Source organism: Homo sapiens, chromosome X (assembly GCF_000001405.40).
Source record: "Homo sapiens chromosome X, GRCh38.p14 Primary Assembly".
NCBI lineage: Eukaryota > Metazoa > Chordata > Mammalia > Primates > Hominidae > Homo > Homo sapiens.
Genome location: NC_000023.11, coordinates 149,904,295 through 150,048,473, shown reverse-complemented (window position 1 = coordinate 150,048,473; position 144,179 = coordinate 149,904,295). Strand labels below are relative to the sequence as shown.

General features: G+C 41.2%; 2 protein-coding genes and 1 long non-coding RNA gene across 24 annotated transcripts, besides 4 other annotated features; 1 reads left to right on the top strand and 2 right to left on the bottom strand.

The window, feature by feature from the left end:
• Positions 1–31,686: 31,686 nt before the first annotated feature.
• Positions 31,687–109,926, bottom strand: EOLA2-DT (EOLA2 divergent transcript). Its single transcript, NR_027456.1, has 12 exons — positions 109,688–109,926; positions 107,588–107,815; positions 106,627–106,684; positions 106,145–106,290; positions 104,374–104,456; positions 101,127–102,616; positions 100,080–100,168; positions 87,526–87,709; positions 85,758–85,891; positions 32,334–32,523; positions 31,974–32,137; positions 31,687–31,863 (listed from the first exon to the last, which is right to left on the bottom strand). It is a non-coding gene; the product is annotated as an EOLA2 divergent transcript (long non-coding RNA).
• Positions 107,978–108,087: a silencer, noted in NCBI's record as "silent region_21049". NCBI's record gives its function as "represses an Ori minimal core promoter by ATAC-STARR-seq in GM12878 lymphoblastoid cells {active_cell/tissue: GM12878}" and the evidence as "EXISTENCE:reporter gene assay evidence [ECO:0000049][PMID:35858748]".
• Positions 108,738–108,797: a silencer, noted in NCBI's record as "silent region_21048". NCBI's record gives its function as "represses an Ori minimal core promoter by ATAC-STARR-seq in GM12878 lymphoblastoid cells {active_cell/tissue: GM12878}" and the evidence as "EXISTENCE:reporter gene assay evidence [ECO:0000049][PMID:35858748]".
• Positions 109,078–109,157: a silencer, noted in NCBI's record as "silent region_21047". NCBI's record gives its function as "represses an Ori minimal core promoter by ATAC-STARR-seq in GM12878 lymphoblastoid cells {active_cell/tissue: GM12878}" and the evidence as "EXISTENCE:reporter gene assay evidence [ECO:0000049][PMID:35858748]".
• Positions 109,268–109,537: a silencer, noted in NCBI's record as "silent region_21046". NCBI's record gives its function as "represses an Ori minimal core promoter by ATAC-STARR-seq in GM12878 lymphoblastoid cells {active_cell/tissue: GM12878}" and the evidence as "EXISTENCE:reporter gene assay evidence [ECO:0000049][PMID:35858748]".
• Positions 109,927–109,982: 56 nt separating the features above from the next.
• On the top strand, positions 109,983–118,942 carry EOLA2 (endothelium and lymphocyte associated ASCH domain 2). Of its 22 annotated transcripts, XM_017029593.3 has the most exons (7): positions 109,983–110,281; positions 110,994–111,041; positions 113,901–114,097; positions 114,337–114,469; positions 114,571–114,852; positions 115,707–115,885; positions 118,393–118,942. In XM_017029593.3, exons 5-7 carry the CDS (start codon positions 114,600–114,602, stop codon positions 118,399–118,401), a joined length of 441 nt encoding a protein of 146 aa, XP_016885082.1. In that variant the 5' UTR covers positions 109,983–110,281; positions 110,994–111,041; positions 113,901–114,097; positions 114,337–114,469; positions 114,571–114,599; the 3' UTR covers positions 118,402–118,942. The 22 variants fall into 22 exon arrangements, with proteins under 22 accessions (XP_016885082.1, XP_024308159.1, XP_047298135.1 ...); XM_024452391.2 differs by lacking the exon at positions 113,901–114,097 and having other exon boundaries at positions 109,983–110,078; XM_047442179.1 differs by lacking the exon at positions 113,901–114,097 and having other exon boundaries at positions 109,983–110,078; positions 110,994–111,060.
• On the bottom strand, positions 117,187–118,901 carry HSFX4 (heat shock transcription factor family, X-linked member 4). The gene is made up of 2 exons (NM_001351114.2): positions 118,347–118,901; positions 117,187–117,887 (listed from the first exon to the last, which is right to left on the bottom strand). Exons 1-2 carry the CDS (start codon positions 118,827–118,829, stop codon positions 117,369–117,371), a joined length of 1,002 nt encoding a protein of 333 aa, NP_001338043.1. The 5' UTR covers positions 118,830–118,901; the 3' UTR covers positions 117,187–117,368.
• Positions 118,943–144,179: the final 25,237 nt, after the last annotated feature.

Below are 144,179 nucleotides of genomic sequence, written 5' to 3'. Positions count from 1 at the left end.
TCTTGGGTAAGTAGTCCGTCTTAACATGCTTGCTTGGGTCTTGGCAGTAGAGGAGAAAGGCCTTTCTGAAAGCACCATCTTCACGGCCAGTCTCCCAAAATGGTACCATTTCACAGTTGGTTTTACTCTTACTGCATTCACTTAACATATTTACTACAGGCCATGTTCTGCACTTGGCATTAGAGATAGGGAGAAGAATAAGAAAGGAAGCAATCAATTTTGTCTTGTGGAGGAATGATTGGGCTTGATACTATTTGAGCTGCTCCTGGAGGACATGAATAGTGCTTCAACAGGCATGGGGGTGGGGATGGAGTATTAATGAGAGAGAAGATGTAAGAAGGAAAGAAGCTGTCTAATGGCTCATACACTTATTTGCTTAAACAGTTCGAATCACTGGATTGTAAATGGCTGAAGCTGTTTTGTTGATGTGAATGAGTATATTCATGGAAAACGTGCTTGTTATTAAAATGACGCAATGCCTTTTTGCAAAAGACCGCATGTAGTTAAAAGTGCTCCCACAACTATGCCAGCTTCTAATAAACAGGAATTTGGTGTGTATCTAATTGGGTTTTAATGGCTCTGGCAAAATTAAGAACTAGAGTAATTTGATATGGCTTTTTTCATTCAAACTTTCTATCATCCTAATCTCCTTAGAAACTATAAAGTATAACTTACTTTCATCAGACTATAAGCAAAGCCCATAAGCAAAGGAAAAAATAATTAACCAGATATTTTTAGTTTTATTAGATAACAAATATTACAACCCTGGCCCAATGTCTGGTCAGTAATGCCACAGAAAAAAATCGTTCATTATTTTGCAGCCTATCGATGAGACATTTTACAAAAATGAAAATTATCTCCTATGCCATTAGATCTTATGTCTGTAAAGATGTATTTTACATCTGTACCCCTGGTGGTAATATGTCTATGTCATTAACTGGGTAAGAATCCAAAGCTGATGATCAATTAATTATTCTTCATTGTTACCATTGTTTTAAATTATCAAGGGTCTTCTAGGGTTCAGGAATCTCACCTTTTTAAGTTCCAATGTCCTGAAATGTCCTGAAATACATACCTACAGAATTTTAGGTAATTTCATTTTTTTATAGATAGAAGCAGTTATGCCAGTTCTTATCAAAATTGCAAAATTACAACTAGTCCTCTCTCTAGAACCAAACCCTGGCCATGTCACATAATCCAGAGATGGATATTTCTACCAAATAGCTAAAAAATGATGAGGAAACCACTGGAAAAACAGAAGAGCCTGTGGATAGGTCAGGAATCTGAGTAGGGTAAATTAGGGAAAAGGCAGCCTAGAAAAGAAGAGGGCCAAGAACAATGGACAGGAGTTAAGGTAGGAAAACAATTTTTTAATGTGCCCATTTTCTCTACTTACTACCCTGAGAACACCATTCTTTTCCCTGCTTTGCCACCGGGAGACATTTAAACAGTAGACTAGTACCCACTAGGTGTGAACTCAGGGCTGGCTGAGATGATGGGTACTAGATATCAACTGCATGTGGATTGGCCAGCCTTTAAGAGTTTTTTCCCCACTTCTACCTGTATCTCGACACCCTGAAAACTAGAGAACTACAACTACAGAGGATTCTTCTGAAAAAAAGCAATGCCAAGGCTGAGTTACCATTTGTTATGCTAGAGGCTCTCTCCCCAGCAACATAGCTCCCCACCATCAAACTTATTGGGTTGGGAGGCGCACTAGGCAAGGCTTAAGTTTTAGTGGCTCCCCATAGTTACACATTACAATCCAAGACAGCCAAAACCCTAGTGGAACAGGAGTTCACAAGGAAAAACGGCTAATGAATATTCACTGAAAAGCATAGTGGAACAATTGAGAATAGCAGCTGAAACTGGTGGAGGTTGTCCACTCTCCAGTACTAAGTGAGTATAAAAGGCCTACGGCAAGAAGGACTAAAGAGGCTGTAGGAATCTAGCCACTATGAGCTCTCAAAAATGACTTGTCAAGATTCCTTTCTAGGACAGAATACCACATTAAAGATAAGCTGCTAGGAGTGAAATCAAAATTGAGCAGGATCATTGCTTCTGCTTCTGATATGACTGAATAAACTCCTACTGATTGCAATCCTCCTGAAAACAGCAATTTTAAACACTGAACAAAATATAAAGAAACAATGATATGAAGAGACTGGAAAGTGAACAGAAGCAGACATATTCTTAAAAGGAGTTGACATTTGAATAAAGGTATGGCATAACATGAGCAACCTATTTTTACAGCTTTTAGACTGAGGGCAAGCCAAAGCTGCCAAGTGGCTAGCACACTAAGAATAAACTGACAATCATTCTGATATGAAGAACTAAAGAACAGAGCTTGGGACAAACTGAGCCACTGGACAGTTGTGGGGAGAATCCTGTAAAGGAGAGAGAGGGCAAGATAGAAGGAGCACTAATTCCTGTATATACAAACTATCCAAGTCTCAGTTGGCCCCTGAACCACACATACATGGGACAGACTTTAGCTAAAGATAAAAGCACTGAACTCACATTTTAGCTACCAACCAAGAGACAGAATTTAGTTTCAGTCTAACCAAGTTAACTGTCTGCTAAAACAATAAAATCAGTATTTTTCAGACACAGAACCCAGAGTCTCCATAATATAATATTCAGAAGACTCAGAATACAATCCAAGGTTACTCAATATATGAAGAACTAGGAAATTGTGATCCATTCCAAGAGATAATACAATCAACAAAGAGAAAACCTAAGATGATTCAGATGTTAGAATTAGCAGACAATAAATTTAAGGCAACTAGTAGAATTATGCTCAAAGGAGTAAAAGAAAGTATTTTCACAATAAATGAAAAGATAGAAAATCACAGCAGAGAAATATAAACCATAAAAAATGAAAATTACACAATTGGAAAATACAATATCTAACTTTAAAAAATCACTGAATAGGCTTAACAGCAGAATGGAAATAAAAGAGGGAAGTTTCAGTAAACTTAAGATGAAACTTTCAAAATCATGCGTTCCTATAGATATACAGAGAACAAAGAGAAAAACACACGAGAAAAAAAATGAACAAAGCCTCAGGAATGTGTGGGACAATATCCAAAGGTGTAACGTACATGAAGTTAGAGTTCTAGAAGGAGAGGAGGAGGAGGAGAATGGGATAGAAAAAAATTGCATGTGTAATGGTTTAAATTTCCCTAAATTTAAAGATTCCAGAGGCTCAGCAAATCCCAAGAGGACAGAAAACAAAGTCTTGGAATATAGTCAAACTGCTGAAAACCAAATATAATGAGAAAATCAAAAAAACAGCCAGAAAATAACAACATTTTACACACAGAGGAGGAAAAATGACTCAATTACTGACATCAGAAATGATGGAGGCCAAAAGAGACAAGACCAACATCTTCAAAGTGGTAAGAAAAAGAAGCCAACCTGGACTTGGGAAAGAACAAGGTGGTGGAATATAAACCTCTCCTGATGGTTCATCTGCAAGGACATGAATTTAACAACTATCTACACACCAAAAAAGCACCTTCATAAGAACCAAAATCAGGTGAGCACACACAGCACCTGGTTTTAACTTCATATTTCTAAAGGAGGCACTGAAGAGGTAGGAAAAAGTCTTGAATCACCAAAGCCACCCCTCCCTCATCTCCCAGCAGTGGCAGTGTGGTTCGGAGAGCATTCCTGTGTGTCATGGAGAGCAAGATTGCAGCAATTGTTAGGCATTGAACTCAGTGCTGCCCTATAACAGAAAACAAAAACAGACCAAACTCAGCTGAATGGAGGGAACATTTAAGCCAGACCTAGCCAGAGGGGAATCAGCAGTCCCAGTGGTCAGAACTTGAGTTCCTGCTAGTCTCGCAACCACAGGTTAAAGTGCTCTGTGTCTCTAAATAAACTTGAAAGGCAGTCTAAGCCAAAACAGCAGCAACTCCTGGGAGAATCCTAGTGCTGAACTGGGCCCAGAGATAGTGGACTTTGAAAGGACTTGGGTGTTGTGATCTAAGCTGTATCTAAGCCCCTTTAAAGCAGATTCAGCTTAGATAAACCAGAAAACTATTAGAACTGTTAAACAAATTCAGTAAAGTTGCAGGACACAATCAAAAGCAACACACAAAAATCAATAGCATTTCTATATGCCAACAGTGAACAATTTGAAAAAGAAATCAAGAGAGTAATCCCATTTTTAACAGCCACAAATAAAATTAAATACCTAGAAATTAACTTAACCAAAGAAGTGAAAGATCTCTATAATGAAAAGTATAAAACACTGATGAAAGAAATTGAGGATACCAAAAAAATGTAAAGGTATTTCATGTTCATTGATTTAAAGAATCAATATTGTTAAAATGTCTATACTGGCCGGGTGCGGTGGCTCACGCCTGTAATCCCAGCACTTCAGGAGGCTGAGGTGGGCAGATCATGAGGTCAGGAGATCGAGACCATCCTGGTTAACACGGTGAAACCCTGTCTCTACTAAAAATACAAAAAATTAGCCGGGCATGGTGGCAGGCAACTGTAGTCCTAGCTACTCGGGAGGCCGAGGCAGGAGAATGGCGTGAACCCAGGAGGCGGAGCTTGCAGTGAGCCGAGATCGTGCCACTGCAATCCAGCCTGGGCTACAGAGCAAGACCCCGTCTAAAAAAAATAATAAATAAAATAAAATAAAATATCTATACTACTCAAAGCAACCTACGCATTCAATGCAATTCCTATAAAAACACTAAGTAGAAAAAAATCTTAAAATTTATATGGAACAACACAAGACCCAGAATAGCCAAAGCTATCCTAAGCAAAAAGAACAAAACTGAAGGAATTACATTACCTGACTTCAAATTATACCACAGAGCAATAGTAACCAAAACAGCATGGTACTGTTATAAAAGCAGACACATAGACCAATGGAACAGAATAGAGAAACCAGAAACAAGTCCACACATCTACAGTAAACTCATTTTTTATGAAGGTGCCAAGAACATAAATTGGTGAAAACACAGTCTTTTCAATAAATGGTGCTGGGAAAACTGGTTTTATGTACAGGAGAATGACACTAGACCCCTACAAAAATCAAATCAAAATCAAATCACGATATACAAAAATTAAATCAAAATGGATTAGAGACTTAAATCTAAGACATCAAACTATAAAATACTATAAGAAAACATCCGGGAAACTCTGTAGGACATTGGTCTGGGCAAAAATTTCTTGAGTAATACTCCACAAGCACAGGCAACCAAAGCAAAAACGGACAAATGGGATTACATCAAGTTTTAAAAGCTTCTGCACAGCAAAGAAAACAATCAACAAAGTGAAGAGACAACCCCCAGAATGGGAGAAAATATCTGCAAAGTACCCGTTTGACAAGGGATTAATAACCAGAATATATAAGAAGCCCAAATAACTCTATAGGAAAATATCTATTAAACTGATTAATAAACGGGCAAAAGACCTGAATAGGCATTTTTCAAATAAAGACATACAAATGGCAAATAGGCATATGAAAAGATGCTCAACACCACTGGTCAGCAGAGAAATGCAAATAAAAACTTCAATGAGGTATCACCTCACCCCAGTTAAAATGGCTTATATCCAGAAGACAGGCAATAGCAAATACTGGTGAGGGTGTAGAGAAAAGGGAACCCTCGTACACTGTTGATGGGAATATAAATTAGCACAACCACTATGGCAAACAGTTTGGAGGTTTTCAAAAAACTAAAAATACAGCTACCATATTTTCCAGCAATCCTACTGCTGGGTATATAACTAAAAGAAAGAAAATCAGTAGATCGGCACTCCCATGTTTGTTGTAGCACTGTTCACAATAGCGAAAATTTGGAAGCAACCTAAGTGTTCATCAACAGATGAATGGATAAAGAAAATGTGGCACTTACACACAATGGAGTACTATGCAGCCATAAGAAAGAACAAGATCTTGTCATTCGCAACAACGTGGATGAAACTTGAGATCATTATGCTAAATGAAATAAGCCAGGCACAGAAAGACAAACATTACATGTTCTCACTTACTAGTGTGATCTAAAAATCAAAACAATGGAACTCATAGAGACAAAGAGAAAAAGGATGGTTAGCAGAGGCTGGGAAGGGTAGTAAAAGGGTGGGTGGGAAGTGGGGATGGTTAGTGGGAACAAGAAAATGGTTTGAAAGAATGAGTAAGACCTAGTATTTGATAGCACAGGAGGGTGACTATAATCAATAATAAATTAACTCTACATTTAAAAATAACGAAGAGTATAGCTGGATTGTTTGTAACATAAATGATAAATGCTTGAGGGGATGGATACCCCATTCTACATGATGTGATTATTACACATTGCATGCTCATCTCAAAACATCTTATGTACCCCATAAATATATACACCTACTCTGTACCTACAAAAATTAAAATATTTTTTAAAGTCAACCCAGAATTCTATGCTCAGCAAAAATATGTTTTTAAGAATGAAGGCAAAACAAAGATACTTTGAGATACAACAAAATTCTAAAAAATATTGTTATTAATCCCTTGTCAGATGGATAGTTTGCAAATATTTTCTCCCATTGTATGGGTTGTCTCTTCACTTTGTTGACTGTTTCCTTTGCCCTGGTGTGGTTATTATGCATTGTATGCCTGTATCAAACTGGCCTATGCACCCCATAAATATATACAACTACTATATAACCACAAAAATTTAAAATTAAAAACATAAAATCGTGAAATTGTTAAAGAATAAGGAAAGAAAAAATTCTTTGCCAGCAAACCTGAACCACAAGAAATGCTAAAGTTGTAGGAGAACAGCTCTACCGCATGGTGCCCCAATGATCATTTTAGTCTCCATATGGGCCACTTAGGCAAGGTTTTACCATAATCTGACCTGGGTCTTTGGAGAACACCATGCAATTCCTCTTGGAGCAAGGGAATATAAACAGCCTGGTGAGGAACCATCCCAAGGCTGTTTTTCATCCGTCTCCCTAATGTCGGTGAGCACAGAACTTTCCACCTTGTCTCACTCCCTTATGACACAGCTGTATAAACATGTTTGGCTATAGTTTAGAGCTGGTTTTTCAGTGTCAGAGTAACCTGTTATTCATGTCATCTGGTTCCTCTGGTTCAGTGTAATCCTGTTGGACTATGGATACAGGCAGCTAATGCCATGTTGATCTTGCTGTTACTCTCTAAGTAATAAACTGAATCTATCTGGGCTTGTTTTTCCTTACTGGCTGAATCTATGAAAATGTGACAAGCTGACCTAGCAGCTAGACAAGTGATCCTATTAGCTTCACTAAGCAATTAGCTTCATCTAAGCCAATGCTGCCTGGATACTGCTTGACTTCTTGACAAAAGGAAGTTCTTCACCAGGCTGAAGGAAGATGAATCCAGATGGAAATGCATACATTAATTTAAAAAATAAAGCAGAAATTAGAAATATCTGGGTAAATATTTAAAAAGCCATTTCATTCCTCTTAATTTCTTCAAATACATAGGATTCCTTAGACCAAAAATTATGGCATTTACTTGTAGGCTTCATATGTAGATGGAATACATTTGACAACCATAGAGAAAAGGATAGGGAGTGGTTACATTGACCTCTAATGTTGTAAGTTTTCTACATTTTATATAAAATCTTATTTTCTTTACTTAGACTGAAAAGTTAGAGATATGCATACTACTAATTCAGAGAGCACACACTAAAAACCACTGTGAAAATGAATATCTAAAAAGCTAAGAACTTTTATGTCATGCAAAGAATTTGGAGTAAAATGCTTTCAAATAATTATTTGCTTTAAACTTGAAATAGGTTAACATTAAATTATTTTACCTTATCTTGGTTGATGAAAGTGTTATTTGGATAAATGAAAAACATTTTTAAAGGCAACAAATAGAATGAACCTGGGAAGACTTAACATTGTGAAGGTGTCAGTGACCCCCAAATTAATGGGTAATTCAATGCTATTCCAATTAAAATTCTAGCATTGCTTTTGAAGCTTTTTCTTTTGAAATAATTATAGACTTACAGGAGGTTGCAAAAATAGTTTACAGAATCCACCGAATGCTTCCCCTGGCTTTCCCTAATGGTGCATCACAGGTGACTATAGGAAAATACAATTAACTAAATTACAGAGCTTTTCAGTTTTCACCAGTATTTAAATGCACTCATGTGTGTGAGGTATAGTCCTGTGCAATATTATCACGTGTAGATTCACACAATAAACATCACAATCAAAACACTGCTTGCACCACCACAAAGGCATTCCCTCATGCTACAACTTTATCTCCTTTATAATCACACCCACTCCTCATCCTTGTTCCTGTCCCCTGGCAACAACTATTCTCCATCACTGTGTTTTATCATTTCAAGAGAGTTATACAATTGGAATCATATGGTATTGACCTTTTGAAATTGGCTTTTTTCACTAAACATCAAATCCTTAATATCCATGCAAGATTTGTCAAGTAGTAGTCCATGGTATGGATGTACTAGAGTTTGTTTATCCATTCCCCCATTTGAGGACATTTGGGTTGTTTCCAGTTTAGGGTTATTATGAATAAAACTGCTATGAACGGGCCGGGCATGGTGGCTCACGCCTGTAATCCCAGCACTTTGGGAGGCCAAGGTGGGCAGCTCACCTGAGGTCAGGAGTTCGAGACCAGCCTGGCCAATATAGGGAAACCCTGTCTATACTAAAAATACAAAATATTAGCCGGGCATGATGGCAGGTGCCTGTAATCCCAGCTACTCGGGAGGCTGAGGCAGGAGAATCACTTGAACCCGGGAGGTGGAGGTTGCAGTGAGCCAAGATCATGCCATTGCACTCCAGCCTGGGCAACAAGAGTGAAACTCCGCCTCAAAAACAAAACAAAACAAAAAACATGCTATGAACATTTGTGTACATATTTTTATGTGCACATGAGTTTTCACTTATCTAGAATGAATGTCCAGGAGTGAAATTCCTAGGTTTTATGGTAATTGCATGCTCAGTTTTTTAAAAATTTCCATACTTTCTTTCAGAGTGGTTGTACCATATTAAATTCCCACAAACAGTATATGAGAGATTGAGTTTCTCCACATCTTCACCAGCATTTGGTGTTATCACTATTTTTCATTTTAGATATTCTAATAGGCATGTAGTGACATCTCATTATGGTAATTTGCATTCTCTGATGCCTAATGATATTGAACATCTTTTCATGTAATTATTTGCCATCTGTGAATCCTATTTGGTGAAATGTCTCTTCATGTCTTTTGCTCATCTCTTAATTGGATTTTTTTCCTGTTGAGTTGTGAGATTCTTTGTATATCCCAGATATGAGTCATTTGTTGGATATGTGGTTCGCAAATACTTTCTCCCTGTCTGTAACTTGTCATTTATTCCCTTAACAGGGTCTTTCATAGAGCAAAATTTTTTAACTTTTAATTTTGTAAAACTTTTTTTTAAGAGCTCTAATTTACAAACATTTCCTTTTATAGATCATGCTTTGGGTATCAAGTCTAAGAATTCTTCACCAAATCCTAGATCTGAAATTTTTTCCTATGTTTTCCTCTAAAAAGTTTTATAGTTTATATTTTACATTTAAGTCCATGAAACATTTTGATCCAGTTTGCTTTAAAACACATTCTGAGTAAATGGATAATGGGCAGGAATACTCAATTCACTTCCTCACACGAAGAAATATAACTGCTAAACAAATACACACATTTCAGTCTCACTATTAATCAAAGAAAGCAAATTTGCAATAACAATAGAAGTTATATTTTAAGCAGTTAAGTTAGTAAAAAATCAGGCCATTTTTCCTGCAGAATTCCCCACCCTCTAGATTTGGTTGATTGTATTGACAGAGTTTTTGGTCTTTTAAAACAGGGGTTCCCAACCCCCAGGCCATGGACCAATACCAGTCCGTGGCCTGTTAGGAACTGGCCACACAGCAGGAGGCGAGCAGCAGGCAAGCCAGCATTACTGCCTGAGCTCTGCCTCCTGTCAGATCAGTGGCAGCATTAGATTCTCATAGGAATGCAAACCCTACTGTGAACTGCACATACAAGAGATCTAGGTTGCGGGCTCCTTATGAGAATCCAATGCCTGATGATCTGAGGTGGAACAGTTTCATCCTGAAACTACCTCCCCAGTCCCCACTTTTGGTCCATGGAAAAACTGTTTTCCACAAAACTGGTCCCTGGTGCCAAAAAGGTTAGGGACTGCTGTTTTAAAATGTAGGTTTATTATTCAGATGGTGTGAGGCCAAAGATCAGGAGACATCTGTCATTGAAAAGATAGTTTGTGGCCAGGCGTGGTGGCTCATGCCTGTAATCCCAGCACTTTGGGAGGCCGAGGCAGGCAGATCACTTGAGGTCAGTAGTTCGAGACCAGCCTGGCCAACATGGTGAAACCCCATCTCTACTAAAAATACAAAACCAGCCAGGTGTGGTGGCATATGCCTGTAATCCCAGCTACTCGGGAGGCTGAGGCAGGAGAATCACTTGAACCCGGGAGGCGGAGGTTGCAGTGAGCCAAGATTGCTCCATTGCACTTCAGCCTGGGAGACCGAGTGAGACTCTGTCTCAAAAAAAAAAAAAAAAAAAAGAGAGAGAGAGAAAAAAGATACTTTGTTACCGACAATTTCAAAGGGAGGGGGAACACCATGCCACAACATGCAGGGCCACATGGGGAAGCACCAGGGTCAGTCAGAAGGCAAGACTCCAAGAACTTGCTCCTTCAGGATCCCACATCAAGGTTGGTAAAAGAGGTGCTAACTACAGGTGAGGGCAACAGGGCCTTCCAGTTTCTAGACAAGATTGAAGAGGATGATTATATCCATGGACAATTAATGAATTATCTTTTTGTGTCTGAGAAGAAGCTACATAAAATACCAAAACTAATCAAAAATGAAAAAGATAACAGGGGCTTTAGTTACCCAATATAATGCAATAGGAACTGAAATTTAAGCAATTCAATTTTCTAGTTGGCCACAGAAGTTCAGATTCTGACCTTCCCTCCTCAGAGGTAAGACCATGCACAATAGCGAGGAATTGAACAAAACAAAAAGGACCCCCAAGAAGTGGAAATTCCATACAAAAGCTCTAAGAGGAACAGGGAGGTTTCTTTCCTACTCAACCCATTCTCCTCCCAGGAAGGTACAAAACAAATGAAGAAAACAGAGAAGTTTTGGACCTGGTCATTGGTCTCTAACCTGTTGACCTCTTATTGACTATTCATTTCCTGTTACAGGAAAACTCCTTTCCCTTTTATTTCACAATCTGGCACTTTTAAGTTCAGGATCCTTCGCTTAGCATCTAAAGCCTAAAGCTCTTCACAGCATGGTCCTACCCTTTCTTCCCAGTCACGTTTATTTCTGAGTCATAAAACTTAGTGGCTACAAAGCTAGGCTTTGGAGTCTGACAGACTTGGTTTGAATTCCTGTTCTGCCATCTCTTAGCAGGTGACCAAGTTACATAATTGTTCTGAGCTTTATTCTCCTAATTTGTAAGGTCGGAATGATGCTACCTATAACAAATGAGACTGCTGTGGCAGTTATATAAGAGAATGCATGTAAAACACTTAATACGATGCATGGCACAGAGTGATGACTCAATATATAGCGACTATTACTAGCCCTAAATGGATCCTATGATCTCCCACCTTGTTACTTTTGCTCAAGTTGTTCCTGCCTCCTAACATGCCTCTGCCTGTAGAAATTATATCTGTTGTTTATGTCTAGTCCCCAAGGCTACCTTTTCAAGAAGTCTTTCCTTTTGTTTCACCAGGAAATCCTATCCCTGCTTTGAACCTCCAATTCATTTGTACTCTTCCCTTGGCACTTCCTTCACACTGATAAGTGTACCTAGGCACTGCCCAGGGCTGACCTTGCACTGAGCAGATGCTTCATGACTATATACTGAATTAAATCCATGTGGTGTCCAAATGTTACATGATTTTCTGGAATTTTAAGAATTCCAAATACCTGAGAAATAATGCAATTAATTCCATATGTCAAAATTGCTGCTAACACCCTCAACTCAATGTTATTATAAAAACACATGACCAAAAACTGAATTGGTGGTGAGAAAACATGGAGGAGATAATGGTGAGGAAGAACTCTCTGCTGGCATTTGCTGATGTGATAATGTTGGCCTCCAGGATATGCATGTGTCATATATTTGTTTTGGCGACCTGCCACTGCCATTTTCTGCTCTGCCCAGCCCGTTTTCTTTGGGACTAGCAAAAAAATAACTAGGAAAAGCCTGAAAATAGTTCACAGGCAAGCATCTTAAACATCTACAAATGCTTTTTAGATGAATGGAAAAGATGGCATTTGTTTACAGAAGGGAAAAGACCTAACTCTGATGCACCTATCAACCTTGATGTCTCTTGTTCTGCCTGCCTCCAAATATCAACAAATAATGTCAAGGGAAAGTAAGTGTGGAACACTAACTACCTACCCACCTCTTCCCTGGAAAGCAAAGGGGTCCAATACAAGACAGGTCTTAGAGTTTGGATGCTGAAAGGTGTGCATCACCCATACAGCCTCAGTGGGCACTTGTTATAGAACCACAGATAAGCAAAAAGTACTGCCTCACTGAAGAGGGAAGAAGGGAGATTTTTCACCAACTCTGTGGAGATGCACTGAAAAATTCCCCCCGAAAAAACAACCTTAGAACCCCTTGTGGATTACTTTCCCATCTTTTTCCTGGCCTGGGAATGTTTACTAGCATGCGAGCATATAATTTTCCATCATGAATGACTCAGAGGGAGCTTAAGTGTCATGGAGAACCAAGTAAATGATTAATTCAAGTGGATTCAAACTAAGCTGCTTTTAATATTTTGATGGTGAAATGAATAATGCTCAATTATCTTCAAGTCACTCATAGTCAGACTTAACACAGGAGATGATCTGCTGAAGTGCACAATATTGACACACACTAGGATGTCACTTAATCCTCTGTGCACAAAAACCAGAGAGAACAACCATTCTCTTGAATGGAAGCAACCCTAGCTTCATCTTCTGGCCTATAACTTCCTCCCTTCCTCTTTTCCTCTCTTCCTTTCTGGCACAGACATTTAATAAATACCTCCCATGTGCAAAACCCTGAGAAAGGTACTACTGGGAATACAGAAATGAATAATATTGTGTCCTCAGGTAGTTTATAAGCTTAGCAGGAAAGATAAGATTGTAATAAAAGCAAAAATTAGCCACTTGAGATTGTTACAGAATAGCCTAAAAACTCCAGAATGGCTCCCTCAAAAGAACTCTATCCTGGAGATGTCGCCACAGTAAGAGGAAGGTTGACAGATCTGAGAAATTAAAGGAACATTTGCAAGAGGGGACTGGGGAAGTCAACTCACTCATATTTATTATAAATTCTCTTTCATTGAACTTATTTCAAAGACAGTCTTTGTGGCAAACTTTTTGAGGCCTTGGATGCCTTAAAATATTTCATTCTTACATTTAAATGATACTTAGCTGGGTATAAAATTCTAGATTCTAAGTTTTTTCCCTCAATACTGAAAATTAACGTTCCACTGTTTTCTTCTATCTGGGTTGCTTTTGAGTACTAAGGTGCCAATATGATTTTGTTCCTTTGTAGGTTATCTGCTTTTTCTTCCTGGGAAGGCTTCTTTTTTTAAAATTTTACTACTATGTGTCTAGATATACGCTTTGTCTCATAAATCCTGGTTGGCAAACTCTGAATCTTTTTAAACTGAGATCATCCATACTCCCCTAAGATTGGAGAATTCTTGGTCTTTGTTTCTTCAAATACTTACATCCCCTCCACATACTCTTCTCCCTCTCTCTTTCTGGTACTCTTATTCAACTGATTGGACATTTCTCCTTCTAAAGTATTTTTCCTCTACAGTATTTTTCCTATATTTCCCAACTATTTATCCCTTTCTGATGACTTCTGGGAAAGTTGTTCAATCTAGTATTCCATGTCATTAATTCATTCTTGATCTGTATCTGTTGTTTTTACCCCCCCCCATCAAGTTATTTCAACTTATATTTTCATAGCTGCTATTTCTGAATGATGTTGTTTGTAACTGCCTATTCCTGCCTCAAGTTACCAACATTGTCTCTTAACTTTTCAATGATATTCTAGTTTGTTTTCAATCATTGTTTTGATTAGTTCATTCATTCTGCTTTGTCTAGTATATTAAGATTGTTGTCTTTCTTTTGGGGTAGCTGCACTCCTGAAAAGATATGTTATTTAAGAAGACCCGATGCTCAGTAACTTCTAAGGTTATTTATTAATACTTACGGCAGTTTTTTTTAGAGCAGCATTATTTATTGAAATGTTAGTGTTTGTTTTCCTTTTTTTAATTATACTTTAAGTTCTAGGGTACATGTGCACAATGTGCAGGTTTGTTACATATGTATACATGTGCCATGTTGGTGTGCTGCACCCATTAACTCGTCATTTACATTAGGTGTATCTCCTAACGCTATCCCTCCCCCAAACAATGAGAACACTTGGACACAGGAAGGGGAATACTTACTGCAGTTTTTTGACTGAGGAGACCACTTTGGTTATCACTTCAAAACAGATTTCTCAGACTGATGTCAGTGATCCTACTCTCATTCTATTAGGTTTAGGTCATACATTCATCCTTCCAAAGGTTCGTTCACCCATTAAAGAGACAATCTTGCAAATAAGATAAGGCATCACTGTGGTTGTTACTGCTGTGGTTGCATAGCTTGAAGTATCAGTTCTGTGTGTAGTTTCTTGAATTAGACAACAGCACTAAATATTGTGAGATATTGCTATTTAAACTTAAAAATACAATGTTTAGTGTCAAAGTATGTCAACTCTAACATCCCTTCACACTCTATAAGTTTATCATTTAGTTTCATAAGGATATACTACTCCAAATAAACATCAATATTTTATGTATAGAAATCTATTTCTTTAGAATAAACAAACCAAGAAATAAATAAATTTACTTTTACATGTAAACCATGCAATCCCACACAGAACAACAGGGAAAAGATGAAAGTCTGTATGCAAAGGGTCCAATTTGTAACTTACTGTGCAGTAAAGCTCAGTCTTTAATCATTTTCTTGTTAATCTTATTCTTAACTATAAGCTGCCTCAGGGCATTTTCACAGCTTTCGCCAGTCTGTCCCAGTTTAGTTTTACCTGTTAATCTATAGACTCCAAGTGCTAAACACTAGATTAATAAGTCCTAAGAGTTCCAATATCTCAGTAAGCACTTTTGCCCTGAGCCTAATCTTATCCAGTAATCAGCCTTTGCACAGTTCCCATGTCTCAGCCCGTTTCTCCAACTCTCATTATTTTTCTCTCCTTCTTGGAGTATCTGAGCTGCCCTTTTTGCTGGAGGCATATGAAGGCATTGTGCCTACCCCTAGCTGTTCTTAATTTTCTCTCTTGAAGGACTCTCAGCAGGCCCAAAGACACGGCCCTTGCTTCTAGGATGCAGATGAAAAGCTGAAGTGGAGGGAGAAAAAGGGCAGTTCACTAACACATAATGACTAATCCTAGTAGAATAAAGGGCAGGGCCCTTTTAATAAACAGTGCACTCCAGGAAGAGGGTGGAGCCAATTGAATAAGCCCCAGGCTCTGATGAGACAAGTATGCTCTTGGAAGCTGTCATAGCAACAGGAGTTTGCTATTCAAGATGTGGACTATCTCTACTTAAGGCAGTTCTCTACGACCAGGACATCACTCTCTAAGGCCATCCTTTCTTCTCGCTGTCTTTAAGTACCTGGCTCTAACTACCTGCAAAACCAGCCTCCTGCCTCAAAGCAAGGGCTTTCCTTTCCTGTCTAGAGAGTTAAAATGGATTGTAGGAGACGCTAGACAAATTTAGCTCTCTCCTCCACAGAAGCCCAGTGTTTTGTGGTGTTACAGAAAAAGCCCTGATACACCAGTTCGCATGACCCATAATTCTTACTGAATTCATCTGCTGACATCCAGAAGTGCTGCTTGAAAAATGATGATGTAATGATGCTTTATGAAAAGGAATCAATCTCTGAGGTGGAAATTCTTACTGTACAATGACACCTGGCTAGAGTAGATAGGATAGTGCCCATATGCTATTAGCTTTGGAATTAGTTTCCCACTGGGATAGTGGTAGAAACGTTTTAATTTTTGTCTCATCCTATTTAGGCCAGCAGCCAGTTGAAAACATCCCTTCAGAGCACAGCAATTTTGATGGAGGAAGGGCAGACTAGGGAGTAGGAGAGTATAGTGGAAACCCATGAGGCAGGACCAAATGAATGAGGTAGCAGTGGTTCTCAGCTCTGGCTACACATTAGAATCTCCCAGGAGGCTTTCTTTAAAAGTTTATTTTGAAATAATTTTAAAATTACAGAAAAGTTGCAAAAACAGCAAACAGTTGCTGCACACACTTCATCCAGCATTCTTCATGTCAACATCTTTTATAACCATCAGAGTTATCAAAACTAAGAAATGAACTTTGGTACAATATGATTAACTAAACTAGATTTTATCTGCATTTTACCAGTTTCTCCACTACATTGCATTTTCTGTTCAGGGTCAAATTCAGGATTTCACATTGCATTGTCTCCTCCAATCTATGGCAGTTCATCCATTCTTTTATGTCTTTGATAATCTTGACACCTTGAAGAGCACTGATCAGTTATTTTGTATAATGTAGCTCACCAGTTTTCCCATTAATGTCCTTTTCATGTTCCAGGATGCAATCCAGAATATTATGTCACATTTAGTCATCATATCTTATTTGCTTCCAATCTATGGAAATTTATTAATGTTTCCTTGTTTTTCATGATCTCAATAATTTTAAAGATAAATGGTCAAGTACTTTGTAGAATACCCCCCAATTTGGGTTTGTGTAATGTTTTCTCATAATTAGACTGGGATTATATATTTTGGGGAAGGATAGCACAGAGGTGAAGTGCGTTTCTTATGACACAGTATAAGGGGTTCAAGATATGAACATAAACTTACCAGTGATGTTAGTCTTGATTCCTTGGTTAAGGAGATTTCTGCCAGGTTTCTCCACTGTAAGCTACTTTAAGAAGTATTTTATCGATATAATTGTAGAATCAGATGAAGTTGTAAATACAGAGAGGTCCTGTGAAACTCTCACTCAATTTTTTCTAATGGATACATCTTATGTAACTATAGTACTATACCAACATCAGGAAATTGGCATTGGTGCAAAGCATATGTGTAATTCTATGCCATTTAATCACGTCTGTATTCTTGTAACCACCACTGCAATCCAGAAATGGAACTATTCCATCACCACAAATATCTTCCTTATGCTACCTCTTTATAGTCACAACTCCCCTCACCAACACTGCTAACCTTTGTACAGCACCAATCAGTTCTCCATCTTTTTATCATTTTTGAGACTATTATATAAATGGAATCACATACTGTCCTTACAGTATGTGATTGTAAGGACAATGGCTGTGCTGCAGTCAAGTATAGGCTGAGGTACACATCCTGCACAGTATGACACAGTGGGATTGGAGCACAGGCGCACAATCCCATGCATTACATAATCACAGCTATGTAGCCATAACGTGGGAGGGCTCATCACCTGCCTCTGAGCCATTATGGTCTGTGAGGTGCATAAATGCAGCACCGACAGTGTGAAGAAACTGCTGAATAAAGCCATGTCCCACCTACCTGGAACCTAACAGTGACCTTTTGAGATTGCCTTTTTTCATTCAGCATAATGCCAATGAGATCCATCCAAGTTGTATATATCAGTAGTTCATTCTTTTTTTTTAATCACTGAGTAGTATTCCATGGTATGGATGTACCATAATTTTTTTAACCATTCACCTATTAACCAAACACCTGGGTTGTTTCTGTTTTTTGATCATTGAAAACAGCTCTGCTATGAACGAATTTCATGTACAGGTTTTTGTATGGATGTATGTTTTCATTTCTCTGAGATACACACCCAGTAATATGATTGCTGAATAGTATAGTAGGTGTATTATTAGTTTTGTAAGAAACCACTAAACCATTTTCCAGAGTGGTCATACTATTACCCATAAGCAATGTGGAAAGATCCATGCATGGAGGTATAGTAATATCACATTATGGTATTAACTTATATTTCTTTAATGGTGATGTTGATTGAACAACTTTTCATGTGCCTATTTGTCATCTGTATATCTTCTTCAGTGAAATGTCTGTTGCTGTTTGTTGCTTATTTTCTAATAGGATTTTTTTTACTCTATTGAGTTTTGAGAGTTATTTATATATTCTTTGTTGGATATGATTTACAAATACTTTCTTCCAGTTTATAGCTTGTATTTTCATATTTAAAAGGATGTTTCATAAAAACTTCCACAGAAAGTTTTTAACTTTGATGAGTTCCAATTTACCAATTACTTTTTCCTTTTATGGATCATGCTTTTGGTGTCAAGTCTAAGAATCTGTTGCCTAGCCTTAGAGCTGGAAGATTTTTTCCAGTTTTCTAAAATATGTTTAGTTTTATGTTTTAAAAACTTACATGATCCATTTTGAGTAAATGTCTACATAAGGTGTAAGGCTTAAGTTGAACTTTGTTTGTGTTGCCTATGAATATCCAGTTGTTCCAACACAGCACCATTTGTTGAAAAGTCTATCCTTCCTTCATTGAATCACCTTTGCATCTTTGTTAAAATTCAGTTGGGAATATTTATGTGGGTCTATTTCTGGGTTCTCTATTCTGTTCCATTGACCTATATATCTAACTCATCTGGCAATACTGCATGGTCTTGGTTACCACAGCTATGTAGTTAGCCTTAATGTTAGGTAGACCGATTCCTCCAACTTTATTACTCTTTTTCAAAATTGTTCTAGTTATTCTAGGACCTGTGTCTTTTCATATAAATTTTGGAATATTACTCTGATTTAAGTTCTGACAAGATCGTGGAAATCATCACTCCCATCCTTACAAGAAGAAGCTGGACAAACTTAAAATCAATGACTTTTCATGAATCCTTCAGACAAATGAGGTTGTAGGGCAAACCACCACCCTGAAATCTAGAGAGTCAGGAACATCCAGAGAGACATAGCTGCAATTTGCTTGCTTGGACCAGAGTCACTGGAGTCACAAACTAGGAATACCAAAACTGGTAATTTTAACAAATTGCTGCAGGCTGAGTGTAGACTACTATGAGAATGACAAATTGAGGACTGCAGGCATAGGGAAAACCCCAACATTTTGTTGTCTTTACCTTCAAAAAAATCCAACAAGTTCTTACAGTAAAGATCTGAGTAAAATTATCTTGTGGGTCTGTCGGCGAGAGTAAAAAATAATCATTGTGATATATGCCTTCCCCTTAACATAGGACAACTTTACAGGGGAAAAGATTTTTCTAGGGCCTTATCTGAGCTGGGGAAGGGCATTGCTCCTACCTACTCCAGTCCCCTCTAGCAAAACTGCAGAAAACCAAAGGAAAAAAACCTTGAAAGACAAGAGAGGGAGAGAAAACAACTTATAAAGGAATAAGGATAAGAATTACATCAGGCTTCTCAAGGAAACATGCAAAAAAGAAGAGAGTACAGTGAAATATTTAGTCTTGAAAGAAAAAAAAACCAGCAAACCGCAATTCTATATCCAGTGAAAGTATCCTTCAGAAGTGAAAATGAAACAGTTTTCTCAGAAAAACAAAACAAAAACTGACAGAAATGAAAACCAACTGGCCCTGCAAGAAATGTTAAAAGGAGTTCTTTAGGGGGAAAAGGTTATAGTGATCAGAAACTCAGTTCTACAGAAAGAAAGGATGAGTGTAGACTGTTGGAGAAGGAATATATGAAGGTAAAATAAAATCTTTTATTTATTTTTCTAATTCTTAGCTGATCTAAAAGAACACCTTTTTTTTTTTTTTTTTTTTTTTGAGACAGAGTTTTGCTCTTGTTGCCCAGCCTGGAATGCGATAGCACAATATCTGCTCACTGCAACTTCCATCTACCAGGTTCAAGCAATTCTCCTGCCTCAGCCTCCCAAATAGCTGAGATTACAGGTTGCCACCACCACGCCCAGCTAATTTTGTATTTTTAGTAGAGACGGGGTTTCTCCATGTTGGTCAGGCTGGTCTCAAACTCCTGACCTCAGATGGTCCGCCCGCCTCGGCATCCCAAAGTGCTGGGATTACAGGCATGAGCCACCATGCCCAGCCCAAAGATAACTGTTTAAAGTAACAATAGCAACAATGTATTGGTTGATTATAGCATATGGATAAGTGAAATAAATATCAACGTCACAGAGGATTGGAGGGAAGATTTGATAACTCTGTTATGGGGCACCTGCACTATGAGTAAAGTGTTACAGTGTTATTTGAAGGTAGACTCATAGTTAGCAATGTATATTTTAAACTGTAGGGCAACCATTAAAAAATTTAAAAGAAGTATAATTGATATTGTAAGAAAAGAGATAAAATATAATTATATAAAATATCAATTAAAAACAAAGAAGGCAGACAAAAGAGTTGGGATATGAAAATGAAAACACAATAGAAAATAGTTACAAATGTAATCCATATTAATATATCAATAATAACTTTAAATTTGAGTGACCTAAAGGCATCAATTAAAACAGAGGGGATAAAAAAATCAAACAAGACACACCTATATCTTTTCTCCAAGAAATCTACTTTCAATATAAAGACTTATATAAAAGTACAGAGATGGAGAAAGATATACCAGTCTAACATAAAAGAAAACTGGAGTATCTATATTAATTTCAGACAAAGCAGAATTCAGAACAAGGAAGATTATCAGGAATAAAGAGGGGCATCATACAAATTTTAGAATAAGTTTACCTACAAACAAACTTTATTGAAATTTTGATTAAAATTGCATTAAACCTGTAGATCAATTTGGGGCAGATTTGACAACTTTACTGGGTTGAGACTTCCAATCCACAAACACAGTATTTCTCTCCATTAATGTTAAGTCTTCTTGATTTCCTTCATCAGCATTTTGTAATTTTTGGCATACATATCCTCTACATGTTTTGTTACATTTTGTTAAGTTTATACCCAAGTATTTCATTTTTTTTGTAGCAATTGTAAATGGTATTGTGTTTTGAATTTTGGTTTTGATGTGTTCACAGTATTTGAAAATGTAGTTGATTTTTGTGGGTTGACATTGTGTCTTGCAACCTTACTAAACTCAATTATTAACTCTAGAAGTTTTATTGTAGATTCTTTGGGATTTTCTACATAGACAATCATGCCACCTGCAAATTGGGAGGGCTTTATTTTGTCTTTTCCAATTCAAGTGCTTATTATTTCTTTTTCTTGCTTTATTATACTGGCTAGAATTTCTAGTACTATACTACATTGAATAAGAGTGATGAGAGCAGCTATCCTTGCCTTGTTTCTGATCTTAGTGTATCTTTCCCTTTTTCTGATATAAGCATTTACTGCTATTTGTTTCCCTCTCAATACTCCTTTAGCTGTGTCCCACAAATTTTGATATGTTGTATTTTTATTTTCACTCTGATTAATTTATTTTTTGCTCCATGGATTATTGAGAAGTGTGCTGCTTTGTTTCCAAGTATTTGGATATTTTCCTGGTATCTTTCTGTTGATTTCAATTCTTCTAAACTTCTTGAAGTTGCTCTACAGTCTAGTATATAGTTTATCTTGGTATATGTTCCATGGATGCTTGAAAAAAATGTATATTCTGCTGTTGTGAGGTGGAGGTTTTTATAAACACTAGATTCTGTTGGTTGATAGAGTTGTTGTGTTCTTTTATATCTTTGCTGACTTTCTAATTGTTCTATAAGTTGTTGAGAGAGGAGTTTGAAGACTCCAACTATAATTGTGAATTTGTCTGTTTTCAATTCTATTGAATTTTGCTTCACATATTTTGCAGCTCTGTTGTTTGGCACATACCCATTTAGGATTGCTGTCTTCTTGGTTACTGACAATTTAATCATCATTTAATGACCCCTTCTACCTTAGTAATTTTCTTTGTTCTTGCGTCTATTTACCTAATGTTAATACAGCCATTCCCACTTTCCTCTGAATATTTGTGTGATATATCTTTTTACTTTCAACCTACTTATATATCAAATAGAAAATATAAATAGTAAATGGTAAAACTACTAAATTTCCGTTTCATACTTTATTAGAACTGAGACAGAAAGTCCAGCTCACACTCAATGAAGGGGAATTAATCTCTACCACCTGTAGGGAGGAGTATCAAATAATTTGTGAACACATATTAAAACCACCATAGTAATTAATACAAATTTGGGAGCTAATAGTTTGTAGCTATGTAAATATCTTGTCCTCTGAGATTACTACTGTGGTGTATTCTCTCTCTCATTAGCTATTTCTCTAAGGAGGTCTAATTCTTTTTAATTGAGAATGGTATTTAGGAAACAAGATGTAGTTCTAGGTAAGCTTAATTCTACTTCAGTGTTGCTGCTTCTAGGCCCTCTCAGTGGACAGAGCTATGAAATACAGTCAACCCAAACCTGAGAAAAACAAGCAATGGGGAAAGGATTCCCTATTTAATAAATGGTGCTGGGAAAACTGGTTAGCCATATGTAGAAAGCTAAAACTGGATCCCTTCCTTACACCTTATACAAAAATTAATTCAAGATGGATTAAAGACTTAAACGTTAGACCTAAAACCATAAAAACCCTAGAAGAAAACCTAGGCATTACCATTCAGGACATAGGCATGGGCAAGGACTTCATGTCTAAAACACCAAAAGCAATGGCAACAAAAGCCAAAATTGACAAATGGGGTCTAATTAAACTAAAGAGCTTCTGCACAGCAAAAGAAACTACCATCAGAGTGAACAGGCAACCCACAAAATGGGAGAAAATTTTCGCAACCTACTCATCTGACAAAGGGCTAATATCCAGAATCTACAATGAACTCAAACAAATTTGCAAGAAAAAAACAAACAACCCCATCAAAAAGTGGGCAAAGGACATGAACAGACACTTCTCAAAAGAAGACATTTATGCAGCCAAAAGACCATGAAAAAATGCTCATCATCACTGGCCATCAGAGAAATGCAAATCAAAACCACAATGAGATACCATCTCACACCAGTTAGAATGGCAATCATTAAAAAGTCAGGAAACAACAGGTGCTGGAGAGGATGTGGAGAAATAGGAACACTTTTACACTGTTGCTGGGACTGTAAACTAGTCCAACCATTGTGGAAGTCAGTGTGGCGATTCCTCAGGGATCTAGAACTAGAAATACCATTTGACCCAGCCATCCCATTACTGGGTATATACCCAAAGGATTATAAATCATGCTGCTATAAAGACACATGCACACGTATGTTTATTGTGGCACTATTCACAATAGCAAAGACTTGGAACCAACCCAGATGTCCAACAATGATAGACTGGATTAAGAAAATGTGGCACGTATACACCATGGAATACTATGCAGCCATAAAAAAGATGAGTTCATGTCCTTTGTAGGGACGTGGATGAAATTGGAAATCATCATTCTCAGCAAACTATCACAAGGACAAAAAACCAAACACCGCGTGTTCTCACTCATAGGTGGGAATTGAACAATGAGAACACATGGACACAGGAAGGGGAACATCACACTCTGGGGATTGTTGTGGGGTGGGGGGAGGGGGGAGGGATAGCATTAGGAGATATAACTAATGCTAAATGACGAGTTAATGGGTGCAGCACACCAGCATGGCACATGTATACATATGTAACTAACCTGCACATTGTGCACATGTACCCTAAAACTTAAAGTATAATAATAATAAAAAAATAAAAATAAAATAAAATAAAAAAAAGAAAAGAAATACAGTCAACCTTCAGTATCCACAGACGATTGCTTCCAGAACTCCCTGTGGATACCAAAATCCATGTTGGATACCATGAATGCTCAAGTTCCTTATATTAAATGGTGTAGTATTTGCATATAAATTACACACATCCCCTTGTATACTTTAAATCCTCTCTACTTACAATAGCTAATATAATGTAAATGCTATGTCAATAGTTGTTAGACCATATTGTTTTTCCTTTGTATGTTTTTTATTGTTATATTGTTATTTTTTATTGTTTTTTTTCCCAAATACTTTAATCCACAGTTGCTTGAACCCACGAATGTAGAACCTATGGATATGGAGGGACAACTATATACATATACATATACACATAGATACATATCCATGAATACACCTGCTATGGTCTGAATATTTGTGTCCCTCCAAAATTTATATGTTGAAATCTTATTCCTAATGTGTTGGTATAAAGAGGTGGGTCATTTTGGGAAGTGATTAAGTGATAAGGGCAGAAACCTAAAGAATGGGATTAGTGGCCTTATAAAAGAGGTCTAAAGGAGCATCTTAGCTCCTTACCCCTTCCACCATCTATGAAGCAAAGAACCCTCACCAGATACAGAATCTGCTGGCTCTTTGATCATGGACTTCCCAGACTCTAGAACTGTGAGCAATATATTTCTATTGTTTATAAATTACCCAGTCTAAGGCACTCTGTTATAGTAGCCTGAACAGACTATGACAACACCATATCAACATTCATTTCTGTATCTACTTATCTTTACAGATAGACAGATAGACAGACATATTTACTGATTTTTCATATTGATCTCTCTGACGCTAATCTAGTATCACAGGGTTTATTCTAGCTTTCGCTCTTTGCTTATTTCTACTTTCTTTCTACAACAGATTCTCTGGAATGCCTTTAAAAATGCATATGCCTAGAGCCCTATCCAATGCCAATTAATTTGGATATATCCATATATTTTAAATATACCCCCAGACAAGACTGGATACATGATTTTTGGGGCCCAGTGCAAAATGAAAACGTGGTGTGCCTTATTCAAAAAACAGAGAAAAAGTGTCTTTAAAGGTACTAAAATATACAGATGTTTTCCTTTCTTCTGTGGTTTCTCATTCAACCTGTCATGGTGTTTCCTCTTTGCTATTCAGTGTCACTCTAAGTAAAGAAAAAGTAAAATTTTAAATCATTAATAGACATTTTAGTGTTCATCTTTATATTGTACGACACAATGATATCTTAAATTAAAATATCAGAGCATTTAACTCCTATGCAGAATCACCAACATTGTACAATTTGTATTTCATACTTCATCTCTGGAAGGTGCCTTGAGCTGGCTAGAAGAGACTAATGCAAGTCAGATTCAGGAAGGTTGAAAGGAGAAAGAGAGGGTCTCTCCAGACATGAAGCAGGCCCAAACGATACTCTCTTGGGCATGGGGATATTCATGGGCTGAGGGTAGACCCTTGCAGGCACCCAGGAGCTCCACCCAATGACTTGTGTCTTGGGTGTGTGATTGGGCCTGACAACTACTGGGTCCCTTTCACCAGCCATCAGACTGACATGCTGTGCCTTATCAGAAGGTAAGGAAATTGAGGTTTAGCATCTCTCTTCCCATGGGCCCACCATCCCCTCCCACAGAAGACAGACATCCCCCAAGGATATTACAACCTCTTTACCAGGGTACACTTAGGTACCTAAATCAGGGATAGACAAGAGGCTTGCTGCCACTGTGTTTCCCACTGAATGTGCCTGGTGCTGTGAAACTGGAGCAGAGATGATCGATGTCATGCCCTCCCTAGAGGGGCTGCAAGGTGCATGCATCTGATCCTGACTCTCCCAACATCCAGGCTCCTGCTGGGGATGGATGAACAAGGATGAGAAAGGGGGGCCCAGGTAAGGCCACGGGCACCAGAAATCAAGGGAGTGGTGGCCAAAAACCCATCCTGGAGATGTGGGGAGTTTGTAGGAGGTAGATCCATATGTGAATCAAGATTTCAAGCCCCCAGTACATGCTTCATTGTCTCATTACACTTCACTTACAAAACACAGGTTTGAAGATAAAAAAGATAAAAATCATTAAGTTTCAAATGGAAACCACAGAACATTAATCTCAACAGTCCCCAGAGTGTGATGTTCCCCTTCCTGTGTCCATGTGTTCTCATTGTTCAATTCCCACCTATGAGTGAGAATATGCGGTGTTTGGTTTTTTGTTCTTGCGATAGTTTACTGAGAATGATGATTTCCAATTTCATCCATGTCCCTACAAAGGACATGAACTCATCATTTTTTATGGCTGCATAGTATTCCATGGTGTATATGTGCCACATTTTCTTAATCCAGTCTATCATTGTTGGACATTTGGGTTGGTTCCAAGTCTTTGCTATTGTGAATAATGCCACAATAAACATACGTGTGCATGTGTCTTTATAGCAGCATGATTTATAGTCCTTTGGGTATATACCCAGCAATGGGATGGCTGGGTCAAATGGTATTTCTAGTTCTAGATCCCTGAGGAATCGCCACACTGACTTCCACAATGGTTGAACTAGTTTACAGTCCCAGCAACAGTGTAAAAGTGTTCCTATTTCTCCACATCCTCTCCAGCACCTGTTGTTTCCTGACTTTTTAATGATTGCCATTCTAACCGGTGTGAGATGGTATCTCATTGTGGTTGTTGTGGGGTGGGGGGAGGGGGGAGGGATAGCATTGGGAGATATACCTAATGCTAGATGACGAGTTAGTGGGTGCAGCGCACCAGCTTGGCACATGTATACATATGTAACTAACCTGCACAATGGGCACATGTACCCTAAAACTTAAAGTATAATAATAATAATAATAATAATAATAATAATAGAACATTAATCTCCCAGCATGGCCCTCCCTTCTGAGCATGGGGTCCTGTGTAAATGCACTGGTCACATGTCTATTAAGCTGGTTCTGTCTCTGGCAATCCTAATGTGCAATCATGGTTGACAATACCAAGCTATATACTAAAAAATCGGTGGTCAGGTTGGTTTTGCTCAAACTCTCAGGCTGCCAGAGCTTCCACAGAAAATAATGGATGGAGACACTGACCTAACAGTATCTGAGAGGAGATCAAACTGGGTATCATTGCCTAAGGCAGTGGCATTATAGTGATCACAGTAAGTAAGCAGGAAGGTCAAGTCCTCAGTTTTGAAGAAAATCTCTAATTATCTCTCCCTCTCAGAGCCCATGGTCCTATCTCAGTACCTGCTGGTTGCATGTTGGCCTGCCATGCCCAATGCGAGGGATTTTAAGACACAGGTTATATACATCTAATCAAATTGCAGGTGCCAGATAAGCCACAGAGGCCACCTTTCCCAGACTCTTCTCCTCTCATTTATTTTACCTACCAGCAGGCCAAGAAAGGACCTCAGGCTGCTCCAGGCAGCCACCTGGGTCCTGGGTCCAGTGCTCATCAGCCAAATTCCAGAACTAGAATATACAAACCCTCTCACTTCTAGCCCCCAGCATGATCAAGTTCCTCAAGGGCCTTCTTTCTTTGTTATCCAATCTTGACTCTTTTTAGAACCTTTTAGCCTGTGTCAACTGCTCGGCACATAGCAGGCACTCACTCAATGGTTGTAGCCTGATGGATTGGCTCACTTTTGGCTTGCTCACGGATCAGTTCTTACATTCTCTCCCCTAGCTTCCATTGCCTTCCTTGGCTCCTCATTCAAGCAGAATGCCTTCCACCTCTCAGCATTCTCTCTCTGACCTTTCCCTAGTACCGAAATGTACCCTTATGATACCAGTATAACTGCATTTACATTACAGGGCAAAGAGAAATAAACTGAGTACATATCTGGAGATTTATCAGAGGCCCTTTCTGACACCACAATCAAGTGGAGTTTATCACAAGATTGTAAGGTTGCTTCAATAATAGAATAATTCAATTGATATAACTGATCATACTAAGTCTAAAAAGGCCACATAATTGTACCAATTGATATAGAAAAAGCACTTGACAAAAGCCAACATCCATTAATTATTAAAAATAAATCTCAGCAAACTAGAAATAGAAGTAAACTTTTCTCAACTTGAACATCTCCAAAAAACCTACAGATAACATCATACTTAATGGTGAAAATCTAAATGTTTTCTCCTGAAGACTGGTAGCAATGTAAGACATCCACTCTTACCACCTATTCCACATCATTATGGAAGTCTTAGCCAATGCAATAAGGCAAAAATCAATCAATAAAAGGCACAGATATCAGAAAAAAAGAAAGAAAACTCTGTTTGTAAACAGCATGACTATCTACACAGAAAATCTCAAGAAGTCTACATAAAAACTCCTAAAAATAAGTGAGTACTATAAAGGTGATGGAATACAAGTCAACACACAAAAATCAAGCATATTTCTATATACCAGCAATGCACCACTGAAAACCAAAATTTAAATATATGTATACATTTAAAATTTATAATAGCTCAAAACAAATTTAAATACTTAGGTATAAGTGTAACAAAATATGTACAGACTCTGCATCCTGAGAACCATAAAACCCTGATGAAAGAAATCAAAGAAGATTTAAATAGAGTTATACCATGCTTATGGACTGAAAGAAACAGCATAATTTAATGCAATTCTAATCAATATCCCATAGAACTTTTTGTATTTACAGATAAGTGGAATGTAGAATTTATATAAAAAGCAAAGGAACTAAAAGAGCTAAAACAATTTTAAAGAAAAAGAATAAAACTGTAGAAATAACATTAACTGATTTTAAGACCTACTGTATATACACAGTAATCAAGACGGTGTGGTATTGTCAAAGGGAAGGACACACAGATCAATAAAACAGAAAACAGAGTCTAAAAATTGGCTCACATAAACATAGCCAACTCATTGTTGACAAAAATGCAAAAGCATTTCAATGGAGAAATGATATGTTTTTTCAACAAATGGTGCTGAAATCATTGTATAACAGTATGAAAAAAAATAACATTAACCTAACCTTACACCTTAAACAAAAATTTACTCAAGGTGGATTATAGATCTAAACATATAACATAAAACAATAAAATGCTTAGAAAAAAATAGGAGAAAATTTTCCTGACCTTGAGTTACTTGAAGAGTACTTGGATATGACATCAAAAGCATGATCCATAAAAACAGAAGTTGATAAATTGGATTTTATCAAAATTAAAAAGTTTTGTTCAGTGAAATACACTGTTAAGAGAATGAAAAGACTAGCTACAGACTAGAAGAAAATATTTTCAAATCACATATCTTACAAAGGCCTTTTATCTAGAATATAATAAAGAACTCTCAAAACTCAGTAGTAAGAAAAAAGTCCACTTAGAAAATGGGGAAAATACATCAAACATTTCAACATTACATTTCAACATAGATGTGTAGATAGCAAATAAGCACATGATACTTTCAACATTGTTAACTATTAGAAAAATGCAAATTAAATCTGTGATGAGATAGCACTGCATAGTTGCATAGTTGCAAAAGAGACCTCATGGCCTTCAAAGCCTAAAATATTTACTTTCTAGGGCTTTACAGAAGCACTAAAATATGCACTTATCCACAGTGTTCTCAACACATCTGGTGGGCTACAAACAAACACTGAGTCCACATTTCATGTATGGCTATCAAATCTGATCAGAACTCTTACCAGTACTGGACAGTATAGGAACTGCAGAGCAATTCCTGAGGGTTTGCCCTCAGCTTAAACACACACTTCCACCCGCCCCCGCCACTTTTTACTATGTAAACACCTCTTTACCCTTTAGGACTTAGCCCAAGCATCACCTCTTCCTGAAGTCTTCTCTGACCATTCATTTCCACTCCAGGCTGGGAAAGGAACCTTCTCTTTATTCCCATGATACCCTCTGCATGCTTTTGTCACTTTGAAATAGTATTTGCTATGGTCTGAATGTTTGTGTCACTCCCAAATTCATGTTGATACCTAATCCCCAAAGTAATAATATTAAGAGATGGGACTTTTAGGAGGTGATTAGGTCATGAGGGTGGATCCTCATGAATGGGATTAGTGCTCTTATAAAGAGTGCTCAGAGAGTTTATTAGCCTCTTGCCCTTTTCACCGTGTGAATATGCAGCAAGAAGGGACCATCTATAAAGGAGAGAGCCTTCACTAGACAACTAAACCTGCTGGCACCTCAATTTTTGGACTTTCAAGCCTCAAGAACTGTTGGTGATAAATTTATGATATTTATAAAATTTTCCAGTCTAAGGTATGTTGTTATAGCAGCCCAAATGGATTAAGAGTGTTTTATAACTGTTTGCTTGTCCCTCTCTCCAACAAGAGTATAAGCTCTTTAAGGAAAGGAAAAGTATCAGTCTTTCTATCATCGCTACTCAGTAATGGTGATAGAAATATAGTGATGGGTATACTTCATAAGTGCTTATTGGATGAATGGACAGATGGTTGGATGAATGGATAGACGAGAGAGAGAGAGACAGAAAGAAACTGAGAGAGAGAGGGTAAGTCCATTTCCTAAAGTCACACAAGTTTTATCCAAATTAGGACATCCCTTAAGAGCAATCTCATCATCTCTCTACTGTGGGATTATTTGATATACTCTCTCACCCAAACCACGTGTGTGTGAGTGTACATGTGTGAACCTACTTTTGTATGATGTTGTGACAAAAGAGGACTTATTTTACCAGCTGCAACCCACAAAAGGAGACACCAAAGCCAGAGCCCAGTTATCCTCATTTGACTCAGACCCTCACTGTGACTGTGCATGGTAGCCCCACTATTAGGGTTGCATACTAACCCTGGATTATAACCTCTTAGCACTCACAAGATCACTCAAATTCCACTTGCCTTCACTGAACATATATTCTATGCCAAACTGAGTGTTGGATACTTTCACATCAAATGCCTCACTGAATCCTGTATCAACCCTTGGAGGTAGGTAGTGATCATTACTTCCATTTTAGAATAAGAAAATTGAGGCATGAGTGGTAAACAGAGAACAGATACTCAGCTCAACGGGAAACTAGATAGTAAGGCACTTAAATCTTAATCCTAGATTATACCATTTTGATGTCCCATTATGAAGCCATATTATGAGTCAGGGAGTTATTAAACGTTTAATTAAAGGTTTTTGGAAAGAAGAAAAGTTTTCACTGCAATAAGTAGCACTCTAGGTAGGGGAAACCTGGTCATCTGAGTTGATCCTGAATTAGGGGCATTTGCCCAAGTCATTGGCTTCCGTGCCTGCAAGGTACAAAAGGAGAGATATCACCTGATTAAAGGAAAGACTCTATGGTTGACCAAGGGCCTACATGTTCTAGGGTATGGATGGGGGAGCTCATGATGTCTTTGTCTGCAGGAGAAGAGATATTCCCAAGAGTTTCTTTCAAATTAAGAGATAAAAAGCGGAAGAAGTAAAACAGAGAAGTGAAGGAAAGAAAAAAACACCATAAAATGCCATTTCTTCTGCCTTAGCAAGGTCAGTTCAACACAGTATGTCTCTCCTCTTGCTTCCTTTCTAATCTCACTCCTTAGATCACGTATAAAGTATTTAGCTTTATTACTTTTATTAAGACATAATCATTAGTGTAAATCACAAGGTCAGAAAGCCATACATCTTTAGGGAAATCCAACTTGATGTGGTGATCAATAATTTGTGTATTCAGGATCATCAACCTCACTGCACCTTTTAAGCATCTATCAAAACTAGTGTTGATGAATGGAAATACTCCCTTCAATTTTAAGTAAATCTTAGGGCATAAATAATCCAAGCTCAGACAGCATTCTAGTGACAAGATAGGCCAAACCAAAATGGGCTACACAAGTGTAAAGGCCTTGTGTTAAGAATTGTTGAACCATATTTCACTCAGTGTAAAGGTTTTCATTTGAAGTAGATTTAATACAGTCCATTCCAAACAGGCCCTTTGCAATTCATTGGGAGCTTTAAGAAGGTGGGAAACTTTAAAGGCACACTTTATTCTAAAATCCTTTGTTGGACACCTGAATACATACAATGACAATCATTAGCAAGAATAAAGGTTTTATCTCATTTCCACAGTACATTTTACTTAATATGTCTCCAATCAGCAGTGCTCTACCTCTGGAATTCCAAGCTCAACTTGTATCTAAGCACTGTCAAATGAAAAGGAGATAATAAAATTACTAGTGTGTTGCAAGGTGATTAAATTTACATAATGACTCTGGATTTGATCAAATGCCAGATCCCCCTCTAAAAAAATTACCTGTAGAGGCATTAAATCTTCCAGCCACACACACTTCACTGCGTTTATGCTTTATCCACAGAAGCTCCCGTTTATCTTAGCAGAGATTACTGCCATCCCACCACAGGAACACAGCATGCAGGTAATGCCTGGAAGCTTATTTAGAAGAGTGGCAGGGGCTCATGCTGCTGATTTGCAGAATAAATATCAGAAAAATGTGAGAGAGACATTGTGTTCATCCAGAGAACAGACTGTACTACAGACTCAGATGCAGACTTTTTCTACTCTACCAAAAATGGAATGGCTTCTTAAAATGCCATCCAAACACGTTCTCCTGAAACTCAAGGCTTCCCCACTACTAACAAACTCTAAGGAGCTTACCATGAGCGGGCCTTTCCAGGAGCAAACTGGTGAGAATTCAGGCTATGGTGTGTCAGATTTGGAAATCCATTCCTGTCAAGCTGGTAGGTAACTAATGCATGTTCTCTCATCCTAAATATCATCTCAAAATAGGATTGCATAGTGGGATATTTCCCTGTTGCTTGTTTGCTGCATGGCCCTGGATGGCAGTCTTTGGAATAAAAACAATCACACAAACAAGTAAAAAACCTATGCATTATAGTAATGACACACAGCCAAGCAAAAGGCACCATGATACAGCTTCCAGAATACTCATCATGCCTATTGAAAAAAATTACACAACCAAAGAGCTCTGAAATATGATTTGCTTCTAGAACATACCACTGCAAATTGGTGGTACCAGCTCAGAGAGAAAAAGAAGTCTTACCACTTTCCAATAAAACATCAAGAATAGGGACTGTAGCATCAGCATGTTGTTGACTGGGTCCAGACTGCTTTTGTCAGATAAAAGCAATTACTTCTCTACTATGACTGATGTAAATTGGTCACTCCACATATCCCTAGCTTCAGTAACAGGCAGAGTCTTGGCTGGACAACTACTAAAACCTAAACCCCACTAAAGCTCTTGCTGTTCAATGTTCTATGTTATCCATCCCTTTCAAAGCATCCCACTGTTTGCTATTAAATATGCACCAATCTCTTGCCAGTCTTCTGTAGAGATTTATTTTATTTTATTTATTTTCTATGCAACAAAAGCCACATTCAAAATCTTCTGTAAAGATTTAGAGGTAGCTATGGTCCTCCTACAGCCTACCTACAATACACCTGTACTGCATTCAGTGAAGATAAGACTCAAGTCTCAGGTCAGCATTATCAGTAAATTTTAGAGTTAACCACAACTGTAGCAGGCGGGTTGCCTCAGCAACCTGTAACAATACTTTAGCATATGTCCAACCAAGAGTACTTATGAAATAACCTATAAAAAGTGCCATTATTGGACTACTTTTCATGCGTGTAACAATTTGTATATAAAAAGACCAAATTTTCAGTTGCCAGCACCAAGTAAGGACTATATACTAGTGGATTAATGATTTCTAGGCAGATTTTATTGCACTTAAGAATATGTATGAGTACAATAAATAAATAGTTTGAGAGGATACATGATGTCTTTTAGTATTTCAATTTTTTATTAGTTGTTAATTTTCGTAATAGTCATTTGGAAGGCTAAAACTGAAATTTGTTTCCCTGAAAAAATGTTTTTATCACATTGGTTATTATGGAAGAGTTGTTGTGAGTCATGAAACTGCTGTGTTCCATTTTTCTTTAAAAAAAAAAAAAGTCCCCAGGGAACTCAGGGAATTAAACTCATAAATTTAATTTCAATATCTGGTAAGCTGTGAGGACAATTATTAAGGCAGTCATTTATGAGTATCTAGGGGAAACCCAAGTGATAAACAGTAGTCAATACAGATTCTTCAAATACAAATCATGCCAAACGAAGCTAATTCCTGTTCATGATAGAATGACAAGCTGAATGGTGAAAGAGGATGGAGCAAAGTTAACATATCTTGGAGAGAGAAGCATCTGATATAATTTAACCTGACATTCTTATAGTAATGTCAGAGAAAGACCATAAATAGAGCTGGTAAAGAGAAATCTGATGGCATAGCTAGACTGGTTTGGTGTAAGCTCAATGGAACATGTTACAGAGTAGGATAAATTCCAGATGCAATACCACCCAGATCATGCATAACCACTCTTAGGTTATATCAACACAGACTGTAATCATAGTCAATGATTATACAAAGTATATGTAGTTACATACACAATTGGGAGATAAATGAATAAAATACATTATTGATATATCAGAGTCGTTTACATCAAACTATGTGTCAAGTTTTTTAAAGTCAAGTATTTCCCATAGAGAATCTTCACCAAATGAGTACAAATGTAACTAGAAGGAATTTGTCTGTAAAAGGGGCTACCGAGAAGAACCAAGTGCTATGATGACAGGAAACAGACTCCTTTGTGATTTTGAGGGGTAGGTATTCAAGAGTCCCCTTAACCTACAGAGCAAGTCCAAACTCTTAGTCTAGTATTCAAGGCTCTTCATAAACTGGGTCGGACTTACCGCTCCAGCTGTATGCCATGCTGCTCTCCACCTTACCAGACTAATTGCCATGCGTTCCCTGGGACTGCACACCTGCAGAGTGTGTGGTTCTTCAAACTAAACTACCTTTCACCTCAATGTCTTCCTATAATAATCTCATCACCCCTTTAAGACAAAGCTCAAAACCACCTTCTTTCAAACAGCATTCCTTCCAGATACTCTAATTCGACATAATTTTTTACTCCTCCAATATCCCCTTAACACCTTGTTTAAACTTCTGTATAGACCTTTATTATTGCCTTCTTTGTATGAGAATTAACAGTGCACATGTCAATTTCTCATTACAGTGTGAACTCCTGGAGAGTGAGAGCCATGTCTTATTCATTCTTTATCTTCTTCACAGCAGGCATTCAACAAATATTCATTGAATTGGATTGGATTGGAACTGGAATAAACACACCATCTAGACATTTATTATTGGGAATGCCCCCACGATTCCAGGGCCAACTGTGATCGGTTTGGCCTTTCCCTTTCCAGATTTTCAGGCTAATTTTCCAGTGCTGGAAATAAACTAAAAATAATAAAACTAAAAACCTAAAAACAAACCCCTTTGTAACCATTAAATTTCTATCAGACAGTGAATAAAGGACAGTTACCTAACATCTGAAATGCCTTTCCTTTTGGATACTGAGGAACTTAGAAATGTTCAATTCTGTGATTGGGCCATGATCGCATCCTGATTCTGAATCCCTAAAACGTGAAGGCAAGGCAGCTGGAGAGCCAGGATTGGAGTCCACCAGAAGAAGGCAGAGACAGAAACTGTCTCTTGGTTACCAAGGTTTCTCTTAGAAAACCCCATTCACACAAATCTGAATTCAGAGGCAACACCCAGGGTGAGCAACACTGATAAGGAAACTAGAGAGTTCTGATCAGGAAAATAAAATAAAAGACCATTCCCTCTTGTGTCTTGGTGTTTTGGGTCAAAGTAGGAGTTGCAAGTCCATAGCTCTAACTAATTTACAGTATAAATGTATTAAACAAAAATGCACAATAGCTGGAGATTCTGCCTGAGGTCTTCATAATGTCATTACACAGGAAAAACTGTGGGCTTCATACTGTGGGAATCTCTTTTTGGCTTGTATTATAAGCAGGAAGTGCTTCTTCCCACCCAAGATCCCTCCCATGGTTTAGCTTGTAAGAAAATGCTGTTCCAGCATGAGAAAACTCAGCTCCACCCTCTGGTATGGAGTCTGGCATGCAGTGTTATGTTCACAGTGTGGCTATTATTGTGGCTTGCCACTAGAGAATCGCAGGCTCATAGAAAAGCTAGAAATACTGATTTAAGGGAGGCAGTATATATATTGATTAAAAGCATATTTTTTAGGGTCAGATAAACCTGGGTTCAAATTCTAGTTCTTCCATCTACCAGCTGTGTGACCGTAGACAATGTCCTTAGCCTTCCTGTGCCTCATCTGTCACTTTGGAGATAATTACTGCACCTCCCTCATGGGTTTGTCATGAGGATTAAAGGAAATTATGCATATAGTAAATGCCTAAATAAGAGTGAGCTAGAATGAAAGCTAGTGAGGTCAGAAGTCACTGACCTCAAGTTCCAAATAAACAAGAACTTTATAGTTGATAAGGCCAGACCAGAAAATATGGACTGAAGCGGTAGGAGAAAACTTATGAAAAGGATAAAATAAACTATTAGAAAGTATTGGGACAAACTCTGAAGCCTGGTTTGAAACCCACTTTGAGAGTCGCCCAAGGCCAGAGTGGACACATGGTGCTCAGGAAGGAAAACCAATCAAGTTAATTTTCATCTCCATGGAGCATTTGCAAGCCACCAGAAGTCTTCAAGTGTCAGAATGCATAACTGGGTAGTGCCCTCAATATAGAGAAAAAGTAAAAGAAACCTGAAGACAGCAAATGAACACTGAATTTACACATTCAAAATCAAATTCAGTGCCCTATATACAAAACTTATCAAAACCTCAGGGTTTTCCTAAAGTTACATTTCAACCATGTAGCCTTTAAGGGAGTCAGCAAGACTGCATGTGCTGACATGGAAAGCATGGAAAGATACACATGTGACATGGTTTCAATGTGTGTCCTCTCCAAATCTCATGTTGAAATGTGATTCCTAATGTTGGAGGTGGGACCTGGTGAGAGGTGACTGGTCAGCCCCTTTAGCTGCTTAGCATCATCACCTTGGTGATAAGTGAGTTGTCACTTTGAGTGCACATGAGATCTGTTTTTTTAAGAGACTGGGACCTTCTCCGTCTCTCTCTTGTTCTCTCTCTCACCATATGATGTGCCTGCTCCACCTTCGTTTTCCACATGATTGTAAGCTTTCTGAGGGCTTCACCAGAAGCAGATGCCAGCAGCAAACTTCCTGTACAACCTGTAGAGCCATGAGCCAATTAAACCTCTTTTCTTTGTAAATTACCCAGCCTCAGGTATTTCTTTATAGCAAAGCAAATGGCCTGATACAACATGGAAGTGGATGTACAAAACTTGTGTTTACCATGCTCCAGTCTGAGTTTTCTAAGAAAGCATATATAAGTAAATGTGTGTATGTTACCTATATGTACATATATGTATGAATGTATACATTACATACACACTTATATACATATAGAAAATTTTTATAGGGATATGTAAGAAATTGTTATTGATGTTATACAAAGGAGTGAAACTAGGAGCTTGATGTGGAAGAGGATCTTCTTTTCATTTTATATGCTTTTGTACTGTGCATTTTTACCATAAGTATGTATTATTTTTATAATTTAAAAAGGGACAACAACCCCAGAAAGAAATAACTCTAAAAACTCAGTACATTGTACAGTACTTTGCATGAAGTAGGACTCAGTAAATACTTGACTGAATGGATGAAAGTCACTCAATCACCCCATCAGTTGGTATATGGGATGGGGAAAAGCATATACAAAGAAGAGAAAAGAAATAAAAAAGGAGAATAGCAAGCACCAACTTGGAGCAGTTTTCATTCCCTCAAAAGATAAAAAAAAATGGAAGGAAAGTCACCAAAGGAAAAAGCTGACAAGTATCTTCCCCACCCCAGTGGTGCCTGCTGTCAAAAATTGCAATGTGCTTTGCAAATACTGTCTGCAGATCTGTGAGAGGGTGTAAACAGAAGGCTCTTTAAAGAGTTAATCAAAGCTGTGCTGTGCTCCAAACAGGGAAGGAGCAGAGAAGAGGTTAATGTCCTCCTCGTGGCCATGAAAGATGCTTTGCCATGAGGATGCTTCTCAGTGAGGAGCCCAGGGACTACATGGAAAGTGCAGTAAAACGCTCCACATTGGTACTAATAGGTGCCATTTGCAGAACACTGCCTTCCCAAATCTGAAAGTTTGTAATGAAATGCTTTTCCACAAAGAGCGGTAGAAATTATGGGTACAAAACCCCACTAGGTTATCCACCTGTCTCTTAGATTGGATTTAATTCCATATAAATCCTGATATGGATTTAACACTACATAAATCCTAATGCTTTCAATGATGTATAAGGGGGATTTACACTAATAAATCCTAAATAGAAAATACAGGCACAAAGCAACAATACTAAATGCAAAGGAAAGAGAGTCACCTTCACTGATTCATCTTGATATATACCAAGGTAATTATGAACTGCCAGCATGTTTTTAAATTTAGGGTTTTTTTTTTTAAAGAAATTACAACTTCATTGAAAGTTTAATGGATGAAGCTATCAAAGTCAAGTTAAAACAAACAAGCACAGATGCCATTTTCATTGATCAATGCAATTTAGTATCCTCATGGGACAGAACCAAATTCCTGAACAAATATAGGAGAGAAATAAGGAAGCCTGGCCCCACAGCAAGCACAGTGTACCTTTATTTTAACAAGGGCAAACTTGGCCTTTGGTCAAGGTGGTGAGACTGAGTGCAGTAGCCTTGTTGCCACTAGAGAAGTCCACCAGAAAGCAGATTTACTCATCAATGAAAACTATATAGATCATTTTCAATTTTGTAATTTAGCAGTTAGGGGCCCTTATAAATATGTTGTCTATGTTATTTCACTTTACTTTTCAAACTTTTCTATTTTCCCTCCATTCTATCCAGTTGTGAAAACTGGGACACTTCCAAACTTTGGGACAATTACTCACCAAATGGCTCATAGAAAAAGCACAACCGGAATCCAGACTTCTCTTCTAGCAAACAACCTTTATCTCTTTCCTTCTCCTTTCTTCTCTACCTTACTTATTGTCAGGAGATGTGAGTGTGAGGCCTGGCTGTGCCACCAACTTGCTGTGTGGCCTATAAAGGTGGCTTCTCTTCTCTCAGGTTCACTCTCCCTATGTATACAATGAAGAAGTGGACTAAATGAATGCTAACTTTCAATGGCATTGACTCCATTAATATAAAAAGTCCTTCTTGATCCCAGTATTAACCTGACAGAGCTGGAGGCCTTTTCTAGTCTGATCCCCATTCCCTGATGGAGGATACCCAGCTTTTGGTGCTCTCTTCAGGAGAGTAAAGCTTCTCTGACAGGAAGATGAGAGACTTCCACTCAGGCTCTGGATTAGCATCTCAGAAATCTGAGTCAATAGAAATCATGCCAACCAACCTCTATGGCACAATATATGCTCACTTAGTAGACATAGTAATAATTAATTATTATTACTCAAATATTACTCAATATTTTATGACTATTGGGGTAAAAGAACTCATAATGACAGCTCACTCAAGGCTCTCCATAATCCTGCAACTGTCTCTGCTCAAAGCCGCATTGCTATCTTCATGATATCTGTTTCAGTCATGGTTATCCAGAGAGAACAAATAGGAGATACACACACACACTCACACACATGCACACGCTCATACATGTGCATGCACACACATAAACACACACAAACACATTGTCTTAGTTCATTTTGTGCTGTTCTGACAGAATACCACAGACTGGGTAATTTATAAACAACAGAAATATGTTTTCCACAGTTCTGGAAGCTGGAAGTCCATGATCATGGTACCAGCTGATTTGGCATCGAGTCAAAGCTGTCTCCACTTCCAAGACGGCTTCTTGAATGCTACATCCTCCAGAGGGAGAAACACTATTCCTCACATGGCAGAAGAGCAAAAGAGCTGAGAGGGAGAGAGCAAAAGGGGGCCAAACTTGCCCTTTTATAACATACTCACTCCTACTCAACAGCATTAATCCACTCATGAGGGCAGAGCCCTGTCGATCCAATCACCTCTCAAAGGCCCCACTTCCTAAATATTGTCACAATGGCAATCAAATTTCAACATGAATTTTGAAGGGGACAAACAACATTCCAACCATAGTGCATGCACGCGTGCGTGCATGGGGGTGTGTGTGTGTGTCTGCGTATGGAGAGAGAGAGAGAGGGAGAGAGAGAGATTTTTTTTTTTTTTTACTTGGGTAGGATTTTTAATAACAAATGAGCAATATATTTTCAGCAGGCTATATATATGCTGTAAGATAAGCTTTATAGAAGCAGTACACTTTGTATCTTATGTTGACTACTAATAATGATTTTCATATAAAAGCACAGCAAAGCGATCCATGTACAAAGTAATATAACCCACTTAAAAGACTGCACAAGCAAATTAAAATAAATGGGGAAATTTCTCAGGGAATAAAATTTCTTGAAGATTAGAAACACTGTTCCTCAATAAATAAGCACCCCTGGAATGTTTAGCACAAAAACTCTATGCTTGATCGTTTTACTATTTCAGCAGGACTGTCAGAGAGGTTGGTCTTTGTGGAGTCCTGTTCCTTTCAGGTGTTAGAGATTTTAAGGAACTAGTTCAGATGATTGTGGGAGATGGTAAGTCTGCACATGCAGACAGGCTAGAAACCCGGGTAAGAAGTGATGTTACAGTCTGGAATCCAAAATTTGCATGGCTGGTCAAGCAGCCTAGAAACTCAGGCAGGGTTTCCATGTTACGGTTTTGAGGCCAAATGTTTTCTTCTTTGGGAAACCACATTTTTTTTTTTTAATCTCAAAGCTTTCAATGAATTGGATGAGGCCCACCCACATTATGGAGGGTAATGCTTTACTCAAAGTTTGCTGATTTAAATGTTAATCTCATCTAAAAAAATCCCTAAACAGCAATATCTAGACTAGTATTTGACCAAACAACTGGGCACCATAAGCTAGTCAAGTTGACACATAAAATTCACCATTATTAGTGTCCAAATATGGTCTGCCTTTGCTGCTCACTTAGGTCATTTACTCTTCTCCTTTGAACTGGGTTTACCTTGGACTAGCTGATACTGGCTTTGCACCCTTTGCCTGGTCCCTAAATCCTGTCATACCTTATAAGAATAGTCCCACACATTAGGTCTGCTCTTCTTCTACCCTTTAACTGCTTCCAGAATAACTTGAGTCTAAGCTACCAGACAAGCAACAGCAGGCACCAAACAAAAAGAAGCCAGTAGCCCCTGTACTCTAGGTCAGGAAATTCCTCTCCACTCAGGAAATTCCTCTCCTTCAAACTTCCTCATGCATTAGCTCTGCTGGCCCCGAAGTACTTGGCTTTGTGTACTGTCTCGCTGGTCTCATCTAGCTCCATGTCAAGCTGTTTGCCTTCACTCTGACCTCAGGATGTTGATCCAAATCTTCTCTGTCCACCAATGCTGGGAAAGAAGTCCCATGTCTGTAAACTCCATCCATCTGGGAAGGAAGACTAGATAACCTGTATGATGCATTACAGTTCTTAAAACACTTTCACATACACTACCCACTAACCGGTATTCCTTGACATTGTCTGAAAGCTTATAAAGATATCATCCACAAAACCTCACTTGACATGTAAGAAAATTGAGGTTCAAAAAGTGTAAGTCCTCAACACAAGGACATGTAGCTAGCCAATACACGTGACCCTGCTATGGAGCTGAAGCTCTGGGTCATTTCATTAAGCCAGAAGCACCTTGGCAAGGAGCTGAATACTACTAGACTAAGTACTACTACTACTAACAATGCCACCTTAGATTCATATGCAACTTAGCTTCCAAAATGATCACACAGGCATTTCTCACCTTCACCTAATTTTCTCAGGGTGGCTCAAAAATTCCCAACAGCATCCCTCTACCTACTGTAGGCTACAAAGACACAAAAATTCTCCTTCATCATCCATCTCAGAATATTAACTTGAAATTAGCCTACAAGGTCATCAAAAGCAAAGTTTTACAAGGTTGTTCATTAACTGGTGCATAGTGACTGAGAAACTAGACACAGTAGCTTTCATCTCAAGGGATGGGCCCACAAACCTGGCCCAGGCAGGGCAACCTGGCCCAAGGACTGCCCATATAGTCTTCACAAGTTATAACTGAAACTTGGCTGGGACTAGAATAGACCAGCCTGGGGAAATCTAAAACATAGAGACTAGGCAGGCCCATTATGGCTTTGAGGTTAGGGTCTCCAATAAGAGATGAGAAGTAGAGACTAATAATCTGTGTTGTGTAGGCCCAGACATGAGTTAGAGGGCAATGTCCCCACAGAGCAGATGAAGCACACCTTAAGAGGGTCTGGTAATAAGCAGCAGGCAGAGGTCCAGGCAAGGCAGGCCAGCAGCCTCACTGAGGATCAACAGTAAGCAACAAAAGGCTATGCTGGCTAGTAGGCTATGAGACATTGTGGAGTCTTGGACAGAAGCCTTAGACAAATATCTCCATGGATAGGCAGATGAGTGATCCCAGAGAATTCTGGCAGTGGACAAGCACAGACCCCAGGAAGACTGAAAAGGACAACAGAATTTCAGTCCTCAGTGGAAAAAGACACCAAGTACAAAGCCAAGGTAGGGACCAGGCTCTCTAATAATTAAAGAAAGTAGGTAGTAGACAGATAATGAGCTCCTGGATATGGAAGAGAAGGCAAGGTGTGCCAGTCCCAGGAAGGTGGCAACAATCTATTTATTAGGACTGAGGGGAAAAGTCCAAGATCAACTTGCAGCCATACTGCATCCATGACCTGCTTTTAAGACTGTGGATCCTTCAGATCTCTCTTGACTACAAGGTAGGGCCTCAGAGCCTTGCTAGGTAGAGTGGAGTAAGGTGCAGGGCCTCATTCTGAGAGTCACATAGGCCCAGTTGTGGGGAAAGGAGGACTGAAGGAGCATGAAGCCAACAGGCCCATTATAGGGTTTGTTGAGTGGAGAAAACACTTTCTTATCCAGGGAAAAGCCTGTAGGGGGAAATCACAGTTCTCTTTACATGTCACCCACCACTCTGATCCAGGGATCCTGGGATGTGGGTCTCTCTTTCTTATTTCACAGGATGTCAGTAAGTACCCCCTAGAGCCACAGCCGGGGGAAATAGAACCCTAACTATTCCAGAATCCTAGAATTGGAAGGCAGAAGAGTTCAACACCTGGCATTTAAAAAATGGGGAACCTGAGATCTGCCCAAGATCACCTAATAATTTAATCATAGAGGCTGAGACTTAGGTTTCCTGACTCCTAGCCTGAGGTTCTTTCCACTAAACCCCAAAGATGAATATTCTGACACCCACACGCATCTGAAGATGGCTTTATGACAGCCCCAATTTCCATCTATGCCTTGGACAATCAAACTGATTTATCTCATTTGGCTTCAAAAAACACATTTATAGATATAGATCAAGTAGGGGAGACTTCAGCAACCACCATATATAATAAATTAACTTTCTGTCTAAAGCCTGACTTACTTTGTCATTTGAGAAATAATGGAAATACCTACAATATGAACCCCTCCACAAAGCGTGATATATTTAGCAACTTTCAGTAGCATGTTAATTTCAAAATTCCAATATTTCCCCGTTGCTATAGCTATGGCATCTGGTTAAATCAGAGTTCAGCAGCTGTGGGCAATGCTAATACTGATTCCAGCCAACTTTTTGCTTTGTTTCTAATGCAGGATGAGGAAAATGAGAGCAAAACAGTCACATTCTCTCCCACTCCCTCCAAGGAGCAAAACCCCTTAACTAGTCTGAGTTAGACAACATATTAATTCTCCATCTGGCACCAATACAACTGGAGCCCTAAGTCCCAAAGTATTGAATTGATGATGCAAGTAATTCCAGATCTATAACTGGGAGTTACATGTTCAGGACATGCTAATATGTGAAAGCTGTGATCTGCTCATCCAGAGAATCTTGCTGCCTCGTATAGCTGCATGCTTTTGTCAATTCCTTTTACAAACATACCATTTGAGGATTCCTGGACAGGAAAAAATAAGGGCTTTCAAATAGAGTCATCACTTTGGGCTACACAGCTCACAGCTTTCCATTTTGAGCTACTATTATTTAAGGGCTTCTTTTACTCAATTTTCAAGAGAAGTTATCTTAGGCAGGTTTCTTAGGTCTACACACTGGGTCCATTAATGGGCTCTAATCTGTCTACACAGCCCTCTATTTCCTTGACTCCAAATAGTGACTTGGTCTCTAAATGTTATTCCAAAGATTTATGGGCCATCATAAATACACATGACAGAGTATTCCCAAAGTTGTGACAATAAAATCAATACAGTATAAATTATGGCATAGATAAGTGATGGCATGCTATCTTATAGGATTGGAAAGTAGGACTGGGCCCATTTTTAAGAAGGCATTTAGCAGGTTTTCTATAATCCTTTCTCTCAAATGTTAATTTTGTCTTCAAATTTTCAAAGTTTTGTTGGCACAGATTCTCTAGAAAATGGGGTCTAGAAAATAGGGTCTATACCTGAATTTAAATAGAATGACCCAAGTCTGACAAAACCAGACTTGGGTCATTCTCAAATAAGGCCAACGGCTCATCTCAATCAGTATAATTTCTACCTGAGAACCCTCGGCTTGAGAAGGACCTAGACTCATAGGAGGTCTGCTACTGAAATCTTTTGGGGGGCTACACAAATGGGAAATCTAGACATTGGGATTGTCCTTGTTTTTCAAATTAAAAATATCCACGAAGTGCCTGCAGGGTGAATACCTTGTCTGTCTCCAATATCCTGGAATCCCAGCAACAGCTCCCCATTTCCACTTTAATGTGCATTTCCAATGTACACGTGAAGACCCATGTACATTGCACACACGTCCGGAGGAATTCAGCGATTTTGAGTTTCTGTTTAGAATGATGTTGCCATAACATGATTATATGACATCAGGGTTTTATCACGCAATAATATGCATTATTGGCCAATATTTCCTTTCTTATTCCCAAATGTCTTATCAATACTCCCTTGTGGTATCCATGTTATTAGACGCTCATTGTACAAATTCCTCACAGTAATGGGGACTTATCCTCACTGATGCTCACATTAATTCAAAACTCAAAAAGACACAAACTGCTAAGTTTTTGGTGAATAAGGCAGGGATGCTTTGGAGATCGGTCCAAGAATCTTAAGAGCATTCTTACGTAACTCTGTAACTTTTGAAATATATTTTGGAGTGAAATACAATTGGTTAACAGTGACTGGAGAGAAGGTGATAAAAGGATATCCTTTACTATCTGGCTGTTGCTTGTGTCTCAAGTTAAGAAAACACATACAGAAAAGCACTGAATTGGAAATCAAAAGACATGGATTAATTAGTGTTTGCTCTGCCAATGTAGCTGTAAGACATTGTGCATGTCTCTTGGCCTCTTCAAATCTCAGTCTCCCTATCTATAAAATGATGGAGTTTCATTAGCTGATTGCTAAAGGACTTTCCTATCACAGAGTCTATGGTTTCCTAACATCTTCATTCTGCAGATCATGGTGAGGGTTATCCCTAGTTTTCTGATGTCTATGCTCATGGCCTCACTATTAGCCTAACTGATTAAAGGCATAAGCTTCTGAAATTGTATGACCAGACTTGCCTTTATTATCTCATTCTCAAATACTTCCATATTTGATTCCTTTCCAAGATTCTTTTAATTCGTGGTTATCTCATTGAACTTACTTAGGCCAAAAACAAGACACAAGAGAAGCAACTGACACATTTTACTCCATAGGTGAAGGTTTTGTGCCCACACAGATGATGGATGGGTGGGAAACAATGTCATTTGATGTCCACTGAAGGAATTTTAAATGCTTACTCTAGACAGGAGTACTTGAAAACTGCTTTTACATGTATAAAGAGCTTTCATACTTGCAAAGAATTTGGTGTGGCTGTGTAGCCCGAAGAAGTTTAATCTAGGAACAAGCAGTAGAAAATAGATTTTGGTATGGCCTAAAGAAAAGCTTTCTAATAGGGCAGCCTGATGAAATAAGCTGCCTTGAGATATAACGAGCACTCTGTCAGTGGAGGTACTCAAACCATAGGCTAGACAACCACTTGGTAGTGATGCAGCCAAAGGTACTTAGCCTACACTACTGGCTCATCTTTGAGGCCCCTTCAAACTCTAAAATTCTATGGGCCAATTTACTCCCTCACTCCCTTTTCTCACCTTCCCAGATAAAAACTGCTCCCTTATCTGTGTGATGCTCTCATATTCTAAATACTTTGACACATTGTATTCTGTGGTGATGTGTTAGGTGACTTGTGCATGTAGCCACATCTAAAAACACAGAATGCAAATGTGCCCTAAATGAATTCCCAACCTACGAGGTTTAATCTTCAACATGGCATTGCTGGGTTTGTAAACTGTTGAGCTTCTTTAATAATATTTCTTTATGCTTTGGTCACAATTCAATTTTTAGATGCCTAGGATGGAAAGGTTTTATTATTATGACTTTTTCTTAGAATCTTAAAACATTAGTTGCCACAGCATCCTGAGGAAAAAGATGCTGCTGTGAAGAAAAATGCAAATTGCTTGCTTGTGGAATATAGTGAGTCAGTAGCAGATGAACAGGCATAATTTAATTTCACAGGGCTAGAAAATATGGAATGGAAATAGAAACTAGAAATGCTTTACTCTTCCTAAATGATGATTTCTACTTCTCCCTGTCCCAGATTAAGGTCTTACCAAGTCAGAGTGGCAGTATGAGAGCAGGTGAGCAGTAGAAAATAGTGAAGCCAAGACAGGTTAGCAGAGAGGGTTGGCTCCAAATAAATGAGCTATTGTAGGAGCTGAAGATGAGCAAAAGATCACACAAACTGGTGGGCAGAGCCAGATGGGAGGCTTTAAGACCACACAGATATCTATATAGTGCTTATGTTTGCACAGACTCACTATGGAAGGATCTGAAAGAAGGTAATCATAGCAGCTGCCTCTGGAGGAGGGAACTAAGGAACACAGGATTAGTTAGGACAGGCGGGCCTTACATTCCACTGAATATACTTCTGTTTTATTTGCATTTTTATCATGTAGGTCTTACCTTAACAAAAAAAAGAACCTATCAAAAGAAGACAAGTTAGTAACTGTGAAGAGTGAAAATGTCGAAGGAACAGCACAAGATGCTCAACAGCCAGAAAATAAGCAAGACTGCCCTGACCTAAGCAAACAAGACAGGCCAGAGAACAAAGTAAGGCCCTTGATCTTGACCCTGACCCTGAGAGCAGTGCTGTCCAAATCACAGGTACCTGTATTAGTTTGCTTCTCACCTTGCTGTGAATTAGTCCTGAGCAAACCTGATCTAGACACCCACAGATAAAAATGAAAATACCTGGGTGGGTAGAAGGTGAGCTAGGGAGTGCAGGGGGTTTTCTTGGTAGAGGGACTGCTTTGATAATCAGGTTTCTTAGTGCACATTAAGCATGTGTTCTTATAAGAGATTTGATGAAATTTTCTAAAATCTACACAATGATAGGCATTTAAAGAGTGATGGTCACTTATGTCCCAAATCATAACTCTACCTTACTTTGGTGACAGATATATATAATATATATAATATATATATTATATATATTATATATATTATAATAGTATATATATTATATATATTATATATATTATAATAGTATATATATTATATATATTATATTATTATATCATATATTATATTATATATTATTATATATGATATATATTATATATTATTATATATGATATATATTATATATCATATATGATATATTATATTATATCATATATGATATAAAATATATAATTATATATAATATATTATATCATATATGATATATAATATATAATTATATATTATATATCATATATTATATATAATATATTAAATATATTATATATAACATATTATTATATATATTAAATATATTATATATAACATATTATTATATATATTAAATATATTATATATAATATATTAAATATATTATATATAATATATTAAATATATTATATTATATATAATATATTATTATATATAATATATGATATAATAATATATTATTATATATATGATATATTATATATTATTATATATAATATATGATATATTATATATCATATATTATATATTATATATGATATATAATATATTATTATATATATCAAATATATTATATTATATATAACATATATTATATATAATATTAAATATATTATATTATATATAATATATTATTATATATAATATATTACAGATATCTATATAATATTGAATCTATATTGAATATTTCAATATAGATAATATTCACATATATTGAATCAGATTCACTTATCACCTTGAAAATGCAAAACCCAAACTTGAACAGGCTTGTGTTCAGGCTTGAACGAAATGTTAAAAGTCATAAAGTTCAATCTCATCAGACGTTTAAACCCCCTCTATGGCTTCCCTGCCAGGTAAGTGGTCAGTTCACTACTTGAACTCTTCCAGTGACAAGGAACTCACTACCAAATGAACTAGCCCACCGAAGTCGTGGATAGCATAGTCATTAGAAGGTTTTCCCTTGTGTTGAGCCAATAATCTGACTTGCAGGCATTTCAATCCGTTAGTGTTGATTCTGTTCTCAGGAGATTACAGAACCAGACTGTTCTTTGCCCTACATGTCAACCCTTCAAATCTTTGCAAGTTGCTATAATGGTCCCCAGACTCCTCTCATAATATTAAAGTAAATTATCTCCAGTTATTTCCACTGTTCTCTATACAACCAGGTTACAAAGTCATCCACATCCTGGTAACTTTCTGAATGGACTCTCATTTGTCTAGGTGCCTTGTATGACAGGAACACAAGTAAGAAGTAAACAGAACAGGTGTGTGCAGGTATGGACCACTGCTTCTTGTACTCTAGGCACTAGCCTTCAGTAAGGTGGTTTGAGGTCACTCAGTCTTTTGGAGCAGCAACATCAACCTGTTAGGTACTGCTGGTCTTTCTATCAATTGAAACCCTGAAGGCTTCCTCCTACCTGGTGCTATTAAAGCAGATCACTCTTGCGTGGTTCATTGGGGTTTGAAACCCACATTTCCCTGTTACATTTCATCCTCTTGGGTTTGGTTTACTGTTACTTTCTGACAGCCAATGACTGTGTGAGCCGATGCCTTCACTTGGCTGCCCAGCTCCCCCATCTGTGAATCTCCTCACAGGCCATCGGTGGTCTCTCCATGTCACTCTTGACAGTGCTGAACAGGTCAGAGGAAGGGATGGTGTGCTGAGCACCAGCACCAGCAGCCTCTCTCTGAGGACATTAGTCTAGCCATCAGCATCGGTCACTGTAGGTTCAAAAAGGGCACATTTCTCTACCTTTTCCTTAGTAGATGAGAAAAGCCTTTGAATTTTAGAAATCTTCTTTGCAAATACAAGGTACTCATATTCTTTTAACTCATATTTACTTTTTACTTTTCACCAAGGACATAATAATCCTTGAAAACATTTGCTTATTTTATACTTGTCTGAAGAAAGTAAACAATCTTTTATTGTAAGGTGGAGCCATTTCTTCATACATAAATATTTACTGAGTGTCTCCCTATGTACCAGGCACCAGTCTAGGAGCTGAAGATAAACAATGAAGAAAGGCAACATTCCCTGCCCTCCTGGCATGTACACTCTAGCGGGGCTCAGGGTCCAGATGAATGTTCTTGATGTACCAAGAATATGCTAATGAGTTAATGTTTCTCTTCAAAGTGCAATCTAAACAAACAATTCGGTCCCTCCTGAAAGAAGACTTACTGCCTAGGAGGGTTCTGAATCTTGTTCATCTTCAAGGAGCTCCACAGAGTTTTGTGGTTCAATTCAGTTCAGTGAGTATCTGGGAGGTGCCTGTGTGTAGCCAGCATGATACTTGATGCTGTCAGAGACAACAGGGACCTAGTAAGATGACTGTCTCTATCTTTTCTAGTAAAGCTGACCATCCAACTGGGGAGGCAAGCCTGCATTTAGGTTCCCAAACTTAGTTACAGAAATACAGGATGAAGAATAACAGACTTGAGAGTATATTACTTCAAAAATGCTCACTGAGGGACTTTGAAGAATTCCTCCCCTGCTCTGAGACCCATTTCCCTCCCACATAAAATGAAGGGATTATACTGGCAGTGGTTCTCAGTGGGGATGGTACTGCCCCCTTAGGAGGAATGAGGAAATATATGGGGTTGGGGTTTTTTGGTCATCAGAATGACTGAGGGGTGCTACTGGAATCTAGTTGGTGGGAACAAAGTGTACTACACATCTTGCATTGCACAGGACAAACAGTCCCCTGCAAGGAAGCATGGTCCCACCTAAAATTCCAATAGTGCCTGATATGGTTTGGCTCTGTGCCCCCACCCAAATCTCATGTTGAAGTGTAATCCCCAGTGTTACAGGAAGGGCCTGGTGGGAGGTGATTGGATCATGGGGGTAGTTTGTAATGGGTTAGCACCATCCTCCTAGCACTGTTTGTTTAAACATGTGTAGCACCTCACCCAACTCCTGCTGGCCATGTGAAGATGTGCTTGCTTCCCCTTCGCTTTCTGCCATGATGGTAAGTTTCATGAGGCCTCCCTAGAAGCAGAAGCCTGTACAGCCCGCAGAACCGTGAGCCAATTAAACATTTCTTTATAAATCACGCAATCTCAGGTATGTCTTTATAGCAGTGTGAGAACGAACTAATACAGTGCCCCCACTGAGTTGCGTTGGTAGATCATCCCTCTAAGGGCCCTTCTATCATTCTGACTTTGTGACTTAGGGACTTTACCTCATCACAAGACATGATAGGGCTGTCAAACTACCAATACAACCTTGGACTACTTTGTTAACCGGAGACCCATGTTTTTTTTGGAACCACCAGCATCATGATCACCTGTGATGTTTGTTAAAATACAGAGTTCCTGGTCCTACATATTGAAACCGGATCTCTGTAGGTAAGGCCCAGGATTGTGGATTCTAGTGCCCATTAAAGTTTGAGGGTTTACATAAAGAGAAAGCTGGTCCTGCCCTCCTTGACACTGATGAGAACAGTGCTGGATTCCAACTTCACTACCCTTATGACCCTGTAAATGAAATGTGCCCAAAACCCTCCAAAATATCCTGAAGCTTACATCCTGTTGTCTGTCTCTCCTAAACTTTCCTCATCAGGGTTCTTTAACATTCCATTTTGCTGTTTTTCCTCCTGCTTCTCTCACTTCTCCTCAGTTTTCTTCATTGACTTCTCTTTTCATCCTATGCCCTAAAATAGCAGTTCTCGGTCCGGGCGCGGTAGCTCATGCCTGTAATCCCAGCACTTTGGGAGGCCAAGGCGGGTGGATCACGAGGTCAGGAGATCGAGACTATCCTTGCCAACACGGTGAAACCCCGTCTCTACTAAAAAAAATACAAACAATTAGCCGGGCGTGGTGGTGGGCGCCTGTAGTCCCAGCTACTCGGGAGGCTGAGGCAGGAGAACAGCGTGAACCCGGGAGGTGGAGCCTGCAGTGAGCTGAGATTGCACCACTGCACTCCAGCCTGGGCGACAGAGCGAGACTCTGTCTCAAAAAAAAAAAAAAAAAAAAAATAGCAGTTCTCAGGTTGTGTTCAGGCCCTGGGCTATTCATTCATAACCCTTGCCATTGAAGAGCTTAGTGTTATCTTGAATGATTTATGACTAGCATACTTTAATCATACATGAAATTCACAGAGAGAAAAACATAATTAAACATTTACAGACAATAAATGCTTAAATGCTATGGGAGGTCAAAATAAGAGATACTGTCATGTCACAAGCCACCCAAATATACTACTGTATCCTCTTAGAAGAAAGAACCAGGAGTAAAGGTGGCAGATGAAGGTAGGATCCAGAGGAATGTGTGGGAAAGCTCCTTCATAACACTGCCCAGGACAGCAAAGCTATAACTTCTGCTAAAAGTCTCCTCTCTGAAATATTGTCAAACTCTTTCGCATTTTCCTTCTATCCTGGCACTGAGCCACGGTTGGAGGGAAAAGGTAGAACTGCAGCCATAGTGAAGTCATTGTGCCAGAAGCCATGGGACCCAGATTCTCCAAGTGAGGGAGTCAGGTAGTCATGTCATTGGAGTCCAGAAGCTCTGATAACGGTGTGGTCAAGGCCAGCCCTGGAAGCAAGCCACTATCCCCATCTAGGAAAAGTACCCTAAAGTAAATAAGGTACTGGAGAGAAAGTAATCAATAATGTCTTCTTTGAATACAAAAGTCAATACATTGAGATGGGATATGGGAGGGAACTACCACTTTCTCAGCAATTACATGGTAGGTACTACACTTAAAATAACCCTGTGATGTCACGATTTTTATCCCCATTTTTGCAGATGAGAAAATTAGGCTCAGAATGATAAAGCTAGCAAATACAGAAATCCTTTCAAAATCAATTATGTCTAGTTCCAAGGACTATACTTTTTTGTTGTTGTTCTAAAAACTTGGGATTACTGGGCACGGTGGCTCATATCTGTAATCCCAGCACTTTGAGTGGCCAAGGCAGGAGGATCGCTTGAGCCCAGGAGTTCGAGAACAGCCTGAGCAACATAGAGATTCTGTGTTAACAAAAAATAAGAAAGTTATCCAGGCATGGTAGTACATGCCTCTAGTCCCAATTACTTGGGTGGCTGAGGTGGGAGGATTGCTTGAACCCAGGAGATGAGGCTGCAGTGAGCTGTGATGGCACCACTGTACTCCAGCCTGGGTAACAGAGACCTTGCCTAAAAAAAAAACAAAAACAAAAACAAAACAAAACAAAAAACTAACCAACAACCTTGGGATCTGGAAATCATATTAGGGAAAAGCCAATATTGGAAGGCAAGTGAACCAGGAAGGATCAAGGTAGCTGCCAGTTAGGTTCCCCAGAACATGGCAGAGGACAACATGTGTCTGCTCAGGACAGGTCTAGGTCAGAAAAGCCCTAGTCAAGTACTGCCACAAATTATTCCAAAGGATAGGATATGATGGGCAGCAGGAAACAGGTTCATCTATCGATAGGGTCATGATAGCTAAAGTCAAAGGTTAACAGAGAAGAAGGTCAAAACTTGATATGTGAGGTACCACTTTGCAGCCCCCCAGATATCAGACTGACCAAGGGATGAGAGGAGGCTGGCATAACCTGGCTGGCAGCAAAAAGGATCGACTGGATCCAGATGTAGGCCCTGTCTCCAATGTTTATTTTTTATTTTAATTTTTAAGTTCCAGGGTACATGTGCAGGATGTACAGGTTTGTTACACACGTAAAAGTGTGCTATGGTGGTTTGCTGCATTTATCAACACATCACCTAGGTATTAAGCCCCGCATCCATCAGCTATTTTTCCTAATGCTCTCCCTCCCTCCACCCCAATCCACTGTTTCTTAATGGAAGGCATCATGGCCCAGCCTGGTAAAATCTTAGAAGGGCTCTAATAAAAAGATAAATGACATTCTACTGACATAACTTTATCCACATGTTCAATAAATATACCACCAAAATTCATTCATGCACATAAAAAACATTTACTGATATGGTATTATATGCCAGGCACCATGACAACAACAGAAAAGATGGCACAGTCCCTATCACTACCCATGTGACTCTGAGTCAGGCATTATTAGGAACATTCAATACATTTTTAACGATTCGTTTGATATCTGCCTTCACCACCAGACTGGGAGATTTACTGGTGTAGGGAGCGACTGTATCAGTCTGAATCACCCCAGTATCTGTAGCTCTCTCAGCAAGAACCTGGTCAATAGTTGACATTCCCGTTGCAGATATGTCTGCTGGATTAACAGTACATTTTTGGGTGGTGCTTGGGAGTCAAGAGGAACGCATCTAAATTAAATTGGGATGAGGGTGGTCAAAAAGTTTTTTTCCAGGAAGAAGGGGCTCCTCATACTGAATTCAAAAGAATGAGCAGCATTAGCAAGAGGAAGAAGAGGGGGAACAGCCTCAGCAGATGGAACAACAATGCCAATTGCCAGTTCTGACTGAACTAGCCTAAATAAGTACTAATCACTTAGCAACCCCTGAATTCATTCAAACAATTAGATTTTAACCAATCCGAATGAAACCAGCAGCTGTGTGTAGAGACAGGACTACGCACTGTGCCCTGTGCATGTGTGTTTGCCAGCAGAGTTGGTTGTTGTTCTAGTATGATATGTAATGCTGAGCAGGAGGTGGGGGGCATCACAGGAATCCTCCAAGAGAGCACAAGGCAGCAACCTCAGACTCTCAGCAGCTTAGTCCTCAAACGGTATTCACTATACTACTCAATAGGCTTTCTAGTCACTTCTTCAAGGTAGCCTCTGCCCCTGGACTATTTGCTGACCAGTCTGCTGCTTGTTCCATTGGCATATAATCTCATCAAGCAGCTCTGGCTGTCTGTGACACGTTAAAGTTGTCCATCAAGTCTCTGCTATTTCTTTCATTGAGAGGCAGAATCTGATTACCTTCCCCTTGAATCTGGGTTGGTCCTCAGTGACTTGCTTGACCAAGAGAATGCAGTGGAAGTGACATTTTGGGACTCCAGAGGCTGAGTCATAAAAGGTTGTACATTTTCCACTTGGATCGCTGGAACACTAGCCCTTGGGGCCCTGAGCTGACACATAAGAAGTCCAACCACCCTGAGGTCACCATGCTGTTGAGGCCGTGTGTAGGTTCTCTGGTTGACAGGGCCAGCTGAGCCTAGCCTTCCTGCCATCCTTGCCAAAGCACCAGACAGACATGTGTGTGAAACTGGAGAGGGGGATACAGAGAGGAGGTTACCATACCAGCGCATTTACCAGCTGAGTGTCACTGGGTAATCCGTGTTGATCAAAAGAATCACCAAGATGAGCCCTGCCTGAATTTCTGAATTGTGAGCTATAGTAAAATGGTTTTTACATTAAGCAACTAAGTTTTGAGGGTGGTTTATCACACAGCAATAAGCAAGTGGAACACTGTCTTAGTCAACATTATATCAATGGTGCCGGTGTTGTGCCTGGCATGTAGTCAAGTTGCAGCATAAATTCACTGACTGAAGGAATGAGTACTAGAGAGAAGGATACGAAAAAGGGACATCAGGGAAAGACAAAGATGATTTCCAAGTGGCAGTTGTTATGTGTTGATACAACTTCATTTACAATGAGTAGAATTTTTTAAGTAACATGGTACCTACTCTCAGAAACTAACCAGAGTAGACATTTAAATTGTCCTGGAGGGGGTAAAAAAGAAACAACTGAATCTTTGTGCTATGTTGCCTACCATAAAGTACAGCTGCCCAATGGCTGTCCCTTTGTCCCAGATCTTAGGATATTCCAGCTCTCATGATCTAGACCCAGTCCAGCTACAATTAATATGCTTTTCCTTCTCTTCACTGTAAGACCTCTGCACTTTCCTGGAAGTGATTAGTTCCAAAAAAAAGCCAGCAAGAAACTATGAACAAGAAAATAATTACCATGAATCTTTTCATCTTATTGATAACAATTTTATAAATTAGTTTCCAAGGAATAAAGATTATTCTTGCTTTAAAAAAGAAAATAATTACCAAAATGAATGGGCTTTCAAGTTTGGCTTCAGAACCAGACCCACTTTCTAAAGTATACATACAGACTGTGCCTCCTGATGGAAACACGGAGACTTTGATTCTAAATGTAACTATGTTTTACTTGCCTCACCTTTAATTGTATGAAGTTCAGACCTAAATTCAATCAGTAGCCTATTGTTTGTTGCTTCCTGGGAAGCAAGTAGCAGCTGAAAGGAGAGCTGGGGAAGAATTGGGTGGGGTTGGAAATCTCAATCTTGGCACGACTCTTATGAATTTTCTTTTCCATTTTACTCACCTCCTTCTGGCTCTGATGTTATCAGTAATTTCCCAAGACAGAGAAAACCCAGACTTCCTCAAAGAGTTCAACTACCTGCCTCAGCAAAATCCAAAATGGGGAGACCAGCTGCTCCATAGAAACTCTGCTCCTGTGTTCGTGTCCAAGGAAACTTACAGAAAGGAAACACGCTGGCAGGGCTCTTTCATTTCTGCCTTCCTCTAGCTGGCTAAGAAGCGAAGTCTGTGGTGATTCTGGACAGCCCATCCAAAATCTGGAATGGACAGGACATTCTTGCAGCCAGTGAATAGACAGCAAAGGAAAGAGAAAATCAAGCCACTTTTGATGTATTCAAAGACATGAGCAAAATGGCACCAACAAAATGGATGATGAGCTCTGAAAAGGACAGCACATAAAAGCAAAGTTACTTTAATTTTCACATTGAGTCTAGGGTTGCAGTTGTCTGACAACAGTTTTCAAATGGCACAAATGTTACAAGACCAAACCTGACTTTTTCTACCTTACACTGCTCACCTGAATTCCTCTGGTTCCTCCGAAACCACATCTCTGAGTTTCTGCTAAGCTTTTGAGAGTTTTGAGATGAAAAGCCAATGACTTTCTTATTCAAGTACTAGAAGGAAATATTGTATAGCTTTACAGATGCAAAATGTAGATACAGATCAAGAATCAGTGTACTTGGGCTCTAGTTCTGCTTATGCTGTTAACTGACTGTGTTATCCTAGACTATTCATTTCCCTTCTCTAGGCTTAAGTTTTCTCATCTGCAAAATGAAGAGCATGGACAGACAGTGTGTAAGGGCTCTAAATGGCAAATATAATGAAATACTCATTATCCAAGGCTCATTTTCACAAGTGTAGCTTCTCTGTGGGTCGCCTTGGTTTCAAACTTATGGATAACAACACTTTTGATGAATGCCTTCCCTGTTAAATTAAGGCTTTGCTGCCATTTCAACATCTTCTTAACTTCGTATTCAGAACTACTCTTGGAAATCCATACACTTAACTACCTCCCATGTTGTGAAGGAAATCTTAGAGGGCAATGATTAAGAGAACTAAAAAATGAGGGGCATATATCCAGAATTAAGCACAAAAATCAGTCATCAAATAATAGTGCCATTGTGTTAAGTGGCCACCATATGTGAAGACTTTACATGGATCATTCTAACCCTTATGACAGCAATAAAGGTAATAAAGCATTAAGTTGTTGGTGAGAGCCAGACACTGTATTTGACACTCTGAAATACATGATCTCTGACAGAAAATGCTGCATAGCACTTGCTACCTGCCAGGCCTTGTTTTAAGTGCTTCCTGTATATTAATTTCCTTAGTACCCACACTGACCTCATGAGGAAAAGGTATTATTAATCTCATTCTACAGATGAGGAAACCAAGGCACAGAAAGGTTAAGTAACTTGACCAAGGACGTACAAGTTAATAGATAACAGAGCTAGGAATCAAATCTAGAAAGTCTGTTCCATACAACCCTACAAGAAAGATAATGTCCTATAACTGTAGGGATGCTTTTCAGCTGTGGATTAGCTGACAAATCAACCACAAAACCCCAATGGCCTAACACAACAATGGTTTACTTCTCACTCATGCTACATGTTGCCTGCAAGTTTATGAGTGTCTATGTTCCATATAGTCACTTAGGGACCCTTGATTGATGGAAGTTCCACCATGGAGATTGTTCCCCATTGCCTCAGCAGGGGTAAGAGAGCACACAGAGATTGCACACTTGCTTTTTTCTACTTCAGCCCCAAAGTGTCACAGGTAATTTTCCCTCACAGCTCATTGGCCAGACCTAATCATATGATCCCACCTAACTATAGGAAGCTTGGAAATTAGTCTTTCATGCTTTCAGAAGGAGAGAATCAGATGGTAGTAAATACTAGTTATGTCTATGCAAACTGCATTTATCAAAACATCCAACTAAATGTTCAGCTACATATGTAATGGAAAATAGTATTCTTTTAGCAAGGGAAAAGAAAACGGCTAGGATAGATAACTAGCAGTGTCCATCATATACCCTAATCTTAAGATGAAGAATGTGAGACTTAGAGAGGTTTAGTAATGGATTAAAGGTCATATAGTAAGAAAGTAGTACACTCAAATTTGAACCCTGGTCTGACTCCAAAGTCTATAATCCTTTTGCTCCAGCAAACTGCCTCCCAAAGACAGGAAGAAATTGTTTTGTGATCATCCACCACTCAGAATTATCCACAATGGTCCACAAAGTCTATAAAAGAGAACTTAGAGCTAGAGCTGGCTACTGACCACTGCTGCATCATATAAAACCAGAGATGTCAGAACAGGAAGGAGTTCTTACATGACAGACCAGACCACCTATCGCCACCTTAGTACTTTTCAGATATGGAAACTGAGGCCCATGATGTGGAGTATGTTGTTCAAGAATACATGGATGATAATGAGACAGTGCTACCATAACATTTGTATCAAGCAGGGTCTTGGCAGGAAACACAGCACATTCAAAAGGTGTAACTGAAGGTAGGGGCAGGGTTAAGGGAACCTATAAGGTAAGGTGCATTGGTCCTGGATCAGTAGCAGGAAGAAACCACTACCATCTCTCGACCTGAAGTGAGAAGGAGAGTAATGGTTACCAGAACCTGGTAAAAGCTGAGGCTGTCAGAGAGGGACAACCCAACACAAGCTATGGCATGAAATAGTGGAACACAGCCACTGCCAAATGTGACCTGGCAGAGAAGAAGCTGGAGAAGTAAATACTGAGATCTGGCTTTCCTCTCAACCCTCTGATCCTTTCTCCCTCCCCCACTGATACGTTGCATTGTCAAACCTAACTGGAAGCCAGAGGACAAGGGAGCCTGGTTGATGCAGCCCATAGAAGTCAGTCTCCAGGGGCCCAGAGCAGGGTAAGGAAGGGTAGAGAGTGCAGCTGGAGTGGGAAACTCAAGAGTATCCATTATGGTGACTTTCCTTTCTTTTCACTGATTCATTCATTTATTTATTTACCATGCATAGTGTCAGAAAGTGCTAAACACATTTTAATTTCCATCAACATTCAAGTTTTGTCTTTAAAATTTGGTGGTGAAAGCATGTCATCTATCCAAGTATAAGGCTAGTTTTATTTCAAAGAACAGGGGTAGATTTTAAGGCCATGCTCAGTTTAGCATGAGGTAAAGAAAACTACATTTAAAAAATTCTACCACAGCTTGACTTCTGGTTAAACATGGCAGACTGATAACACATGATTATCTCTCTCCCTCCCGAAGTCTCATTAATGGAATTAAAACAATGCAAATAAAAAGTGTGTGTGTGTGTGTGTGTGTGTGTGTGAGAGAGAGAGAGAGAGAGAGAAGAGAAAGACAGAGAGAAAGAGGTGTTAAGTCCACGCAGACTAAGAAAACAGGGAAGGAGACATTAGTGGACAAGAATTATCCATAAATGTTTCGAAGACAGGAAATGATGGGAAGAACGAATATTTATTTCAGAGAGTAAAGGAAAAGCAAGTTAGAACCTAAGTGCTTGCAGAAAGACATGCCAATGAAAAGTGAAACAATTAGTCCCCATTGAATCCTGGGAAGGCTTAAGGGTTTAGAAATACCAAGTACCACAGAAATTGGGATAAGACACAGGAAAACAGGAATTAAAACTCTGTATAGGGAGCAGCAGGCTCCCATATATACTTTTCAGCATGCAGCTACCTAGATAACTATTTTATCCTCTCCCTTTGCCCCCAGGAAACAAGAGAGTTCCACTCTTCAATATGAATAGACAGCCAAGGATCACAAAACATTTGAGGAACTCTTCCAATATGAGAGAAGTCAAAACAAACAAACAGAGAAAACAGAGATGATACAATAACAGAAGAAAACTTAAAACTATAATTAATATCCTCAGAGATAAGAGAAAATTTATATCCATAAGCATAAGCAGGATACTACAAAAAGGAAGACACAGAAAACAAAGGAATTTAAGGACACTGAAAATATGATAATCAAACTGCAAAAAAGTAAAAGGATTAAAATAAGAAAATCTCCCAAAAAGAAGAACATAAAGACCAAGAGAGGAAAAGACAAGAAAAGCAGAGGAACAATATGGGAGGTCTAATATCCAAATAATTGAAATTTCAGAAAGAAAAAACGAAGGGGAGAAAATTATCAAAGTCATAATGTAAGAAAAATAAGGACATAAATTTCCACATTTAAAGCTCCTAAGGAAGGATCAGTAAAATGAATGCATAAAGATCTATACCAAGTCACACTGTCAAAACATGTCTGAATTATAAGGGCTAAAAAAAAAAAGAACCTAAAAGGTTTCAGAGCAAAGGAAAAAAACAATGCTTATACGGAAGACTCTTATACCAGAACTAGATTGGCATCAGCCTTTTAAATAACAACACTGAAAACGAGGAGACAATGGAGCAATGCCTTCAAAATTCTGCGAAAAACCAATTCATAATTTTATACGCAACACAGCTATTTATTTCCTTTGGCAAAAATATAATTTTACCTGTGGAAGGATTATTTTTATTTTCCAGGCTTATTGACATCAAGCTTGGCCATAAGACTTGATTTTCCAATGACATGTGAACAGAAGTGATGTGTACCACTTCAGAGCAGCAGCTTTGACAGCCAACACTGATTCAATCAGTGCTATTTTTCCTCTGCCATGAGAACTGCTTCTCCTAGAGAGGGGCTGCTCCCTTAACCTAGGTGCCAGAGTGAAAAAGACCTGGCTAGAACTACTGCTAACCCATGAAAGACATAGGATACCAGTAAGAAAGAAATCTTGTATAAGCCATTGGGATTTTGGAATCATTTGCACCACGGCATAGCCTACTAAAAAGCTGACTAATATAATTTGTCATAAACCTTTATTTAGGAAGCTATTAAAGCACGTGCTCCAGCAAAACAAGTAAGCAAATAATTTTTAAAAAGGAGACAAAAGACCCAAAAACTAGGGTCCTAATACAGGAAACTGGCAAAGGGAGGATGATTCCTGTACAGAAGGCCCAGAGAGCCAAGGCTGAAGCGGGAGGCTGGAAGACTCCAAGAAAAAATAAAATTGGTAGGTTATCTGATATATTTCAGTGTTCAAAAAATAATACTGAGGACTACTTGATAAATCTGATGAATGTTGTGCAGAAAATAAGAAATGAGTAAAAAGAAAACTAAGCAAATAAGAAATTAGGCAATTATTGACTCTGGGGAAAATAAAATATTATTCAAAAAAGGAAGTGAAAGCATAATGCATTGCTTGGCTTGGCACTGGACATAAATGCAAAGCTATAATAACAAACACTGAATACCAATTTTGAAAAAATACATGATTTACTTATACTGGAGTAATGGAGGAAAGAAAATGGAGAGGCTGTATGGTCATCATTAGGGCTGTTCACAAATATTCCAGAGCATCTTTTCCCAGGCACATGGTAGGGTTGTACTTCCAGGCCTCTTTTCAGATTAAGTATAGTCATGTAGCTTGCTTTGACCAATAAAATGTGAGTAAAATTAATTTATATCATACCTGGGAAGAAGTTTTGAGAGGCAGCAGGCAATTAACTCTTTATTTGCCCATTTCATAGATCATGTGATCAGGTGTTGAGTTGGAGCCTCCATCATCCCATGTCCATCCTTCAGTGACCAACATGAGCCAGAGGCCCCCTGCCCACTTAAGTTGAATGTGTAGCATGAGCAAGAAATAAACTTCTGTTCTGTAAAGCCCCTGGTAACTAGGAATGTCTTGTTATGCAGCACAGACCAGCCATACTCGACTGATAGGGACTATGAGACAGCCAGCCTCTCATCTATCATCACAAGAAGTAAACACACAATATCTAAAATAATGAATCAAGTAATGGCAGCATAAGCATATTACATAAAATATGAAGGTAAGTACCAAAAGCAAGAGGAGCAGGATTGGGAGGAAGCAGTACCGGCCTGATTGGTTTTGTTGATGTTATTATAAGCCTGATTACAAAAATTATTCATATTATTGCATTGATAAAAATAATTTTAAACCCATATATATATGCATATATATATGCACATTTTACTGGAGATCCAGTATAAGGAATAAGATATTGGTAGCAGCAAGGTTTTAGTATGAATTTCCTCACCAATGCTCAGGATTCCTAATGGAGAAGACAGGGTCTAGCCTTCATTGTTTTTAATAGAGGAACTCAACTATCTCTTGACCCTTAAGACAGGTTCCTTTCGATTAAACATTAACTCTAGATATTTTGTAGAACTTTATCCTCCAGGATCAACATTCCCTAAACAGCAATGCTAAAAACAGTAGAAATGGATAAATCAAGACAGCTTTTATACTAAGTAATTAGGGATACTTTAGAACCAGTTTGTGAGAAGGACTTGGAGATTGTATTATTTTTAAAAATTACATTGAATCCAAGAAAACACACATTTTTCCAAGGGCTAAACAGAAAAAAAGACAGCTATGTCACAATAGAACACCTGCCCAAGTAGACCCTGGCACCTCCATCCAGAGATTTTTCTTCCTTAGAGAGTTTCTCTACTCATGTTTGGAAGGATTTATGCTGTACTATTTTTTTTTTTTTAAGACAGAGTTTCGCTCTTGTTGTCCAGGCTGGAGTGCAATGGCATGATCTTGGCTCACTGCAACCTCCGCTTCCCGGGTTCAAGCGATTCTATTGCCTCAGCCTCCCGAGTAGCTGAGATTACAGGTGCCTGCCACCATGCCCAGCTAATTTTTTGTATTTTTAGTAGAGACGGGGTTTCACCATGTTGGCTAGGCTGGTCTTGAACTCCTGACCTCAGGTAATCCGCCCACCTTGGCCTCCCAAAGTGCTGGGATTACAGGTGTGAGCCACAGCGCCCAGCCCTGCTGTACTTTTTTAAAGGAGCAATACCTTTCACACCCCAATAGCAAAAAAGGAAGAGCAGTCTATGAAAGACCCATGCATCTTACAGCAAAGCAACATAGATATGAAGCAACATGAATGACAGCCCACAGTGAAGGTGAAACAACATCAGGAAAGAGGACCTCTGGCAAAATCTGTGTTTCCATGTGGACTGCCACATCAATCCAACCATGCTCCCTGTTATAATCATAGTGTGCATTTGGAAGATGGTGGGTTGGGGACAAGGATATACTTGTGGCTATGGGCCAGAGGGTAATGATACATGTGCCTGGATGAGGGTGCACTGTAACCAATAGCTCCTATCATCCCCAGTGTGTTCCTAAATGGTCTGACCTCTGGCTGCTCTTACAAGCCTAGTAAGCACTTGATTATGGCTGCCTGTGAATTGAAATCATATAAATAAGCCAAATCAGCCCTTTATATCCGAATCAGACGTGAGGTTTCCATGCTTACTTTTAAATATGAATGGCTGTGTGTTCTGGGACATCCCAATATTTCAAGGCAATAATGAAATCAAACTATAAATTTCTGGCTGGGGAGCAGCAAAACTATCCAGCTCTTCTATCCCTCCTTCCCAAGCCTTCCTCAAAAATCAAGTCCTCTCTCTTCCCTGAGCTAAAGATACATCACATACATCTCAGACTGATGCAAAGCTCTGGCCACCAGCCATGCTGGATGCTCTAACCTCTGACACACACTGTCCCTAAGGCTAAGGATCACTATTTCAGCTTCAATAACTTTTTCTTCTACCTCCTGCTACTCTACAAAAAAGTTCTAAGAATGTAGACAGAATCACTACCTTGGACCCAACATCTTGAGTTCAAGGGATACCAACATAATCTTCTAAAAGCTAAAAATCTCAGTTCTTCAAAATGTGACCTGAATCTACCTTTACATCTTGTCTCTAGTCATTTTCTGCCAATATCCATATTACTACATAAGTGATTCCCTGAACAAACCACGCATTTATCTGTTCTCAATCTCTGTTCATGCCAGTGCCCTGACCTGAAATTTTCTATCCAGATCGTTAGGTATCAGAGTTAGCTGTTGATGTGTCTCTCTCTTTCCTACTAGACTGTGAGACAATCTGAGAACAGGCGCTGTGCCTTTCTCATCTGTGCATCCCCAGCATCCAGCTCAGCACCTAGCCCATAGGAAAAATATGTGCTAAATAAATCTTAAAAGGCACCACAAACCATTTGCTGATTTCTTACAGTAACAAATGCACCAACTAAAACATACCATTCCCTGCAATGCTTCAAATGGCCAAAGGCCTACATACCCCATATATGAGCTCAAAAACAACAACAACAAAAAGGCAAAGAACTAAACTGAGATGATCTTAGATTCCATCTTCAAAAACAAAAACAAAACAAGACCCAAAGAAACTTCATTTCTGCAAATACTACTTTAGTGTGACTGGAAGAAAAGCCCATGGAAGACTTCTAACTGAAACAAAAGTGCAACGTATGGTTCTGGGCCCTCCATGTGTTCTGAGCCTGGAACAAATGACTTTGCTCTAGATAGGATTCTGTTTGTCAACTGGGCATTGAGAAATTAGAAATGTGGCAGGAGAACATAGCCAGCTGTTCTTAATTAATGGGTCTGTGATGCTTATGTTGAAATGAACACAGAGTAAGAATAAATGAAATATACCTTAATCCAACAACACAAAAGGGGAAAGGGGAAAAGCAGGAAAGCCCCACTGAAGGATGGTCCAGGTACCAACTAAAAGATCAAATACCACACCAGCATGGCACATGTATACATATGTAACTAACCTGCACATTGTGCACATGTGCCCTAAAACTTAAAGTATAATAATAATAAATAATAATAATAATTATTTAAGAATGTTAAAAAAAAAAGATCAAATACCAACATTCACTTTACCTACAGGGCATTAATGCTACAATACCCTTGTACCCTCATGAACTAGTTTAAGGGCTTAAGCCTAATAGATGTCATCAAGAATTTTAAAATTAGGTATAATGTGGACAATCTATAAATGATAGAGAATGGGTTATTTTGTACAGACCAAATACCACTCTACTTTAAAGGTCACCCAAAAGTCTGCTGACATGTACCTTTAAGCACCATTTTTATTAAAAAGCCTGAAAGTCTGAAGGAAAAAAATGGCATCTCCAATCCTATATAGAAAGCAGAGGGAGGTAGGGGTAGAAAAACAAGTGTAAGAGGGAGGGACAGGGGGTTGACAGCAGTCAATAATGATTTATGTAATTGGACTTGTCTGGCCTACTCAAAGACCTTGAAGTAAACATAGCCACCAGCTGACAGAAGCAGTAGCAATTCAAGTCCATTTGCCAGAAGGGCAAGGACAAATCCTATGGAGAAAGAAAGGAGCATCACTTTGGAGCTCTGTGAAGTGACCTGGGCACAGTGGATATTAAGAAAACAAAAAAGGAGAAAACTGTTTTTAAGAGCTACATGAAAGTACCTTTTTAGTTATCACAATACCCTGTGATGAAGGTGGAAGGTGTGTGGAAAACAATCAATAACCTTCCCTAATAGCTTTTTGGGAAAACGGCGGTAATACTTTTTTGGCTTCTCCTCAGCCATGTACTGATGACATATGGCATCTCCGAATTCCTCCCACTGACAATTTGCCCTGAAGAGTCTCTCATACTGAACTACAGAGGAGAGAGGAAAAAATTTCAAAAAACTAAAGCAGCCAATTTTTGCTGAAAAATCTGGACAGTTAGCTGTTTGGTATCTGATAGCATTTTATTTCATAGGAGACTAGTGAATCCCCTTGTGGCTTCTTTGGTTAATACTTCCCGAAGAGGAGAGGCAGGAATTTCAAGTTCAACTCAAAGTGAACAGTGAGATGTCCATAGCTCCCTATGTATGTGTAACTGGGCTATGGGATAAAATAGGCTATTTTCCATTCTTTGCAACAGAACTTTTATAGCAATGGTTGGGATTTCCAAGACTTCAATGTAAGAAGAGCAGAAAAAGAATAATGAGCACAGATCAAGAAGAATCAGAACTTGGAGAGCCCCAGAGTTGTCCCTAAGAGGGCTGACTGGCTATCCAAGTTACAAAGATGAAAAAATCATGATAAATGCAAGCTGAACAATCTGGCTAGGAAAGACCTTGCACAGTGGCAATACTAATCTTGGAAACATGGTGCTGCCACCCTGCACCTTACATACGGCGGCAGCACCATATTTCTAAGACATTTTATTTGAATTGAATGTTAGTTGGCAGTTTGGTGGAGAAACAGAGTCCAACACCCCAGGGAAAAACCTAGCAATGGCTAGGCTGGATGCCAGATCCCCACCCAAGCAGGACAGCCACCAGTTCAGTCCTGGAACACATCCTGGTTTCACCCACACCATAATGTAAAAAGAAAAGCTGCAGATTAGTGAGTCTCCATGGGCCCCAGGGGTTCTTCTCAGGGGCACTTAACACTTAAGGTATCAGACTAATCTAGAATTAATTACCTACTATGTGTAGGTACTTCTACTATCCCGTCAAGCTTAGTTACCTACCAATGCTTGAGGTACTAAGAGACACTAAGTTTGCCAGCTGCTGGCCTTTAGTGTCTACTCCTGATTGGGGCTGGGACAGCCAGAGTCTGACAATCGGGTGACAGGACTGGAATGCAGGGTCTATCTTACCATGGTACTCTGCCAAGAGTCATCAATCCACTGGTGCAGGAATCCAGTGCCATATAAGGAAATGGAATTCAGCCTTTGGTTCAGTGACCCAGAGTACTAGCTCATATTGTATCAATATCTAAATGATACCAGTTTATAGAAACCTAGCATTAACATTTCAGTGTCAGTGGCCTCATAGAGAGCTTCAACATATGTACCAGATGGATTCGCTCTCTTAGATTTAGTTCCCTTCTCTCAGAAAACTCCTGCAACACCAAAGGAATAATTACTGCTCAGTGAAATACTGCAGAGTTCTAGCCAAAAAATAGTCACATCAATTTAAACCAGCAAATATGAATTTTTGGAAGAGAAAAGAAGCCTCTTTCCAGAGGCAATTATTTGTCTCTTCAGAAATATTTGCCAATATAAAATCTCCGTCCCAAATCTGTGGAACTCAAAAATGAGAATCACAGCAGTGTATCTGCATGGAAGAGGCTGGAAGGTGTCAGGAAGAGGGGCAGATATGGCTTTGCACAGAACCTTGTATGTTGCTGTGACCTGAAAGCTGCAGTGCTAAGGAGAGGGCAACCTAAATCTAAAACTCAAGTGCAGGTGAAGACACACTCACAAAGGAAAGACAACAAATGGCAGAATGATCATCATTTCTTCATGCACGGACTTGACAGGCTGCAAAGCACTTTTCCATCCATTGTCTCACTAGAGCCACCCAACACCTCCGCAAGGTAGGCAGGACAAGGACTGTTAGACCCATTTTACAGAGGAAGAGGTGGGGTGTGGGAGCTGGGACAGCAATCTGTTGATCTTCATTTCAGACTTGCCTCTGTCCCACAACCGTGGCATCATACAGGTGGTGGTGGACACAAAATGGCATATTTTGCCCCTCCAACAGCCACGGCATCCCAACCACACCAGACACTGCTCTCAATTCTTCGAGAAAAGTGGCCCGTTTCTTAGGTTTGAAGGAAGTTGTTCAAAGCCCTCCACAGCCACATCCACCTGTCTTCTACGGAGGCTAGTAGCTAATCTAATCAAATTGTTATTAGGCACTACAGGAGGCACCTTCGCTGTATACCTTCTACAGATAAGTCAATGTATACGTCTCTAGCTACCAAAGACTTTGCTTATAACAGTTCACACTGATTCCCTCTTAAAGCAGTAATGGTCCCACCACCATAACTTCCGCACACTCCAAAGAGCCACCAAGACCCTGGCTGCTGGCCAGTACCTCAGGGAGCTATGAATCACTCCCACTCAAATCTTCATCCCCTTGAATATTTGGGACACCTTTCAACAGTATCACTCTTAGACTGGGACAACCAGATCCTGCCCTAGGCCTCATGGTTGGCAGGGCCTTACTCTGGCCCTGCTGCAGCCACACTCCTCACAGGGCAAGGGGTATAGAGGGCCAAGGGGTCTTGCCAACCCCAAGTCTATGCTTCCCTCTTAGAGGCTATCCTCAGGATACCCATGACCTTGAAATCCTCTGCCCATGTGCCTCAAGCCTGCCTTTGGAGCCTGTGTGATCCTCTTTCCTAGTTCTGTCTTCCTAAGGATGGACTAAACCCTAGGCCTGAAGAGTGACTGAGGGGTGGCCACAGGGCAGCTGTTGCCCCTCCACTCAGTGTTGATGGAGCTTGAACACGTGGGCTATGGCAGTGCTTCTCAAAATTTAATGTGCATGTGAATTACCTAGCATCTTATTAAAATCCAGATTCTGGTTCAGCAGGCCTAGAGTGGGGCCTGAGAGTCCACAGTTCTAACAAGCTCTCAGGTAATGCTGATGCTGCGGACTGGGGTCCACACTTTGAGAAGCAAGGCTCCTCAAATATAATGTGTGGAAGTCCTCTTAGGGGAAGGAACAGAGCGAGAAGGTTGAAGAGAAGTGGGAATTTGCAGTGAGTCTGTATTTTGCACCCTTGCCCCAGGCCACCAAAGTCAGGAGTGGCCTTACCTTTCATCATGCCAAGGAGAAGTATTAAAAGTATGCTGTCCCTGGGCAACAAAGAAAGACAGTCAAGTGGGAGACACCATTTGTCCAATTTGTCCCTGCTTCAAAGCCTATATATCCCTCCCACGATCACCTCCCATGCCAGAAACTGGAACACTACCTCCTGAGACCCTTCACAATGACATGTCATCAATGTTCAATACAACTGCGCCCTTCCACGGACATTTACATGGTGTTTTACTACTCCGCTACAATGTTTGGTTCTCAGAAAGAATACATTCCACCTTGCGTGTCGGTAGTCAGCATCAGACACTGAACAATAACACCTCCTACCAAGCAATCATTCATACGCCCTGGCCTGAGAAGGAGGGTTGGGACCCTTTATGTGGACCTGACACACCCATACTAACACATAGCCAAGAATCCATAAAACCCCAGTCTTAGGCACTGGTACACTAACTAGTCACAGAAAATCTATATTCAAATTACCAAACCCACATGAGCAAGCCTGGATTTTTTCCTGTCTTTTATTATTGTAAAGAGAAAGGTTAAAATAAAAATAAACACAAAACCACAAAAATATTGTTTAATTGGAATATTCAACTTGGAGAGCAAACTAGCTAATGTATTCCTGAGGCACAGTCATTTTTAAAACTTTTACAACATAGAATCACCTATTTAAATCCAATGGTAGTGTAAGTCCATATAAAACAGATACAAACACAGCTGTCTGGCTGAAACGGGGGTTGCCAGCCCAGGGCCCTGTTCACTTGGCACCTCAATGAGTGATACATATAAGAGGCCCCAAGGCAACTCCAAGAAAGCCCTGGTGCTCTAAGGTACCCCATTTGAAAATCACCACTAAAGCATATGTCACTTTATTATGTCCTGGATTTTTCCCATCTTTTATTATTGTAAAGAGAAGGGTAAAAATAAAAATAAACACAAAACCACAAAAATATGGTTTAATTGGAATATTCAACTTGGGGAGCAAACCAGCTAATGGGTTCCTTTCTTTCTAATCACACTGATTAGCACTCAGGCTTAAGAGAAGCAAAAAATGATCAGATGAAGGAAGTCATGCCACGGTCATGTGGGGGATGGGTCACAGAGCTGCCAAATGTTTTAACAATGCATCTAAATGAAGCCTCATGATCACTTGAGTAATACAGAGAACTGGGTCTGAGTCCTACTTCCACAGCTAACTGGCCTTGTGATGTTAAATAAAGCCCTTCCCTTCTCTCAGCCTCAGACATAGGATCCAGACTGGCTTTGCCCAGCCCTGACGCTCTGGGATTTTATGATATTCCAGAATTCCATATTTAAGTGAAGAATCATGGTCACATCGTCCATCACAGATAGATGCTAGAGGAAAATAAAGGAAACCTTTATGTTGTTCCTGCTGGCATGTTTCCATGCTTTCCTTCAGAAGCTTGAAGCATTTTAATAACTTATTCCATTGGATTCACAGCAGAAAAACAAAAAGGAAATTAATCTTGAAGAAATCATATGTCTCTGCAATCTTTGAATATATGTTAGTAAGGTTCCAGCTACTTCTGCACACTGGCAGCCCTTACTGACTTCTGGATCCAGAAAGAGAGAGAGAACAGCATTTGCCTGTTTGGAAGGAGGGAGGTGGTCTTTAGGGAATAAGATCAGGGAGTCAGGGAGGAGGAAGAAGCATTTGCAGTAGTCTAGATAGAGATAAGATAATGAGGACCTGAACCAAGGCCACATCAATGGAGGTAGAAAGAAAAAGACAGACGCGAGAGACATTTAGGAGAACAAACTGACAGGACTGTGCGCTGACTGATGTTCCAGAGGAGGGAGGGGGAGATGGCATACATGATGGTGCCACTATCCAAGTTATGACTGAGGAGAAAAAAGATTTGAGAGGCAAGAAGACAGATTATAGGTTGGAATGTTGACTGTGAGATGTCTGGGGTCATCGGGTAGAAATGTCCAGCAAGCCTTTGGTTATACTGGTATAAAGTCACACAGGCCTAGGCAAGTCAAATGTAACCACAAGATTAACTTGGAAGTCCTCAGCATATAGGGCCTCTGCCTCCTTATAATTATACCACATTGCCTCATTTATTCATTAAACTACTTAAAGTCCCTCCCAAAAAATATTTACAGTCCCTACTTACTTTGCTACGCAAAAGGATATATGGGTTAATATTTGAGGTGGTGGATATGTTAATTAGCTTGATTTAATCATTCCACATTGTCTTCATAAATCATAACATCACTTTGTACCCCATAAATATATGTAACTACAATTTGTTAATTTACAATTAAAAAATAAAAATTTTGTAAAATAATAAATAAAATATAGGCATGGTCTCTGTCCTTGTATAGCTTACATTCTAGTGGGGGAGACAAGTTTTTTTAAAAAATACAAGTATAATTTTAAATTGTGATAAATACTATGGAGAAGACAAATAGGTACAGTGATCAAGAATACTAGGGGGAAAAAGAGAGACTTATCTGAAAAGGCCTTTAAACCAAGGTTTGAAGGGCATTCCTGGACAAGGCAACAGACTACGTGAAGACCTAGAGGCAGGAAGAATTTAGTCACAAGGCTGGGAGACCCATTACCTTGGTCTCTGTGCTATGCCTAGAATACTTGCTGCTGCTGTTACTGACATTTAAATGATAGTGGCTGGGCGCGGCGGCTCACACCTGTAATCCCAGCACTTTGGAAGGCCGAGGCGGGCGGATCACAAGGTCAGGAGTTCAAGACCAGTCTGGTCAACATGGTGAAACCCCGTCTCTACTAAAAATACAAAAATTAGCTGGGCATGGTGGTGTGTGTCTGTAATCCCAGCTACTCGGGAGGCTGAGGCAGGAGAATTGCTCGAACCAGGACCTGGGAGGTGGAGGTTGCAGTGAGCTGAGATTGCACCACAGCACTCCAGCCTGGGCTACAGAATGAGACTCCGTCTCAAAAAAAAAAAAAAAAAAAAAAGATAGTAATGAAGTACTACAATAAGAATAAGACATGATCATAAAATTATACCAAAGCCAAAGCACTTAATGCCTATGAAATGGTGTTTAACAGTTTTATATTGTCACTGATGGGGCCGGATACAGATGGTTACATTAGTTGGATATAATATTAACTAGGCAAAACTTTAAATAAAATTGCTACAGAGATCTGCATTCCATTACCAATAGCTCTGATTGCCTAAATCACACTAGCATACTGAAGCCACACTCTGGGCAAAGCCACCATTCTGTAGAGTTTCTGTCAAACACTGTTATTGAGGAAGCAATACTTAAAATAACATTCCTTTTAATGATTAGAGTTGGCACAAACTGCAGGACAGAAAAAAATTCTATATAGCCACTGGGGAAAGGATAAGTAGGTTGTGTTTTGCAATTCCTTCCTGGTGAGTTTACAATTATTCCACAGCATGACAGCTAAAATGCCTAAGAAATCACTTACCTGAATCTCAATAATAATTAGTCCCCTATTCTTTGTATGTTCACCATGAGTTCTGTTGACCTCACCACATGGAAAGATTAAGTTTACCCATTTACAGTTCTAAGTATTTATTCCTTACAGGCAAACAAAAGTATGCTGGAGGTTTAACAATTTCTGGCCAACAGTGTGTATTTTAACTAGGATGTTTAAGATGCATCGGTTGAATAATTAATGTATAAATCTTAGCCAGCTGGGTAAGGAAAATGAAACAAGCTTTATTTGTTATAGATATAGATTTAGCTATATTAAAGTCTTTCTGCTTTTAAGATGAAGTCTCTATGTCAAAAAAAAGCCAAAATACAGAAATACTCCTGTTCGTAGTGTAATTAAAAAGGAAATTAACAAATTGTGTTAATTTGCTGTACTCGTAATTTGGCTGAAGACTGTGGTGTTGCAGTATTACCATTTGGGTGTAGGAAAGCATGCAAATGAATCTACCAGCACTTATCAACTCTTCACTTATTTCCTCATTTGTTAAACTATTCAGAAACGTGTGGCCTGCCTATAGTAAGCTATAATTAGGGCTACTTTTAATAATTAAGGGCTATTTTTAAAATTAACATTTTAAAGTCCACTGGTAGCCCTTACATCTTTTGTCTCACACTGGCAGGACCAACAGGGTGCCAGTTCAGAAGAAGCAAGAAGAAGCACTTAATTTTACTGTAGCCCTCAGCAAATGAGCCATGTGTGATTTTGGCAAAGGAGGAAGGTCACCCAGCTTGCTGGTGGTATGTGCGTCACTAGGGGGTCTATCAACTCCATCAGAGTCCCTGGAACACAGTGAACCTCTGGTTTAGTACTGGTATGTAAGATATTGCATCTCAGAGGTCAAGGAGCACAACTGTTCAACCCTATTCAATTTGCTTCCTGCCATTTCCACAAATGCTAAAAAGTTGACTGTCTTCAACACTCCTGGCTCTAACGAAGAAGCTGGGGAAAGGATTTTACTATTTATAGTTTAGTTTTGACTCTCAGGGTTTTCATAGGTTCAACTCAAATGTAGTGCTTAGGGTATATTTATTTTTCTCAAGTCAAAAAAGCCAAATGCCAAAGCCACAGAATTCTTTTCTATGCTTTAGAACTCACAACTGATAGATGAACTATACATCTGTGCCTCCTTGATCCTCATTGTATATATGGGGAAACTGAGGCACCAAACATTTAGATGACTTGCCTAATGTTTCATGGCCAATTAGTGGCAGAGCACTGGCTAAAACCCAAGCCTCTTGCCCCCTCTCCCACAAATCTCCATGGAGAGCTCTTCCCAGCACACTATATCACCCCCACCAAAAGTGAGACTGCTATAAAATGTCTGGACATGAGTTGTATAGGGTAATTTACTGATACAAAGAAAGATCCACAGGGTTGTCAGTGAATAGACACTCAGGCTTTTAAAGAATGGCCTGCTTACTGAGCTGCTCAGCCTCTCCCTGGGGTCAGACCAAAGTTTAACAATGTGTTGCATTAAGAAAGATACTGAGGGGTCCCCCACAAGGTCGGACACCATGGCTCAACCAGGGTTTGGCTGGCTTAGACTTGTTCCTTACAACTGTTACCTCTAACCCTGACCCAACTGCCTGTGATCTGGCTCAAGACCAACACTCTTTGGCTCCTCCCTTGGTTCATTTTTAGATTCTTACTCTTTCTTCCTCCCTCCCAGCTTCCATCCCTCCATAATTCCTCTGTTCTTGAATCCTCTACCCTACCTGCCCCCTCATCCCAGGATTCAAAGTCCAGGACGCCACAGCTGGAGTACTCTCTCCCTTGGTGCACTAGTTCTTGTAGATGAGAACCAGAAGTGTGGAGTAAGGTAGGGAAGGCAAGAGTATTTAAACATCTTTACTTTTTCAAAAAATCAACTAGAAGGTTCTATCAATTTCCTTCCACAAGAAGGAATTGCAAAACACAACCTACTTATGCTTTCCCAATGGCAACCTTTTTCATAGATACAGTACAATGAAAAAATAATCAAAAGCTGACCAAGGGCTTTGCAAACATCTTGAAGGGCCTATGGAAGCATCAGGAAGATGAAATTTTATTCTACCATAATTAAGACTGAATGTACTTTCCTAAATTCTTGACTTTTCAAAATTGTTCACCTCTATATGGTTTACAGCAACTTATTCCTTGTAGAATATTTTCTAGGTATAAAATCACTATTATTTGGGGCTATTGTTTTTGTGATTTTTTTCAAAGAGCCAGGAAGACACCTCAACAATCATAAAGATAATTCCTCATTAAATGGCATGAGTAGAGATCTTTCATTTAGCGAAATAAGCTTTCTGTAGGGAAAGTTACCCAGAAAATTAGAACTTGTTTAGCAAATGTGTGTCACATCAGTGATTGGCAATAAAATAAACACAGGAAAGTATAAATTCAATTCATGCCATTTCTAAATTTGTGATAACTCAGTCATGGCTGGCATATTTCACCTTTCCTCTATCAATTAAAGAAAGAGCTAGGTCAAATGGTATTTCTAGTTCTAGATCCCTGAGGAATCGCCACACTGACTTCCACAATGGTTGAACTAGTTTACAGTCCCACCAACAGTGTAAAAGTGTTCCTATTTCTCCACATCCTCTCCAGCACCTGTTGTTTCCTGACTTTTTAATGATTGCCATTCTAACTGGTGTGAGATGATATCTCATAGTGGTTTTGATTTGCATTTCTCTGATGGCCAGTGATGATGAGCATTTTTTCATGTGTTTTTTGGCTGCATAAATGTCTACCATTTGACCCAGCCATCCCATTACTGGGTATATACCCAAATGACTATAAATCATGCTGCTATAAAGACACATGCACACGTATGTTTATTGAGGCATTATTCACAATAGCAAAGACTTGGAACCAACCCAAATGTCCAACAATGATAGACTGGATTAAGAAAATGTGGCACATATACACCATGGAATACTATGCAGCCATAAGAAATGATGAGTTCATGTCCTTTGTAGGGACATGGATGAAATTGGAAACCATCATTCTCAGTAAACTATCGCAAGAACAAAAAACCAAACACCGCATATTCTCACTCATAGGTGGGAATTGAACAATGAGATCACATGGACACAGGAAGGGGAATATCACACTCTGGGGACTGTGGTGGGGTTGGGGGAGGGGGGAGGGATAGCATTGGGAGATATACCTAATGCTAGATGACGAGTTAGTGGGTGCAGCGCACCAGCATGGCACATGTATACATATGTAACTAACCTGCACAATGTGCACATGTACCCTAAAACTTAAAGTATAATTAAAAAAAAAAAAAGAAAGAGCAACAACAGGTTTCTGAGTAAATTAAGAGTATAAACATGAGCTCTTAGGGGATGTTTAACCCAGTTCAGAGAACAACTCTTTCCAAGCTCTCTAACAAATTCATTTGCATATAAATAATTAGTGTGCTGATTTCAAATGACCTTTACCTACTCATTGGAGTATACTCGATCAAGACCTCTACTTGGCAATATTTTGTTAGCTTTTTATAATATCATTTCTGCTTGAAAATAAGAAAAAAATTATTATTTTAAAGAGATCTCATTAAAGAACATTAAGAAAATGTCTGTCCATAAATGCCTCATGCAGTAAGACATGAGGCAGTTTGCCCCATTATTCAGGGTATATAAACCAAGTCTCCACTTAGGATCCAAAATGCCCAGTACTTTAAGAGAGTCAAAGGGAAAGACCATGCGCTTGTATTGCTTTTACAATTTAAAAAATCTACTTAGTGTAGAAAATTTCAGAAAATAGGTAGATAAGTGTTCTAGTAACTCAAATTCTATCTGAGCCTGAAAGGTAACTCAGAGGTCATGCAGGATGACCCAACCCCTGACAACAAAACGCTCAGCATATGCCCAGAAACCTGGCTTTTGCTTAAGGATATCCAGAGCCTCAGAGCTTCCCATCTCCCAAAGCTCTTCCCATCATCCAACAGTCAAAGTATTAGTCTTTCCTTATATTGGACCAAATCTGTCTCCCCGTAATTCCTACATATTGGTCCAAGTTTCTAGGGGAAAAAAACAAAACAAACAAACAAACAACAACAACAACAAAAATGATGTTTCTATGGTTCTTTACACAGCACTTTCCACATACACATTCTCATTGGACTATCTTAATAATCCTGTGAAGCAGTTATTCCTACTACCCTTGTTTCACAGATGAAGACCTGGAGGCTAAGAGAGGCTCAGGAACTACTGACGGTTGCAGAGTGGTGAAGTGTCAGAAGCAGGGCTTGAACTCAGGTTTTCTAACTCCACCTTTTATAGCATTTTCAGTATCCCTTGTTGCCTCAAACATTAAAAAGAGAGAGAGAGAAATACGCTGCTTCTGCTTCCCCATGGGAACAGCCTTTGAAGTCGAAAGGGGGTAGAATTATTGAAGATGCACTCTCCACACATTCTCTCTGAGAGATGTCTTACTATTCACTTGGGTTTAAACTGCCCAGACATAGAGGCCTTGACCTGTATTTCCAGCCTAGACACATCCTGAGTTCCAGAACAAAATAGCTGCTCTCCCCTCTGGAAGTCCCACAGTACCTCAAATTCAGCAGGTTCCAAGCTGAATTTATCCAATTTTTTTGTACATTCTATCTCCACTGTTCATTCCTGAACTTGGTCAAAAATACCACCATCTACTCAGACAGCCATGCCAGAAACCTGGAGAATTACCTTAGACACTTTTCTCTCCCTCACCAATCCTCCCCACAACATCGTAAGAGTTTCACCATTTTGCATCTGCCTCTTCCTCTCTGTCCTCACTGCTACTGCCTTATACAGTCCACCATATCTCTTAGATGAATTCAGTGACCTTCAAAATGGTCTCTAGGCGTCTAGTAGCATCCCTTTCAAATCTACCTGCCTCCATGTAGACTGTCACCAGAGTGATGCAACAGGGCAGTCTATGTCACTCATTGCCTCCACATGTGACTCTCAAATCTAGCTAACTAAGAAAATGCCTGTTCCCCAGATGATTTCAATAATTCAGCAATGTGTAGTAACTAATGGTGTACAAAGCAAAGTCTACGTACTCAATGATCTGAATCTCACCTACCTCTCTAAGTCATCATTTCTGCCATTTTCCCCTTGGCAAGGAATACTCCAGCAATCCTAAAAACATACCATACTGGTTTGCACCTCTGTGCCCTGACTGGGGCTGATCTCTCAGCCTAGAATATCTTTACCCTTGGCCAATCTCCAATGAACCTTCAAAACTTAACTGAGGTGTCACTTCTTCAGGTAGTCTTTCACAACATTATCAGACTGGATTAGGTGCCCCTCCGTATGACTCCACGGCATCACACAAAGTTCTCTATCATGACACTTAGCATATTGTGTTGAAATTATTTGCTCATATTCTGACAAGCCTATAAGCTCTCAAAACCAAGGAACATGTTTATTCATCACTGATAAGTACCTGTCACTTAGTAGATGCTTAGTAAATGTTCACCTGAAATGGATCTAATTTCAAGTGTAGGCTCCATACTTGGCTAACTGTAGAGTTGAATTTTAGGAAACTCAATTCAGCTGCTTAGACCTCAGTTCGCCAAACTGTAAAATAGGCACAATAAATCCCCACGTTTGGCCAGGTGTGGTGGCTCATGCCTATGATCCCAGCACTTTGAGAGGCTGAGGCAGGATGACCACTTGAGGCCAGGAGTTCAAGACATGCCCGGGAAACCCTGTCTCTACAAAAAAAAAAACAGCCAGGCATTAGTGATGGTGCATGCCTTTAGTCCTAGCTACTTGGGAGGCTGAAGCATTAGGATCACTTGAGCCCAGAAGTTCAAGGCTGCAGTGAGCTATGATCGCACCACTGCACTCCTGCCTGGGCAAGAGTGAGAGACACCCTGTCTCTCTACAAAGCAAAATAAAACAAAAACCTCCATGTTCATTCATACACTAAACATGTGATTACTAAGGGACAGGCACTAGCTTGTGTGAAGATTTAATAAATTGAATAATGTATGTGAGAGTTTTTGTAAACTCTCACATAGTATTATAAAGATATTTCTGCAATTTTAGCTTCTACTTAGTGTCTCAGCCAGAAATAATTTCATTCCCTAAAGCCAAAGTTAACTAAGCTTTTAGTCTCCATTAGGCTCACCAAGGTATCAGAGGAAGAAAGCCACATGTGAACAAATATGAACCTAAAAGAGTCAATCCTTCAAGATGGATCCCAAGTGGCTAACTGGGCCTAAATTTAAAATACAGCCAGGCAGCCATTTGCTGACTAAAGGTCACTCTGAGTTTCCCAAAAACTCCCACCTCTCTTTAACTTTGGGACTTTCAGAGCTCACCTATACCAACCAATTAGGGCTTAGCTGTATTTACCAATCAGAACTTAGCTGCATCAACCAACTAGAACTAAGCCCATTTCAATATTTCATTTGCATAAATAAACCTGATTAGGAACTCAGGCAGAAACTTTTGCTATAAAACCCAAACACTCTCTTTGTTCTCTGAAACATAACTTCCTTTTATACAAAAGGCTGTGTCTCCTGAGTTCGCAAACTGTTCACTGGAATAAGGTATCTTTCCTCCGAATTCCTTTCAGAAAACATTTTTTTCACAGCCACTTAACTCAACAGGAACTACACTGGCCTAAACGAGACTGGAAGTGCACTCTGGGAAAGGATAACACAGTAAAAAGCCACTTTGGCAGAGGCAGCGCTAATTTCCTAAGGACACAGGCTTCACAAGTAAGCACTACTGAGGAAAGGTCACTGAGCTCCAATCCTTCTCCTCACTGACATCTGCCCTAACTCGTACTCAGATTTCCATAGTAAAGGGTGTGGATCCTGGTGGAGCAGGCAAAACTGAGCTAAAAAGATGACTTCCAAAGACTCATCCAGGTCTTCCTGGGGCTTGTCTACTCAGGTGAGTACTGAGTACCCTGAGATTATCCTGGGGAGGTCACTCCCAGGGGCAGTTTTAAAGTTTAGTCCCACAGAGCTGAGGGGAGCCAAATTGATTTGTTTGCCCCCAGGAATTTGAGCCCAGAGCCCCGCACTGTTCTTTACCCAAAAACACTGCTATCCCTGAGTGCTTGTATCCTGTAGGCCTAGAAGGGACCATAAAACTTCCCAAAGTCCTTGGACTAGAGGTTATTGGGCCTGTTCGAGGCTCTCGCCCTCTACCATAGAGTTGCTCATTCTCTTGGGGTAAGTTCTAGTCTGAAGATTGCTTCTCAGAATCCCAAGCTCTGCAGGCTTCTATCAATAACACCATGTGACATCATTCCCAGGCCACTAAAGGAATCTGATCTCTCATTGCTCCAAAAGTGACTACTAAAGCAGGAGAGCCATCAGAAGTTATATGCCAAGAGCCAAGCGAGGAAGGGCTGGAAGCATTTCCTTTACATACAGAGCTCCCAGAAAGTATGTAAATCCACATTCACTGAAGCCGGTTCTTATCGACCATCCCTTTTGGATTCCAGCCATGTGATCGTGTCTACCTCCAAGAAATCTCAGATGGTGGTTCACTAAGTAAAGAAGGCAGGAAGAAGCATCTGAGCAGAGGGAACACATTAAAAGACAGAAGAATATTTCTGGAGTGACAAGAGACAAAGCTGAAGAAGTAGGTAGGGAGCAGTACAATATGACAGGCTAAAGAGCTTAAACTATATCCTTTAGAAAAGTAAGCAGCCACCAGAGAGACAGTAAATATTGTTGTACTTGTTCTTATTTTGATTTGTTCTTTGCAGTGAAATGGCATGACTAAATTTTCAATTTAGAAATTCACTTTGTGTCAGTAGACTGCACGAAGCGGGTTGGGGGGCATGGTAAGAGACTAGACAGAAAGGCAAGATTGAAAATCACTGAAATAGTCTAAATGAGAGATGATAAAAGCCTGGACAAAGAAGCAGCATGGGGATAAAGACAGAATATTAAAGAGAGTTTTAGAATAGTACTGACTTGGTGAATATTTGGCTTTAGGGGAGAGGGAGAAAGGAGGAATGATGGTCAGATGTATGTCCTGAGAACCCAGATGGATGGTCATGCCATTGACTGGAAATATGACAAGAGGAACAAGTTTGGGGGCAGCTAAGGTGGGGAGAGTTAAGTTTGGACATGTATCCAATTGCACATCTATTCTACAAATGTCCATCTATCCAGTTGGACATCTGTCCTACAGATAGTTTGATATATGTGTCTGAAGTTCTCAGAATATTCCAAGGCTAGAAATATTTATTTGGGAGTTATGTGTGTAAGTGATAGTTCATATCTTAAGACTACATACAAATAGCCAAGAAGGAAGGTAAACATTGATTTGTAAAAGATTGTGGACGGTTGGACACAGTGGCTCATGCCTATAATCCTAGCACTCTGGAAGGCCAAGGCAGGTGGATCATTTGAGCTCAGGAGTTCAGAAGCTCAAGACAAGCCTAGGCGACATGGTGAAACCCTTTAGCTGGGCATGGTGGTGTGCACCTATGGTACTGGCTACTCAGGAGGCTGAGGTGGGAGGATCACTTGAGCCCAGGAGGTGGAGGTTGCAGTGAGCTGAGATCTTGCAGATAGGTAATTTAAGGGGCAGATAAGAATAACCTGAAATAAAACGATCAAAGACAGGAGAACCAGAAGAGTAAGGGATCAAAAAAGTCAGAAGAGGATAGAGATCAGGAAGGAGAGAATACAAAGTAAAGAGAAAACATATGCAAAATATTATGAAAGTAATGTGGAACTTGGCAACAAACTGATTCCTTCCTATCTCATTTCTCTTACATGTAAATATGATGCCAAATTGAAAGTCTGGATGATTAGAAGAATAGTCTAATCATTAGAAGATTAGTTAATCTATGATTAACAGAAATAAGGAACACAGAGGAAGAATAAATTGATTGGGAGGAAAGATGATGAATTTCAGTTGTGACACACTGATTCTGCAATTAGGGCATTAATGGCTAAGAAACAGATGGGAAACTGCGACAATCTCAGGAGAAAGGTCAAAGTTGGAAGTAAATATTGGAAATCATCTGCACAAAGATTTTAGTGAAATCCATGAAATTCCCATGGAAAAGAATATCAAAAGTGAAGAGGCAAAGAAGATATACAAATGGTCAATAAGCACATGAAAATATGTTCAATGTCATGAGTCATTATGGAAATACAAGTCAATCATAATGAGACACCAGTTCACACCCACTACAATGGCTATAACAAAAAATACTGATAACAAGCATTGGTGAGGATATGGAGAAAACGGAACCCGTCTACACTGCTAGTGACAACGTAAAATGCCACTAGCAATGTAGGAGGCATGGCAATATAAAATGGTGCAGCCGCTTTGGAAAAGTTGTTCAGTTTTTTTTTTATTTTTTTTTTAAGAGTTAAACATTGAGTTATCATATGACTCAGCAGTTCTACTGCTGGGTATCTACTCAAGAGAAATGACAACATATATTCATATAAAAACTTCTACCAGGCCGGGCACGGTGACTCACGCCTGTAATCCCAGCACTTTGGGAGGCTGAGGCAGGTGGATCGCCTTGGTCGGGTGTTCGAGACCAGCCTGACCAACATGGAGAAACCCCGTCTCTACTAAAAATACAAAATTAGCCAGGCATGGTGACACATGCCTGTGATCCCAGCTACTTGGGAGGCTGAGGCAGGAGAATCACGGAGATTGCACTCCAGCCTGGGCAACAAGGGCAAAACTCCGTTTCAAAAAAAAAACTTCTACCAAATGTTCATAACAACATTATTTACAATAGCCAAAAGGAAGTAACTCAAGTGTCCATCAAGTGATAAATGAATAAACAAAATGTGGTATATCCATATGATGGAATATTAGCCATAAAAAGAAACTGGACTTTAGTAAAATTAAACCAAAAACCTTATGCTCTGTGAAAGGTACTGTTAAGAGAATGAAAACAGAATCCATAGAGTGTGAGAAATATTTTCAAAACACATATCTGATAAAGGATTTGTATCCACTATACAAAAAAAGAAAACAATCAATTTAAAAATGGGAAAAATATCTAAACAGACATCGCATCAAAGAAAATGTATGGATGGCAAATAAGCATGTAAAAAGATGCTCAACATCGTATGTTATCAGAGAATTGCAAATTAAAACCATGAACTACCAGTACAAACCTATCAGAATGACAAAAATCCAAACAACTTACAACACCAAATGATGGCGAGGATGTAAAGCAACAGGAACTCTTATACATTGCTGGTCAGAATGCAAAATTACAAAGCCACTTTGGAAGCCAGTTTGGCAGTTTCTTACAAAGATAAACATAGTCTATGCTCACTGGTATTTACCTAAATCAGGTGAAAACTTATGTGCCCACAAAAACCTGCACACAAATGACTGAAGCAGCTTTATCCATAATTGCCCCAAATTGGAAGTAACCAAGACGTTCTTTAAAAGGTGAAGGGATAAACTGTGGTAAATCCATACAATAGAATATTACTTAGCCATAAAAAGAAATGAGCCATTAAGCCAAAGAAAGACAGGGAAGAAGCTTACATGCATATTACTTAGTGATAGAAGCCTCTGAAAAGATTACATGCTATATTATTCCAATTATATAACATTCTGGGAAAGGCAAATCAAAAGATCAGTGGTTGGTAGGTGTTCACAGGGAGGAGGGAAAGACTGCCCTAAAAGTCCCCTGTGTTTTACCTTTTCATCAAAACTACTCTGTATGATACTGTAATGGTAGATATATGACATTAGACATTTGTCAAAACCCATAGAACTGTACAACACAAAGAATGAACCCAAATGTACGGACTTCAGTTAATCATAATGTGTCAATATCAATTCATTGATTATGACAAATATACCACACCAATGCAAGATGTTTGTGGGCAAAATTATGGTCAGGAGTGGAGAGGAGGGCAGTATAAGGGAATTCTCTGTACTATCTGCTCAATTTTCTGTAAACTTAAAACTGCTCTAAAAAGTAGTCTGTTAATCAAAAACGAAAACTTAAAAAAGAGAGAGAATAAAGTGCTGCTACATGCTACAGTATGGATGAACTCTGAAAACGTTACACTAAGTGAAAGAAGGCTGCCATAGAAGACCATACAGTGTGTGATTCCATTTATATGAAAGGTCCAGAATAGGGGAATTCTATGGAGATAGAAAGTAGATTAGTGGTTATCTAGGACAAGGGGGGGAATTAAGGGGAAATAGAGGGTGACTGCTAATGGGCATGGGGTTTCTTTCTGGGGTTTTCAAAATGTTATAAAATCTATTGTGGTGGTTGTGGTGATGGTCTAGAGCTCTGAATACACTAAAAATCACTTTAAATGGGTGACTTGTATGCATATCTCAATAAAACTGTAAAGATGGTAACGAGTTTGAAAATCTCAATAAAAAGGACAATTTTCTAGGAAAATTAGCTAACTGGAATCACAAAGAAGTAGAAAACGTGGGGAAAAATAGGGTGTTACACATTTTCCTCTGATGATTGTTACAGTGCCCAGACAGCTTTATGAGCAAGTTCTTTTTAATTTACAAAGAACAGGTAATTTCCATGCTCTAAAAGCGGTTCTCATTATAAAATAAAAGAAGGAATAAGCCCATTCATTTTATAAAATTAAAGTTATCCTGATCACAAAACCTGACGAACACCCACACAAATACACAGAGAAAGAAAACTGAAGACTAATGTCACTTAGGAATATAGATGCAAAAATCCTAAATGAAATGCCAGCAAGCCAAATCTGGCAAGACATTATGAGCAAGGAGGGATTATTTCAGGAGTGCAATTTACTATCAGGAAGTCTAGACATATAACTCATCACAACAATCAGTTGAAGGAGAAAACCTGAACAAATGACAAGAAATTAATATTTCAAATTTATTTTTTAAATCTATTAATAAACAAGGAAAAACCTATACCAAAACATAAAATTGGGCAAAAAAGAAAAAAATAGTTCAGTTTTACTTGTAATTAAATAAATGTTAATTTTAAAATATGATAATCAATTCTTTGTAGTCAAATTGGCAAAATAGTAATATCAAGAATTTGGGAAAAAAAGGATATACCAATATTCTGCCTCTAAGATAAAAATTGTTATAGGAACATTTAGTAATACCCATGAAAAGCCTTAAAAATTAACATACAGGTGAAACAACAGTTGCACGTCTAGGAATTTCTTCACAGGGAACAATCAAGGACTTGGAAAGGTGTAGTCACACACTACTTACCTCTGCATTGTTTATAGTACAGAAAAACAGAAAGTAACTGAAATGTCCAGCATTAGAAGATTCATCAAACAAATTCTGGTTTGTTCATTCAGTGAAATGCCATGTAACCAGTGAAGGTAAAAAAGAACAATGAACTTAGGTATTCTGAATACATTCAATAAAAAAAGCTTATGAAAGAGCATGTAGAATACAGAGAAAAGAAGGCTGGATGGTTACAATAAAATGTTAATAGTGGCTGTCTCTGAGTGGGAAGAATACAAGTAACTTATATGCTGTTTTTTTTGTATATCTGTGATTTTGTACATGTTCTATAATAAACATATATTACTTTGGTAAAGAAAAATATAATAAGAGTGTATTTTAATGTATATGTTCTTAACTAAGAAGTTTTGCTGCTAGAAATTTATCTTTAAAATCAGACATTTACAAGATTTATGTATAGGAACACACATTATTATAAAAGCAAAAAAAGGAAACCAACTAAATGTCTAGCAATAGCAATTATAAAGTATGAAATAACTATGGCTATACAATGGAATACTAGGCAGCTATTAAAAATCATGAGGTAGAAGAACATATAATGACAAAGAAGATTAAGCAAAAAGGCAGATTATAAAATAGTAAATACAAAATGAGGCTAATTTTTTTCTTTCATTTTATACATTTTTAATTTTTTTAATTTTTAATTTTGTGAGTAGTTAGTATGTATATATATATGTATATATATATGGGGTAAAATTTTTAAAAATAAAACCATATGGAAAAAATACTGGAGGGAAATATACCAAAATGAACATCAATTACAGTTCTCCCGAAGCCAAAGAACCACTGGTAATTTGTTTATTTTCACCGTTCTGCATTTCACAAACTTTCCACAATAGATTTTAAACTCTAAGGCATTTGAGGAGCAAGGAGCGAGAAAAGGTATACAACCATAGTAATTCTCTCTGCTGCCATTATACTAGGCATTTATAGTATCCCATAACTGAATGCAAGAATTGCTCCTGTATAAATGGGAAGAACATGGATTAAAACAAATGAGAAAAGGGGCAATGTGCTAATATGTTGTCTGCATAATTTTTTAAAGCATAAACATAAATCTGGAAACCAACATATTACAAGGTTAAGAATGGTTACTTCTTGTTGGTAGGAATGTGGGTAATGGTTAATTTTGTGAGTGTGATTTTTTTTTTAATTTCTGAAAAATAAAAAAATAAAAATTAAAACCAAATGAGAGACCTATAAATATTTCCACTCACTGGTGTTGGGGCAGTGTGAGTACACTTCTTCCTCTGTGTCTGAGACTGTGGGAGGAGCCCAGTCAGTCCCCGGGATGGGAGGGAACATTCATGGCCACTGCTTTCCTCCCCTGGTCTCAGAGGCTGAACATTGGTGCCCTCTCAGTGAAATAACACAGCAATGCTAGTCTCTCCATTCACTGTATGCCAGGGAGCCCCTAATCCTATGGCAACGACCCCATAAATCAGGCTCATGGACCCCTAACCCTTCAGAGCTCCCGGTCAGCAGAGTTCTCTCCCATGCCATGGCCCTCTATTCTGGCTTCTGCACCCTGCCATGAGACCGGGAGCTCCTGGAGGGCAGGGCCTGTAGTTTAGCTCAAACCTTGCCTCTGTGACTACCCTAGTGCCTTGCATAGAGTGGATATTCAATGAACATTTATGAGACTTTGAAAGGCAGGCAGGTATGAAACATCATCTTGGTGCCTGACTTGAGAATAGAGGAACATGGATACTAGCATGTATCCATGAAGCCTTTCATCCTCTCAGGAAAAGCACAATCCAGCCCATGGCTTGGCTACTTCTTGACGTGCGCACGGGTGCAGTAGTCTCATGGATGAGAATGCCACCTAGTGGCATGGATGTGGTAGTCTCGTGGATGAGAATGCCACCAGGGTAGGCATGGGCAGTGATGAAAGCAGGTCAAAGAAGAAATTAAACACGGTTCAAACAGATCTTCTTTGAAATAAAGATATACAAACCATCACAATAAGTGGAACAGTGGGGGCTGGATGAGGTGTCTGTATGAAGGCATGGCAGCTACAAAGTCAATATAGCATCAATATACAAATTTACGTGCGATGCAATAGGTTTCCTTTGTTTCAAACTGAAGGAAGACATTCCATCTCACTGCCAAAGGCTTACAAATTAACGCTGAGGGTCAGGGTTCATGGTACTTACTCAAGGTTCCTGTGGCTGCTGTTGTAGTCCCATAACTTTAAAATCATTCTATCATCTTGGAGTACTTTCTCTTAGTGGGGAGATGATGGAATTTGTTGATCATAAGAAGTATATAATGGGAGAAATCTCCTTTGCTAAAGGTTCATGTAATGAAAGTTATGAAAAAAACCTTTTTTTTCATTAAAGCAAACTAATTTGTCACTGAAGAAAAAGTAATTATTTAAATGTTTAAAGAAACAACTTTTTTCAATAAAGCAAATTAATTCTTTAAATATGTCGGAGTGTCTCCAGGTACTGACTAGTGTTCTTAGAAAAGAAAACTTTTAAGAACAGAAAAATTCAGATCAAAAGAACACAGCCCTTATCTTTCCCCCTTCAAATATAAGTCAAATAGTGGCTGTGAAACTGACTGCAGGGAAATCCCTCCATTTTTTATAACATCAAAATGGAATAAGGCTTCATTGCTCAAGCTCATACATACCAGGTCTGAAAGCACATGTGGGTTAAATATCTCAGACTTGGTTTGTTTGAAATGATGTTCTTGCTTTCAATATGATCAACTAAAGACAGTTACTCTGGACTTAGAGCTTCATGGAACAACATAGACTTGATTATGCCAAAAGTACTTTACACAGCTTGAGAAGTCCACTCTTAACAGGTGCCTTTGGAAGTCAAGGCAAAGGATTTTTTAAAAAATTGAGCTGGAAGAGATCCTGACCAGTATAACTAGACAGCCTGTGGGATTCAAGAGGTAACAGCTTATCTGCTTTTAAACACTAGTACAATAAGAGAGTTCACAATAAAGTTGGACAACCGCCATAACATCTTTTATCGAAACTATTGCAAGTTTCTAACTGATCTTTCTGTTTTCACTTGACCCAATTTGGCCAAACCCACACAGCCTAGCACAGGCTCATAATTCTACCATTATGTGCCTGTGCTCCAGCCAAACTCAATTTCTCACTGTTCAACTGTATCAATATTTGTTTTACCTCTCTAGCAGTGAAAAAAATTGAGTCACCCCAAAAGGTTGTTAGGATCATTCTCAAGTACTGTAAAAACCCTGTCCAGAAGAGACATATCCTCAGACATGCAGTCACACAAGACTCTGCCTTTGAAAATACAGATCTATGGAGGATGAGACAAGAGTTTATATCTCTCTGCACCTGACCTGGGTTGTTTTATTGCTTGTTATGCTACTGACTAATCCAGTGCTTCCCAAACATTTTTGGAGTTTTGACATTTCACTGGTTCTAAGCAAAACAATTGTTTGTATTGTTTTTATAAAATGTACCTATCCTACCCCCAAGAATGCTATAACTTTTCAAAAAAAATTAAAGTTAATTAAAATGAATTTGGCTTTGAGAAATTTAGAACAATTTTGTGAGGTACTTTGAAATCCTATGAAACACTCTAGAATTCCCAAAACAAGGAGTTGAGAATAACTATTTTGGCAAATATGTTTGTCTCTCCATGCTTTGTTATTCCCACCTATAAAATGAAACTAATGATGCTCCTACTCTTTCCCAAGTTTCCCAGTCTGTATATTATGAGAACCCAGGCTTATAGAAAGAACTTTGCTTTCCCCAGAATAAAGGATTCCCATCTAACCCAGATAAAGAAATTTAACTATAACTCTAAAATCTCCTTATGAGATTAACATTCTAAATGTTACCAGCAAAATATGAGATACTGAAACATTACCTGATAACACAGAGACATAAAATTCTTTCAGGCTGCAAAAAGATATTTATGTTACTAAACTTACATTTGAAGATCACAGTGCTTGAGAAAGTGTAGATCCAACATCCAAACATAGTTGCCATTGGGAAGGAACTGCCTTTAGCTTCTGTGAACAGAGGAGTCTCTTCTGAGGTAGGGATGGGAGTTCAGGACTCTGAGAAGATAACATGTCATAATTTCCACTGGGTTCTCTGTTGAAATGTTTCTTTCTGCAGAGAGATTAGAAGTGCAGCACTGGGAGGAGAGGCTGAAAAACAAACATAAGCCTCCCTTGTTGGAGTACATTTTATCCCCACAAAGTTATTTTGTTTGTGATCACAATTCAGTGAATTCTTTTTGATAGAATTCTTTTATTGCAACTGTCTCTAAGAGGCTAAATTTCTCCAAGCAGCACTCTGGAGAATCCCAGCATTAGACAATAATTATAAATAAGGGTTCTACAAGTAACCAGAGACCCAGGCTAAAAGGAATGTGATAGGCCATACAGGGTACGGCTCTGCCTCCAGGCTGAATAAGAATCCTAACCCAAATGGACTGGGAAAGAGTCCATGTCATTCTAAAATAATAACAGGAAAGAATCTGTTATGGATTGAATGTGTCCCCGCAAAATTTATATGTTGAAATCCTGACCCCTAAGGTGATGGTATTAGGAAATGGGTCCTTTGGAAGGTGATTAGATCATGAGGGTGGGACCATCCTAAATGAGATAAGTACCCTTATAAGAACAGGCCAGAGAGCTAGCTCACTCTCTTTCTTCTGTGTGAGAACACACAGCAAGAAGATGGCCATCTGCAACCCCAAAGAGGGTCCTCACCAGAACTCATATTAGCACCCAGATCTAAGACTTCCAGCCTCCAGAACTATGAAAAATAAATTTCTGTTGTTTTCAAGTCATCCAGTTTATGGTACTTTGCTTTGGTAACCCAAACCTTTCTGGATGAGGCAGAATCCAAGAGTTAGAGATTTGAGAGTCAGAAAACACCTCTAGAGATCACTTGTTGTAGCCTTTTGCAGAGAACAAAGGTATTATATTAATTTTCTGTAGGCCTAATGTTAAGGTATCCTTAGGTGAAAATAACTAATGTGACATGAGCTACATATAGTATACAATCTCAAATAACATGATTACACAACTTATTAAGATCCTATGACTATCTTTTGCATATAAAAAAGAAGTTAGCGTAAATTAGTTCTTAGCTAATGTAAAAGTACTGAACAGTCCTTTGTGCTTTTTTTTTTTTTTTTTTTTGAGACACAGTCTCACTCTGTTGCCCAGGCTGGAGTGCAGTGGTTCGATCTTGGCTCACTATAACCTCCACCTCCCGAGTTCAAGCGATTCTCCTGCCTCAGCCTCCCGAGTAGCTGGGATTACAGGCACCTGCCACCACGCCCGGCTAACTTTTATATTTTTAGTAGAGATGGGGGTTTCATCATGTTGGCCAGGCTGGTCTCGAACCCCTGACCTCAAGTGATCTGCCTGCCTTGGCCTCCCAAAGTGCTGGGATTACAGGCATGAACCTATTGAGCAACTGCTTAGGTTAACCTACTCCTGCTCTTACCCAGAATCACGGGTGACTTTGAGCTTTCAGAAGAGGAACCTATCCCTTAAAAGACCCCAAAGAAACCTTGGAGTGATAGAACAACATTTCATTTTCCCTAGGAATTTCTACGTGTTTAGAAAAGGAGGTCTAGATTAAACCAAGCCACTTCTCAGAGCTAACTAGACATACTAACAGGAGGATGCAAGTTTCCCAGATCATAAGCCAGGCAAAACCACACACAATTCCTGCAAGAATGGCCATAATTTAAAAATTAAAAAATAATAGATGTTGGTGTGGATGTGGTGAAAAGGGAACACTTTTACAGTGCTGGTGGGAATGTAAACTACTATAACCACTACAGAAAACAGTATGGAGACTCCTTAAAGCACTAAAAGTAGATCTACCGTTTGATCCAGCAATCACTACTGGGTATCTACCCAGAGGTAAAGAAGTCATTATATGAAAAAGACACTTGTACATGCATGTTCATAGCAGCACAATTTGCAATTGCAAAAATATAGAACCAGCCTAAATGCCCATCAACTAATGAGTGAATAAAGAAAATGTGAGATATATATCTATATCTATATATATATATATCTCCCACATACACCATGGAATACGATTTGGCCATAAAAAGGAATGAAATAATGGCATTTGCACCAACCTCCATGGAGTTGGAGACCATTATTCTAAGTGAGTAACTCAGGAATGAAAAGCCAAACATTATATGTTCTCACTTATAAGTGGGAGCTAAGTTATGAGGACATAAAGGCATAAGAATGATATAATGGACTCAGGACTCATGGGTAAGGGTGGGAGGGGTGTGAGGGATAAAAGACTACACATTGGGTACAGTGTATACTGCTTGTATGATGGGTGCACCAAAATCTCAGAAATCACCACGAAAGAACTTTTCCATGTAACCAAATACCACCTGTTCCCCAAAAAACAATTGAAATAATAATAAATTAAAAAATAAAGAAGATGACATTGCTGGTGTGAATATTAACTGATGGAGCCACTCTGGAAAACAGTTTGGCCATTAATTCTTTCAAATGCTAAATATAAATTTACCATGTGAACCAGCAATTCAACACCTAGGCAATAAATAAAATGAAAACCTATGTTCACACAAAGACTTGTAAGTATGCTCATGACTGAATTATTCGCAATAGCCAAAAAGTGAAAACAATCCAAATGTTTATCAACTATTAAACAGATAAACAAAATATGATACATCCATACAATGAAATACTAGCCAGCAAAACAAAGGAACAAAATACTGATATATGCTACAACATTGACGAGCCTCAAAAACATTATGCTAAGTGAAAGAAGCCAGATACAAAAGACTAGATATTGTGTGATTCTATTTATAGGAAATTCCAAAGACAGGAAATCTACAATAACAAAAAGTAAATTAGTGGTTGCCAGGGTTGGGGATAGGAAGGTGACTGACTACAAACTGGCATGAAGGATCTTCAGAGGTGATGGCAATGTTTTAAGAGTAGATTATGTTAGTGGTTACATAACTGTAAATTCACTAAAAGTTACTGAATTGTACACTTAAAAGGGTGAATTTATGGTATGTAAATTTTATCACCATAAGGCTGATTTTTAAAATGAGGGAGAAATAAGGACTTTCTCAGGAAAACAAAAATAATGATGGAAATCCTAGCCAGTATTCCTACACTACAAGAAATCTTTAAGAGGTTTTTTTATACCGAAGGAATATATTAGATGGAAACATAAATCTTCACAAACAAATCAAGAGTGCTAAAAAGAAATAAATTATCTGATCTAAAATATTACTAGAAGTAAAATATTGTGCAGAAGTAGCTATAGTAATATCAGACAAAGTAAACTTCAGAACAAAGAATGTTGTCAGAAATTGAGATATTACACAATAATAAAGAGGTCAATTCTCCAATTAGATATAAAAAGTATAAATGTGCATGTACTTAACAGAGCTTAAAATATATTAGACAAACTGTGACACTACTGAAAAAATAAAATGACAAATACACAATTATAATGGGAAACTTTAACACTTCTCTCTTAGTAACTGCAGGAAAATGTAGGCAGAAAATTAGTGATGACATAAATTACTTAAACAGCACTACTATTCACCTTGACTTAACTGATACGTATTTTTAAAACTACATCCAATGCACGTTTTTCAGCAGCACATGGAATGTTCATAGAGATCAACCATGCTGTGGGCCATAAAAAAACTCAACAAATTTAAAAGAACTGAAATCATTAAAAGTATATTCTCAGGAGCTGGGCGTGGTGGCTCACGTCTGTAATCCCAGCACTCTGGGAGGCCAAGGCGGGCAGATTGCTTGAGGTCAGGAGATCAAGACCAGCCTGGCCAACACGGAGAAACCCTGTCTCCACTAAAAATACAAAAATTAGCTGGGCATGCTAGTGCATGCCTGTGATTCCAGCTACTTGGGAGGCTGAGGCATGAGAATCGCTTGAACCTGGGAGACAGAGGTTGCAGTGAGCCAAGATTGCATCACTGCACTCCAGCCTGGGTGACAGAGTGAGACTGTGTCTAAAAAAAAAAAAAAAAAAAGAACGTTATCAGGCGATATTGGAAATTAATAAAAGAAAGATATTTGTAAAGAGCACTCTTAAGAGAATAAAAAGACTAACCACAGACTGGAAAAGAATATTTGCAAATCATAAATCTGAAGAAGAACTTGTATCCAGAATAAAAAAAAAACCCTCAAAATTCAACAGTAATAATGATCCACACAGTATGGTACTGAAGGAGGTATAGACACATAGAACAACAGAACAGAATAGCAAACATATACTTTGGGAGGCCAAGGTGGAAGGATCACTTGAGGCCAGGAGTTTGAGACTAGCCTGGGCAACAGAGTGAGACTCTGTCTCTACAAAAAATAATAATAATAAAAAAAGCTGCATATGGTGGCACACACCTGTAGTCCCAGCTACTCAGAAGGCTGAGGCAGGAGAATTGCTTAAGCCTAGGAGTAAGCCATGATTGCATCACTGCACTCCAGCCTGGGCATGGAGTGAGACACTGACTCTTAAAAAGAGACGAAAAAGAGTATCAGAGACAGAAATAGATCCACGCAAAGATGCCCAATTGATTTTTGAAAAAGGTGCAAAACCAATTCAAAGGAAGAGGCAGAGTTTTTTCAACAAGTGGTGTTGAAGCAACTGGACATACATGGCGGAGGGGGGGAAAGAAAGAAAAAGAAAAATGAGCCTTGACTTAAATCTCAAACTTTAACTCAAAATGGAACATAGTGTGAAATGTAAAAATGTAAAACTTTTCAAAAAAACACAAGAGAAAATCTTCAGACATAAGATTAGGTGAGGAGTTCTTACATTTGGCATCAAAAGCATGACCCATAAAAGTAAAAATTGAAAATTATACCTCATCAAATTTAAAAACTTTGCTCTGTGAAAAACTCTTTCAAGGAGATGAAAAAAGACAAATTACAAACTGAGAGAAAAATTTGCAAATTATATATCCCACAAAGGACTTATATCTGGAATATATAAAGAACTCTCAAAACTCAACATTAAAAAAAAAATCCAATTAGAAAAGAGGCAAAAGACATTTAACTGAAAAGGATACACAGATGCCAAATAAGCACATGAAAAGATGTTCAATATCATTAGCCCTCAGGAAAATGCAAATTAAAACCACAATGAGATATTGCTAGAAACCTATCAAAGTGGCTAAAATAAAACACTGTGACAACACCAAATGCTAATGAAGATGTGGAGCAAATGGATCACTGACATCGCTGGTCAAAATGTAAAACTGCACAATCACTCTGGAAAATAGTTTGGCAGTTTCTTTTTTTAAAAAAAAAATTAGTATTATTATTTATTATACTTTAAATTCTGGGGTACATGTGCAGAATGTGCAGGTTAGTTACATAGGTATACATGTGCCATGGTGGTTTGCAGTTTCTTTAAACACTAAAAATGGATTGGCCAGGCACAGTGGCTCACGCCTGTAATCCCAGCACTTTAGGAGGCCAAGGCAGGCAGATTATGAGGTCAGGAATTCAAGACCATCCTGGCGAACATGGTGAAACCCTGTCACTACTAAAAATACAAAAATTAGCTGGGCATGGTGGCGCATGCCTGTAATCCCAGCTACTCAGGAGGCTGAGGCAGGAGAATCGCTTGAACCAGGGAGTTGGAGGTTGCAGTGAGCCGAGAATGCACCACAGCACTCCAGCCTGGCAACAGAACAAGACTCCATCTCAGAAAAACAAAAAAATATATTTACCAAATGACCCAGCAATGGCACTCTTGGGCATTCACCCCAGAGAAATGAAAACTTATGTTAATGTAGAAACTTGTATATGAATATTCACAGAAACTTTATTTGGAATAGCTCAAAGTGGAAACTACCAAAATTGACAATGCTTAAATTATAGTACATCCATACTATGAAATACTATCCAGCAATAAAAAGGAATGAACTATTGATACATGTCACAACTTGAAGGAACCTCCAGGAATTATGCTGAGTGGGAAAAAAAGCAAATATGAAAAGGAAACATACTATATAGTATGCTTCCATGTATATAACATCCTTGGAATAACAACATTATACAGATGGTAAACCAAATAGTGGTTGATAAGGGTAAGGGATGTAGAGTAGGAAGTGGGTGAGGCTGTGGAGAGGTAATATGAGAGGAATGTTGCGGTGATGGCACAGTTCTGTATGTTGATTGTCGTGGAAGCTACACAAAACTATACATGTGATAAAATTGCATAGAAACACACACACACAAGTATATGTATAACTGGTAAAATCTGAATAACCTCTGTGGATTGTACCAATGTCAATTTTCTGATACTAATATTGTACCATAGTTAGGCAAGATGTTAACATTGGGGAAGGGTGAGTGAAGGGAATACAATTCTTTGCAACTTCCTTTAAATCTATAATTATTTCCAAATAAAGCTTTTAAAATTAACCATAAGAAAACAAGCAACCCAATATTTTGAATGGACGAGAATATAAACAGAAAATTTACCACAGAAGTTAGATGGATGGCAAATAAGCATGTTAAAAGATGTTCAACATTAATAATCATTAGAGAAATGCAAATTATAACCAGAAAGAGATACCACTATACACCTTAGAGTGGCAAAACAAAACAAAAACACACACAGAAAAACTAGCAGTACCAGGTGCTGGCAAGAATGTGGAACAACTGGAACTCTCAAGCCCTCCTAGTGGGAATGCAAAATGGTATAGCCACTCAGCAAAAGTTTGACAAGTTCTCAAAAAGAACTATAACCCAGCAATTTACCAAGTAACCCAGCAATCCCACTCCTATTTACTCAAAAGAAATAAAAACTATGTTCACACAAACCCTGTACACAAATGTTTATAACAATGTATCCATAATAGAGAAAAAATGGAAACAAACCAAGTATCCCTCAACTATAGGACTCATAAACAAAATGTGATACATCTATACAATGGAATATGACCCAGCAATAAAAAGCAATGAACTTCTGGACTGGGTGCAGTGGCTCACGCCTGTCATCCCAGCACTTTGGGAGGCAGAGGCAGGTGCATCACTTGAGGCCAGGAGTTCGAGACCAGCCTGGTCAACATGGCGAAACCTTGTCTCTACTAAAAATATAAAAATTAGCCAGGCGCAATGGTGCACGCCTGTAGTTCCAGCTACTTGGGAGGTTGAGGCATGAGAATCCCTTGAATGTGGGAGGCAGGGGTTGCAGTGGGCTGAGATCACACCACTGCACTCCAGCCTGGGCAAGAGAGTCAGACTATCACACACACACACAAAGGAATGAACTACTGAAAACACAACAACATAGTTAAATCTCAAAAGCATTTTGCTACCTGAAAGAAGCTACATCCAAAAGGTTACAACCATATCATTCTGTTTCTTTGATAATCTGGAAAACTATGGGAATGGAAATTAGATCAGTGGCTGCCAGGGTTGAGAATGGAGAAGGGGATGAATGCCAAGAGGCGGTACAAAGCAATTTCTGAGGTGATGGAATTGTTTGGTAACTTTAGTGATGGCATTAGGCAAAAGCCATAAAACGGTACACCACACCAGTTTGCACTGTGTAAAAAAATAAGTAAACATGCCAAAAAAGGATCCCCCTGCATACCCACCTAAGTGACAACATGTGCTGTCAAGGACGGAGAGCAAATGGAACTCACACATTGCTGGTGGTAATGTAAATTGCTACAGCCGCTTTAAAAATCTGTTTTTCAATATCTGCTAAAATTAAACATATGCATATCCCATAAATCATCAATTTTACCTCTAGACATGTACATAACAGTAATACATATTCACCAAAGAAAGTAAATCCAAGCATGTTCATAGCAGCTTTGCTTGTATTACAAAAACCTGGGAACAATTCCAGTATGTACAAATAGCAGAATGGGTAAATATATCATGGTATACTGATAAAAATGGAATAGTATATGGCAATGAGAATAAAGTATTGCTGACATGACAACATGGATGAATCTCACAAGCAATATTTAATATAAAAATCCAGACAGTAATAAGATTACGCAGTGTACGATCTCATTTATATAAAGTAATAAAAAATGTTGCAAAATAGCGATTACCTTTGGGCAGAAGTAGTGACTTGGAGGGTATTACAAAGAGGTCCTAGCGGTGTTCTATTTTGTGATTTAAGTGCTGGCTATCTTGTTAAGTTGTGAATGTTCATCAGTGCATTCACTTAATATTTGGGCATGTTTTCTGTTTGCAAATTATACTTCCATTAAAAATGTTTTAGGCCAGGCATGGTAGCTCATGCCTGTAATCTCAGCACTTTGGGAGGCTAAGGCAGGAGGATTGCTTGAGGACAGGAATTTCAGACCAGCCTGGGCAACATAGTGAGATCTCATCTTTAAAAAAAATTTTTTTTTAATTTGCTGGGTGTGCTGGTGCATGCCTGTGGTCCTAGCTACTAAGGAGGCGGAGGTGGGAGGATCACTTGAGCCCGGAAGTCAAGGCTGCAGAAAGCTATGATCACATCACTGCACTCCAGCCTGAGTGACAAAGTGAAACCCTGTTTCAAAAAAAAAGTTTAAGAACTTTTAAATGTATGCTTCATTTTCTCTTCTTTTTAAAATTTAGGCTTGCTTATATAGCCAATTGCTAAAAATCTGTAACTAAAACCAAGACTACAGTAGCTCAATGCATAGAAGTTAAAGATAGATAAGGCAATTTTGTAACCTCGCCTTTTACTTTCTGTTTGTTGGCTTTTACATTACTTCAAAATTGTTAAGGAGTAATAAATGCCTGTCCACGTCCATTCCTGTCTGGCCTAGAACATTTAAACTGTCTATAAGTCTTTTGGCTGTAAGTCTCTTGGCCATAGAGATCCTACCAAGGGACAGGATGGACCTGGGGCAGGCAGCCAAACCACCTCCACAATGCTATGGGACAAAATAAAAGTTTGTCCATTGATGTTGCCTCTGGCAAATCCTGGCCAGAAGGAAAGAATGTAAACCAAAAATAAAATTCTAAGCTCCCCAACCACCTGAATGGACCCCTCCTCTTGGCCAAGGGCATTCCAAAGTTAACCTGAAAAACTAGTTCAGGACATGATGAGGAAGGGGGAGTCGGACATGCCTCATTACCATCAACATGAACACTGTCCTTAAGACTGATACAATAGACTCTTTAAGTCTAATAAGAAACATTTACAATCTATTCTCTCTGAAGCCTGCTACCTGGAGGTTTCATCTGCATGATAAAACTGTGGTCTCCACAACTCCTTATCGTAAACCAGACATTCCCTTCTAATGATTCCAGGTCTTTAGATAATAACTCAACCAATTATTAATACCAGTCAGAAAATTTCTGAACCTGCCTATGACCTGGAAGTCCTCCAACTTCCATTTGTCCTGCTTTTCCAGACCAAACGAATGTACATCTCACATGTATCAGTTGATGTCTTATATCTCCCTAAAAACCAAACTGTGGCCTGACCACCTTGGGCATGTCACCAGGACCTTCTTAGGCAGTGTCACAGGCATGTCCTTAGCCTTGGCAAAATAAACTTCTAAATTGATTGAAAAAAATTTTTAGGTTTTCTGATAAGATTGTCTGATTCCAAGGGAGAGGTGTGAGAATTATACATGAAAGCTTTTGTTCCCAATTGGACAGAAGGATGCAAGCGACTTTTGATCACCTGCTCTACCATGAATAGTGCCACGGGCTTCACAACAACCACGAGAGGTATGTATTTTATGTCCACTTTAGAGATGAAGAAGACTCAAGAACAAGAAGATTACTAGTTTCAGTTACAAATATATGATTCCAGCATTTCTAGAATGAAAAACTCAGGAAATATCTGAGAGAGAAAGGTCTATAAAGAGCACTAAATCCAGCCCCTTTATTTTACAAACTGGGAAAATCTGTCCCAGGAGGGAAAGGGACTAGTTCAAGACTACCCAACTACTCAAAGAGAAGGAACTCAAATTTCAATCTCTTGAGTGCCACCCAGTGGACAATGTACCATGACCGATATTTACAGACAAGTTACCAAAAAACTTTACAGAATAGGGGGAAAGAGCACTCATTAAACTGGGAATTGGAAGAACTGGATCCTGTCCCAGTTTTGCCAAGTAAGGTTAGCTTCCCCTCTCTTGGCTTTAATTTCCCCATCTGTGTAATATGAAGTGACAACAGGAAAACCAACATGAGGCAGCAAGTCTTGGATCCAAGACAGAGACAGATCCAGGTTTTGTGGGGCTTGAAGCTTGTAACATCTGGGGCCTTCTTTAAGTATAAGAATGCAAAATTACCAGTATAAAATTGGGAACAAAAGCAAATATTTAAAGTGAGAAAAAAAAAACAAAAGAACACACATTTGAAAACGTTGACAAATGTTAGAAACATCTGAAAATTTAGAAAAAAATAACATAAATAGCTACTTATCTTTAGTACTTAACTGCCTCATGCACTTCTATAGTATGTTATTCCTGCTTTTCTTGTTTGTTATAGTTGGAAACACAGGATTCAGCATATAGTTATAATCACAACCAAGATTTATTACAGCAATGTAGTTAGGGCACACAGCCAGATCACAAGCAGAAAAGACAGGCAAAGTTTGGAGGAGCCCATGCACAGACTTCCTTATGCTCTCTCCCTCCCATGAGGGGCCACACAGAGCACATGCTTCTCTCGGCAACAAATATGCAGTGGCACGTGTGATGTTTCTGGCCAGAGAAGCCCAGACTCATTGCCCACACTTTACACTGGTGTTTGGTAACAGAGACTTCCTCTGCCTAGCATGCACCAAAATTCCAGACTCCCAGAAGGAAAGCAGATATTCAGCATAAACTACGTTTTCTGTATCAACAGTCAAGGCACAGTGAGCCATCTTATCAGTTAACTGTTGACTAGGGAAATTCTGAGAGTCAAGTTTCCAGATGCCAGCAGGGAGCGTAACTTCCAAGCAGGTCTTTCTAAGGGTAGCAGTCACAGGAACTATGACTGTGCCCTTTCTAGCTCAGGACACATTTGATGCTGTGACTGTTTGGGAATTCAGTCCCGACCAATTTAAGAGGTTGTGTTTCTTAGCTGTCTCTGGCTCCTGGTTTGCGCAGTTTAATTCTGTGCCTGCCCAGCAAAACTCTTCTGCATACTACTCAATGTTTCTAGTCCTTCTACAGGTCCATGTCCTACAATCACAGGAATTCTGAAAAATGCCATTTCACAAAATCCCCTTCCAAATGTGCAAATAAATGTATCTTGTATTTACAATTGCGTACACTGCACGCTGGGTATATTTCTGACAAGAGAGCACTTTTGCTTTTCAGTGAAAATGGAATCCTTCACTTACAATTTTACACATCTGATTGATGACTGGAAGATTTTTCCACAGACTAGCTTCTGGTGCTGTACATTGTGAATCTTGGTTCTCCTCCACTGCCAACATACCCCTGATGCCAAGTGCTGCAGGTCACAGTGACATTACAATGTACCCTTCAGCCTCACCCCTCTTGTCCTAACACTGGATGCATCAGCACAGTGAGCAGAAGTATTCCTGCAAGCTATTCCAATAAAGGGCAGCTGGCAAAAACTGGGAAATATATGGAATTGCCTGTGGACTCCTGAAAGATATCTCAAAAATATATCCTAAACTAAATGAATCCCAACTTAATGTCCCCTTAGTTGAATTCTCAATATGACCATGGTCATTGCATTGCTACCCAACACACAGGCAAGAGGGATAGAGACAGCATAGTGGAAAGAAAGATTCCCTGAACCAACTGTGGTTAAAATATCTTTTGTAGATTTTCCAAACCATACAACTGTAGGACCATAATGCTAGGGCTCCTTCCAGGGCTGTTCAAGCAAGAGACACTGAAGCTTTATCTTTAACTTCATTCACTTCACTGTGTACTTGCATCGGGTCTAGAGACTTACAGAAGAGAAACCATGAGAAAAGACATAGGGCCCAGATAATGAGACAGAAGGGAAGAGAGTACACAATCAGAAACAAGGACAAGGAAATTAAGACAAATTCCAGATAAACAAAGTGCAAAATTTACCTGGGAATGTGTGACCTGCATGTGACCTAGCATGGGAGAGGCAGCCTGAAGAGTTATTCTTCCTAAGCTGGGGCACAACACAAGGACAAAAACAACAGAGCTGGCTTTATTCCATGGCTGAGCCAGGAGGACATACCATGAGATTCTGTCGATATTGAGTGGACAGGAAGAGGACTAGTTCAGAGATGTCAGGCTTCTTAGACCACAGACAGAGAGGTTTTGCTAGGCAGGCACAGAATCAAACTGGGCAAACCAGGAGCCAGAGACAGCTAAGAAACACAACCTCTTAAATTGGTCAGGACTGAATTCCCAAACAGTCACAGCATCAAATGTGTCCTGAGCTAGAAAGGGCCTTCTAGTTACCATATTCCACCATTCCACCACCATCTTGTGGTGTAGAGATCAAATCACCATAGTCAGGGTCAAAAAGACTGGTTGAGTCCTGCCTTGATCACTTACAGTACAAGCTGAGGCAAATCACTTCCCCTCTCTGAATTTCAGTGTCCTCATCTCTCGAGTGAAGAGAATGATAATGTGGTCCCAGGAGCCTGTGAAGAATTCAGTGTCACATTAGGATGAGAAAAAGGACCTGGCGAGGCATTCCTGCTGACCCAGAACACAACACAAGAATCTAAGGGCAAGCACGCTGTAAGCTTCAAAGCCTTGCAGGAATGTTACCTTTCCTTTACTACAGAGGAGGCACCAGCAGGGGAACTCTCTTGGCACACAGTTGGAGTCCTCAGAAAATGTTGATTCTCATGGACTCTTCTCTGTCTCTAATGTACAAGCAGTTTCAAGCAGGGGTCTTGTTGGTATTTTAGGGGGAAATTGATGGTATTACTTTGGGATTAATTTGATAAGACTAACGGTCATTTTACAAAGAGAAAGTCATCCCATAAGTAGTATGGCTGGGAAGGGAGAAGGAAGGAGGGCGCAGGGGACCTGAGCAAGCATTGAAATATCTAAACGAGAGGTAAGAAAGCAAGGGCAGTTATGCTGTGATTGAAGATGACACTTGCACCCCTATCATCTCCCCACCAACCTCTGGCCCAGATGACTTACTGGCCACAAGTGAATCAATGAATTCTTCTCAGGAAGAAAACCAGTTTGCCTTTTTAAAATGCTGACAGTGAAACCCAAGTGAGGAAACTCACCTGCTGCACCCAGCGTGCAGCCCACACTCCTTCAGTGGTCCTTTAGGAGTTGGAACCAATCTAGTTTCCCAGCCTCTTCTCTCCCATGACTTCACTCTACGAATGCGTCTGCTCCAGCCACGAACCTTCTCTGGGCTCCTTGAATGTACCTAACCCTTTCAGACTGTCCTTCCCCCATTTCCCACCTAACAAAACCCTTTTGACCTTCAAGGCCCAGCTCAAACACCCCCTCCTCTACGAAGCGTCCCCCAGCCCCCTGCCCAGAGTAGTTCCTTCCTCTTCACATTCACCTAACTCCTCTTGCCTGTAAGATGCCCCCTTACAAGTAACAAAGACATGAGTGTGCACCTACCTTCAAGGAGCCTCTTTCAGGAGGGGGCCTGGCTTCCATCTGCTTTCTGACATACTTTGCATGGAGATCTGCCCTCTCCTGCCAGGCTGTGCTCACACCAATACCAAGAGATCACGAGACGCCCTGCCAGCAAATGCCCTGGAAGCACATCCCCTTCATGCCCCTGGCAGTCATCTAATGTACACACAAGATCAAAGCAGCTCTCAGGTGGCCTGTTGCAGGGCACAGCACAGTTCTGCCTATGCCAAGGCAGATGCTGGGCCCTTCCCTATTGTGTTCAGCACACACCCATTCTCCAGGGCACCTTTTCTGGGCATTAATTTATCCAGTCAGTTAATATGGATTGCACAGCCTGCTATATGCCAGGTACCATGTGGACCCCATCACCCGTACCCAATGCAGGCCCCTCTAGTGGGCAACCCTTGCTCCACACCTCCCTGTTGGGCTGCTCGAGACTGTCAGGTCGGGCTCAACCTGCTCTCCAGCCCTGTTTCCTTCCTATCCCTTTCCTGAGTGTTAGTTAGCCCCAGTAAATCTTTGGCCCTGCCAACTCCCTCTCATGGTCTGCTTCCTGGAGGACACAATCTGAGACAGTGGGTTCCAGAGTGGTCTGAGAAAGCAGGTGGTAAAATGGGGTCTTGGTACAGGATTGCCCCGCATCTGCCCAACTGGCAACAAGGTTCCCATCTTCGGGAGTAGGTGGCACGCAGGCGGCTCCAGGCACAAGATGGCAGGCTAGTTGCCAGACCTTTGGTGTTAGAACTTTTGCTGGGATGGCCGGCTTGTGGAGAGGAAGTTCCTGGCAGGTGAGGAGATCCAGGCAGGGCGGATGCCTGGAAATGAAAACTCAGAGAACAGACAGTGGTGAGTATGTTTCCTGGATGACCCACAGGGGATTAATGAGAGACCAAGAGCAATTAACAAACATCTAAAAATTAACCAGAAACACTGGAGTCTTCCTGGTGGTTTACAAAGTAGCCCCCGATCCAGGCAATGGGCGAGCAGCAAAGTCTGAAGAACAAACCCAGGACTTGCTAAGGTGGCTGAACTCCAAAGACAGGTGAACGCTCAGCCAAGGCAGGTCTGTCATGCCAATGACACCAGCCCTGTTGGGAAAACCTGCGTCCCTGATACATGGAACAGGCACATCTAGAAGGTCTCTGAATATCTGGTCTCCCCAGATGCCCTTGAAACTTCTGAGCCCGCAGCATCAGCCCACCCCCTCCCATGAAGCGCTGCAGGCACCCTATCCCGAAGGAGAAATAAATAACACAAGAATTTTCCCCACAGGTGTCCTCCCTCCCAGGAGTGGCCCTCACCTTATCACTGGCTGCCAGGTAGGGTGACCAACAGTCCCAGTTTGCTGAGTGAATTGCAGTGCTAAAAGCCGGCAAGTCCCAGGGAAGCAGGAGGAATTGGTGAGCTGACTGCCAGACCCGTGACCAGAGTGAAGGTGCAGCGCAGCGCCATGCAGGCAGGGTGTGCTGGGTCTGGGAAGGGGGAAAGCGATGACACCCTCGAGGAGCTGCAGGATCAGCATGCATCTGCAGCGGCCAGGGGGTCCCTGTGGGATGGGACCCGGATGCAGCTCAACCAGTGGGGACTTGGAGACACTCTGCTGCTCAACACAACTGAATGCCCTGGTAGGGAGCCGAAGGGATGGGGCAAACCTGTTGATGGCATGGGATGGGCAACAGTGATGGTCCAGGCCTGAGTGACGGTGAAAGGCCTGAACTGTCATGGCAGACAGTGAAGGAAGGGATTCAAAGGCTAAGCAAAGTGAGCTTGCTGGAACTGGACAGAAGAGGTGAGGCCAGAAGACACCCCGGAGAATCAGGTTTCAGGAGAGGGCCCAGAGGACACGTGTCAGCAAGGGCATCAGGAATGTGCTGCAGAGAGGGCGCCAGCATCCTTCAGAGATCCAGCGCGGGAATCCTCTGCAGACCAGGGCTGACCACAGGAGAGTGTCTTGCAGAACGGGGCGCACCGAGAACTGGAACCTGATAAGGGTGGTGCAGCCTCGTCCTCCTCCTCGTTTCCTTCTCCTCCTCTCCTCCTCCTCTCCACCTTCTGTCCTCCTTTCTTCCTCCTCATTTCCTCCTCTTACTCTCCTCCTCCTCCCACCTCCTGCTCTCCTTCTCCTCTCCTCCTCCTCATCCTCTCCTCTTCTCTCTTCTTCTTCCTACTTTTCTCCTTCTCATTTCCTTCTCTCTTCCTCTCCTCCTTCTCCTCTTTTCTCTTTCACCTCCTCCAACTCTGTTCCTCCTCCTCTCCTCTCCACTCCTCCCCAACCCCCTCCTCCTTTTCCTCTGCTCCTCTTATTCCACTCTTCCTCTTCCTCCTTTCCTCCTCGTCCTCTCCTCCTGGTCCTCCTTTCTTCAGCCTCCTCCTCTCTGCTTTCTCCTCTTCTCCGCCTTCTCCTTTCTTCTTCCACCTCCCCTCTTCCTCCAAATCTCCTCCCCTTCCTCTCCTCCTCCTCCTCTGCTCCTCCTCTCGTCCTCTCCTCCTTTCCTCCCTCCTCCTATTTCTCTCCTTCTCCCTTCCTCCCCGTCCTCCCCCCCTCCTCTCCTTCTCCTCTTTTCTTTCACTCCTCCTCCTTTTCTCCTCCTCTTCTCCTCCTGTTCTTTTCTCTTCCTCCTCCCCCCTCATCCCTCTCCTCTCCTTTTCTCCTCCTCTTTCTCATCCCCTCCTGTCCTCCACCTCCTCTCCTCCACATCTGCCTCTCCTTCCCCTTCTGTCCTTCTCCTCTCCTCCTACTCCCCCCTCCTCCTCCTTACTTGCTCTTCTAGTCCTCTTCCTCTTCTTCCTCCTTTGTTACTCCTCCTCCTCTTCTCCGTCTCCTCTCCTCTTTCTTCTCTTTTCTGTGTCCTCCTCTCCTCCTTCACCTCTTCTCCTTGGTCTCATCTCCTCCTCCTCTCCTTCTCCTCCTCCTTCCCTCCTTGAACCCGCTCCCTCTCTTCCCCCTCCTTCTCCTCTTTTCTTCTCTCCTCCTCCCCTCCAGCTCCTATTCCTCCACTTTACCTCTCTCCTCCTCCTACATCGCACATCCGCACGACCCTGTGAGAGTCAGGGCAGAAAAGGAAAGCTAAAAGGCGGACAAATGAGTGCAAGAGAGCAAAAAAGGGAACCCTCCCTAATCTAATGGGCAGGGCACTGGACGCATGCGAGCACCTCCTCCTTGGGGGAGAGGTCACAGCCTTCAGATGGAGGGGCAGTGGGACACTCCATGATCTCTGGGGTTACTTACAATTTGGAGTGCTTAGGTGAATACTGAGTCCAAAACAGCCCTGCAAAGACACAGAAGAACAAGCCCCTGTGCGGACGAGGTCTCTGAAATACAAAAAGCCAACATGGGGTTAGAGGCAGAATTCAGAAAGAGCTCCTACAACTCCATACCAACAAGGCAAATGACTCAATAGAAAAATGGGCAAGCCAGGCACGGTGGCTTACGCCTGTAACCCCAGCACTTTGGGAGGCCGAGGCGGGTGGATCACCTGAGGTCGAAGTTCGAGACCAGTCCAACCAACAAGGAGAAACCCCATCTCTACTAAAAATACAAACTTAGCCAGGCATGGTGGCGCATACCTGTAATCCCAGCACTCAGGAGGCTGAGGAAGGAGAATCGCTTGAGCCCAGAAGGCAGAGGTAGTGGTGAGCCGAGATTGCACCAGCCTGGGCAACAAGAGCAAAACTCCGTCTAAAAAAAAATGAAAAAGAAAGAAAGAAAAAGAAAAATGGGCAAAAGCCATTTCCTAGACGAGGAAAGCAGGCTGACCAAAAAGCATCTGAAGGGAAACCATGAATCAGGGTCAAAGCGGTCCCAGACTGGCCGTGCCCCGGAACACTAGGCAGGATCAAACGTGAACCATCTCCAGAGAAGGGCAACTTCCTCCTGGGCCTCAGAGTCAAAAAAGCACAGCGAGGAGAGGTGGCTGCACTCTGGAAAGTGTCAGTGGGGAGGCAAAGGAAGAGGAAGGCGGTGACAGGCTCAGAAAACAGGAGGAGTTGCACGGAAATTAGGCTGAGCAAAAAGAATGCTTCTCTAGGGGAGCATGTGGGCAGAAGAGAAGGACTGCACAGCCGGGGATGCTGAGCACAGAGAGGCAAGGTGATGGCAAATTCGCAAGGGACAGCTCTAGCCAGGGAGGTTAGCCTGCCATGGAGGGAGAGGACAGAGCAGGAGAGGGCAGGGTTGGGGGCAGGGGGTGGGGGGGCAGGGTAGGGTAGGGAAGGGAAGCGGGGAGAGGGAAGGGGAGGGGAGGGGAAGGGATGGGAGGGGAAGGAAGGGGAGGTGAGGCTCAGAAGGCCACCAGGATGGACCGGGAGCTCTGCAGGGGGCTCCCTGGTGATGAGGAAGGAAGGAAGACCTGAGCGGGGGCTGTGGTTTCAGGAAGGAGGCAGTATCCTGGGGGAGGCAGGCAGAGGGTACAGTCAGCTGCAAAGCAGGATCTTTGGAAAAGGCAAGGACTTCCTAAAAGAGATATGATGTGTGGCACGATAGGCATGCAAGCAAGGCCTGAAGAAGCAAGCAGAACTTGAGGAGACACACCGCTGGCCCCAGGAGTGGGGGTCAGTTCAGTGTGTGCTACTGGGGTGCAGTCAGGCACAGTGGTTTCAAGGGAGCACAGCAAGGAACCCAAGAAGGCCCCGCATGTCTGCAGTTGGCTGACTATTGCCCGGGACTCCAGAGCATCCATGGAGGGCCCCACAGGGGAAGGCAGGAGCAGGACGGGTCTAGGGAGGTGAAGGCCGACCTGACCTGCTAAGAGACGAGAAGAGAGGGAGGGGAAAGTCTTGTTCCTGCCAGGACATTGTTAATGAGAGGAGTGAGAAGGCAGCAGGTGAAGAGAGTGTGGCATGGAAGGCAGAAATCAGAGCGTTTTTGGGTTTCGTGCTGACCTGCTATTGGGAATGAAAATCAAGACTCAGGTGCATTCTGGTCCCTTTCTCAGGGTTAGCCGAACACCACCCGCATCCCTGCCTGGCCTGTTGATGCCATTCTTCCTAGGCCCACTCACCGCTGCAGCTGCTTTACTTGCACTTCCTCTCGTCATCCGACCACAGATCAGACCTCTGCTGCTCGCTGCCGCCCAGGGAGAGTGTGCACCTACGTGCACATTGCACCCCACTGCCCAGCACACCCAGGAGTGAGAGTGAGGAGCAGCTGAGAGAGTTGGAAAAGGGAGCCCTTATGTGGCCACCAAGGGCTTCCCTGCTAGCAGCCACACGGTGGCTATCCAGCTCATTATGCGAGTTCTAGTTCTTCAAACAAGAGGCCACGGGAGGAGCAACGGCCACCCACCATCCCGGGGATCCTCATTCATGATCTGAAACCACTCTAAGCAGATTCTGGGGTGTTCGGCAGAAGCTGGCAACCATTCTTGTGGGGAAGGAACCCAGGAGGGGATGCTAGCATACATAGGACTTGGAACTGGTGATCTGAAGGTCCCCTGCAGCCCTACGGCCTACATCCCATAAAGAGGGACCCTCTCCTCCTCACCTCATCTCCAGCATTTCTGCTTCCTCAAGCTTCTCCAGGGAGAAGTAGGCGCATCTCACTAGAAAAAACAAGAAAGCTGCCCTTTGCTCATTCAACACTTACTAAGCAGATACTGTGCCCTGGGCACCCAGTTTCAGAAATGAGTAAAACACCGGCCTTGCCTTCAAGGAACTCAAGAGACCCTGCGGCAGCCACAGTCTTACAGAGCAATTACCACCCTGGGTTGCAAGAGCCTAACGTAGGGTGGGGACAGGGGAGGTACAAAATGCTATCAGAGCTGGAGACGAAAGTCTCTAATACTCGGAGTGGGGCTGTGAAGGTGACTTTAAAGTTGTGCCTTGAAGGAGGCCAGGAGCGCACCAGGACAAGGCCATGGGAACCGCCGGTGCAAAGCAGGGAGACCTGGAACAGCAGGCTGGTGGGGACCAGTGACTGAACAGCACAGCGTGAACCCAAAGAGTGTTTGGCTTAAGGGTGGGGAGAGCTGAGCCGACTCCCTGAACTGCTAGGACTTAAACCTGAGAAGGCCCAGCAGCGTTTTCACTAGAGGATTGCTGGGGACAGATTTGTGACTTAGAAACTGAGCCGATGGAATGTGGACGACAGACCTGAGGGAAGAAAGACAGAGGACTCCAGGTTGCTCAGGAGGCTCATGGAACAGTGCAGGCTCCAGACCACGAGGCCTGAATTCTGGAAGTAGCAGCGGGGATGCAGGACGAGGAGCCGTTTTGTCTCATCAGGCACTCCAGAGGCAGGGACCCAGAACTTGGTTATGAAGTCAATGCGGGAGACTAGATAAGGGGAGGGACAGAGGAGTAAAGCATGGCAGCACTACAGAACCTGAGCCCGTGACTGAGAGAAGAGAGTTTGAAAAGCAAGTTTGCCAGGGAAGTTGGGCTGTGTGCTGGGCGACTTAGGCCGGAGGAGGCAAGACATTAAGAGTGGGGATGTTTCTCATTACCTGCAAAAGAGGCGTTAAAAAAACGGTCCCTCTGGACCCCACTGGCAGGCACTGACGGAGCGGCCAGGACACAGGAGAGCAGGCCTGGGGGGCTCAGCCCTGCAAGACTCAGCCTAGAGCTGCATGGACCCCAGTCAAGTGTTCCCGCCCTTCTTGCTGCTTCTGTGCCCTCTGGGGGAAGACACTGGAGGTGCAGTTAGGTCGCCGCGGGAAAGTTTGGACTCTTGCCTAAGGGTGCATCACAGAAGGGCCTCAGCTCCCTCCCCCAACTCCACCCACAGCTCCACCCCTAGCTTTTCCTCCTGCAAGTCCGTCCCCAACTTCTCCTCTTGCAGCTCCGCCCACAGCTCCACCCCAGCTGTTCTGCCCCCCTGCTCCTCCTCCCTCAGCTCCGCCCCAGCTGTTCCTCCCACAGTTCCGCCCCCCAGCTCCTCCTCCCGCAGCTCCGCCCCAGCTATTCCGACGCCAGCCCCTGCTCCACCCGGCACTTAACCATTTCCGCCCACAGCTCTTTCCCACAACTACGCCCTCCTCTTGCAGGCGGCTCCTCCAGAAGCTCTGACCCAGTCCCCGCTGCAGCCACAGCCCCAGCTTCTTACCCCCAGCTCCTCCTCCCACAGCTCTTTCCCACTGCCCCGCCCTGCTACCCCTTCATCACCGCTCCCAGCTCCGCCTCCTCTAGCCCCGTCTCGCTTCTCCTACCCCTCTGCCCACCCCAACAACCTTTCAGCTCTTTCCTCCAGCTCTGCACTAGCTCCTCCCCCGCAATTCTCACCCGCCAGCCTTGGTGCAGCTTGGCTCCTCCTTCTCCAGCTCTTTCCCGCAGCCCCGCCCCATCTGCTCCCACAGCGCTTTGCCACAGCCTCGCCCTGCTCCTCCTCCAGGAACGCCCGGCTTTCCCTCAGCTCCACCCTGCAGCTGAGCTGTGCACCAGGCCCTCCCACAGAGCTTTCTCGTGATTCCACCCTACACCTCCCCAAGCCGCCGCTCCCCTAAGCTGGTTCTCAGGAGTCCGCGGAGTCCTCCCGCAGCTGTTCCTCGCTCAATTGCCCACTGCCCCGGCCTGCTCCTCACACCACTGATGGCAAAGCCCCGACCCCAGACCCTCCCCAGTGGTTTCTCTCGGCCCGGCCCTACCCCGCCCCTCCAACGCCTGCTTCCAAGGCCCCGCCCCCAGCCCATCCTCAGCGGTTTCTCTCAGCTCCGCCCCGCCCCAGCCCCACCCGGCTCCTCCTGCGGCTGGTTAAAAGGCCCCGCCCCCAGCCGCTCCCCAATGGCTTCGCTCAGACCCGCCCTGCCCCGAACCCCCCCCTGCTTCTCCCGCGGCTGCCTCCGAAGCCCCGCCCCGCGCCGAGCCCCGCCTCTCCCCATCTCCTCCCTGTTTCTCCCGCGGGTGCTTCCAAAGCCCCGCCCCCAGCACCCCCCTCAGCGGTCTCTCTCAGCCCGATCCAACCCTTTTCTGAGCCCCGCCCTGTTTCTCCTGTGGCTGCGTGCAAACCCCACCCCCCAGCCCCACCCCAGAGGTTCCCCTCGGCCCTGCCCCGCCCCCCCAGCCCCGCTTCTCCAAAGGCTGTTTTCAAAGCCCCGCCCCCGAGCCCCTCCCCGGCGGTTCCCTCAGCCCCGCCCCACCCCTCCCCGAGCCCCAGCCCCCCCCGAACCCCGCCCCGCCCCACTCCTCCCCCAGCCCTGCCCTGCTTCTCCAGCACCAGCTTCCAAAGCCCCGCCCCCAACCCCTCCCCACTGGTTTCTTTCAGCCCCACCTTCCTCCTCTCACCAGCCCCCTCCCTCCCCGCGCTGGTTCTCAGGAGTCCGCGAGCTCCTCCTGCAGCCTCTCCTCGCCCAGATCGCCCATAGCCCCGCCCCCAATGGTTTCTCTCAGCCCCGCCCCACCCCCTCGAGTCCCCGCCCCATCCCAAGTCCCCGCCCCATCCCCTCAAGTCCCCGCCCCACTCTCAACCCCGCCCCAGCGGTTTCCTCACTCCCGCCCTTCCCCTCCCCCAGCTCCGCCCTCCTCCTCTCAGCCCCGCCCCCATCCCCTCCCCATTGGTTTCTCCCAGTTCCTTCCTGCTGGTCTCGCAGCTCTGGGCTTAAAAATCCTGCCTGGTGGTCTCGTCCCGCCCCTCCTCTTCCTCCCTCCGGTTCCTTTTCCTCCTTCCGGTTCTTGGTCTAGGCTGCCTGTCTCGAGCTCCCCGGCCTTGTCCTGGTTGGCTGGCGCGGGACAGGATCCGGTAAACTGAACAGCGTCTCCTTGTGGCAAGTGCGTGCGTACGTGCGTGGCGACGTCACTGCGTGGCTTCGTGAATACGTGGCTTCCTAGCGATTTGGCGGTGTATAGGCGTGGCTGAATACGGGCCTCCTGCGTACGTGCGTGGTGTACGTACGTGCGTGATTACGCGCACACGTACGTTCCTCATGAAAGGGACGACGGGAGCTGCATGAAAGCCGAAGTTATGGACCGCTAGCATCTGTCACTGGCCACCGGTTTCCGGGAGTAAGCGGCAGCTACCTTACAGCCCTGACACGAGCCGGGTGCTCTCTCTTCTCACCGCGGCCCACGTCTCCTCGCTGGCTCCGGTGGCCTCGCTGGGTCGCGAGGAGGCGGAGGACTGTACTCTGAGGCCAAAAGCCAGAGTCGGCCCTGAACGCCCACGACTCTCAGGGTCCAGAGGCCGTGAGACCGGCCGCGGCTGAAAGGTACCAGGGCCCCTGATGCCGGAGCCCGTGTGCTCGGCCCTCTTGCAGACGGTACTTGCGGGCTGGGGTTTCTTTCCCCTGGGTTTCGGGCAGAGAACCCGTGCGGGGCGCGCCCGAAGCGCCCTTTGGTGTCCCTTGCTCTCCCCATGGTCTCGGCCCCCCTCCTTCTAAGCGCGTGTACCCGCGACCTGCGTCTGCAAGTGCTGCTCCACACACAGCGGCCCCATCTCGGCCCGGTCTTCCCTGCCTCCCGCTTGGCCCCTGTGCTGTAAGCTCGCCTGGACCCCAGGCCGGGCGGTGCATAGCTCTGTGGCCTGTGGCCCCGTGCTCAGCATGACCTAACCAGAATTAAGCAGTGGACAATGGGATTTAGGCCCCCCAAACCCTCGTCCGATGACAATGGGAGGGGAAGTGTGATTTTTCTCCCCTCGGATGGAGCGTGCTCAGCTGTAGGAATGTGACTCAACTTGCTGAAATGATTTTCTGCTCTGCGGACTGGTGCACCCTGTGACCCAGACAGATGTGGAGGGTCCCACCGCTCTGATTAGCAGAACCAAACCGTGAGTGAGGTGCACATGTGTTACTCTTAGGACCGGCCCTCCCAGCTCTTGGTTTCCAATGCCTGCTGAGTAGAAGACCTTCCTAGGGCCATTAACCAGCTTTGCTGACTTGCATTTAATGACCTTTCCTCTTTATCTTCCTTGTTGTGCAGGTAAAGAAACCAAGTGGAAGAGTGTTTCCTCCTCTGGCCGTAAAGCAGGTACTCTCTGCAGCACCAGGTAGGAGGGGACTCAACCCCCTTCTTGCCTTTTCAGTTACATCAGTTCCTACTAGGGATTCCACACACACACAGTTGTTGTGATTTTGTGGTGATGACGAGAAAAGGGTTGGCTAAGAAACTGGGCGGCAGAAAAGAGGCAAACATTCACTGTAGCCATTTATCCCGATGGAAGTGGCCAGGCCCTGTGGGGGACATTCAGCCTCCGTCAGAAGTAATCCAGAACCAAGGAACCTGGTTATCTTTGGTCACTCATCAGAAGAATAATCATGCTCAGGGGCCACAAGTGTGTGAGGAAATGGCACCATGGATGGGTTGGTGGAGGGTACACGGGTGAGTCTTTGTGGAAAGTCATTTGCTGGCAGATATCAGCATCTTAGATGGGCGTGCCAGGCGGCCGAGGCATTTCCTTCAGCATGTCTTCACACAGCGAGTGTTAGAAGTAATGTCATTTCTAGTGGCAAAAGTGGGAAGCAACTTGTAACTCTCCATCAGTGGAGGAATGGTCAGGCAAATTATGAGACGACCAACAATGGGATATCACCCAGGCAGTGAAAAACAAGGTAGATGAAGATTGTCAGGTGGAAAGAATGGGCTTGATGTGCTGTCAAATGGCAAACTCGTGCCCTAGCCTGTGCAGATGTGTTGGGAACAGCAGTTTGCCAAGATGGCTGAAACAAAGGACCATAAAGGGGCTGGCTTAAAGAACAGACAATCATTGTCTCGCAGTTCTGGAGGATGGAAGTCTGAAATCAAAGTGGTGGCCAGGTTCGTTTGTTCTGTGGGCTGTGAAAGACAATCTGGTCTGTCCCTTTCTCTTAGCTGCAGGCGGCTGGCCGGCAATCTTTGGCACTCATTAGCTTGTAGAAGCATCTCCCTTATCTCTGCGTTTATCTTCTCATGGTGTTCTCCCTGTGTGCGTGACTGTCTCTCAAATCCCCCTTTTCATAAGGACGCCAGCCACATTGGATGCGGGTCCGCCCTGATGGCTTCAGTCTCACTTGATTGCCTCTGTAATGACTCTGTTTTTATATATAAGGCCACATTTTGAGGTGCTGGGGTTTAGGACTTCAACATACGCATTTTAAGAGGACACAATGCAACCCATCACAACTGACAAAGGCTCTGAGGTAGAAACAAGCTTGGCATGTTCCCTCAGGGGATGGAAGGCCTGTGTGGCTTCAGGGTGGTGAATAAAGGGGAGAGGAGAGGACGTGGCTGGGGTGGGAAACCAGATCAGGAGGGACCTTGAGTGCCCTGAGAGGAAGTGTGGATTCTGTGCTAGTTGGGGCAGGGAGCCCTTGAAAGGTTTCAGTAGAGGAGTGACATAATCTCATTGTCCCTGTACCAAGATCATTCCGATGGCAGTGTGGTCACAAGAGTGCAGAGGACAAGTGCTGGGGGGGGGTGGGGGTGCTATCAGGAGACTTCTTCAGAAGGCAGGGGGTTTTAGGGGATTGGATTGGGATTGTGGCCATAGAGATTATGGAAAGGGATCAGATTCAGTGTCGGTTTTGGACACAGTGCCACGGGATGTGGGCCGCAGATGTGGGAAAGAAAGGCAGGGCAGAGAGCAGCTAGGTCTGGGGCAGGAACACTGTAGCTGGTGATGCCACTCACAGAGGTGGAAGGGAGGTGGACTTGGTGGTGATGGTTGGGGTCCTGAGTATGTATGGGCCTGTCCACCTAAGGCTGAGTCTGAAGGGGGGTGGCCTGCACCACGGGATTCAGAGCAGGACGGTGAGCAACATGGGGGTCCCAGAAGAAGGGAAGGAGTGTGCCCAGCCATGCTGGGGCTGCTGAGCATGGACTAAGATGAAGACAGGACTGGCATGAGGCCGGCCATGGGTGCTTGTGGGGATAGGTCAGTCAGTGGAGTGGGTGGTGGGGGGGGTGGGGAATAAAGGGAGAAAGGTGGGGGTGGGGGCAGAAGGTTCAGAGAGGAAGTAGAGACTGCGCATGTAGACAGCTCTTCTGAGGTCTCGGCTGTTCAGGGTTGTAGAGAAGGGAGGCAGAGTGGGAGGCGCGCGTGTGCTCAGAGTAGGGATGCTGAGCGAGCATAGATGGTGGCTGGTGGCACCCAGGGCCCGGAGTGAGCCAGAGGAGCAGGGTCCAGAGCACAGCAGGCAACCGGCTCAGCTGAGGCAGCTCACCCCAGAGGCGGGAGAAAAGCAGGAGATCTGGAGCTCAGAAGGCTGCAGTGCAGACTGGGAAAGGAGTGAATACCAGGCAGCTTTGGCCCTATCAGGGCTTTGTCTCATGAGGGTGGGTATATTTTCTTAAAATCATAGAGCGTACTAGAGGTTGCGTTTATGTGTTGAAAGGAAGGACAGAGAGAGGAGTAGGGGCAGCTCAAGGGTGGAGTTCAGGGCCAGGGGGCGGGGCCACGGGCCTGAGGGGTGAGGGCGGCCACTATTTCTGACTGTTCTGTTAGGTGCCACGTACTGGGCTGGGTGCTCTTGGTGCCTTATCTCCCTTCCTCACAGCCATGTGGAAACTGAGGCATCTCAAGAGTCTATGACTGGGCTGAGGTTCTGGTTTCAAGCCCAGGGTTCCTTCCAAGGCACAGGGCTGTCCTCCGTGCAAGAGGAGGGGACCCTCTCCCAAGCCACACACGCAGGAGGCTGGGCAAGAGTTGTGGGAAGTCAGAGCCCGTGTGACTGTGGGCTGGTGCCTCATTCTCCTCAGCCATAGAGTGGGCCTCACAGTACCACTGACCCTGCTGGGTTACTTGAAGATTCAATTTGATGATCTGAAGATCATGCCATCCCAGAGGCTGGCACGTGGAAGGCATGTGTGGGGGGTTGCCAGTTGTTCTGATTATCATTCTTCTTTTCTCAGCTCAGATTGGGACAGGGGCGTCTGCTGACAGTGGAGAGCAGTGGTGGGGGAAGGGGCTTGAGGAAGGTGGCACCCAGAGGGGTGGAGAGGAGATGTCTGACTGAGGGCCATCTGAGGTCACGGTGCATCCTGAGGACAGAGCTGAGATTGGATATCAACGATGTGGGCTCAGCAGCCCTGGAGTAGGAGCTGGGAAGGTCAGTGCCTTGGTGGCGGCAGGGCCAGGGCACTGAGAGTATTGGCAGGGCACAGCAGGGGAAAGGGAAGAGAAGCAGAGCGTGGGACTGTCCCTCTGTGCTGGAAGAGGGCTAACACCAGCCCCGACTCTCCGCTCTGGCTAGGCCGAGGGGGCCCTCTGTCCTCTGTGTTGCCCTAGGGCTCGGTGACCTCTGTCATAGCACTGACCACATGCTATCCTGCCTGTGCCTTCCTCTAGCTGTCCCCGCCCTACTCCGGACCGCCCCAAAGACTCCATGGGATGGACCTGAGTCAGCCGAATCCTAGCCCCTTCCCTTGGGCCTGCTGTGGTGCTCGACATCAGTGACAGACGGAAGCAGCAGACCATCAAGGTCAGTGCGATTTAGGCCACCTGAGAGACACGGGGGGAAGGTCAGGCCACTGCCCATGAGCTTGAAGGGCTGGCGTGTGATGCGCTTCTGTGCTTCCGCAGGCTACGGGAGGCCCGGGGCGCTTGCGAAGATGAAGTTTGGCTGCCTCTCCTTCCGGCAGCCTTATGCTGGCTTTGTCTTAAATGGAATCAAGACTGTGGAGACGCGCTGGCGTCCTCTGCTGAGCAGCCAGCGGAACTGTACCATCGCCGTCCACATTGCTCACAGGGACTGGGAAGGCGATGCCTGTCGGGAGCTGCTGGTGGAGAGACTCGGGATGACTCCTGCTCAGATTCAGGCCTTGCTCAGGAAAGGGGAAAAGTTTGGTCGAGGAGTGATAGCGGGTAAGTGACAATGTACCAAATGCGCAGACAACGCCTAGGGCTGCTGCCCAAGATCTTGCTTGGGAATTTGGGGGCTTCTCTTGTCATCTGAACTGATTGGCGTGTATAACACAGTTTCCTTTGGCAACACACCTTCAAAGGGGCGGCAAGGACCTTGGGCTGGGGGTTGGTATGGCTGGCTTCCGCAAGCTCTGGTAAATCATTTCTCCACTCTGGGCCGCAGTTCTGTTTCTGATCTCAGTGAGAAGCCTGGTCAGGGCCATGTGCACATGGTGTTTGTGGTGTTTGGCTGTGTGTATTTGCACATACATGTGTGAGTGCACATGTGTGGCAGAGACCATGAAAAGCAGCCCAGCCCGCCGAATGGGTCAGGTGGCCTCTAGAGTTGGGCTGCCCGCCTGGCTTCATGAACCTGCCCCAGCCCCACCACTCACAGCACCCTGGGAAAGTCCCCTAACCTCTAGGTGACTGAGGCCCGACATCAGCATCTGTCCCCTGGTGACCTGCTCAGGCATCACCTGTAGCTTCCCAGGCAGTGGCTGGTGCCCTTCCAATCTGCAACCGCTGCTCTCAGAAGTCTGGCTTGGACCTGCCTCTTACTTGTGTGGCTTCATGAGGACAAGGCCCTCTCCTCTGCCTTTCTGGAGCCCTCCCCCTGCCTCTCCCAGCGTTTCCTGAATCGGGTTTGGTTCGTTATCAAAGCTACGGAAGAAGGACTTGACTCCCTTCTTGTCATTTTGCTGATGCTGTCTTACTCTCTATTGATTGTGACTTTGAGTAACTGTGTTGTCACATGGGCAGGCCTTGGGCTATGGAAGTGAAAGGCATTCATGTGTATCTCTCTTTGTGTACAGGACTCGTTGACATTGGGGAAACTTTGCAATGCCCCGAAGACTTAACTCCCGATGAGGTTGTGGAACTAGAAAATCAAGCTGCACTGACCAACCTGAAGCAGAAGTACCTGACTGTGATTTCAAACCCCAGGTGGTTACTGGAGCCCATACCTAGGAAAGGAGGCAAGGATGTATTCCAGGTAGACATCCCAGAGCACCTGATCCCTTTGGGGCATGAAGTGTGACAAGTGTGGGCTCCTGAAAGGAATGTTCCAGAGAAACCAGCTAAATCATGGCACCTTCAATTTGCCATCGTGACGCAGACCTGTATAAATTAGGTTAAAGATGAATTTCCACTGCTTTGGAGAGTCCCACCCACTAAGCACTGTGCATGTAAACAGGTTCCTTTGCTCAGATGAAGGAAGTAGGGGGTGGGGCTTTCCTTGTGTGATGCCTCCTTAGGCACACAGGCAATGTCTCAAGTACTTTGACCTTAGGGTAGAAGGCAAAGCTGCCAGTAAATGTCTCAGCATTGCTGCTAATTTTGGTCCTGCTAGTTTCTGGATTGTACAAATAAATGTGTTGTAGATGACTGGTTAGTGTTTGAGGCTTTGTTCTATGTTTTCCCCTGATTTGTTCTGGTCAAAACTCATCAAATGTGTAACTAGCATCCAGGCGACATTACAGAAAGTCTGGGACCTGGCACTGAATGTTTGCCTGGTAGTGACTAGCCGTTAATCAACCGACTCATCCAGGATGAAGAGGACGTCAGACTTAGAGCAGCTGTCTGTCCTTTCAGGTTACTCTCACTCTTCTGAAAGTGTCTGTCAGTTTCTGAAGCATGTGTGTTACCTGCATCACACAGCTACTTCCTATCCTAGCAATACATCCAAAATACAGCTCTAGTAGAGTGAGGTTAACTTGGAAATGTGATCAGTAGTGTTGTTTTATTTTGTAGTAATTTTTTTTTTTTTTTTTTTTTTTGGTGATTTAGCAAAGTTTCTAGTTGTTATCCATGAGGATGATGGGCATTTCCCCCCAGGTATTGACTGCAGTGGCCCTTCTCTTCTGAGCCAGGATGTTATGGTGGTTGTACATCCCATGGCAGATGGGGTGGCCTGACTTTCAAGTGGGCCTCTTTGGAGGCCCCTGGATGCTAGGCTAGGGATGCTGAGCTGCTGACCAGACACTTCCTGGCAACATTGGGAGGGACCCATGAGGAAACAATCTCCTGTTTGAAGATACAGGAAGATATTGCCGGAATCAGGCGTCTATTCTTTCTCCTGACCAGCAGGCCAATCTCAGGGGACCAGGTCTTCCTGGGCTTGGCCTCGACACTTCCTAGCAACATCCTTTGCTGAGTGTGTGAAAATGCTGCTTCTCCAAATAAACGAGGACAATGGGGACCAAAGCCTGTCTTGGACAGGATTTCCAGCCTCCCCTGGTTTCTGCCAATGAGATGTATATAATATAGAAGGTTAAAAAAAAACACAGACAACAGTTCTCATTTAAATTGTTTATTATTTATTTCCATGGAATTTTGTTTTTCTTTATTAAGACCAAAAATGTGTTTCTCATTAGAAAATGGCAACTTTTATGGGCCATTAGTGGCCTGTGAGTTCACGAATTTGCAGTGTGTCTGAACTGTTCACAGAGTCTACACTTGTAATCTGAGGAGCCTTCCTACTCCTCCTCATCGTCAGAGGGCTCATTTGGAGACATGACTGAGAGGGAGGCCAACAGAGCGTAGTAACAGATATTGTACAAAGACATTACACTACCATTATCTGAGTAAACCAGACTACTAAGAATCCCTGTGCCTTCCATCCAGGTAGTAGCCGAAGATGTAAATGTGACATTCCCAGAGGTGCCCTCCCAACTTGGGCCATTTGGTTCCTGAGGGGGCCCATTTCCCAGGGGATGCCTAGTGGCACTCTTCTTGGACCACATGCCAGAGCGCCTGAAGGACTGGGTGCCACTGGGCCCCTGAACACTGGGGGCTCCCTGCTGACACATTTTGATTGCTTCTTTCCTGGCATTGATGTGATAGATACGTAGGGAGCGTCTTGTAGCTACCAGATTCTTTCTCTTTGGAGTTGGGACACGGGTCGCTTGCTGAGCGGTGTTTCTGAGGGCATCCTTTCTCTGGATATTCTCCAGGAGCCTGGGCTTGTCTCTCTGAAAATTGGAGTTGCAGTAGATCTGAAACAAAATGAAACATGTTAGTTGTTCTGGGATAAATTATTCCTTTCCCACCTCTCAAAATTATGATTTTGTTTTGCAATGGAGAAAAGAATGCTTTAAGTGGCAGCAAGTGTGGTTATGCTCTACAGCATGACCTGACTAAAGATAAACAATTCATAGATCAAGGCAGTAATATATAAATAGCATGGATTTTGATATTAAACTGCAACCCCGTAGAGGTAATATGCAGGTCTGCAAAATATGATGCTTACATTATCTCTAAGGGGGTTGCAGTTTAATATCAAAATCCATACTTTTTAAGTTCTATACTTTTCATCTTTCAATAAACAATATTTCACATTTTCAAATGCTATCTTTGACACTTAAGCTCTTACAGTATATTATTCAAATTGGTGTCCTATGAAGATATGTTTGAGAAAGAGAGAAAAGGGATTACAGAAATGCTTTCTACTTTACCATCATTTTCTTGTTTCCTGGAGAGTTGCTTGGGCGTGTTTTGCAGAATCCATAGAGGTTCAGCTGGCGAATGAAACTCGTCAAGTTGTCTGTTTTGAAGATCCTCTCTGCACCTTTCCGTTGAAGAACCTCCCTCTGGAAGAGATCCTTGTCGATGATCACGGCGTCTCCATCATCGTTCCAGCTCACAGACTTGAATGTGTCTTCCTCCACAATCGTCCAAAGCTTTCTTGGGAAGGAGAGCCTAAAAAGGTTGTGGTTGTCTTCCACGTTGACCACGCGTTGGTTTCGGTCTTCTGGTGGTGAGTTATCTTGGGAGCCTGGATCTTGGCTCATGGCTTGGTCCTCGTGCCTGTCCAAAACCTCGCTGGAATCTGGATTTGGATCAGGTGAAGAACCAGATGGGCCCCCGCTTGTTGGCTCTCCACCAACAGATGGGGCCAGCTTGGCTTCATATTCCTGTTCAGTGTTCTGACTCGCCATGGAGCTACACCAGAATCAGGAGCATTTTGTACCCAAGGCCCTTATCACTGTCCTAGCAAGTCCAAAATGCCTTCAGTCAGAGTAGGCGTGCCCAATAAATACTGTCCACAAAATTCTAGAGTCTCGGTATCAGGGCAACCAGTGGCTTAACTCATCATCTGCTGTATTTGTCGCATGATGTCACAAAGGTGGCTCTCAGCCAATCTGGAGAGGGGGCCCTGGCCAGGTGTTGGGGGAGTAGACAGGTGGCATGGCCTTCAGCTTCTCCCTCTTCTAAAAGTATAAACAGGCATGGTTCAAGTTCCCAGAAAAGTCTCCCATCTTCTGACAGTCACATTGTGTCAAAGGGCCAGGCCCCAGATGAGCTGAGAAACCATGGCTCTATGGCCACTCCCAACCCTGAAGACAGGGGAGGCCATTTGCTGGCCTCTAATTTGCTCAAGAGCCAGCCCCTAGTTATCCCTAGCTTGGGTTTCACCAAGACTGCCTGACTCAGATGGACCCCTCATGGGTGACTGCCTTCTAGGAGATGGTGGTCCCTACCAGGCTGTTTGGCCTGATCTGTGTGGTAGCACCCCTCTTTTCCAATCCCCCCATCTCCTTCCTGCTTTGGTCTCTTCCAGGTACTCCTAATGATTGGTTGCATGTGCTCCAGTGGGCCCAGATAAAGTGTTTCTTATTCCCCTTGGTCAAGTTGTCCCCAGAGTGGTGCTGTGCCTGAGCATGGTGGGAGCACTCCCCTCACTCGTCTACCACTGTGTTACCCAGAGCATCATTTGTGGTTGGATGGCCACATCCTCAGCTGTGCTTTGGAGTCTCCTGTGGAGCTCTGCTTGCCCTTGCATCTCACCCTCTTGCAGATCACAACAGGAGATTACCTTTAGTTTCATTTTTGCCCATAAATACTGTTTTCATTGCCCAAGACATGTTCATTTCTGAGGCCTGCTTTACACAGACTAGCCTAAGAAAAGTTTCTGCTTGTCTAGTTAGACCTGACTAAAGTAATCCAGCACAAAAGTTCCATCATTATGTATTTGAAAACAGATGAGCGTATGAGTGTGTGTTGCGGTGGGCAGGAGGAGGGAGAAAACCCAAATGAAAGCCATGTTCAACCCCAGATGAGAGGATACAACAGTCTTTCTGGTGATACATTTTCTCTAGCCATTAAAGACAACTTTGTTCTTAATATTCACTCTGTATAGGGAGACAGAGTGATACAGTGGAAAGGCACCAGACTGAAAGGACCCTGGGTCCTTGTCCCACTGAGTAGCACCCTTTGCCCACTCAGGGTCGGCCCTGAGTGCGAAGAGGGTTGGAAGAGGCTCTTCCAAGGTGCTTTTCAATCTCAGGGCTCTCTAATCCTTCATGGTGCCCCCAATGCCTGGATGCAGGCTTGGTTCATGGTCACCAAGCTTTTTAAACAGGTTTACAAAGGTTTTGTTCAAGGACTCAGTGTAACCTGTAGACACACACACTCTGAGGCTAAATATTAAAATAGAGGCCATTGGTGAGATCTCTAAATGAGGATCCTTGAGTATTCAGTTAGACAGCTGGTATCTTTCACTTACATACCAAAGTGCTTTTTCATAGGGGAATTCTTAAGACTGAGAATGACATTTTGTTGTGGCTTTTGCGAACTTATAAACTCTGCTGATTACTTATATAAAGGCTTTTGGCCATTGGGTGGGAGGGGAATTATCATGAAGAAAATTACTAGGGAAACTACACGGTGGCATTCAGCCAAGAGCTGGTATTGATTTGATTTAGTCACACTATGTCATGTGGCTTCTATAGGACCATTAGCGACCATTGTCCTTTGTTTTAAGTCACAGAATGTACACTGGGATTTCGAGTCTAAGACATCAAGCTCCTCTTGTCCCCTGGAGGGAATATTCAGGGCACTGACTTAAGTCTAGTCAAGAAGAGTCATGGTGGGAAATCCAGCCTCCTCTGGCTAAGCCTGCTCAGTCCCCAAAGATGAGCTCTGCAACTTTCAGCAACCATTCAGACATTCTTTATGAGTCACCTGCCACCTGCAAGCCACTTTGAGGAAAATGGTTGGTCTTCTCTTCCATGCTCCAAAAGCCCCTGAGATGGCCCCTCTGCGTTGCTGCATTATGAATAAAATCATCATGGTCAGGCGACCCAAGCAGAGCACAGCTGACTATGGTATGAGGACCAGTGGCCCTGTGGAAAGCGGTCTCAGTGCTGACTCGCTGCAGCTTCTTTGTAGCTATGCAGCAATCAAGAATAGTGCTGAGCTCTTGATGGTGGGGCCCCAAGGTATGAGGCCAGCCACAGGCCAAGACTTGCTGTGTAGGCCTTGCCTGTCACATGATCTGCCAGGCCCTCTTCATCCTCCCCGTGGCCTCTCAGGATCTTCTTCCCTGCTGATCTCTCCCAGGCTCCAGGATGTGTCCCTGCAGTTGGTTCATCCCACCCCAGAGGAGTCTTTCTAAACTGTGGCTCGGAACTTGTCAGTTGCTTAGGCACCACCTCCTCACACTTCCAAGGCCTTCCTTTCCCAGCCTCGTTAGCCACTGGGCTGCTCTTTCTCACACACTCAGGTATCCGCCATGCCACCTGCCCTTAACCCTCCTTCACTCAGCATTTGCTTGATGCTGGGTCCTGGGTAAGACAACTCTCAACCTATTGCGGGATCTGGCCAGCAGTCTGCAATGCAACGGTGCTCTCTCTTTGTTCCCAGGCAGATCGGCAGGTCGAGAAATAATAGACACACGCAAGATAGCAAAATCTGGGTCCAGGGGGGTCACCGCCTTCTGCTCCCACGGTGCCAACAACGCACTGGATATACCGGCATTTATTATTAAGTTTGGTGAGAGGGCAGGGGAAGGTTAGTGAGGGATTTAGGGTCATTTGATTATGAGGTGAGATGGTCACATGGGGATGAAGTAATTCTTTAACATAACATCTGTATGCAGAAGTACAGTATACAGGGATAAGAATTTATGATATAGTGTGTGCATCAGTAGTTTCTAACAGAGCCTTAAAACAGAAACACAGTCTTTCCATGACCTATGATTAGCAAGATATTAATCAGCAGTAACAGTTGCAGCAAAAGCTGGTTACAAACAATCCATAGAAACAGGATGTGAAGCTAGACAACCGGTTAGACCAGAAATTCTCAGAAGGGAGTATGCCTTAACCCTAAAGAGGCCTAGAAGAGCCGTGGCAAGATGAGGGCGTTTATAGCCCTATCTTATCCATATGGACAGGTGCTCCTCATGCATCCGTTTATAGGCTCTCCACAAGGGTCACATTCCATTCCCAGAGCTATGAACATCTGCTTTTCTAGGATAGGAATCTTGGTGATGTGAAACCTCCCTGACTGCACGTCCATTCATAGGCTCTCTGCAGGGGAAAGCACATCACGTGCTGTTGGCTCATTCTGGCAGTCCAACCTGGCATTGTCTTTACACAATCCTGCATGCAATTATGTATTTACAATAATCAGGAGCATTTCATCTTTTATTCCATAGCAATAGTTTCAGGGGGTCTCCCTACATCAACCTCTGGTTCCCTCTGGTGCTGTTTTCTGAGCACACTGTGAACTTCCTTGCTGGTAAGGGTGCTTGTGCTGCCTCCCCTATGGGAATGCCCTTTTCAACCCAGAAGTCACTCAGCTTGTCAGGGTCCAGGTCACTCCATGAGGTCAGCTGGCAAGGCTTATTCCCAGGGGCTGGCCCAGCACAGCTCTCCACCATTGGTTGGGTGGATCCTGAACTCCTATGAGGTTGGGCATGTTGATGAGCCATCTCCCCTCTGGACTAAGAGGCCCATGAGGATGGCGGAGACCACAGTGCAAATGTGGCCCTCAATACATGTTGGATGAGGCAAGTTCTATGTCACCAGGAGCTCAGTGGGGTTTAGCATCCTTGGACATGGCTCCACATTAGAACAGTGATAACAGAACAATTATTGTGAGCTCCTATTGAGACAGGAAAATAGGGCCTAGAAACAGGGAACTTAAGGCCACTCTGTGCTAACTTCCTAAAAGAGAAAACACCAGGGTCTGGAGGCAGGAAATCTAAGGCCAATTCACTCTGACTTCCCAAAGCTGGATCAAAAGGAAAATACCGGGGTCTGGGGGCAGGAAACCTAAGGCTGATTAACACAAACTTCCTAAAGCTAAACCAAAAGACAAAAACCCCATCTCTCCATGCTGAGTAACAAAGGATCAGAGGCTACTCTCCCTACAACCATCCCTCTTCCACCACATCTCAGATGGAAAGGGAGGGGAGGGTGCCTTGTTGACCATGGGCCAAGCAGGGACCATCCCTTCATCTGCATAGGGTGCCAGTTCACCTCAGCCTTTAATTAGCCACAGACCAAATCCTTCATCCAGATAAGGGGTAGTCATTAAGAACCTCAAATAGGGTACTTAAAGCCCAGAAAACTTTGTAACTGGGCCCTTGAGCCACTTGCTCAGACCCACTCTCACCTTGCAGAGGGCTTTCTCACTTTAATAAATTCCTGCTTTCACTGCTTTGTTCCTGCATTTCATTCCTCTGCTACTTTATGCATTTTGTTCAATTCTTTGTTCAAAACGCCAAAGACCTGGACAACTCGTAGTCAATCTGCTGTGCTAAGTGCTCTGCTAGTCTGTGTCATTTACTGTGCACACCCATCTCTTGGGTGGATATTAGGAATGAGCCCATTTCTCCAATGAGCCAAGCTAGGCCATGGAGGGGTTGAGCCATGGTGCAGTTTCTGCAGTGAAGAAGCAACAGGGCCAGAATAGGCCCACATGGTCAGACTCTCAGACTTACAACCTTACTCAAGTACAATGAGTGTTCCAATGATCTGAGCAGAAGAAGTTGTCTTTGTAAGCAGAAAATGGCTGAAGAAAGCAAAAAGAGAAAACAGAGCAGATTAGTCATTGATGTGGTTTGGCTGTTTTGTCCCTCTAAATCTCATGTTGAAATGTGACCTTCAGCGTTGGAGGTGGGTTTAGTGGGAGGTGTTTGGGTCATAGAGGTGGATCTCTCATAAATGGTTTGGTGCTGTCCTTGTGGTAATGAGTGAGTTCTCTGTTAGGTACAAACCACCCCAAAGAGCTTCTTGGTACTGCCAACACTCCCCGCAAACCTCTCCGCGCTGCCCACCCTTCCCCCAAACCTTCTTACATTTCCAAGCCCTTATCTAGGCACCGCAGTGAAGCCAGCCTGATAGAAGACTTTACCTATCAGGCCTTGCTGCGATAAAGCAAACCCCAATTACAAACCATCCGGACCAAACGGGGAGGTTGTGGGAAGCATAAACAAACTTTACCTACACCCTCCAGTACCGTAAACATCACAAGGTGATATGTGGCAGAATTAACCAGCAGACAACCCCGGGATGCAGCCATACCAAAGGACTCCCTCAAACTCCCTGCCCCAATGTAAACCCCCTATTCTGTAAGCTTGGGGCTGCTTTCCTTGACTGTTAAGGGGGCAGCCGACAGGTTAATAAAGGCTTGCCTGAACTTGGGGCTCTCTCTCTCTGGTCCTTTCTCTCGGCTAACCTTACATTCTCACTCTCTAAGTTCACATGAGATCTGGTTGCTTTAAAAAGCCTGGCAGCTCTTTGTTCTCTCTCGCCATGTGATATGCTGATTACCCTTTTGCCTTCTGCCATGACTGCAAGCTTCCTGAGCCCTTACCAGAAGCAGATGCCAGTGCCATGCCTCCTGTACGCCCTGCAGAAGCATGAGCCAAAATAAACATTTTTCTTTATAAATTACCTAGCCTCAGGTATTCCTTTATAGCAATGCAAAACTGACTAACATATAAAATTGGTACAGGAGTTGGGTGATGCTATACAGATATCTGAAGATGTGAAAGCAGCTTTGGATCTGGGTAATGGGCAGAGATATCAGAAGATATCAGAAGAAGACAGGAAGATGCAGGAATGTTTCAAACTTATTGGAGATTTGTTAAGTGGTTTTGACCAAATTGCTGACAGAAATATGGACAATGAAGGCCAGGCTGATGAGGTCTCAGATGGAAATGAGGAATTTACTGGCAAAGGTCACCCTTGTTATATCTTAGCAAAGAACTTGGCTGCACTGGGTCCATGCTCTAGAGATCTGTGGAAGTTTGAACTTAAGGGTGATAAATTAGTGTATCTGGCCAAAGGGATTTCTAAGCAGCAAAGTATTCAAGATGTTCCTTGGCTGCTTCTAACAACCTGTCTCAGATGTAGGAGAAAAGGAAAGACTTAAAGTTGGAATTTATAATTAAAAGAGAAGCAGAGCATAAAAGTTTGGAAAATTTGCAGCCTGACCATGTTGTAGGGAAAGAAAGAGCATTTTCGGAGAAGAAACCAAGCAGGATGCTGAGGAACCACTTGCTGGAGAGCTTTGCACGACTAAAAGGGAGCCAAGTGCTACTATCTAAAACAATGGGAAAAAGCCCTTGAAGGCATTTCAGAAATCTAGGCCCCTCCCATCCCAGGCCCAGAAGCCTAGTGGGTAAGAATGGTTTTGGGGGCCAAGCCTGGGGCCCTGCTGCTCTCTGTAGCCTTTGGACACTGCTACCTGCATCTGGCTGATCCAGCTCCACCCATGGCTCAAAGTGCCCCAGATACAGTTCAGGCCACTGCCTTGGAGGACACAAGCTATAAGACTTGGTGGCTTCCCCATGGTGTTATGTCTGCAGGAGAACAGAATGCAAGAGTGAAAAAGGCTTGACAGCTTCCACCTAGGTTTCAGAGGGTGTATGTGTTGAAAAGCCTGAGTGCCCAGGGAAAAGCCTGCCACAAGGGTCGAGCTCCTACAGAGAGACTCTACTAGAACAGTGCTCATGGAAAATGTGGGGTTGGAGCCCCTGCACAGAGTCATCATGGTACTGCTGAGTGGGATTGTGGGAAGGTGGCTGAGAATGGTAGAGCCACCAGCGGCTTGTACTCTGAACCTGGAAAAGCAACCGGCACTCAACTCCAACCAGTGAGAGTAGCCATGGGAGCTGCACCTGCAGAGCCACAGGGATGGGTATGCACAAGGCCTTGGCATCCCACCCCTTCCATCACTGTGCCCTGGATGCAGAATATGGAGACAAAGGAGATTATTTTGGAGCTCTAAGATTTAATGACAGCCCTGCTGGGTGTCAGACTTGTGTGGTGCCTGTTGCCCCTTTCTTTTGGCTGATTTATCTCTTTTGGAATTGGAATATTTACCCAATGCCTGGATCACCATTGTATCTTGGAAGTAAATAACTTGTTTTTTTATCTTACAGGCTCATAGTTGGAAGAAACGTGCCTTGAGTCTCAGATTTTGGAATTTTGAGTTGATGCTGAAATGAGTTGAGACTTTTGGGGAACTATTGGGAAGGGATGCTTGTATTCTGCAGTGCAAAAAGGATGTGAGATTTGTTGGGGGGTCATGGGCAGAATGAAACAGCTTGGGTATTTTGTGCCCTTCAAATATCATGTTGAAATGTGAACTCCAATGTTGGAGGTGGGCCTAGTGGGAGAGGTGTTTGGGTCATGGGGGTGGGTCCTTTATAAATAACTTGCTGCTGTCCTCACAATAATGAGTGAGTTCTCTCTGTCTGTGAGTTCACATGAGATCTGGTTATTTAAAAGAGCCTGGCAGCTTCTCCTTTTCTTGCTTGCTCTCTCACTCGCCATGTGATATGCCAGCTCCTCTTTTGCCTTCTGCCATGAATGGAAGCTTCCTGAGCCCTCACAAGAAGGCTATGATGACGCCATGCTTCCTGTACAGCCTGCAGAAATGCGAGTCAAAATGAACCTCTTTTCTTGACAAATTACCCAGCCTCAGGTATTCTTTTATAACAGTGCAAAAGTGACCAACACAGTCATTTCAAAGTTACTTTCCTTCTAGAGTTAAAAGATGAGGGGACACGCTTATAACACTGACTCAGGTTGACTGAACCTTCTGAGTATTTTTGTATTTTTTTTTAATTGGCCCCTTTGAAAGTTCAGTATAATTATGTGGCATTCGGCACAAGTGACCCCATTCTGGTTGGGTCTGGTCAGCCGGGGCTTAGGGAAGGAGGCTAGTCCACAGCAGTGGCATCCCCTGAAGTTTGTTTCACACAGGCCCCTGAGTTAATGAGTCTTTCTAAAGGAGGCTTTGCTTGGTTTGCTTATCAGCCATCTTTCCACTCTTACTGTAGACAGGGACACCTGGATGCTCATAATTTGCTTTTTTTTTTTTTTTTTTTTTTTTTGGAGACAGAGTCTCGCTCTGTAGCCAGGCTGGAATGCAGTGGTGTGATCTTGGCTCACTGCAACCTCCGCCTTCCAGGTTCAAGTGATTCTCCTGCCTTAGCCTCCCGAGTAACTGGGATTACATGCTGGGATTATGTGCCAGCATGCCCAGCTAATTTTTGTAGTTTTAGTAGAGACGGGGTTTCACCATGTTGGGCAGAATGGTCTCGATCTCTTGACCTCGTGGTCCACCCGCCTCAACCTCCTAAAATGCTGGGATTACAGACGTGAGCCACCACGCCTGGCCGTGCACGTTTTTAAAAATTAATTAATTTATCCTGTTGCCCTGCTCAGAGTAAAATATGCTGGTTTTCTTTTCTACAGTATCTTAAAAGCCTTTTGTAACAATGTTTGTGAGCAATTGTGTTAAAATTATTCTGAATTAATATCTAATGCTTGAACACACACACTGTGCATGTCTGTGTGTGTGTGTTAAACTCAAGTATAGCACATAGAGCCTCTGTAGGTGATAATTCTTGCCTCTTGGGTTCCCTGGAAAAAGGAAGTCCATATGGAAAAGAGAGGCAGTCTCCAGGTAGAGATACATCTTCAGGGATTTTAAAGGAAATTTTCAGCTTGTGTTCTATAAAAGCACCAAAGGTGACTTGTGTGTATAGCCCCTAGGTTGGAGGAAAGCCTTGCTGGTTTTTCTTTTTCTTTTTTCTTTTTTCTTTTTCTTTTTCTTTTTCTTTTTACCTTGCTGGTTTTTGCTGGTTTCATTGCAGCATTTCAGCTCTCCTGCAACACCACTGACATTTCTCTATTGTTTTTCTCCTCCACACTGAGACCTATTGGCTCAGAAGTCCACCAGCATAAAACCCAGATTTTCATACTTCTAAATTGTTTTCAACATAGCTCAACCAGGAAGATTGTTAGGCATTGGAGGCCTTCCTGGCTTTCATACCCTGGTAAACCTCACCCCACATGTGCTAACCATAGATAAGATGGAGCCTTGTGGTTAGAAGACCCCCAAGACACTGTCTAGCTGCTGAGAAACATCACTTAGACTCATAAGCTCCTTCTCCAATTTCCATCTCCCCCAGCAGTTCTCTTGCCTTCCTCCCCATTTGATGGTGATCCCACACCCATAAACTCTAGACAGTCTTTTACTCTGAGGATGTCCCCGCTTCTGCTACCCTATCCAAGCACCACCCAATAAAGTTGTTTGTGTGGTACTGCCCCTGGTTGGTCATAGCATTTTTCTTGATCAACCCCCTAATCCTGCACAGTGTGCAATGAACTCTGCTGAACTTGGAGTCTCGCACTTAGAGGTTGATGATTATCTGAGCTGAGGTGTGTGATTTTAGGGGGTCTGTTTGGACTGTTAAACTGATAAGGCCAGAAGGCCTTAGAAAAGCACACCAGGCAGGCTTCTCACTGGGACATGGAATGCTGCTGTTGTCTGGTCTTGAAGCATCTCAGCTTTCCTGCTGCAGTAGAAAACTCTCTGACTGTTTTGGAACCCAGAAGTCACAAATTACAATAGGCTTGTCTCGACTCTAAGCTAAAACCCAAAAATGTCCACTCTGGGCTGTTTCAGACTCATGTCAAGCTGTGCTGAACAGAAAGCAGGCATAGCTCGATGCACTGGAGGGGTCTTTGACCCTGTGATCCTGGTAGGTTTTGAACACCCCTCTCTGGAGTTAGAAACTGTCACAACCTAGATGCTGTCCTGGACTGTCTGCATCTCTTGCAGATGCCCATGATGAGGGGATTGTTCTCTGGTGGGGCCAGCGAGAGTGGAGCTGTTCATGAACACTGTATTTTTGATGTAGACAGGTTGCATTTTTTACTGGTAATGCTGTCAAAAGCTGCACATTGAGGGAGGGCACCCAACAGGAATTGTGATCCCTCTGCCCAATTGTGACAGATCAGTCTTAGACCTTCTCTCTGTGATGTCCACTGCTGGTGACTTGTGTCCAGCGATCCACATTAGTTTCAGTTTGGGAAAGTGGACAGACAGCCTGGCTACTTTCTTTCCTTGCTTCTGGCCTACAAGTCAGGCAGTAGGATTATCAAATGCAGCTGTGCCCAGGGAGGGATTATTATTTTTTAAATTGTTGTTCTACACTGCTCACTGCATAAATGAGCAGGATGAAAAGGAGTAAACCCATTTTGGAATCTTTTGGAAATGCGGGATTTCTTCCTGACTGCTTCCTAAACATGAGGGGCCTTTCTGTTCTCATGATGCTGTATGACAGTGTTTTTCTGTAAAAACAGTGTCATCTCTCTTTCATATAGCCCTGCCAGGCAAGAAGGCCAGGGGGAGGGTAAGAGATGACTGAAGCAATGTAAAGCTTTTATTGTTGAGTGGGCCATGCTGATTTTATAAGGATGGAGGAAAAAGAGAATGAGACATCTGTAGAGGTGTGGGAGAAGGCATTGTGATCTTGGTGTTTCAGAACTATTCCTGAAAGCTTTCACCTCTTGCTGAAGGAAAACACCCCATGCTGCCTTTGAAAGCTTCTGCAAGTTTTGTGTATCCAAAATGATGGCCATGCCTGAGACCACACCTGACCCCACCGACTAAGGGACAGAGGAGGTGGCCCGAGCTTCTCCATGTTTCCCTTAGAGCGCCTCCAGGTGTCCTCTGGATCTGTCATGCACAAGCCAAACTGTCTGCAAGGGAAACCAAGGATGGAACTGGACTATATAGCCTGTACTGGAAAACAGGCCACAGTGTGGTACTGTTAACCTGTGCTGCCTGACTTAGGTACACCCTCTTGTGTTGCCCAAACTATGGTACACTCTGAGTTTGCAGGGAGACCATGTGTATGCTCGGGTATTGTACAGCTTATGTGCCCTGCCTGTCATGACACTGCCTCAGCCCTGGATGGCTTCCAGGTCAGCTCGAACTTCCTGTCCAGAGCTGTGTTTTACCTGAATTGATGCCCCAATTGATTGAATTGGCCAAGTATAAAGAAAAAGTACTGAAATTTAAGAGGGAAGCCACGTGACTGTCTAAGATACATCTCTTTGGTTAATGGGGTTTGTGTTAACTGGTTCAGTACAGGACCCCTAACAGGCACAAGTGACATCTATATGCAGCTTGGTTTCCACCCTGTTGTGTCAGGTCCTATGATAATTTTCCTGTAATATGCCTTGGCCAGTGGGGTGCACTGTGAAGAAAAGAGTTCACACAGCAGGCCTCACTGCTATCTTTGGCAAAGCCTGCTGCTTTCAGTGTTATCCATTGGCTGGATTCTCAGGACTTGGATTTGGGAGGGATTCCACCTTTCTCAGAACTGATCAGGGTGGTTCACTATACCCAAGCTGCTTATGCAAACAAAAAGCTGCACACTGCTTTCCTCCTGGGAGTCTGGAATTTTGGTTCATGCCAGGCAGAACTGCTTATGTGACCAGTGCCAAGTTCAACTCATGGGTGATGAGGTTTTACTGAGCTCCGCTGGTTGGCAGCATTTTACATGTGTGGTCACACCTTGTTGTGAGGGAATTAAGTGCGTTCTATGTGACCCTACTGGGAGATGAGATGACTCTGGAAACTTGTGTCTGGTCTCCTGCACTTCTCCCTGTGCACCCTTTCCCTTTGCTGATTGTGCTTGGTATCCTTTCACTGTAGTAAGTTGTCGTCGTGGGTAGGACTATATCATGAGTCCCATGAGTTCTCCTAGTGAGCTACTAGACCTGATTCAGTGGTCTGGGTTCCCCCATTTCATTTTGGGGACCCTGACACACCTGTCCATCCCTTCCGTCTCCCACTCCAGGGAATTTCAGATTAGGACGCTGCTGAGAAGAATCATAATGGCCAAGCTTGCTTAAGTGCTTCTTAGGTCTCAAGGACTGTTCTCAATGCTTTGCAAACATCCATAGATTCTATTGTTCCACCCATTTTGTGAAGGAAACTCCGAGTCCTATCTATGCAGCTTTTCTGTAAATCCAACTCTGTTCTAAAACAAAATGGTTAGGTTTCTAAAAAGTAAATAGTAACAAGAGCATTGGGGAAAGAAACCAGACTTGAAGTAAGATCAATATGGCAGTGAAAATTCCTGTACCATGTTTTCCTGTTGTATCTCTAAGCCTGGAGTCACAGTCAGCCCAAATATGAGAACTGCACAAGAGGTGTGGACAGAAAGAGATCTATGAGAAAGATTTTTCTTTACTGACCAAGAGCTAGGAAGAGAGGCCTTTACAGCATACAGATAATGAGGGACAGAACCTTTTTATCTTGCTTGCTCTGCCTCCAGGCCAGCCTCTGTCCTGAATCTGTAACCTGTGGCGGCAGCATCAACCACAGCTGGGCAGGCACATAAACACTCCAGGCAGTGATTCCTACTCTCTGATAAGAAATTTCATCCAAAAACCCTGGAAGGATTGCAAGGAGGAAATGAAAAGCACTTGTGCAGGTCACAGCAAGGGGCACAGGCTAGCAAAAAGACTGAGGCCTACTCATAGGTGTGTAGAACACTTCCTCTCCTCCACGCCTTACCACTACGTGGCACTGAAACAACTGTGCATCTCAAACTTCACTTAAAAAGTCTCTGGGGAAACCCAAGATGACAGGGGCAGACCAAAAAAATGGAAACCAGAAGAAAGTTCAACCTCTGATGCCTCTAGCTCCACAAAACAGTAAACACAGTCTAACTCTTAGTCAAATAAAAATAAACTATCACTGTAAAGGCCTATTTTCCTCAATTCCATTTACCCAGTACATTATATATATTTTTAAAAATAATAGAAATGTTTATTTATGGAGGTAATGTTTTGTGTGTGTTGATTTTTTTTTATTGAACAAGTAATATTAAAAAAATGGTAATGGAACACACATAGTCCCACAACCTTTACACATATACCATTGCATTGTGTAACAGCAGTAGCAGTAGTAGCTAGCATTGATTGTACATTTACTGTGTGCAAGGCACAAGCTGAAAACTTTAGGAGCATTGCTTCCTTTAATTCCCATGACGATTATGTAAGATAGTTATTTTACTATCTCATTTTACGGATGAAGAATTTGCAAAACAAAGATAATAATGGGTATAGTACACACTTATAACCAGAGCATGAAGTCAACTTTGCATTAAGCTTCTTTCACTTAGTACAATGATGTATTTTCCATATTGAATAGACCATTCTAGTATATTCACATATCAGTTTTCTTCTCATTAGACATTTAGATCATCCCATTTTTCACAATTATATTTAACATTGTAGTGATCAATTTCATTTAGTGCTCGTCTTGAATTATTTTTCTTAGGATGGGGTCTCAAAAGTGATCTTCCTCAATCCAAAGGTAAAATCACCTAGCTTTGATAATAACATACTAAAACAAAAAACTTTTTTAAGAAAGCCCACATTTTGTCAATGTTTATAAAACCAAATCATTCTCTTCATAGGTTTAGATAGTCATACATTTAAAATAATGGTACTGTAATTTTAAAATTATGAAGGTATTTTTATATAATTCAGTCTCATTGCAAAATCACTCCATGGAGACTATCTTCCAGGCAGCTAGGCACTTCAAGAAAACTTCCAGATTTATGAAGGCAAGACGTTTCTGCCTTCTTCTACTGAATTCACCCCCAAACCACAAGACAATGAGAACCAGAATCACAACTCAATTTTGGACAACACCAGAAGACATTTGTAACTCAGAACTCTGTTGTACAAGCAGAGGACAGTGGCAGGAAAGGTCAAACCAAGTGTCTGAAGAAAGGCTCAGGAACCCAAGGCACCAGCTACTGCAGAAGGTGAGCAAGAAGTGCAGGCTGAAAACAAGGGAGTTATGTGAGTCTATGTAAGGGACAGAGTCCCCCAATTTTCAGTCCTATTAGCAAGAAGCAGGACGGCATCCTTCAGAAAAACTGAAAAGAGAGCCTCTGGATATAGAGTCACAAGGCACAGAGTGGGGCATGGTGTACCAGACCAGACCCAGGGGACTGGATGAAGTCTGCATCTTGAATGGAGAGACCTCCAGATGTCTGGTTTTCAACAACAACAAAATTACAAGGCATAGTAAAAGAAAAATAACATAGGTTGGAAAGAATGAGTATCAGAAACAGACTCAGCATATGGCAGAGCTGTTTTGTGAAGCTAGAGGCATTGGAGGTTGAACTTTCTTCTGGTTTCCTTTTTTTTTGGTCTGCCCCTGTCATCTTGGGTTTCCCTAGAGACTTCTTAAATGAAGTTTGAGATGCACAGTTGTTTCAAATTGACAATTTTTCATTTATTTTATTTTTTATGGACACATAGTACCCATAGTAGGTGTATGTATTTATGGATTACATGAGATATTTTGATACAGGCATGCAACATGTAATAATCACATCAGTGTAAATGGAATATTCACCACCTCAAGCATTTACCGTTTGTGTTATAAATAATCCAATTATACTTAGTTATTTTAAAATGTACAATTAAATCATGTTTTACTATAGTCACTGTTGTGCTATCAAATACTACATCTTATTCTTTCTATTTCTTGTATCCATTAATCATGCTCACTTCCCCCTTCCACCCCCAACTACCCTTCCCAGCCTCTGGTAACCATCCTGCTACTCTCTGTCTCCATGAGTTCAATTGTTTGTATTTTTACCTCCCACAAATAAGTGAGAACATGCAAAGTTTGTCTTTCTGTACCTGGCTTATTTCACTAAACATAATGTCCTCCAGTTCCATCCATGTTGTAGCAAATGACAGGGTCTCATTAGTTTTTAGGGCTGCATAGTACTCCACTGTGTGTAGGTGCCACATTTTCTTTTCTTTTTTTTTTTATTATACTTTAAGTTCTGGGGTATATGTGCAGAACGTGCAGGTTTGTTACATAGGTATGCACGTGCCATGGTGGTTTGCTGCACCCATCAACCCGTCATCTACATTAGGAATTTCTCCTAATGCTATCCCTCCCCTAGCCCCCCACCCCCTGACGGGCCCCAGTGTGTGATGTTCCCCTCCCTGTGTCTATGTGTTCTCATCGTTCAACTCCCACTTATGAGTGAGAACATGTGGTGTTTGGTTTTCTGTTCTTGTGTTAGTTTGCTGAGAATGATGGTTTCCAGCCTCATCCATGTCCCTGCAAAGGACATGAACTCACCCTTTTTATGGCTGCATAGTATTCCATAGTGTGTATGTACCACATTTTCTTAATCCAATCTATCATTGATGGACATTTAGGTTGCTTCCAAATCTTATCTATTGTGAATAGTGCTACACTAAACATGGGAGTGCAGATATCTCCTTCAATATAATGATTTCTTCCTTTTGGGTATATACCAACCAATGAGATTGCTGGATCATATGATAGCTCTATTTTTAGTTTTTTGCAGAACCTCCAAACTTTCCCATAGTGGTTGTACTAATTTACATTCCCACCAACAGTGTTCCATTTTCTCCACATCCTCACCAGCATTTGGATAAATGTCATTTTAACTGGCATGAGATGATATCTCACTGTAGTTTTGATTTGTATTTCTCTGATATCAGTGATGTTGGGCACCTTTTCATATACTGTTAGCAACTTATATGTCTTCTTTTGAGAAATATCTATTCAAACTTCAGATCTTTTACTCATTTTGAATTGGATTATTACACTTTTTCCTATAGAATTGTTTGAGCTCCATATATATTCTGGTTATTAATCCCTTATGAGATGAATAGTGTACAAATATATTCTGTGGGTTGTCTCTTTACTTTGTTGATTTTTTTCCTTTGCTGTGAAGAACATTTTTTACTTGATGCGATCCCATTTATCCGTTTTTTCTTAGGTTGCCCATGCCTGTGCTTGCAAAGATTACTCAAGAAATCTTTGCCCAGATTGATGTGCTGGAGAGTTTCCCCCAATGTTTTTAGTCTTTTCATAGTTTGAGGTCTTAGATTTAAGTTTTTAATTCATTTTGATTTGATTTTTATATATGGCAAGAAATAGAGGTCTAGTTTCATTTTTCTGCATATGGATATCCAGTTTTCCCAGCAGACATTTATTGAAAAGACTGTTTTCTCCAACGTATCTTCTTGCCACCTTTGTCAAAAATAAGTTGACTGTAGATGTATAGATTTAGTTCTAGGTTTTGTTTTCTGTTACATTCATCTATGTGTCTGTTTTTATGCCAGTGCCATGCTATTTAGGTTACTGTAGCTCTATAGTATAATTTGAAATTGGGTAATGTGATTAATCCAGTTTTGTTCTTTATTAGTAGGATAGCTTTGGCTATTCTGGGTCTTTTGTGATTCTATATAAATTTTAGGATTGTTTTCTATATTTATGTGAAGAATATTATTGGTATGTTGATTGAGATTGCATTTAATCTATAGATAGCTTTGAATAGTATGGACATTTAACAATATTGATTCCTCCAATCCATAAACATAGAATATCTTCCTATTTTTTTGGTGTCCTCTTCAATTCCTTACATCAGTGTTTTATAGTTTTCATTGTAGAAATCTCACTTCTTTGGTTAAATGAATTTCTAGTTATTTTATTTTATTTGTAGCTCTTGTAATCAAGGATTACATTCTTGATTTCTTTTTCAGATTATTTACTGTTGTCATATAAAAATGCTACTAAGTTTTGTATGTTGATTTAGTATCCTGCAACTTTACTGAATTTATCAATTCTAATAGTTTTTTGGTGGAGTCTTTCGATTTTTCCAAATATAAGTTTGTATCATCTGCAAACAAGGATAATTTGACTTCTTCTTTTACAACTTAGATGCCCTTTATTTCTTCTTGTCTGATTGCTCTAGCTAGGACTTCTAGTGATATGCCAAATAACACTGGTGAAAGTGGGCATCCTTGTCATACTGCAGATCTTAGAGGAAAAGCTTTCAGTTTTTCTCCATTTAGTATGATACCAGCTGTGAGTCTGTCGTACGTGGCTTTTATTGTGTTGAGGCGTGTTTCTTCAATACCCAGATTTTTCAGTTTGTTTGTTTGTTTGTTTTTTGAGATGGAGTCTTGCTCTGTCGCCAGGCTGGAGTGCAGTGGTGCGATCTTGGCTCACTGCAACCTCCACCTTTTGAGGGGTGTTTTTTTAAATCATGACGGGATGTTGAATTTTGTGAAATGGTTTTTCAGCAGCAGTTGAAATGATTATGTGGTTTTTGTCCTTCGTTCTGTTGATATAATACATTACATTGATTTATTTGTATATGCTAAACTATTTCTTGCACCCCTGGGATAAATCTCACTTGGTCATAATGAATGACCTTTTTAATGTGTTGTTGAATTTGGCTTACTAATATTTTGTTGAGGATTTTTGCATCTATATTCTTCAGTGAGATTTGCCTGTAGTTTTCTTATTTTGGTGTGTCTTTGGTTTGGGTATCAGGGTAATACTGGCTGTAGAATGAGTTTGGAAGTATTCCTTCCTCCCGTACTTTTTGATTTGAAATGGTTTGACCAGGATTGGAACTAGGTCTTCTTTATTATATAAATATATATATTTATGGTTATAAATATACATATACTTCTGGTTATAAATATACATATATTTACATTTATGAATATATATACATATATAAACATATATATAAAATATACATATATTTATAAATATATATAAAATATATAATATATAAATATATTTATATACATAAAATATATAATATATAAATATATTTATATATATTTATATCAATATATATATAAATATATAAATATATATGAATATATATATTTATATATATATATGAATATATATATTTATATATATGAATATATATATTTATATATATGAATATATATATTTATATAAATATATGAATATATATATTTATATAAATATATATAAATATATATATAAATATATATAAATATATATAAATATATAAATATATATTTATAAATATATATAAATATTTATATAAATATCTATATTTCTATATATCTATATTTCTATATAAATATCTATATTTCTATATAAATATCTATATATATTTCTATATAAATATCTATATTTATATATTTCTATATAAATATCTATATTTATATATTTCTATATAAATATCTATATTTATATATTTCTATATAAATATCTATATTTATATATTTCTATATAAATATCTATATTTATATATTTCTATATAAATATCTATATTTATATATTTCTATATAAATATCTATATTTATATATTTCTATATAAATATCTATATTTATATATTTCTATATAAATATCTATATTTATATATATATATAAATATATATTTATATATATATAAATATATATTTATATATATTTATAAATATATATTTATATATATATAAATATATATTTATATATATTTATATAAATATATATATATTTATATATATTTATATCTTAATATATATTTGTATAAATATAAATATATATTAATATATGTTTATATAAATATATTAATATATTTATATGTATTAATATATAAATATATAAAAATATATTAATATCTATTAATATATTGATATAGAAATATATTAATAGATATTAATATATTTATATATTAATAGATATTAATATCTATAAATATATTAATAGATAATATCTATAAATATATTTATATATTAATAGATATTAATATCTATAAATATATTTATACATTAATATTCATATATAAATATATAAATAGTAGTATATTAATATATAAATAGTAGTATATTAATATATAAATAGTAATATATTAATTTATAAATAGTAATATATTAATATATAAATAGTAATATATATTAATATATAAATAGTAATATATAATATATTTATAGATTATAATTATAATATTTATATATTAATATAAATATATGTTAATATATATTATATATATATATGTATTTAGAGACGGAGTTTTGCCCTTTGTTGCCGAGGCTGGAGTGCAGTGGTGGGATCTTGGCTCACTGCAACCTCTGCCTCCCAGTTTCAAGCGATTCTCCCGCCTTAGCCTCCTGAGTAGCTGGGACTATAGGCCTGCGCCACCACACCTGGCTAATTTTTGTATTTTAATAGAGACGGGGTTTTGCCATGTTGGCCAAGCGAGTCTCAAACTCCTGCTAGGTCTCCTTTAAATGTTTGGTAGAATTCAGCAATGAAGCCAGTGGGTTCTGGGCTGTTTTTACTGGGAGACATTTTAGGTAATTAGCTGAGGTCGTATTTTCCTGGATGATCTTGATGCTCATTGATGTTTGCCTGTGTTTAGACACGAAGAGTTAGGTATTGTATTCTTCACAGTCTGGGCTTATTTATACCCCTCCTTCTTGGGAAGGCTTTCCAGGTATTTAGAATGACTTGGGTGTTGTAATCTAAGCTGTTTCTGCATTAGGGGCCACCCCAAGCACAGTAATGCTGTGGTTCTTGCAGACTCATAGAGGTACCACACCTAGGTGGTTTTGGATAAGATCTGCAAGAATTCATTGGATTACCAAGCAGAGACTTGTTCTCTTCCTTTCTCTCAAACAAACAGAGTCTCTCTCTATCTGCTGAGCTGCCTAGGGCTGGGGTTGAGGTGACACAAGCACCCATGTGGCTGTTTTAGGCCGGAACTGAAGTTAGCACAGCACAGAGTCTTGCTCAAGGCCCACTGTAATCACTACCTGGCTACCACCTAAGTTCACTCAAGGCCCCAGGGCTCTACAATCAGCAGGTGGTGAAGCCGACCAGGCTTGCATCCTTCCCATTAGGGTAGTGAGCTCCCCCAGGCCCCAGGCTGGTCCATTAATGCCGTCCAGGACCTAGGGGCTAGAGTAAAAAACTTCAGAAGTCTGCCTTGCATTCTCCTCTGCTGTGGATGAACTGGCCATCAAACCATCAGATACAGTCCTACCTGATCTCTCCCTTTTCCATAGGCAGAGGAGCCTCATCTCATGGCCACCACTTCTATAGGCCCATGGGAGTACTGACAGGCTACCATTGATGTTCACTTAGGCCCAGTGGCTCTTTAGTCAGCTTGTGGTGAATTCTGCCATGTCTGGAACGTACCCTTCAGGGCAGTGGCTCCACCTCTGGCCCAGGGCAGGCCCCAAAATGCCATCCAAGTGCCAAGACCTGGAACTAGGGACCCAAAGAGCATGCTTGGTACTCTACCCCACTGTGGCTGAGCTGGTACCTAAGGTGCAAGTGAAAGTCCCCTTTTCCCTTTGCTTTCCTCAAGCATAAGGAGTCTCTTACCATAACTCCCACAGTTGGCAATGTTCTGGGTGTCACCTGAAGCCAGTATGTCTCAGAGTCTCATGTAAGGCCCATGGCATACTACCTGGGAATCACTGCTGGTTATTCAGAGTCAAAGGGATCTTTGGTTAGCAGCTGATAGATTCTGCCTGAACTGGATACTTCCCTTCAAGGCAGCAGATTCCCTTCTGGCACAGGTTGTGCCTAGAAATATCATCCAGGACCTAGGGCCTAGAAGGGGCCACTATTGAACAATGACAAGCCAGGAAATAACAAGTATTGGCAGGGATGTAGAGATACTGGAACTTTTGTGTTGTTGGAATGTAAAATGATATAACTGTTGTGAAAAACAATATGTGATTTCTTACAAAATATAAAATAGAATTACCATATGAGTCAGCAATTTCACTTCTGAGTATATACCCAGGATTACTGAAAGAACACTCTGAAGGAGATATTTGTATATCCATATTTATGGCAGCCATATTCACAATAGCTAAAATGTAGATGCAACCCATGTGTCCATTGATTAAAAAATGAATTTAAAAATGTGATATATATGTATGTATATGCACAATTCTCAAACTGCAGGGTATATATATGTATACACACACACACACACGGTGATATTATTTAGCCTTAAAAGGGTAGGTAACTGTGGCATAGAATACAACACGCATGACCCTTGAGGACATTAGGCTAAATGAAAAAAGTCAGTCACAAAAAAGTACTGTATGATTCCACTTACATGAGGTACTTAGAGTGGTCAAATTCATAAGGACAGAAAGTAGAAAGGTAGTTGCCAGAGGTTGTGGGTAAGAGGGAATGGGGAAGTAATACTTAACAGGTAGAGTGTTTCAGTTTTGCCGGAGGAAAACAGTTCCTGAGATGAATGGTGGTGATTATGAATGTACTTATTACCACTGAACTGTATACTTAAAATTGTTAGGAGGATAAATTTTGTGTGTATTTTACCACAATAAAAATGTTTTATTAGAAAAATAAAATAAAAAAATTCATTGTAACAAAAATGAAGAATGTCTTATTTAACTCCTCAGTAGATAGGACATGGCTGAGGAAACAAGGAAAAAGCCTGAAGAAATGAAAGCAGAAACTTTCAAAACTGGAATTCAAAGTGAAAAAAGGAAGGAAAAAGATGGAACAGAATATTCAAGAAATGTGGGACAACTACACATGGTGTAACTGTGCATAATTGGAATACCAGAAGAACAAGAAAAGGAGAAAGGAACGAAATAAATACTTGCAGTGGTAAAGGGTATAATTTCCCCCAAATAAATGACAGACATGAAAACACATATTCAGGAATCTCAAAACATCAAGCAAGATAAATGCTGAAAGTATATATCTATGCATATCATATTCCAACTGTAGAAAACCAAAGGAAAAAAACATGAAAGAAGCTGTCAGAAAAAAACTAGTGTGAGAGGAATCCCTTCTGTTATTTTCCTCTCTCTATTCTCCTGCCACTTGGCTACCTAGCCAGACCCTTTCAAGGGAAATGCACAGCTGTGTGAGGAGATGAAAGATCCATGTTTTAGCTAGAGGATCAGAGGGAGTCACCTGGGACCAAGTGAGCATGGAGGAGATCACTAAGAATAGCAAATGTAAGAAAAGGAACACACTAAATTGAGTAGAAATTCCCGGTCTCAACCTAAGGTGCCATGTAGAAATTTTTATATTTACCAAGGACTGGAGAAATGATTTAGGGATAGATCATCATTCAGCTCTCAGCCTTGGCCCAGGGTGACTCACAAACACTATGGATAGAAATATCATGGTACCAACAACATCTGAATATGCATTTTTTAAAGCACACATGGAAAACTCACCAAGGTAGATCATTTCCTCAGTCATAGAACAAACAACAACTTTTAAAAAATTCAAATCACCAAAAGTACATTCTTTGAACTTTATGGCATCAAATTAGAAAACAACCAATAGCTTAAGTACAACAGAAAATTCTCAAACTGCAGGATAATTACACAACAAAATCTTCAACAATCCAAGGGTCAAACATAGTCTCAAGGAAATTAAAAAATCCATAGAACTAAATTAAAATGGAAAAGTAACATATCACAACTTGTAGGTTGCAGCTAATACAGTTTTTTTAAGCCTTTGATTTATGGTGATGGTATAAAATTACATAATAGAAATCAATAAATTATAAACAAAAACCCATAGTAATATAAAATAAAAACATGTTTATGAAGACCAAAGTGCCCCAGGTTAACTAAATATTAGTCAAGATTAAATGATCAGATAGACTTTATGATTCATGAACCATTTTTAAGAAAGCAATTTTTATGAAAAATGTAGAGAAACTGAAAAAATCATAAACTACAATTTAAATTTATGAAGTATAAATAAACAAAATGTTTAAATTATTTGAGAACTACCAAAACACCTCCTGAGCCCTCCATAGATGACCTCAGAGCACACTCAGAACTGGCTCTTTTGCTTCTCAGAGCATTTTCAGAGTCACCTTTTCCATGTGCCTGTGTACCACAACTGCCTAAGTAGCTTTTTTAAAAACATGCATTTCCACATCTAACTTTTTTTACTTGTATTATACTTTAAGTTCTAGGGTACATGTGCACAACATGTAGGTTTGATACATAGGTATACATGTGCCATGTTGGTTTGCTGCACCTATCAACTTGTCATTTACATTAGGTATTTCTCCTAATGCTATCCCTCCCCCAGCCCCCTACCCCCCAAAAGGCCCCGGTATGTGATGTTCCCCACCCTGTGTCCAAGTGATTTCATTGTTCAATTCCCACCTATGAGTGAGAACATGCAGTGTTTGGTTTTCTGTCCTTGTGGTAGTTTGCTGAGAATGATGGTTTCCAGCTTCATCCATGTCCCTGCAAAGGACATGAACTCATCCTTTTTTATGGCTGGTTGCAGCTAAAACAGTTTTTAAAGAGAAAACTATACCACATAATACTTATATTAAGATAAACAAAGATCTCAAATAAATAATCCAGGCTTGTACCTTAACAGAAAAAGAAGTAAACAGATTTATCCAAAGCAAGCAGAAAGAAAGAAAACAGGAAACAGAAATCATTGACACTGAAATCAGAAAAGAGATAGAAAAAATCTGGGAAACCAGAACCTGGTTTTTTGAAAGGACCAAGACAATGGATGGAACTCAAGTCAGCCAGACAAAGAGAGAAGACACAAGTTATTAAGGTTATGATGGAAACAGGAAATATCATGACAGAAACTGCAGACATGAGAAGGATAAAAATTAAATACTAAGAACAAATCTATGCAGAAAAATTCAAGAACTGAGATGAAACTTAAGATGAAATGAAATTCCCCCCAAACTCAAAATATCAGAACTCACCTTAGGTGAAATGGATAACCTGAATAGTATCCTAGCTATTAAAGTAATTGATTTCATAGTAAAAATCTTTCTGAGAAAGAAATCTGTAGATCCAGATAGGTTCACTGGAGATTTCTTACAAATATTTAAAGAAAAAGCAACACTAATTTTTATACCCTCTTTCATAAAATAGATGAAAAATGAATGTTTCCAGAATCATCAGGTTAACATCATCGTAATATCACCAGGCTGACAGTATAAGCAAACAAACTAGGAAATACAAAGAAATGAACATACTCGAGGCCAATATGCTTCATAAACATCGATGCAAAAATCTCAAAGAAAATATTAGCAAGTAGAATTCAGCCATATCTAAACAGTGAGTTTTATCTGGGGAATGCAAGTTTTGTTCAATATTTGATAATTTATCAGTGCCATCTACCATATAAATAGACTATAAAATTTATGATAATCTTAATTGAAGCAGAAAACAGCATTTGAGGAAGTACAATATAATCGTAATAAAAACTCTGAGAAAGCTAGAAGTTTAAAGGAACCTATTCAGCAATGCAGTGGGATTCTTATCAGTGGAATAAATAAAGAAAAATAGGAGGCATTCAGAATGGAATGGATTATATAACATTGTAGCCTCACAAGACATGACTGTCTATGAAGAAAATCCCAAGGAAACTGCACAAGAACTCCTAGAACTAATAAGTGAGTGCAAGCAAGGTCGCAAGATAGATATAATGGCACTAAAAATGGAAAGTTGCTCTTGCGTTTCCTCAGGCTCACTGAATGTGTCCTTGGCTCTGTCCAGTCTACTGATGAACCCATGAAAGGTATTCTTCATTTCTGTTACCTTGTTTTTATTTTTAGCATTTCCTTTTGACTCTTTCTTAATGAGTTTCCATCTTTCTGCTAATATTACTTATTTGTTCTTGCATATTATCCACTGTTTCCTTAGAGCACAGAGCATATTCCTCATGGTTTTAAATTCCTGGTCAGATCATTCCAAAATCTCTACCATATCTGAGCCTGTTTCTGATGCCTGCTCTGTATCTTCACACTATGGTTGTGTGTGGTTTTTTTTTTGTTGTTGTTCTATTATTATACTTTGAAATTTTTTGTTACAAACTTGACATGATGTAGTGGGTGAAAAGAATGGAGTTAAATAGGCCTTTAGTGTGAGGTTTACCTTCATCTGGCTGTGTTTACTGTTTGCTGTAGCTGTAGGTGTCAGAGGCTAAACCTCCCTGTGATGTCCTTCATTTTTCCTCCTTGGTTGTGTTTGGTTTTCTGTGGGAACCTGTTCAGTATGGTCTAGCATGCACAGTTCTTTCAGTATTTTTCCCCCAGTTGACGTGGTAGTAAGCTGTGGAGAGAGGAGAAACTGTCTATCCTCCTATGATAGAAGGCTTGAGTCAGTATGCCCTGAGCTGTAGCTTTCACTAGTGCTTCTCAGTTTTGTTTTCTTTTCCCCTTAGAGATACAAGAAGGCTGGAGAGTGTTGTAATTGGATATTTCCCTTACTCTGGGTGGATTCGAGTCTGAAAAAACTCAATAGGTTAAACTGTAGAAAAAGAGTTTCTCTTGAGATCGGTCTAGTTAAGAAAAACAGAACACTCTGGGCATATTTGCAAATGACTGCTTTCCACTCCCCCTACAGGAAGTAGG

What these genes read in the sequence shown, in the direction of transcription:
- EOLA2 (NM_001438796.1), top strand. Translation starts at nt 114,600, where the DNA reads ATGAAGTTTGGCTGCCTCTCCTTCCGGCAGCCTTATGCTGGCTTTGTC. An exon ending in TGGTCGAGGAGTGATAGCGG is followed by an intron (nt 114,853 to 115,706) that starts GTAAGTGACAAT and finishes CTTTGTGTACAG; the next exon opens with GACTCGTTGACATTGGGGAA.
- HSFX4 (NM_001351114.2), bottom strand. Translation starts at nt 118,829, where the DNA reads ATGGCGAGTCAGAACACTGAACAGGAATATGAAGCCAAGCTGGCCCCA. An exon ending in CAGGAAACAAGAAAATGATG is followed by an intron (nt 117,888 to 118,346) that starts GTAAAGTAGAAA and finishes ATTTTGTTTCAG; the next exon opens with ATCTACTGCAACTCCAATTT.